Source organism: Sturnus vulgaris, chromosome 3, assembly GCF_052056855.1.
Source record: "Sturnus vulgaris isolate bStuVul1 chromosome 3, bStuVul1.hap1, whole genome shotgun sequence".
NCBI lineage: Eukaryota > Metazoa > Chordata > Aves > Passeriformes > Sturnidae > Sturnus > Sturnus vulgaris.
In genome coordinates this window covers 61105465-61227360 of record NC_142245.1, presented here as the reverse complement: position 1 = coordinate 61227360, position 121896 = coordinate 61105465, and the positions used below count along the sequence as shown (strand labels likewise).

Sequence of the window (121896 nt, the reverse complement as noted above, 5' to 3'; positions counted from 1 at the left end):
TTATCTGAAAACCACAGTAGATCCTATCTCAATGAACTCAGTAGAACCACTTGCAGACTGAGGGGCATTTCAACTTCCACTGTGATGTACAAATCTCCTCTGTTTTGGCAGCTGAAGATTTCTTCCCTAAACTACAGAAATCAGGATGTTTATTGGAAGATGTTTAAAAAACACTGGTACTTAAGTACCAGGCAATCGTGCCACCCTTCTGTCAGCCCTGCAGAGCACTTGCACTAATTCCTGTTTTTTAAGGTTCTGTGACCTGTAGAATTGCAGTCCTCAGAAGTAATCTGCTCACTTCAAATATCCTCCAAGCTTATGTCTGAGTGCCAAAAGTAATACAGAGAATAAACAACTTTATTTTATAACAGAATTACAGAAAGCAAAATATCACTTAATACAACTTTAAGCTACTATATATCTAATTTGGCATTTTAACTATACACAGAGTCAACAGAAAAAAAAAAAAAAACCAAACAAAAACCAAAAAACCCCCCTGCAAGAACAAATTAAAAATAAACCCCAATATAATTAACAGGTTTTTGCCATGGCAGTCTCAACTGATGGTGCTCTCTTATTACTTTATGAGTAGAGTCCATCTTACACCTTTTATTCAGTAGCCTAAAAACCTGCATTAGCCATTAGAGGAAGCTTGTGAAACATATACCTTCTCTGTAACAGAAATGTCAGTTCTAACATGGAGACACAGTGAGGTTTAATAGCAAGCGAGCATTCTACACATGTATCCAAATAATGGAAGTACTGAAATTGGGACACAGTAAGAAAAAAAAGCACTACGGTTTTAAGCTGCCTAGATCATCTCTTGTTGGAAAAAGAGAAAGATACTTTGTTCTTCCTTCTTTCCTTAGCTGGAATGCTGCAGACAGCAAAAAGTCTGCAAAAAGTTGAGCATTGGCACCAAAGTGCAAAAAGAACACAGTGCTCAGTCAGAAGAGACCTGTCTGCAACTCCTTCTCCTCTACAGACTGCAACACCATCCCTGCTCCGCAGAGATGAGAACCTTGGAAAAGAAAGAGTTACAGAGATACCAGTATAAAATTTATCCAAAGAAATATATTTTTTCAAATTTTAGCAAATGTTTTATTTTTATAAAAAACTTCTTTATGTGATATCATATATTTACCTGAATAATCTGAAAAAAATTCTGTAAATTACTCCAGTAAGAGATTTCACTTGAAATATCTGAAAAAATCTATATCTAAATTAGTAAAGATCCTCCTTCCTGCACAATTACTCCCTGGCTCCAGTGAACAATAATTTGCAGACTTTTGTTCACTTTCATATAATTAAGAATCAGTTTCAAAAATACAAGTATTTGTGCAAAAGAAGATCATATCCTCTAGAACTTCATTTAAAAAAAAAACAAACTCTAAGATTGTTAAGAAGTGGTTATAAAAATAAACAAGAAAGACTGTAAGGGAATATAGACCAAAGATGTTAAAATGGAGTTTGGTATTGGCATTTAAGTCGTGAACATCTGGTCATCGTTGCTAGGCCTGGTGGATTCAGTGGAGTCATGATGACTTGGAATGACTACAGTTCTTCGTGGTCAGTGACATTTTTATGTCTGGAAGAAAAAAAATGATGTGGAAGGTTACATAAGCATTAGTAACAGATACCATGTGAATGTCACATTAGAGTCAGAAAGTAACTTCCTCTACAAAGGGCTGTTTTTTTACAGGAAGGGAAGGTTATTTCATTAATAAAATGTTGCATTGACTAAAACCCCCTTCAGTCATTAGGCAAACAGTAGTACACTTTCTCCAAGTACTCATCTTGCTTTAGAACACTTTTCCCTCCCCAATATTCTCATGTTATTTTAATTGCAGCCGCTTGCACAGTTTACTGAAAATTTTAGTCCACAACCTAGAGCATAAATAAAAAGGAAGGTACTTGTTCAATTCAGTAATCCTTCAGAATCAGAATGCAGTATCCTTTATTAGAGAAAACAAGTCTGCACAAAGAATACTGCTGTAGTCATCATAGCTTTCATTGCCTCAGAAACAGCTATGCAAAATTAATTGCATGACTCCATTGCCTTAGCACAGGAGAGCAAAAGGCTCTTGACAGATACTCAAGGCACTTCAGGTGGCTTTCTTTTGTTTAGATAACTGAATTTTTTCCCCTGAAGTTTAACTGAATGGCATCATCAGTCAAGCAAACCTCCAGGTTTGACACAAAAGTAGCATGGAGAAATGTCCTCTTTTATTCTCTCACAAGCATTGAAGACCAGAAACTTGCAAAGCAATTGGCAAACTCAGACAAGAACATCTGACACACTCCAGCCCTTTGTGAACAACTATTCCACAATGTGCACGTTTCTCAAAAGAGCAAAAAAAAATATATATATATAAAGAAAAGAAACAAACAAAAAGCCCATCTCAGACAATAGAAGGAATTCTCTGAATGCTTTTTATATACTGAATAAAATTTTTACAAAGTAGTTAAATATTTGATGAAGGAACAGAATAAACTTTGCAGCTGGCCACTAATCTAGAAACGTGGTGCAAACCCGCCAAGATAATTTTTTCCTTCTGTGACCCAGTCCCCTCTCAAAAGATGTAATTACTTCTATGGGATAGATCACGTTGAACAGTTACTCTGAATTAAGGTAGCATGAAGAAACAGGCACATTCTACACACGTGTAAGAGAAGAGGCAATCCCTGCTCCCAAGACCTTTAAATTCACACTGATTAATAATGAATGCAAAATGTGATGGTAGCACATCGAATAGTAAAACCCTGCAATCCAAACCATCTGTTCTGCTGTCTCAGTGTATCTTTCTACCTTAGATCCTGTGATGGAAGTGCTGAAAATATGCAAGGGGTGGTTTGAGTGTGCATGTTTAATGTTGCTGTGTACCAAGGGACCAGTGAAATCACTCGAAGCACAGGCATTCTCCTTACTGCAAACAGCTCTCACAAACGTGATTTGCATTTTTCCAAGCCTTCTAGAACATTTATAATGTGGGGACTCATCAACAGCCCCTATCTCACAGTTCAGTACAGTTCCCTGTCCTCTCCTGTGCTTTCAAACCAAAGCTGGAGCATATGTTATACTCATTTTCAGTGCCACTAAGCAACAAAGCCACAAAACAAACCCAAATGAATGCTGAAATAAAGGTACAGTGAAAAAACAGACATATGTGCAGCGTTTCTTAGTTTTGGTGCTTTTCATCAATCTATCTAAATACAGAGGCTGGTCAGTAAAAAAAAATCAGAGGTCTCCTAACCAAGGCTTAAACCACTGGTTTTAAAAAGTTTACTTCTTTATAAATCTTTCCCATTGATATAACCATTTAACCATTAATAAAACCTTTTTCTTGAATCTGAATCTACCATTAACAAAACCATCAACTTTGAAAAAACCTGAACCTTGAGTCTCATACAAAGAACATGACAAACACAGGAAATCTGAAGCTTTGCACCCCCAAATGGTTACCAAGCTTTAAGACATTAGCCTATAGTGAGTTCAAAGCAGATTTATTCAGTGTTCATCCCGACCTTTCTATTGAATATGTGAAGGAGAACTGTACTGTGCATTTTTCCTTCTTTTTTTTTTCTCAACCTAGAAAGGAGGGCCCAATAAACAAACATGACTTCAAATAGCTTTTTCAACTGATAAAAGGCTTTAAAACTTGAGCTTCCAATACATTTACCTTCTTGCCTGGGAAAATGATAAAAGGCCAGAAATTTCAGTGTGTTTAAGATTAAGGATTAGCTGACTAAACTCAAATGACCAAGTGTGTCCTTTCACTACTGGAAACTACACAGTCTTCCCACTAAACAAGCAAGATGCTAGGCAAGAACTATAATTGTGCAGGTAAACAGAAAAATGTGACACATCCTCCATATTTTGCAGAAATAACCCAAACTCACTTCAATATAAACTCTAACAACTTGACCAAACATTGTAGGAAATGCCGTGAGTGTACTGTGACAAAACTGGGAGACGTATACAGGAACCTCTGCAACTGAAATTAATGTCAAATTACACCTAAGATAAAAATTCTTACACTAATAACTAATTCTTCTGTTAGCACCTGTTTCAACTCATCCTTCTGTGAATGCCTATCTTAAAGATGCCCCATTATTTTTCAGCTGAAAAGACATAAATGCAACAGAAAGCTGATGCCAAGTTTTCCTGTGTTAATTATATACATAAGCTTACCTGAAGTGTTTGCTTGAGGGCATTTTTGATTTTAGTCTTCATCTTCCTCAGCAAGTTCAGTTTCTTTGTGCACCACCACTCTTGTCACAGACATGTCAGGGTGCTGTTCTTTGGCTTCTTTGATTGCCTGTGCCAGGGCCTGCACATATATATGAAATATAGAACTTAGCAAAACCAAAAGGACATTCATGTGGGTCCAGAGAATGGGAGAGTACCTTTAGAAAATTTGGTTATAATTTTTCAGACCTGCAAATTCCTGGACTTGAGATCAATTGTCTGGTACAGAAAAGCTATTTTGTGACCTTTCCAGACATTTGAAGTGCACTGAGCGTGTGTCAAGGCAAACAAGAGCCATCCATGCATGATGCTAAGCAGCCCTGACATTTAATTACAAGTTTCAAGAACAGATTCAACTTGTCAAAAGACACTTTCTGGACACAAATCAAAATGTGAAAATAAATTCCTTGAAAACTCCCAATATATTACAATTCATAAGTTAAACTGAAACCTGTCATGATGATTCATGAAGCCTTCATAAAGTTAGAAATGTATTCACTGCAAGGTAGGCTTTTCCATTTGTATTAACCTATGACTTTTGATTGCCTTTGTTACTATACTTTCTTAGATGAAAAAACCTCTTTGTAATCATCACTACAAAGACTAGATAATTGACTTTTCTCAATTATTTTCCTGCATAGAGCTCAAATTCAGCCTTATTAATTGGGCATGTAGAAGTGATTTAACCTTAGTTTCTAAGACATTGTAAGATACTGCTTTAGTACTGATGGAGATAAAAGTTACATACAATTGCAGCAGATCAACAATTACTTTTGTTACACATAATTCTACAAATACTGGCCAAAATCTAATTTTTAAATTCAAGCAGTCAATGTATTCTAATGTATTTCAAAGCTTTCAATCAAAATGACCACTGCATTCAGATGCTGCAGAAATACAGTAGACTCCCATCTATCCAGATAAGCATATCAAAATAAGATTATTTCAGTAGTATTTTTCTCCCAGTACAAAAGCTGCACTAAATAAACTGTGTCTCTTCCAAAAAGAGTAATCCCTCTAAAAATAGCAAAAATCCATTCACATGATCTATGATGCAAATTTACAAATGCTGTTTTTCTTTCACATATATTCAAAAGGCTTCTTAATAGCAAAACACAACTGCTTAGTAACTATGCCACAATTAACAGTCTCAGGGTCTTTCTATATAGTTTTATTCAATTTTTCTACCTTCCTTTTACTTCAGATTTCTGAAACATCATTTAGATCTCATCAGACTACAAAACACATTTTAAGTGTTAAGTTTGTATACTCACCTCATCATGGTCAATATCTGCATCTCCAGTAATGACAATGCGCTTCTCAATTCTTGTTTCTGATACTCCACCTTTTACCATCTACAGATGTCAGAAAAATAAAACCAGAAAAACATCCCTGTAATTATTCCATATTTCCACAAAGCACAACCTTCTGTTGCACTGAAGCAAATAGATCCCTGTGTCTGAGTTGCAATGAGTAGCAAATGTGTTCAGTGATAAATCATCCTCTCCTTTTTCAGCTATGCAGTTGGTCACCCTCTAGCAATTGCTAAACTTGATAAAAATCAAGCAACAAAGAATTACTCCAGGTACTAAAGCCCATGTTTGGAAAACTGTAATTCCAGCTTCTTCCACCATATAAATCTGGCAACATGGAAATTCCAGGAGTCTTTTATTTCAACCCATCTGTCATGGGCCTCTCCACAATCATAATCCTATGCCATTAAATACAAAGACGATCTGGTTTTCAGTTCTGTCATTCAAGGACCTTCACTGGATATTTTCAGCATATTTCACACTGCTGAATAGTTTTGTGCTTTTTTTCTTCTTATTCTAATGATTAGAATACTTTAGCTTATAAAAAATTCTCACAGAAGTAACATTATTTGCCTTTTAAATCAGCCTATGTATGAGAAAAGAATAAACTACCACTTAAGATACACTGACTACACTAGGAAAGAGGCAAGACGACTTTCTTAAAAACACCATTAGAATATTAAAACTATTTTAGAAGGTTCCTTCATCAGTAATAAACAGTTTGCAATGTAAAATAAAAAATCAGCTTAGGAAATTCAACCAATCTTGTTACTGACTGTTTATCATCAATTCAAAAAAGGTAAGGATCTGCTGCATCATGCTAATTCCAGTAATTTTTCAGTAGAAGATAAGACTGAAACCATTTTCTTTAATTGTTCCTTCCAAGAAGCAAGACTATTTGACATCTGAATTTGACAAGAAAATGTACACTTCCTAGCAAAACTGTGATTCAATTCATTGAATAAAGATTTTTTCCTAAAATGGTGGTGGCTTAATAAGTCCTAAAAGGAGCAGGAGTTTTAAAAGGATCTGTTGACTAGTCTTTATAACAAATGCATTTTTAACATATGCATTTTTAATTCCAATCTTACTTTATTTCATGTGACTCACTTTCCAACATTATTCTTCCACTCTCATTTTATGCATACCATTTTCAATCTTCAGAATATTTCAATCTTTAGAAAATATATCCAGTGAGCAGTGAACTATTTTCAATTCTGTCATGTTGTAAAACTTCTGTATCTTGGTGGCGGGGGGGAGAGAATCCTGAATTCAGACTTTGTTTCCTTCTTCCATTTTCCTTTACCCTAAACAATGCTTTCTGTAATTTTCTTAGAAAAATATGCTAAGAGTTCAAAGAGGAGTTCATAACAGTGCTGTTTAGGCCTGCCTAAAACATGACAAATATTTGCATAAATTAGTAATAACAGTAATCATTATCAGGCTTTGGTAGTTCTAACACACTCTGGCACGAAACATTACATGTTTCATGTTTTCCATGAAACAGATATTTCCTGTTAACACTGTTTTCCTTTCCTTTTCAAGCATGGAATGCAGAGGAAATAATTCAGCACCCAAACACACTTGCAAAATAATCTAACAGAATGATCTGTTTTAAAATAGACCCTAAACGTAGAAGGAAGATCAACACAAAGTCTGGGAAATATTGTTTCAGTTCATCATGGTGCCATTAGCAGGACTCCTGTGGACTCAGACAAGTTAGTTACTCTAGCAAAGATTCTGTAGCATATCCGTGGATGACGACAGGACTGAAACTGTAAAAATTTAGTTACATAATCATTTGTCAAACATTGAAATAAGACCTACATAAGCTACTGAAAAAACATGAATTATATTGTTCTCCCTTTCCATGGCCTATTCCTAGATATTCCTGCTTATTCATTAGGACTTCTGTCTTCAAAATCTGTACAGAAAGATTTAACTCTCACACATGCCTGGAATGTATTCCCTCCATTTCAAGTTAGTTTTCCTCAATGAATTAGCAGATATACAAGAAACTTCAAGTAAAATTGTGTTTTGAGGGTCAGGTGTCTTTTTTAATTAAGAAAGACATGAAATATATTTTACCTTTGTGATGTGTGTAGTTGTGGTAGTAGAAATGGACTCTGATGTAATTGTCTGTGCACTCACCAGCACGCCGGTATCACCAAGAGCATTGCCATCAAGCTTTAAGAGAAAAAAGAAATTGAAAAAAAATTATTGTATATTGGCATTTTAAAAACTTCGTTTTCACAGGAGAAAAGGCTACTTTTCTTACTAAACACATTCTTTAATTCAACTAGAACTGAAATCTAAATAGAAGCCATCCAAGTTTACAGTCAGGTAAGGCTATTATTACGACCTGCTCCTGTGAAGAATTCATGCTCACAGTTATGCGTTCCTTTCAGGAGCAACGAGATATTTTAATTAATTTTACAAAAATGGATTAAAGTGAGTTATACTTTTGCAGACAGCAACTAAGTCTTTATATAGAAAAAGAAAATTAGAACTTCTTAAGTAATACGGTTTTGTAACATTTCACTTACCTAATTCATAGCCAATGTATAATCTTATCTGCTAGGAAAAAAGTATATGCTTTTGAAAAGCATTTTTGGACATTATCTATTTTAATCTACATAACTGGAATAAAAGTAAGATTGCAAACAAACCAGTCACTGTACCTGTGAAGATTCATATGTGATAGTTTTAGTTTCTGTTTGAACAATTGGAATTTCTTTAGTGGAGATTTCAGTTCTCTGTGCGGCATCTGAAATGGTTACCATCTCAGTTTTCACTACTGGAGGCTGTGATGCAAGAAATAAACAATCAATTCAAAAGACAGAAGAAGTTTTGTAAAGTGGACCAAGAAAACACAACCAAAAGCTCAAGAAAAGCATACCAGTAAGATAAGTATTTGATTGACTTCCCATACAAAAAGCATGCAATAAATAAGAAAAATGAAATGAAGTTTAACACATCAGCCCCCTAGGATATCCACAGCATTGTAGGAAAATTTAAGCTCCTAATAATCTTGTCAAAGTTCAGTGTTTCAGCCAACAGTACACATCAAAGAGCAATTGCTAAAATAAAGCTACAACACATGTATTGAAAATGTGTAAAGCATCACTGTGGAAAAAAAAATCTTAGTTTGCATAAAGAAATGGATAGCTAGATCAGACAGATAAACTTTGTATTTGAACTAATCTGGGAAAATACCTATCACTCCTCTGTCTGCAATCAGGACTAGAAATTCCATGAAAGTTTAACTTTTTAATACTTATTACTTCTGGAAAAGAAAAGTTTCTGAAAACTGGATTTTACACAGTCTAAATCTTCTGTAAGTCAATGACTTCTTTTGACAAAGATTCTAAGAAGCTACTTCAACAAGTTAGAGTAAACTGTAGTTTAGTGGTGTTCTCTGCAATATCACAAACAAAGCAATTAACCTGGGGTCTGTAAGCTAGTGAACTCATTACTTATCTTATTGGAGCAGATTTTAATTAGATTTAAGAACTAAAGCCTTTTGATATTATTCTAGCTGCATCAGCTGCTATCTTATATTGATTTTGAATACACATAGGGTAAAATCCCAGGGGTAAAAACCCAAACACTCTTCCATGCTCGCACACGCAGCTGCTCTTCTTCCCCTTTCTCCAAACTATCTATGCTTTTAGGAAGTGTGGGTACTTGCAAATTTTAAAGGTCTAATAAACTAATTCTTTCATGTCATTAATCAGAACAACTGTTTATGCAGAAGACAACAAAAGAAAGAATTTGAGTTGTTTCGATTAAAAAGAGAAGAAAAAAATTTGTCACCATTAAAAGAACAAGCAGGTAGAGAACTACAAAAAACCCACTCAACTGGTGGAAAACTCAGCTGAGGATCATGACAAATTTACAAAAATATTGTCTGACTTTCATTTTTTCCCTTTCTGCTTCTTTATCATTTGCCTAGTAATGGACTCTTCAACCTTGTTTGGCTTAAAACAACTGGTCGTGACAGGAACCCATGCATGCTTCCTAAGTATCTACTGCACCAGAAGACTTCATGGAAACATGGTGATATGAGCTTCACCACTTAACAGTGCAGTGCTCTCACCTATGCAATTTCTAGCCATACATATTCTAGCCTACAAATCCATAACGTTTTATTGAAGGAGATGAAAAAAGGCAAGAAAAGCAGTGAGTGAGTATGGGGGAAAAAAGGAACAAAAATTTTTGACAGGTGCTTTCTAATTTCAATTTGCAGTAGTTTTCCAATCACAATTACATGTCATGAACTTGTCAAAAACACTTGACAAATACACAAGACAAGACTTAAAACACTGGAAACATGTAAATAATAAATACACATTATGTATGTGCATATAAAATATGGAGGAGATTGAAAAAAAAAAAAAAAAGATATCTCAGTCTTCGGAAGGTTTGCCTTTACTGGTGATTTTCACTCAGCTCTAGCAAAAAGTCAGAAACCGTAACTGAAGGAGACAGAATTTCACTGCTCATCAGTGGTTTCCCCTTCCAAATGATCTGAATCTTGTTGGATGCCAGAAGAAGTGGAGGAATAGGAGAAGAAGAAAGGCAGGTATATTTTCACCCCAAGAAATATCTCTGCTTAATCTAGTCGTCATACTGTTCTACCATTTACCTCAGAACAACAAATTAATTGTGGTGCAACATCAATGTCAACATGAGACACATCTCCATTGAGTTTCAGCTGTTCCTCCTCCTTTTCTTCACCTAAATCTTGCTTAATTTGCTCTGACAAATTCTTCTCTTCTGTAGCTACAGTAACTGTATTTTCCTGGACCAAATCTTCAGCTGTAACTTGTGTGTGCTCAACTGGTACATTTAGTTTACTGCCTTCTGGTGTGGCTTCCACATGCTGCATATTTTCTTCGTGTTCTTTCCTTTTCACGTCTTCCTCTTCTTCCTGTTCTTCCCTGATGACTTCCTCTATTGCCCTATGATGTGGCAGGTATTCTCCCACCTCTTCATCCTCACTCTCACTACTACTGCTGCTGCTGCTACTATCTGATGGCAATGATGAAGAGTCCTTTTTTGACACGTGCTCCACCTTACATGTCTCCCCAGCATCAGTGGCAACTTGCATTTTCCCTTTGTTGGTTTCGTCTACGACTAGTGTTTCTTCTATCCCAAACTCTGCCTGCTTCTTCTCCTCCACTATGTCCAGAGTCTCATGTGAACTCTGCACAAAAAACACGGATGAGGATAAACAAAAGTAGAGTATATGAATAAATTATAATGATGAAAATAAAATTAGCTGATAGCTGGTTCATGTCATATGGAAGACAAAAGATGGCTGTGATGGTTAACTGAAAAAAAGAAGGAAGGAAAGAATGAAGATGGATTGGAAGAGTTAGAGCCAAATTTAGCCATGGAAAAAAATCTGCAGAACCTTATCAGCATCGCTGACTCCAGTACAAGGCCCTTCTGCTCTGGAAGCATGTCTCTGTGAAACAAAAAGCAATCAGAGGACAAAAATCAATGCATAACCCTTTTTAACATTGCGACATCCTCCAAGCAAGCTTTTAAGAATGTATACACGTGATACTAGAGAGATGCTACATACTCAGTGCAAGATGCCTTACACTTCATCGAAATATTCAATCAAAAGTAGGTAAGAATTATGGAAGTCATTATTGGTGTAAGAATTGAATTATGAAAGCCTGAAAATAAAAAGCATGAATACACTAGCCAGTGATGCTACCGAGGCAGTTATTTCTCTCAGTTAAATCAGGAATTAAGAATAAGTAACATTAAACGAAAGTAAACAGAAAAAATAATGCTCTACTACCAGTTTGCCATAATTTTAAAAGTTGTAAAAAGGGCCTTATTGCAGGGTTTCATTAGTTGTTTGTCTTTGGTCTTTTACTTTATGCAACTTAATGAGAGGAAGACTCCTTAAGGTAGTATGTTGTCAGAATAGCAATACATGATTTCCAAGAAGGTCCTGTAAGAATTCAGTTTGGAGCCAAAAGGATGATATTAAAGCAGCTATACTAGTATTTGTTCCATAACAAAATAATGACGGCTATCTGAAAGCCCGCAGCAAATGACGTATTAGGGTGTTAAGTTTTTTTAATCGAACAGACTTTTAGTGAACAGTCCGCAGAAAAATTAAGAGCTCAAATGAAAAAAAACACAAGAATCAACACACCATCTGTGACTTAATCCTAGCTTTTATTGCTGTTTACCTAGCGCAGCACCTACGGAGTGTAAGCTGAGCCCAGCACCGATTCCTCCCTGTTTCTGGCGTGCTGCAGATGCAGCTAAGCTCGGAGGCAGGCACGCCGCTCTAAGGCAGGGCGGGACGCAGCCCGGGAGCAGCCCAGACCTGTCCCTGTCCCTGTGGCTATCCCTGTCCCTGTCGCGGCGGGACCCGTCCCGTCCCCGGCGGGCCCCGGCCCCGCGCCCGAGCAGCACCTGGGGCCCCGGCGCGGCGGCGCCCGTCTGCTCCCCCGCAGCGCCCTCTGCTGGCCCCGGGCTGGCGGCGGCGAAGGGCCCGCTGGTGCCGGCGCCGAAGCGCTCCTTACTAAACAAAATGGAGGTTATCTCCTCTTCCAGGCTCTAGACGGGTCAGAAAAGGGAAAGGAAAGAATTAGACAGCGCGGACGGAGTGGCAGCCACCTACAATGGGAGAGGTCTGGCGAGAGAGAGAGACGTGACAAAGGCAACGGCAGGAGCAGGGGGACACGGACACAGCACAGCCGTGCGCTGGGGCTGCGCCTGCACCATACACAACACAGCGACATTTACACAGCGACATTTACACGGACTGCCCAAACAGCACGCTTTACTTAGCTGCTAACCCCGTAGTTACTACTGGGATTTTTTTTTTCCCTTTTAAAATCCATTTTTTGTACCTTCTAAAGCCCAGCTGGATCAGAGCTCTAGGGCTGTCAGACATACTTGCTTAGAATACATACCCACAGCGTTGAAATGTTTAAATAGTTCACTTAGTTCACTTCTTTATAATAAATGATATATATAAAAAATACTTAAATATCTTAAGCAAATTCATGTCGATTAAAAATCTGCTTTCCCATTTTAGTGGGAAAACTTGTATTTTTCAAACATACATGAAAGGTGACACAGTGCTTTAAAGCATAAGTTACATTATAATCTGGTCTATTTTCTACGGCTAAAAATCTGTATGGTTAAGCACACTTTTGAAGTCCACGTGGATACAAGCCTCTGGAAAGGCTACAGTTCTGTATTCCAGCTTTCATTCCACAAGCTCTGGCAAGAAGTTAGAAGTAAAAGAGGTTAATGTAAAAAGCCAAGAACGTACAAATGCATAACACAGACATAACACACACGTTGACAACATTTCATGAGATAGGTTCCAGCCTTCCCGAAGGGCACTGCAGAGAACCGTGTCAGAGTGCCAAGGTGCCATGCACACAGCTGCAGCCGTGGGGACTCGGCAGAGATGTGGAGCACGAACCGACAGAGGTTACACCACGCTACTGTATGCACGCTACAACGCGGATGGCATGCACGAGAACAGAGAAGGGAAAAGAAAAGGAACCCCTAACTTGTTGTTTTGGGTTTTTTTCCCCTACACTAAAATTAAAAGTTTATTTGAATGGTGGCTCAGAAGAGTTAACAGGAATGCAAGTTATTAAATCTGCCTTCATGCAACACTGAATATCCATTAGGGCAATGTGTTCCTTACCCCTACTTTCTTTCCCTAGTTTACAACACCCAAGAAACATTCCTCTATTAACAGATTACATCAAAAGGCAAAAATGTTCATGATCCTCCTTTCACTGTACTCTTGTACCTTGCTTTCTGATCGCTCAAAGCAGTAAAAAAAAAAAGGCAGGGGGAAACCAAAATCTTTATGTGGTAATTGGTCAGACTGTGTGCATCTCTCTCTATCCCTGCTCCCTCTTGTATGCATAATTAAAGACAGGCACATACCACCCATCTTTTAGCATTTTCCCACCTTCAAATTTTTGGATCTTCCAGTCTTTTAAAATGAAAACCCCAGTCATACAATTGGTTTGACAATGTAACTCCTGTTCCTCGGAGCATTTAGTAAAAGGATTAAATGTATAGGCAGAATTCATCAATTTTGTATCAGCCTGTGTGTAAATTCCTGGCAAATTTTTCTGGTACACGGTCATACACACTACTGTTTACGAGCTGTGGGGGATGCATTAAAGAAAAAAATATCATAGGTATCCATAAAATAGAAATATTTATCCTATTTGTAACATATATATCAATGTGTCAGTTTTTGTTTAATTAAGTCACAGATGCTGTGCACTTGCAAGAGTATGGTGGATCTAGAAGTATAGTGACACAAATGAGATGTACCCAAAATAACATTTTTAGGACACAAAAATTATTTGTAAGCATTTTTGCTGAAGCAAAAGAAGAAAAAGAGTATCAGCAGTGGTGTCCCTGCTTTATTCTCATCTATTATTCAGCTATCCTAAAGGCAATGATCAACAGGCATCCATCAACAAATAATTCAGGATGGAAATACAGTTCCCCAAACGTCATATTTATGTATATAAGTGAAATAGGACTGCCAGCTTCATTTTAACCTAATAGACCAAAAGTGATGTAAAAAAGCAACATCACAATTGCTACTCATCATCACTATCACACTTCTACTAGTCCCACTAGTCAGAGTGCTTTTCATTGCACAGATATTATCAGGGACAAAACCTCCCTCTTTTCCTTAATGAAAAGAGAGGTACAGAAGTGCAGAGGTATTCAGAAGAGGTTGCTTTTGAAATGAAGCTGCTTACACACCATTATTGATTTGAATAATGATTACACAGTGAACACACAAAGGAAAAGTTATTGTGTGAAGTGTCAAAACTGCAAACAATTATTTCCATGTAGAACCAAAATACACGTTTTGCTGTCATCCTAGTCACATCAAATACAGTAATTTTCCAGTGAAAAACTGTGTTTCTTTTCAGTGGCCATTCAGAACTTCATGGTTAGTTTGATGTTTAAGCAAAATATTGCTGTAATTCATATATATGTGTATCTATACACATATAAACACAGAGATCCTGGTTTACAACTCAACATTTTCCTTTCAGTACTGGCTTAAAAGAGTTAATTCCATCAAGGGAAAAAAAAAAAAAAAAAAAGGAAGAAGAAAGAAGTGCCCAAGCCACCAAGCTAGCCCATAGCAGATACAGCGAAAAAGCAGCAGGTTTCAGGGCAGCCACCTTATTGGTTTCCTCTGGTTTTGCTCCAGCAATCCATGGCTGAATCCATTGTTTCTCCTTCCCAGGCAGTGTTTTCACTTGGAAAATGTGGTCTCCTTTTTTCTATTTGGTTTTCATTTTATAAAACCAGTGTAAATCATCAACAAGCAATGAGACAGACACACACTATACAATAAACATGAAACCAAATAATCTGGAATTGACAGAACATACTAGATGAGTAAAAAAACCCAAACCAAAAACCACCAGATAAAAAATAACTTGCAGGGGCCTCAACTTCAAGAGAAAGAAATCAACACAGAAAATACACACAACCATGTAATAGAAATTAAGTTACACTTCTTACATAAATGTCTCTTTCAACCAAAAATATATTTATAGGTATTAAATGAATCACTATGTCATGAATGTTTGAAAATATAACCAACATATATATATCTGTGCATATATCATTATATGTAGAAATATTAAGGTACTACTCAGAAATTTGAGGAATTTCTTGGCAGTAACTAGAAATTAACAAAATAAAGAAGTGATGCACAGTTAGTTGCTGTGTTCTCTGTATGCACATACTCACAGTTCAGATCGCTTACAGATCTTATTGAAATAATGTCCTATTATCAAAAATAATTTTGTAGCATCATGCCTGCTTAATTGAAAGCTCACCTTTCTGTGGACTAAAAGAAAGCTGGAGAATTTAAGGGGATAGGATAATATTACATCTAAGGAAGGAAGGGTGGGAACGATGGTGATAGACAAGGACAACAACACAACAAACTGATTGCTTTAAAAGACTGATTTACTCATCTACTGTATGATAGAAACAGCCGATAACCCAGTAGAACTAAAAGTTTCACAACAGCATGAAGAATTTGGGTAGGTTTCTTGCTACAGGCATTGAGGGTGATATTTGTAGAAAAACTGTATTCCATACTGCTGTTTTAAGGTTCAGTCAGGAGAGGTAAAGAGAAGTAGATAAATTAATTTTACAGAGAAATTAAGATAGGTAAATTTTAACAACTACATTAAATGTGTCCTGAAGTCAACGCTGTAAGTTAACTGATCACATAAAGTCCTTCTGAAACAAAACACTGTGTGTGCATTTATGCACAAGCTGTCTATGAAGAGGTAAAGATATAGAAAAGGAAGGAAAAGTTCTACTGTCACTGAAAAATTATCAATCTATGTAAATCAGAGTGAAATTCAAGATATCCTTAACATACAGGAAAATGCTGCAATCACTTCTGTTTTCTTCTAATTCAATTGTTCATGTAGAAGAATAAAATTCCACCCACTAATTAAAGTCAGGTTCGATAGTAACGGTAAAAAAGTTAATGTATACTTAGTATAAACAAATATTATATCAGACAAATAAACTGTTAACCTGGAGGACAAACTGCATTTGCTGTATGACATAGGAGGGTTGTATGGAAAGGCATGCAGACAGGTGTGTGCAGTGACATACCCCTTGTGTCTGTAGGGACAGAGGTGTGATACGCCGCTTTTCCCACTCATTTGGGCGTGGTTCGGGTGTGGATTCCATGAAATTGCGCTTGAGCTCACTAATGCTAGCCTGGTGTTTCAGTAAGTCGTCCTGGGTCTTATCCAGGTCCTAGCAACCCGCAACATAAAACAAAGTAGGACAAAATACGACAACAAAAGCAAACTTAACTGAAAAAAAAAAAAAGAAATAGAAGCAACCAAACCAAGAAAAGTGCCTTGTGTCTGAAATGGTGACCTCCTTTGTAGTGCCTCAAAATAAAAATGTTTAAGGCTGTAAGGGATCAATATTTTCTTTTTTTTTTTTTAGTGAAGGTCTTACTCATCCACTGTTTCTTCCATATTTTAAAGCAAAGGATAATAATGCTGTATGTGGTTTTTTAGCAAAGAGCTACTTTCATCCAAAATATGACACTACTAGCCCTTTGAAACAATAATTTCCAGGAACTGTTTGCTTTCAGCTAAAATTTGTAAGAAGCATATGTTTCAGGATACTGCACAGCTAACATAACTGAAGATAGCTGTAAGAAAGAATAGTTTCACCCAAGGAGCATAAAAATGCATCTTTCTTGATATTACAAGCTCCATGAAAAATACCTACATCTGTGAACACAATACTCAAGGCCAAATATAGAAGCAGCTAACACTAGCTTAGCTTCAGAGGGACAACTTCTTGTGCCTCTATGCAGGCTTAAACTTACTAGAAGAATCAGATTTAAAGACTTGAAACCTGCTACCTGCAAATTTTACTTTTAAGAGCCTGACAGCAGATAGAGAAGTAGGAATAGTTTTTGTGCATGTCAGTACCAAAGAAAAAAGATCTATATTGCACCTCCATAGACCAGTACCAAAGGGGACACCACAGCGTGAACACCAAATGAGATTTTGTCATGACCATTGAGGCCAAACTGCAGCACCTTGGATCAAATAACTACAAGGTATTCTTTCACTTTATACCAGCTACAGGGCAGAGGTAAGGTTCAGGAGCTATGCCAAAATGTAACTGCTCTACTAACCAGACAAAAATATATATGCTTAGCTTCCTTGGGAATTCATTGTCTTGTAAATATAGGCTGTGATTTGGTGGGAAAAGCAGATTTTGCCCTGCGTTCACAATTTGTCCTCCTTCCAGCATTCCAGGTCTCAAGAAAAGCCCATGTTGCTTATGCTTACTCTAACATGAGAATATTTTTTCAGTTGTATTCTACAGTTATATTTGAATTTAAGTCTCAGATCCGTTTTTATTAAAGAACTAAAATAAAAGACTGAAGACTGAAATGAAATATTATCAATGCAGACAATTATTAAGGAAGTTTTGTCAAAAGAATGTAATCAGAAATAATTATGTAGGTAAAGAATCTGGAATTTTTACAAGGATTTTGAATACTTTTCAGCAGAATGTTTTGAAATCTACCATTTAATTTAGTTTAGGATTGTTATTGTCAGTGATTGCCATGCAAAGATACTTCACATTAAGTCATGAAAAACCCACATCCCAAACTCATTAGCTTCTAATTTCTTTTCACTTGCATGTTCAGGCCCTGTAAGGGTTTAGTGCTGCACATCTATTTCCTAACCTGGAATAAGCCTGCATGCATTTTGAACATTTGAACCTCTTCCCTTCTGGCAACTCAGTAGGTTTGTATTGTCATAGGACCACTTTTCATCCTGGACTAGCAATTGAGACATTAAATATGTCCCCCTAAAGTTTGTATTTCCTGAGTGAAGTAAAATCTTATGCCAAAGGCATTCTATTATACAACTGAAGCTCGTAACAATCCTGTCATTATTTTAAGACCTGTCTTGGCTTGACACAAGGCACATTTCTTGGACTTGATCAAAGCACAGTTATGCAATGCACACTTTCAGTGCTTCAGTGAGTTATACACAAGCAAAGTTTCAGTACTGATCAAAAGCTGCAAAAAGCCATAAAACATTAGTTGGGTTACTGCGATTCACACATCTCCTTATTCTGAACAAAACCAAGGATTTTTTTAAAAAACCACGTTTCTGTGACAAAGGGAATTATTTATAGCCCCATCTGGATGAATAAAATAAAGACGCCAGTAGCATTTTTTAAAAACATCCTCAGTTATTAGCTTAAGTTATTAACCACAAGTTAAATGATACTGATAACTACAGACAGTCTCTGATAAAATAATTAAGATTAGCAATCTATATGAAAATTGTTAAAATAAAAATCTCTACTTCAGTGACAATGCACTACACATGAACATATTGTTCAAAGCTCTTTGCTGTTGCTCATCTGCAATGAAAACCAACCTTCAAGAAGCAAAATTTACTTCCATTTGAAAAGGAAAAAATAAAGCAAATATTTCAGAAGATATCCAAACATTCCCTTTGAATATCTGATCCTTGCATAATTTCTCAATGTTCCTAAAGCCAGTGTCAGAAGCAGAATTAGTTTTCTATACTTCTACTGCTTGCCCCTTACTAACTCTATTTATTCAGCTAATGTATTTGAGGAAGGTTGATTAAACTGGCAAAAGCTGGAAACTACTCAACAGAAGATGCAAACATTGAGGTGCAATGCACAAAAATCCATTTAGAATTATGAATTGCATCCATGTGTCTGCTCTATCTAAATAGGGCTATTATTCCCAGTTGCCACCTTGAAAACATTTAGCAAAAATACACAAATTTACATTCAGTGTTCAAGCTGAGGGTTGGCTGTGGGTATTTTGCATTTGTTTGTTTTTTGTTTAAACTCAGAAACTAGAATGGTAACATGCAGCATTTCCAAGCCGGTTTTCCCCATGCACTTCATGCAGTGTGTCCATAACAGCCTGCAGGTGACCTCCCATCCCATGCAGCCTGGCAGCCCGTGAGAATGGAGAGTACTTTTTGAATTACATACAAACCTCCAACATTAAATTGCTATGTCTGACATAAATATTTTCCCCGTCTACTCTCAAGGAATTGATCTGTGAAATTGAGCCACATAAACAAAACAAAACAAAACATAAAGAACATAAAATGGACCAGCAAGTAAATAAACAAGGACCCTTACAATCAGACAGTTAAATAAAGGAAATAAAATGGCGAGGTGAAAAGGCACTATTCAAACAAAACCCACAGAAAATTTAGGGTGCTAACAAGGCAGGCAGCCACAGCCAGGTTCAATTGTAAAAGAACAACCAAGCACCTTCTGCTGTGCTTCCTCCTCTTCGTGTTCCACCTGTGTGAACGCATGGCAAATTATCAAGAAAAGGAGGTGTTAATGTTGGCTTACAGACTGATACAGAGGCTTCATCTCTTTGTAAATGCTGCAAAGCGTGCTGGATTTTACAGACCTTTACTTTTTCGGCCCCAGATGTCGAAATTAAGCGACTTGGGTCTTCTTGCACCTACATTGTTGTAGAATGGCTGAAGTAATTTTTGGCATAAGTGGCATGAAAAATGGAAGTTTCACACTGTGTCCCTTTCTTGCTGAACTTTTTATTGTTTCCCAGGTGAAAATTTAAGAATGAGTAACAAAGAAAAATGATATGCATAATTTCTATGGTAAGCGACTTAAATTTTGCAACAGAATGATGGGAAAATGGAATCTAATCCAGGAGTTCTTTTGAGAAAAGAGTTTAGGGTTCAAGTTAAATACTTAAACACTGTATTTACGAACTGTCCTAAATTTTAGGAATGTTGTTGTCTTGGGATGAACTGTTTGCACACATACACACACCCCCCTTGTTAAGTGAATACATTTGTTCTTAAACTGCAATTCATTCTGTTGGTAATTTTCTGTAGCTAATCTTCATATCTCATCTCCAAGTAATGAATGCCTTAAGGAACAGCATTCTTTAAAGAGTGAAGCACTTCCTGGCTGTCTTTCCACAAGTACAAATATCAATTGGTAATCTTAGGAAAAGATACATTTACAAGTAAACACTGTGCAAGTCCAAAAATTTGAAGATGGATTTACTGCTCATACTGTTGCATTTTGGATTCTGTGTGAATGATGTGGTACATATAACATTTTTATTAATTTCTGACTTATCTGGGGTTCTATTTTCTGTAACTATGCTACAAATTATTGATTGAATTAGGGTACAGAAAATTGAGAAAATCTTAAAGTCATGTTTTTCATTATTTTATACTTAGACTGGTATTGTAATGCCATTGTAACATATTTAGCATGTCTTTAATATGTACATTGGTTTAGCAAACTTTGTTAAATGTAACATTAAACACATCCTCCTCCATTTTGATTCTATAGTATTTGGTTCAATATTTTCTTTGAGGATCAAAATAGAAGACCTTTTCCTGGTGGTATTGCTGTAACATGTGCAGGAGACATAAGGAAAGGAGGCAGTCTGTCAGCCACTCCAGATGATCAGAGCAACACATCCTGGTGTGACTGAGGCTTCTGTACATTTTAGCAGTGTATTCCAAAGAATGCTCAGACTTCAATGGTACTGTTTGACATAACCTTCAATCCCAGCTAATGAATGAAATCAGTCTCAAGTGCTGATAGAGATTAATCAAAGCATGTAAAAAATGAAAAAGTGCCTTGGACAGACTCAGCTTCGCACACACCCTTGTATAGATGAAATATCTGAAATCTGGAATAACAAAACACTGATTTTTAAAGTATTTGCAGTATGCTGAATTCAGTTTTTAGGAATTTCATTTTTCAGATCTAAACAGAACTTCAGAGATGTGCATTCCAGTCAATGCATGCAGGAGACAGGCATTTTAAAACCAATTGACAGTGCAAATAGAACTTGCAAATAGTATCAAATAACATATCTATTGTTACACAGAGCACTTTCATTATTCAGATTTATGTGCTCATTAACATTTTGAACTACAATCCAAGTCCACCTGCAGCTCATTAATGTGGCATTCAATGAGATATGCATGCTGTAGGATATTAGGCAGAAAAACCATGAGCTATCTATTGACTAAAAATCCCACAATGGCAATTTTTCACAAATGAGTAATGCTAAAATACAGAGATATGCACATGTGCATTTGTGTATTTATATATGTGTTTACAGGCATGTACACAGACACACCTCTAAACTAGGAAGTGTGCAAAACTGAGCAAGCCTTGTGAGAACAAGCATAAATGCAATGTGCAAGTGTCAACATTTAAGCAGCAAAATTACACACCTCCTCTTCCTCTGCTTTGTCATTCAGGTCATTGCCATTAGAGCTACTAAAGGAAGTCACCTTAGGCTCCAGGTAGCAGAGGGACAGAGCGAGAGGAAGGGAAAATGTGAGCGAAAAAGGAATAGACTGGAAAGCAGACAGAAGCAGGACAAAGACAAGGAGAAAAGAGGGGATGAAGGAAGGAGAGGTAATAGGAATATAGTGCTGAAGGCCAGGTGGGAGGAAAGAAATGCAAACATCAGGAAGGCTAGGAAAAGTAATATAGCCATCCTCATCAAGCAGCGAACGGAAACTAAAAGAAAAGCATCTGAAGAAGCTGAATGAGACGCACAGCTCAGTGCTTTTGTAGTCATTTGTATGGATTCTTCCCTCAACAGCAGGGGAGCCTCGACTAGCTAGGGGTCTCATAGATTCAAAGGTATCAATTGGTGAAGCTGTTCTGATTTTATTATGATCTGGTGTTTGTTCCATGGAATTGCACTCTGAAATGTCTGGAATGGTAAGAAAGGGCTCTTCAAAGGGATCTTCCTCTGAAATATCTGAAAGCATGTCGATCTCGGGGACAGGAGACAAGTTTGTGAGATGGGATGACACAGAATGGATGGGCAGTGATGACGGGTATATGTGAGTGAGCTGAAGAAAATAATTCTGTGCACAGTGGAAAATGAAAGCACAACAAAAATGCAAGTTTGAAGGCACATGAAGAGGGGAAAAAAGAGAAATTATTAGTTAGTGAAAACTTATACTTAGAAGAAGGGATAGCTTTACTAACGCAATAGAAATAAAAATAAAAATCCTGCTGTTTTTTACAAGCAGACAACTTGTTTACTTCTGTGGATTATGAAAGGAACCCATTACAAATGTTTTGTTCTCAGGCTGTAAAGAACTGTGCACTTTTGAACTGCAGTAGTCACTTAAAACAGATGGAAGCAGACAGACATTCAAAGCTTTGGCAGAAAGGTCAGAGGACACTGCAGTACTCGAAAGACAAGCTGGCACTTCTTGTGTTTATAACTGTTTTCTTTAAGACTTAAAGAGAACCAGAAAGGAAAAGAAGCATCTGCACTATGGGAAAGAAAAAAAGCTGTTCACAGAATAAGCATGTGTAACAAAACCGTACTGAACAGCTTCCTAGAACACCTTCCTGAAATACTGCCTTCCCCTCCACCACTGTTTTGGTTCAAAATATTGAAAGATACACCACTATGAAAACGAGGGAGAATCACCATTTTACCAAGCCCAAAGGCAAAACACAGTAATTTATTTTACCATTTTTCTCCCATAAAGAAACAGTGTGTGCCTTTTTTCTCATTTATTTCAAAATTATTTCAACTTGCCAGCAAACAAAAAAAAATGCAGCCGTGGTATTTGTTATCTTCCTACACTTGAATGCAGTGGGAACATATGAACTGCACAGAGAAACCCAGCAGTCTCACTAAGAATAAAATGGGTAGCTAACTTGCAAAAATGTTTCAGGATAAAATTACTATTTAAATATTAAACTTAGTTCTGGAGAATTGCTGAAATAGAAATTATCTCCAAGAGAGAAAGCAGCAGATTTTACCTGGTACTTTGGGAGGAAATTTTTACATCAAATCATACAAAACATAAATTTAATTTTTTTACCTATTCCCCCAGTAGCTCAAACAAACAAGACAAGCAAACATTTGCAACAGGAACAGATCACAGAATAAATCATACTTGACTTTTCACAGAAATCTATACCTTAGTCCACATACAAGTTTTTAAAGGCTGAAGTACTTCTGCAAACAAAATTGTTACCTATGGTAATTCAATTCAATCGTAATATATCCAACTTTGTAGACTGTACACAACCATGGTATATTAACATTTTTATTTAAGTCTAAACAAACTAAGAAAGTGAATAAAATATGATTTACCCTTTGAAACATTTTTTTCAAGAACTCATGCAGCCTTATTGAGCATTTAAATTAGATTTATAGCAATAAAACAAACTGTAGGTCAGTGCCATTTAGAAGTTTGTATTCTCTTTTACTTACATACACTTACATTAAGTTAAACACACTTAAAGAAAGCACTTGACAATTTTCCTTTAATATTTTAATATAGCGTTCTGTATGACACTCACAACTGATAGACACTAAATAACCACACATGGACACACACATCCCATGAATAAATAATTTTGGTGTGTAAGTCAGACATACCTTTCCATCCTGAGTCAATTCTAATTGTGGAGTTTTGAGTGGACTTTCATCTTCTTCTCTGCCACCTTCTTTCAACTTGGCCTGACCAGCACCTTCAAGATCAATGATTTTATCTGCAGCAGCCTGCCCTCCAGTAGCAGAGAAGTCTCTTAGAAGACTTTGGTCTGAAATACCCATGGGAGCTATTAGAAAACAAAATAGTTTTGGTTAATTTGGATAAGGTGAAACATTACTTCAAGTGTGGTCTCAGAAAGTACTGAATAGAGAGGAACAGTAATTTCTTGTGATGTCCCAGCTGCACTTTTGCTAATACAGCCTGAGATACAGTTGGCATTCTTTGCTGTAAGGGCACTCTCATGTTGACTTGTGTTCAACCTGTTCCACAGGAGTCTCCAGATCCTTTTGTACAAAGCTGCTTTCAGAACAATCTCATCATGCTCAAAATTTTGACTCTGATGATTCTGTAAGAGTGAAAGGTAGGACCTGAATACACGTGCCTGCGTGCCTGAATTCTGTAGATGATGCACAAGGGATGCCAGAGAGGCTTGATTATAAAACTGTTGAGAGCTGTGAAGAATTCAAATTGTTTCTAGCTAAAAGAAGAAGAGGAACAAACCAGACTCAGTAACACTGATGTGGTGATGGATTTTTTGGTTGCCACAAGAAGTCATCACATGCTATACTGGTGCAAGCACTTTTGCCTCATATTTTTACTTCAGTTCTCAGAAGGTAAGACTTGGTAGATTTCCCAAGAAGGTGTCACAGTTCGTTCATTTGTCATAGTACAGAGAATTAATATTTGCAGAAGTAAAACTCTTCTAAGTAAAAGATTTTTTAAGAAAGTAAGATGAAATTGACAGCTCAATTGTAGCTAAACTCACATCACTGTCATGGTTCACTTTTATTCCAGTGAATGCTGTTTGTGTATGGCTGAATCTAAGTCAAGCTTCATGTTATTTTGCTGAAGTGTTTTTCTATTATTCATTATTGTAGAAATGATTTTGAGTAATACATGTGCTTCTACATCTCTCACAGACTGCTATATCTACCTTTGGAAAGAACGCCTGTTTCCAATAAAGAAAACCAGAAGGTTTTTCTGCTCAAAAAGACCAAATACCAGTAATGACAAAAAGCCCTTTAGCTATTCAAAGTCAATGTAAAAAATTTTAACAAAACACTGAAGTACTAAATAAATATACTAGGATAGCAATATACTGAACAAAATGATGGAAAACTCTAAGAAACAACTGGTTCGGCATTTTCTGTTTAGAGACCCTCAGGACAACCTAGATCCCAAAAGATGCCACTTACCAAACAATTTTATTAAGAGCCTATAGTGTGTGCCTATGCCTTAAAAAGGTATGAGTAGTGTACACAGATGCTACACACCCAATATAGAGAACTCCATATATTCACAGCAGTGCCATACCATTTAGGCAGTGACTGAACTTAATGTTTAGGTCACCTAACACTGACAAGTACCTAAAGTGGCATTAGAAATTGAAACTGTCCAATGACCTTCTGACCATCTGTAATGTCAACACTCCTGAATGTTGGTAGGTCAGAGTGACAACACATAATGTAACCAAAACGCTGAAAAAGTATGTCAAAGTTCACACCTCCATCCAGGCTTCTGGAAACACGTTTGCTGGACGTGCGTTCGAAGTACGGAGCTGGTCTGTCTATGAGGTTGCTGGCCTGTCGTGTCTGTGCCTGCGTACGGCCGCTGTAGCGGAACTTGGAACCCAAGGTCAGGAACTTCGCTTTTGGAGGCTGCTCCGGTGATACAAGTCTAAAAGGGAAACATGAGGAAAGTCAGTTTAAAAGGCTTTATTTTAAGTATTTACTGAGGTAATTTGAAGCTACTTATTGTACTTCAGCTTCAGTTCACACTGCATAATTTGTGCTCTCCGAGAAAGGATTCTACTGTAAGCTCTTCAAAGACCTTTAAAACAATGCATGTTATTTCATGTTCGCAATTGGAGTCCAAGTGATGCTGGCAACCATCACATTTTTCCACAATATGACTAAACATCTGGGACTCCTATCTTATAGTGGTCTCTTGGTTAAATTCTAATTTTTTGTAGAAAGTTGAAACCATTATAGGTCATGTAGAATACCTTTCAGATCTCTCCTTAGAATATTACTTATAGTAAAAGCTATACATTCCACTTCCACTGCCTTTCCCATATTCTGAGGTACCAATACAGCAGCTGCTCTTCCTCAAGGTTAGGGAATGGTATCTCAAAGCTGTTTAGAAGGGAGTATCAAGTAAAAATAGATTGAGAAGACTGGAGAGTTGCTATCCAACAGCAACAAGTTTAATAGTCTACATTCAATAGTCTGCGACTACTCTAGTTTTGTTACAATGTCATGTATAAAATTATATAGGTTGATGTTTGCTGGATATAAGGAGTGGGGGGAAGAAGCATATTGTGAAAAGGGTAAGAAGGAGAGTTACATGTATTGTTAATGCTGAATATGTGTATTTGTACCTAAGTGTTGGAATCCTTGTCAGAAAATCCAGAATGGGCTCCCCAGGATGTGGCACTTAGTGTCATGGTTTAGTTGGAAAGGTGGTATTAGGTCACAGGTTGGACTTCATGATCTCCAAGATCTTTTTCAACCTGGTTGATTCTGTACCACCATCATGTGAGTTTGAAGACAGGTCCCCTCTACATCCCTGAATTTCCTTCAGTATGAGGACTTCAAGTTCATACTCATCTAACCCCTATTGCTTGTACTTTGTTGCAACACTGCCATCCCTGCTGATAAGGCAAACAGTCATCACGACAAGAACTCTTCCCAGTCCCCGCTTCTCTGGAAAGGCCTTGGAAGTTGTTTCCTGGATCAATGTAATGCTGCAAATTCACACTCACCCATCATGGCCTGCTCTCTCTCTCTCTGTATAGAACTATCAGATTATTGCAGACAAAGCTTCTTGATTTGAGAATTTGCAAAGAATGAGCAACTCACTGAACATCAGCTTCTTCCAAGCAGAACCAGCATTTCATGTGCCATTTGTACTGAGGATGGCACAGATGGGCAAGCCAGAGCTCAAACTGTGCTGAATTTGTTCTTCTCTTTTGAAGCATTTACACAGAAATATCTGTGTCAGCGGAATCCAATCCTACATATTAAGGCAGTATCCAGTACTGGGTTCTGAAGACTACTGAACAGGCATTCGAAATGTGTTTCAGCAAAACTGAAGAATTTTCAGATACCTAGCAAACAGAACAGTGAGCTAGTGTGGTGAGCTGACCCTGGCTGGATACCAAGGCTCCAGAGACACTCCCCTTTCTCAGCTGGACAAAAGAGAGAGATAGATGTAAACAAGCAGCTTATGGGTGAGAAAAGGACAGGGAGGCATCATTCACCAATCGCCCTCATAAGTAAAACAGACTAGACTTAGGAAAAAATTAATTTAATTTCTTATCAATCAAATCAGAGAAGGAAATGAGAAGTAAAACTAAATCTTAAAAACACGTTCCCCCTTTTTCCCTAAGAGGGGATGTTTACTGGGGCACTAGCCAGAAGCATGCAATTCCCCATGTCTAAAATGCATATGCATGCACCTGAATCTTAATCTGTTCCAACATTTATAAAGAAAAGAATTCAAGACAAACTAATCCACTTTTCTGCACTAAGGCCACTTATGAACTTCAGGTTTCACTTTCATTGCTTCTATAAAACAGTCTTTCTCCCCATTATTTCCAAGAGGGAGTGCATTATGTATGAAGAAGAAGAAGGCTAAAAGGGTTTTTCCAGTGTTCCTTCAGTTCTTGGTTTTCCAGTCTTGGCAAGGTTGCAGCATTAACTGCCTTTTTTAACTTACACCCTGCTGAGATAAACTTTTAATCTTTTAATGTGGAAAAAACAAGAGAACTAATTACTTCCTGATTAAGGGCATTTGAATGGATTTTTGTATTACAGGTTTAATTACATAAAGTAACTGAAAACTATGCTTTTACTACTTTAAGGCATTCTGAAGAGATGCTGAAAAAATCATGAAAATATAAAATAAAACATCATAAAGTGGAAATATAAGCATGTTTCTGCAGACACTGGTTAAGAACCAAAGCTGCCAACTAAGCTTAAAATTTTTATGTAGATATGTAGTTTGACTGTATTTTTAAAGTAGATTGCTGCTCTTTGAAAATGCTACTGCAATCCTCTAAGCTTGAGCTGATAACAAGTGAATACAATGCCCTTTGGTAGTCATTTTCAATACAGTTAATTACAATTTTATAAATAACTTCATATACTGGTGAATTTCCTATACATTATAAGAAATGGATCTTAATGTGATTATTTGAGATGAACTGAAACATTACATAAGACAACACAAGGAATCTTACTATGTTATATAGGGCACACTAAGAGATTTGAAAGCTAAAAATATGCGTTTAAACTGTATACAATTTACAGCAGCACCATACACAAGCTTTACACATGCTCTGAATAAGCTACAGTCTCTTGGAGTGCAGCAATTGCTTTCTGCTTTTTATCTTTGAAGGAAAATAGAGCTGGCTTCATTTTACTGCTTTTAAATCAGGATGAGTGGTTCTGAGGATTTTCTCTCTGATGACATCAGTGGAGTATATGGATTTACAGAATGGTTCAAGTATTTGTTACATAATTCTTGTTATAATGACATTCCTGGTTATGAAAAGCCACTTCTGTTGGAATAAAATCCAATTATTTTTATTATGTCAGAATTTCTGTAGTAAGATTATTTCATACCAATTAATCCTCCTGAAAACTTTCAGACTTGCAAATGGTAGTTGTCAGTTTAGGATTTTTGACTTCCATAAGATTTGCTTTTTCCTTATTCAGGTCTATTTTATTACTATAAATCTAGCAAATACATCTTACCAACAAAGCAAATCACTTAATGAGTTATTTAAAGAGTATTAATAAACTTTTCACTGTGGATAGAACTACATGCATGTTATTTGTGGTAATAGACCACCAGCCAAAACAGACTTCAAATTTTCACGAAGAATAGAATGCTGGACTGTGTTAATAAATGAATTCCATCAGCATGAAAAAAAAAATCTCTGATCAGGATTTTGAAAATAAGTGCTTCTAAATTAAGCACTTGGAGACTGATTTGTGCTGAGATTTGCCAATCTCAGTATAAGTTCTACCTCTGCATTCAAGAACATACCACACTCAATGAAAATCCAAATACTGAAAACCATCCAATGAGACAGTTCCAGTAATCATTTGCTTAGGCCTCCTGGTCCCCAAGTTCTCTGAAGTTTTATCTAGCAAGTATATTCAGCAACAGGATTGCATCTACTTTAAAACTCAACTGTTTTTTTAAAAAGTAAACAGGCTACTGGAGGAGAAAGCTTACCATTTACTCATCTAGGTACTGTGCTTTGAAGAAAAAATTCAGATTCAATGCCTATCCAATTCAAAGGAGATTCAACCTAAATCTGTGACTCCTAGGCTGCAAGGGGCACATGCACACCCTCATCGAATGTATGTTGTTATAAAAATCAAATTATATCAAAATCCTTTTCAGTGGAGGAAGTAGACAGAGGAACAACTCTGGTTAAGGTGCTCATTTACAAATAGATCATAGTTCCAATGACCAATTCAGAATTCTGTGTTACTCAGCTGCTAGAGAAAAAATGCTGAGGATGTTATGGATTATTACATAAACAAATAGTCTGTTTAAAGTGATTCTCTGTTCTTTGAAGAATGACTGTGAACTCAGCCTAGTTCATAAATAAGGAAAAATTCAGCTAGAAGCATTTACACTTTGAAGAATGTTCAAATTAACTGAATGATTACCATCAAGCCTAAGAGCTTCTTGTGATGATGTGTAAAGGCTTTCTAGATGGTCATTCTGCAAAGTCGGTCTCTGTGGAAATCTTACCACAAATTACAGAATGTGTCAGGTTGGAAGGGACCACAGTGGGTCACCTGGTCCAACCTCCCTGCTCAAGCAGGGTCATTCCAGACCACACAGCACAGGATTGAGGCCAGACAATTCTTGCACACCTCCAGTGCTCCATGGCCACTTGTTTAGTTCCATCCTCTTGGCACACTGAAAGTTCTGAAAAAGCAGTTAATTGTACTTGAGATTTCAGGAACTGGTAATTTGGGGTCAATTATTGTCAGAGTATCTTCTGTCTAAGAGGTGATACTGCAAAGGTCAAAGAAGGGGGAAATCTTTACTTTCCTCTTATCATTTAAAACAAAGATATGAGCATACCTTGCAAAGTGGAGGAAGGAGAGAATTATCATTTACCTGAAGAAAGTATGGTGCTCCACACAAACCTTCCATAACCTTTTAGCAGCCCGATGGTTTGGCAGTTTGAACCCAATAGTGCTCTCAAACTGTTCCAGCTGGAAAGAATCCACAAATAAATTAATCAATTTCCTTAAGCTGGCTATTAATTAATAGGTAGAGTTCAGATAGTTCCATTACTGTATCGAGCTGTAATACTCCTGTCATAAGACTTCATAAGATTTTTTCAAAAATTTCTAAAAATATCAGAATTTTCAGCCTTTTAAAAGAATTATACTTGGTGGGCTATGTCATGATGGAAAAATTGCATGAAGCAACTGTACTGCAGGTTGTGCTTTGCACTTTTCTTGGATTTAATAAAGGTCTGAAATCCATACAGCAGTGTTGAACTTATATGATCTGTATCACTATATAGTATTTCCTTAGCAAAAATACTTCCATCTATGCACAGCATCAGTGAATATAAGAACAATACATTTGCATTAGAAAACTTACATAACTACAATGTTAGTATTGTAAAACTGGCATTCAGATGTCTCTTTTATTTTATTTATTCACACAGTAAAAGCCACCTTAAACAGTTTACAGTATCATCTAAAAAAGCATTACAGTATTTGACATTTTGGGGGTTTTGTTAAATTTCCTGTTACAAAGGGTTCAAAATGCAAACACGCACACAGCCCTTTCAGTAACTCACAGAAACTTTTAACTGAAGAGAAAGTTGAATCCACAGCAGCTAAAAAAGTTGTAACATTCTTCAGGACAACTCAAACCTTTGGTTACAGCCACAAACTTAATGTGCTGACATTTAGTGAACAATTATACCCAAAGAGGAAGAGCAGCTGGCTCTCTCCTGGGACTGCAAGTTTGCACAGTGAGAATGTGGCCAATGTAACTAGCTTTTTGCGTAAAAAAAACAGTAACAAGACAGCTTCTATTAAAAAAAAAAATAGATTTTCTTGATTTGCCTTTACTAATCAAGACAAGTGTTTCATACAATCATTAGAATCTGAAGAGGAGAAAGCACTCATAAGCTCTGCTTGAATATATCATAAACTTAGGAGGACAACTGTGGAAAAAATGAGGATGTTTTCTTGTTGCTGGACAGAAATGATCTCACAAAAGAAACAAGACTGAAAGGTGCTACTTACTTCTGCTGGCCTGACTTTGATGTAGAAATTACTTCGCTTGTAGGAAATCTTCAGAATTTTTGGCCAAGCGAAGCGGTTGATCCGGAGTCTGTCTTTGTAAATCAGCAGACCATTAGCACATACACCCAGCATGATATCCACACCTTCAGAATCCTACCAGGTATGAGACAATTTCATAAAAATCACATCAATAACATTCCAAACAAGTAATTATTGCTTGAGGGAATATTGTAGCTGGGACATGTCTCATATTCAAACCTGACTCTTACAATGATATTCTTAAATCAGAAATAGCCAAGTATATTAATTTTATAGGAAGGACTTTGGACTCTAAGTAATAGTTTTGGCATTCATATGCCACAGTTCTGGGAAATTCTTGAATATTCTGGTAATAGGGACTAAGTTAACAACTTAAAAGCAGGAAAGGTATGGCCAATGTGGGTGCTAGCAATAATTTCAACTAATATTAAAAGAAGACAAATGAGAACCAGGCCTGTCCCACTTAAAGCAGTCAGTGAAAGTCTGAACAAGCTGGTGACCAAGGTGATCTTTTGCAGTCGTGTACTATTCCAGCAAAGATAGAAGAGGTAATGTATAGCAGGATCCACAGCTGGTCTGTGGGTTAGAGAGGGTTAATGAATGAGATTTGTTTTGAGAAGTATGACCAAGGCTGTTGGCATGGAGACCAAGAAGAGAAGAGGATAGAAGAAGACAACCAGGGGAAAAAAAGTATTTTGGGAAATGACCTGGGAATAATAGGGGTGGAGAATTTTCCACCAATGACTGTTATGTTGACTTATTGTAACAAATGATGAAAGTGTAAACTATGTAAAGGGTATAAGAGACAGTGCATTGTTGTAATAAACAGATATTAGCCTTCTGAAATGTAGTGTGCCTTTTGTATGTTGTGCCCACCTCTACAGGCACAGTAATGGAGAGGTTTCTGAGCATTCTCTTTCACTGACAGCATTTGATGCAAGTTTTACAGGCTACAAAACTAATCACTTACTGATATACTACACAATACAGCAGATTCTCATGTCCTCCCCAACCACAGATCAACTACATCAAATTGTCAACATCAATTGCCAGTACTGTCATTAAGGAGTTGCTTCACTGGCAGAACTAAAAAACCAAAATTTAACAATGTTTCTCCAGTACTCAAAAATCTTGGTTTTCTTTTTTTTTAATTCAAGACTGATATGCTTACAATACCTTAAATTTCCTAATGATTTGAGATTCTGGATTTATGGGAGGGAGTGGGAGGAGGTTCTTAGTTTGTCTTTTGGGGTTTTAACTGAAAAAAAAAATCCTATTTGAAATGAAAATTTGACTTGACCAACCCTGGCAAGTGGAAAAAGCAACAAAATCCTCCCCCCAGGCCTTCCCCCATATTTTTTTAACTCTCATGGTACTATGAAAACAATTACATGTTCCTTTAGGCTTTACTTTATTGGCCCCACATCTCCTTGGCATAGATAATATGACATTTTAAATGTATTTGTCTGCTCTTATAAATGAAACATTATTTCCAAGCTGCACATGTCTAGGCACTAAATAAACTTATATATAAACTCTACTGTTTGTAGAGCTGTAAATCGAGTAATGATTGTAACCAAGACATAAATGCTTACAGCCAAAAACTAAGCACATGACTTTTAAAAAAATAATCTATAGATATGATTTTTTTTAATACTTAGCACGTCTAACCTAGAACAAAACCAAACAAACCCAATCCCCAATACCTTGGCATGATGTAAATCCACTCCATACATGGAGAGTCTCTTAGCATTTTCTAGGAACTGGGAATCCGCCTGTGCTGGAGTCAAGCCCCTAAAACCATTGAATAAGCCTTGAGTTTATTGGCAAAAAACCAAGAGTCAAAACTGAGTGGAATCCTGGAATTCAGACTGATACAAAAACCTCAGTTTATAAGATATCAATAGCACTTCTGCTCTATAGGAAGTGTTCTTTCACAGCGTATTATTTTACTTGAGTACAGATTTCCACCTTCACTCTTTCAAACTATCTATATGTTGCTTTAACTAATCCATATAAAAATACTTTTTTACAAATGTTCTTTACCAAGACCTTACTGCAATTCCTATTTTCAAACCCAGCTTTCTAAACACACCAAAGTAAGAGCTTTTAGTTACATAACAAATGATTTCCGAAGCAACAATAAGTTTACCTCAGCAGTTTTACATATACCCTTATGAGAACTGACGTAAATGTGACAAAGCATGATGACTTCTTTTAATCCCACTCTATCTGACATACCTGTGTGTCTTGTGTAGCTCAGCCACTTTCTCTTCCATTTCTGGAGTCTGATTGGGGGCAAACTGGAATTCACTGATATAATCACTTCGGTGCTCCTCTGGGTCATGATCACCCAGCTCAGCCTGCAGGGTGTATGAACCAAGGAGGGCGTGGGTCACAAAGGAGCACGGCAGTCGGCCAGATGCAATGTCCTGGCGAAGCTGTAGGCACAAGAAATACCTGCAAGACAAAGGAGAAAAAAACAAAAGAGAAAGTAGAACAAAGAAAGGGTTACCTATGGCAGATAATAAGAATACGGCTGAATTCATCACAATGCATGTAATCGGGTAAGCGTGTTTTAAAGTAAGCGAATGCATTAATAATGACCTTATATTATTTGAGCATTATTACCACATAGTAAATGTCACTTGATTTTTAAGAGTCAATATTAATTCCATAAACAACATGAAAAGCCAGAAAAATTCTGATTTCCAATACAAATTATTAAAAAGCTATATAGTTTTAAACAAAAGCTGACTTAGGAACTCATTCAGTTCACACTGTAGCCTGTAGATATCTATGTTTAAAAATATAAGCTATGCATTTCTTTGACATTTCTCTTTGGCTTTGAAACTCTAACTTTTATATCCCTTGCAGTTCACAAGTTAATCATGTCATGTAGCATACAAAAGAAATCAATTTTAGTACCATAATTACCTTTCTTAAACCATTAATATATTAGAATTCAATCTTTCAGGTACTGTATACAGCCTTCTACCAAATTTAACAAGTTAAACATCGGCAGACATCCTACCTTAGCAGATATTTTTTTTAATGTAAGCAAAAAAGAAGTCTTACTAGTGCAACTTAAGATTGAAAATATAACCAAAAATGTTTTTATGAACATGCAATTGAAAAACCAACCAAATCACTGAAAATTTTCAAAGAAAACACACACAACTTCTTGTAAATACACTCTGTACTAAACGACTTCTACGATGCTACGAATCAGTCTGCAGGAAAATATTAGCTGCACACTTGCATAGCCATCCTATTTTGTGCAGAAGACTGATCCAATGCAACATGTAGTAGCAACATATATCCTGCCTCATCAGAGTCAGCTAACTCCAAACCTAAGTATTTAGGTTTCCTGTAACTTGTGAAAAAATGGATCAGTTCCCTGCACTCTATCCCCAGTTATCAGCTTTGCAATGCTATTTTTAGGTGCTTAGTATCCACTGCATTCCAAGTATTTTCTAAGTTTGGAAGATAATTATATTTTCAGGTTTTATTATGTTTTATGGCTTTATTTAAAGCATATGTGTAAACCCACATTTTCATCAGTCTAGTCTAGATTACTACTGAAGTATCTTGGATCCCTTGAGCTTTGCTCAAGACCCTCGTGCCCTCATTTGTTTCATAATAAAGCAGCAGCCTGACAATAAACCACCAGCTTCTTTCACATACTATCACTCACACCTTACGAGCTGCCCAAATCATATCCCCACTTTTATTATTAAATTCTTCTTCCTCAGGTTAAGTTGTCATTTCACCTTTTCAATCTTGTTCCAAAAAGCAGTTCATGTATGTAAGAATATCTACAGTGTACAGTACCCAGAAACTGAAGAAGAAATTCTATGTGGCTTTCAAATTAGACTAACAATAATTTAAAGTTTACAGTTAGGACCTGTGCATACCTAGTGATGTCTTCAATCAACTGTGATGGATCAGGAGGATAAAACTTCACATTAAAGGTGAATATCCAAGGTAAACCTAAACACAGGAAATATCTGATTGTTAATCTCAAATAAGTCCCAGTAAGCAAAGAAAAAAAATTACTGAAAAATGTTAGAGAGGAGAATAAATCTTAATCACTGAAATCTGGAAGGAAGATTTGTTCTGTTTTTTACTGTACATTATTAAGAAGCACAGATTATTGTCATTAGCAGGTAGAGACCCACAGATATAATAAAAGATTATCATGTTAAAATATTTTTAAATAATGTTTTACAGTAAGTTACACAAATATCAGAAGACATTTTTAATTTGAAAACGACCATAATATATTAACACTCTTAAGATATTGTGTGTTCAAAGGTACTTGCATTGAATTTATTTCCAACTCCTCCAAGGCTAACAGCCTCCTCCTGTCTAAACTTAATTTGAAAGATTGTACAGTAACTGTGAACATGAGATATCAAAATGAGCTCTGTGTTGTTATATATAACAACAAAGATAATAAATTATCCACTGAGAATGAGTGGGAGACAAAAATATTAGCCATTCCTACTTTAAAATATTTTTCTGGTAAACACCACATCAAACAATTACAATAGCAGTGACATTTAAATTCTCATGTATTAGAATTGTTAATAACGTGCTTTTTTTTAAGCAAAAGCATGCTTAAAACCAGATTACTAATCTGAAAAAGCATAAAATGTTGCCTTTAGTCACAGCTGTGTTTTTAAACGAATTTTTAAGATTTGAAAGCTAAGTCACACATTAGTCATTGAAATACATTTCCAGAATGTTAGAATTTTGGAGAGTAAATTATTTTAGAAATTTGTGTTACAAAGATAAATCATGCTTTGAAAAATGTGTCTTTCTACAGCAACAAAAAAAGGCTGAATGCCACTTCCAAAACAATGCTAGAAAAAAATGCTGACGTTATTTAAGGTTACTTTCTTAAAAAAAACCAAAACCTGTTCTGAAATTCCATATATACTACAGCTAAAGAGGTACATCAGAATTTCTAATGTCTTCCAACATAAAAAAAATTATTTTGGTTTTTCAGACATGGCTATTCACTGAAGCACTTCAATTTTTGTTGAAGTGTGAACCTCATTCTAGACCTGGCTGCTAAGCCACAGCTTCTTTTTGAGAGCTCAGGGTTTTAACGTATTTTAACATTCCCAGTTATCAAGTTTTTGTACAATTTTTTGTACAAAATAAGGCAGGACCCTTAAATGAGGTCTCATTTATCACTGCATTGTCTACTGCAATGAAGCGCAAAACAGAACGAAGATAAAAATACCTTGGAAAAAACAAGTCTAACAGTAATGAATACATACATTATAACAAACACAGTTAAATATGGAATAGATTAACCTACTTCCATCATCTCCCAGAGAATCAGCACAATTTAATGAAAAGATGCTGATATTGCGAAAACCAAAGTGATGAGTATGAGCAAAAGGGCCAAAATATCTATGCAAAAAGCATTCAAGGAGAGCTGTGGAGAAATGGATGAAGGATGTGTCCTTCCACACCAGTACTACATCAGTCTTCAAGTTTCTCCTGGCCTAAAACTGCAGTTAAACTAATCACATATGAATTCCTGTTTGAATGTTGCTCTTTCCTGTCAGCATTTCTAAAGGTAATTTTCAGAAAGCACTGCAGCCAGGAGATTTAGGCGTGGTTTGAAGAAAAAATAAAATTGAAAAAAATATATTCTCTATAAAAAGTGCATAAATCCTCTGAGTGTGTAGGCTTTGTGAAAAAATTAATGTCTCTACTCACACTGAGTAAATTGCTAATTTATTGAAAAAATATTGAAGTTGATTTTGTACTAAATATTTTCTGGACACCTGGAGACCATGTATTTTTACCTGATTACTGAAAGCACATTTATCCCCTTAATATAGACTAGCAAGTTTACTACAATGTGCACAGTCTGTATTTCAACTTTTCACTAAAGCATACTTTTTATAGCTGCACAAATGAGGCATATAATCATAGTTATCCTCACATAATAATGCACATTATTGCTGGTTCTTTATAGAGTTGGTAGCCAAGATAAAAGAAAAAAAACAACCTAAAAGCTGATTTTAAATTGTATTTAGCATTCTGTCCCTGATAAGGCTCTCTGTTTGATGTTCAGTAGTATGGGCTACAGAAATGTCAAAATTTTTTCTAGTCAGCTTGTTACACCAAAAATGCTTCTGTGGCAACTTTAGGCACATTCTTAGAGAAAAAGAATGCAATGTAACCAACCAGCTAACAGCATACAATTAACACGATTCATCCTATTTAAACAGGGAAAAATCAGTGAGGGCTTTTTTTTCCAGTAAAGGCTTTTTCTGGCTTTTACTCAAGATTTCTTGTATGTCAGCTTTTGCAGGAAAATTCTTGTGATTACACTCTAGTGTAATCAGGTTAGATCAAAATTAGCTACAACTCTTACAGATATATAGCTAAATACATATTAAATAAATGGATATAAAATAAAGTGAACCTGCAAAAAGAACCTGGGTATTCTGATGCCTGAGCATACCCATACATTTGTTAGCACTAAAATCTGACATCCAGAGTTGTGCACCTAAAATGCAATCTCTTTCCTGATTAATTAAAACTTATTTTAGTACCCCAGCCTATTCTATCCTCAAAACATCTGAACTCTCTCCATTTCTTATAAGATAAAGAACACAGAATATGTGATGTGGATTAATTAAAACTTTCCTGATTAATTAAAACTTATTTTAGTACCCCAGCCTATTCTATCCTCAAAACATCTGAACTCTCTCCATTTCTTATAAGATAAAGAACACAGAATATGTGATGTGGAAGTATTTTTTGCAGAAAAATACTAACCATGCTGCAGGCTAGAGAAGATTTAATTGACATAATATTACCTTTGGTTTAAACAGATAAATTCTCAAATTGAATTTTGTATAAGTGTGACCCAACATACCCTCTGTGTAATCTGAGATTTGACTATTTCAAGGTCAGTTGTTATTGCCTGTACCATCACAATATTCTAGCTGTGATTCTCAGCAAAAGCCTGAATCTACTTGAGATGTACCAATTTTCAAAAAGATAGTGACAGAAATGTAATTACCTACCTGTCCCTGAAAGAAGTAATTACAGGTTTTAACACATGCCAGTGGAAAGCCAAGTACATGAGTTAAAAAAAGTCAAGAATTCATTTTCCTGAAGAGATCAGGCTGGCTGAAAGCAAACAAGATTTTTGTCACCTTTGTAGCCCTGAGAACAGAGACAGTAATTTGTGGATCATGTTCATTAGCTGAAGTAACATCAGTAATTGCTCAGATCCAACATAATTGCCCAGCCAAAGGCCAACCTGTACAAGAGATGGCACAGAGGGCCTGAGGACTGCGACACAGCAAGAGACAGCCTGCAGAACATGACTTGGGAGAGACTACAGGATTTTTATTGCATCTTTCCCAGTCACAGATGGTATATACATGCCCGATGTGCAGAGTGTGGGTGCTGACAGAGATTGTTGTAAATATTAGGTTAAAAACTGATGTGTTAAACTCCATTTCTGAAAGTGTCACCTTTGTGTGTTCAGATCAATGTATTTGTCCTAATACACTTATCTAGCATACTAGTGTTTCAATGTGTGCTATACAAGAGAAAAAGAAATCACTGAATATTCAGAGCTGGAAGGGAGCCACAAAGATCAGCAAGTCCAGCTCTTAAGTGAATGGCCCATAGTGGGGATTGAACCCACAGCCTTGGCTTGTTTTTTGTTTTTAGCACCAGGCTCTATCCAACTGAACTAATCTCATGTTCATGAGTTTTGTCATTTCCAACTTTCAAATGGACTAATAGGTTTCATAGGTATCTTAAATTTAGTGAGTATTTTTGTACACAGGATTTCCATTCTTGATTAAAGACAAACATATTTAGAATTAAGCCTGAAAAGAATCAAGTCTCATTACTTGATACTTATGTAGCTGGAGGATTAAACGTGCCTGCAGTAAGATTCCAGTATCTGGAAACTTTAACAGACTAATGATGAGGAACACAACTAACAGTATCCTAATTACTTGCATATTGGTGTAAGCAAGTGCCATTTAAAAATCCTTAAAATCATGTTCTTACTTCACTGTTTGTTTTATCATGCCTATCTGTACCTATAAACCAGGGAGGGAAAAACACATCCTGTTATGATTCCTCATTCATAATTGAGTTTGCTCTCCAGTATAAAATGTAGGTCTTCATGCTGTATGGAAAATCAAGCCCCTTTAACATATTTTTTGTAGTGCATATGATACAATAATAAAAAGAACTTTGTCTAGTGCATCCAAAAAAATTTCAGGTCAGTTCTTCCACTTCAAATTTGTGACACTAACTTGTAGGCTAGATAGCATGCAAATTGCTGCAGAAGATGAAAAGATATCAGCATTTGTATCAACATCCTCCATAGTCTGTCACTTATTAAAATCATATCAAACAGCCTTAAGCCTGCATATTTGGACAACTAATAGATTTTCACTGAAGACCTGCAGAAGTTCCAATACCAGTAACTTTTCCTTGATTAAAGGTATGGCTGCTGTTTGCATATTAGTACATCCACTGTTTTAATAGGTCTAGTTTGCTTACACAAGAGCATCTTGGATCAAAAAAACAGCTTCTAAGGATGCTTCTGTAACTTTCATTTCTATGCTGAAAATATAAACCACACCTTCCTATTAAGGGATTTCATAAATAAGAAAAGATGTGAAGAAAAAGGAATTAACACCACTATGACTTCTGGAAAAAATGAGTATTGCCTTAAAACAATGGAGTTAACAGCAGTAAAGAAACCATCTGTTTGTCATTATAAATAACACACTTCTGTTCATAATTACAAATACAGTCAGTTTCTTAACTTAAATTCTCATTGTGTTGGAAGTCTAGGCTTGTAAATATTATCATCACACCTTTCTCCCCACTCTCCCATCAGGTACTACCAAAAGGCTCCCATTAAAAACAAAACAATAACAAAAACCCTGGTTTGGCCACAAATGAGTAAAGCAATGGTAATAAGTTCAGTAAGGGCAAGGGCTGTGTAGCATATTTCAGTGGCCACTTATTTTGTGGTATGTAGACTCAGGCAGAGCATGACCTAGATTTACTCTCCATACACTCCCCATTTACTGCAAAAACTACCCAGCTAGTGAAAAGCTTTGACAGAGCTTATGCAAATAGAGTAAAATAAATTACTCATCATGTACTGAGTAGAGGAAGTAGAAAGGCATTTCAAGCAGATTCAGTCTGAAAAAGCAATGTAGTGAGACATTCCAAGATTATGCTCTCTATTCCATCTCCATTCTGAAAATGATGGACGTTATCAAAAAAGTCAATGGTGGCCCAATTAGTATTGAAAAATATATATTTTCTGTAAAACACATTAATTCTCTTTTTGTAGGTTCACAGTCTTCTGATGAGTCTTTGAAGTAAGAAATAATGACCATCTCTGCATCTCTTCATCATGATTGCATTCTCCATCCAATAACCAACTATCAGCACAAACCTGAAAAACATCTACTGTTTCAGGATGCAAAAATATCAACTACTACTCACACAAGGGAAAATTTTGGGGCAATAATGTATTTGATTAGTTTCTAATATAACGTAATTATTAATCATTATAATATAATGATATAATAATAACAACATATAATATAGTATAATAATTAACTTCTACAACATAATACTGAGTGACTCCCTCTTCCCTACTTGGACAGGGACGGAAATAGAAGACTTCCTTCCTGTTTTAAGGTTAATACATCACTATCACATAGCAATTACTTTAAAATTGTAAGCAATCAACATCCAAGCTACTAGATTTATAAAGAATATTTCTGTGAGGAGAAAAAAAGGACCATAACATCTGAATATAGAAGTACTTACTTCGAATTTGTCTCTTAATTTCCTTCGAAGAATCTAGCCAGTTCTGAAAAAAAAAGGACAAGCAAACCACAGCCAGCATTTAAAATCCTCAACACCAAAAATAATTTTATATAATCTGTGCAACCTATTAATTAGCTTTTAGCATTTCAGTTACTACCGATATGTGCAAAGGAGACTGCTTTGTGACAGGTCATCCAAAAAATTAACTTTTGGAAGTGAGACTAAGGAATCTGTAACATATATTCATTGGTAACTCAGACAATCCTGTTCAGTAGTTTTATCCATACATGTTAAAATACAGGTTGAGAGACTAGGAACATAAACCTTTTACCTACATTTACTGAGACTTTCCTTCACTGAGTTTGAACCTTTATGTCCCATGGCCAGACACACACACACACAAGCACATTCATGGAAGAAACACCCATAAAGCCAGCCTGACAGTAGGTCTTGCAACATTTCAAAGACAGGTGTGAAATGCAGGGAAGAGTCAGATACTGCCTTGTGAGGCCAAGGAAAATACCTGCTTTTTCACAGGCCACTGCAGGTACTTGCAGTTTTAAAGTCTGAGGGAATACCAGCACAAATGTTGCCAAAGGCTTATTTCTACCAATGTTTCTCACCTAACTTAGCAAAGCAGAACATCCTGGGTATAATGTGACCCACCTTTTTCAGTCTATGGTAGCAAACAAATTCCAGATGCAACACTGTTTCCCAAAACCATATCCCTCAGTCTCTATTAGGGGCTTTTGCACCCAAAATCCATCTTCTTTCAAGAAGACAAAAATGCTAGTCTAGTTTCACAGGTCTATGTGAATTAGGAGAATGTGGAACTGTGTCTCTGCAGTAGTGCAAATCTTTAACACAGATCACCCCTGCTGACAGAGAATGTGTCTCCTATGAATATGGACCAACAGAGCAAGCTGCCTGTTGCAAATGAGCTTGGTCCAAGTAGACTTCATCACAAGTGCACCATGTATATATTAAATGAATACTATTTACGAATTAAAAGCAAAACCCCTTTTTTATTATTTATTACAATTGTAATGTTTAAAAAAGAATAATAATTTCACATTTCTTGTTTTGTCTGTGATCTCTACTTTCCATAGCTAAGATAATTTTTCCAGAGAAGGCAAAGTCCATAACATTTTTACAAAGGAAGAGTTAGAAAGCACTTCTCCAAAATCCTGGACACCATTTAGAATGCTTAAGTCAGAAAAATTGCTGTCTGTTAGAAGAACCTTGACATGGAAAGGCCTTGGAAGACAACATAAGTCTTAAAATAATTTTAACTGAGACTTGTTGTAGCTGCAATCATCATCCTAGTTTTTCAGTTTTGGCAAGAATTCCATTCTGAAATGACACATATTCTTGCAACTACAATAACTAGAAGTATCTTAAACCCTTACATTTTAGACATAGCATAAAGTAAATAAATAGAGAATATAGCATGGAATAACCACAGCAGAAAAAATAGGATTTCTGAGTACATAATATTTTCAGTGCTTCATCTTTTATCACTACAAAGCGGGAGAAAAGAACATACAATACAGACTATGCTGCAAAATGATAAGAATAATCCCTTCTTTACATAAGTTATAGAGTTCATTTTCTGATTTTTTTTTTCCAAGCCTGAAATAAGCTTATTGGAAGCAGACTTAGCCACCAACTTTCATTACTGCTCTGTCAAATAAAATCAGATGTTTATATTCCATTTATAGGCATAATTATAGGGGTGGGGTTTTTTTGCATCTGTGCCTTTTGTCATGGATAAAAACAAACACCACAAAAGAATGTACCCTAAATTAGAGCTCTTAATGCAGAAGAGACAGGTCTGTCTTTCAAAACAAAAGACAAAGTGTATATACACTACTTTCCTCCAGTAGGCAGAAATACATTTGTTTAATTTGTGAAAGGTTATAGATGAGACAAAGTAATGTATTGTCAAAGAACAAAATGTTCTCTACCAGTACAAAAGTATTTTGTACAAATCCAGAAAAGCAGCATTTCCAGCTGGCACCCAAAACATAAGAGCAGAAGCTTTCTAACACTTCTGCAGACCAATTACAGTGTGAATGGAGTATTCATGAACTTCTGAGGGTGCAATGCAATGAAATCTCTAAACTTCAGGCTAATAAATTTAACAATTGCAAAAAATGAAAGGAATCATTAATTACTAATTTGGCCCAAATAGTTTTAAAATGTGTATTAAAGCTAACAAAAAAATCAGTCTTATTGGAAGACATAACCTCTTTCCCAGCTGCACAGAACACCCATGGAGAAGAGTTAATGGGACTCCTCCTCCAATGGTACCCCAAGGGTGCATTGGGGAGCAGCTCTGATTCAAAAGAGTGCCTGGCATTCAGTTGCCACATGCCACAGCTGCCGTCGGGTTCAACAGCTGGCTCATAAATGGGTGGCTGTGATGAGTGCACAAGAATGGGAAAAACACATCATTCAGCATTTAGTACTGACTGGCCTGGAGGTCAGGGATTTGTGGCATTTTAATCTAAAAAGGCAACAGTCATAACAGGGGAAAAAAAAGCACCAGAAAGAACTGGTAGCAAAATTAAAAAGTAACTCAAACTTAATACAGAGGTGAACAAAAATGAGGGCCCTAAACCCAGAAGAAGTTCTGAAAAAGTAGGAGGTGTGAAACAAATTTTCCAGGTAAGAGGGTTTTTTTAAGTTTCTCCAAATAACACTAGGAATGTATTTGTACAAAGAACACAAAATCCAGCAACTCTGGTTGTTCAGTCTTCGTAACAAAAAGGGCCAGATTTCTCCAGAAGTTTTCTAATAAAAGCCTGCTGCTGTCCATAACTCAGGTGAGAAGTGATCTCTTCTACTTTTGGATAAGGATCCCATTATCAGATATTTCTCACTTAATTCATGCAAATACCTCTTAATTTATGTAAATACTTATGAGTGTTGCTACAGTTCCATGTTCACAGTCAATGGATAAGGAATTCAAGGACTCATTCAAACTGAAAGAGACGGCTGGAATAACCAGTCCACGTGTGATTCAAGAGCCAGTTTTGAATTAAATCAGGTGGCTCAGGTTCACATTCAGTCAAGTTTTAAGTATCTCCAAGGAAAAAGACATATGAAAAAACAGATGGGGTCTTTTTAAAGAGGGGACCTCTGTTTCTCTCTTCAAATGACTGAAAAATACCAAGAAGGTCTAACCAGAGGGGAAAAAAAAAGGGGGGGAAGGGGAAAAAAAAAAGACATAACCCTACACCAATTCAGACTTTTTTGCTGAACGTTCAACCCGAGGCTCCCTATTTTACTTCCTGGGATGTACTCAGGTGAGCTATTTTCTATTACGAGTCCAGGATCCCAGGTCTAGTATTAGAACTTTTTTCTCTTGCCAGAGATCAGACTGCTGTTTTATGTTATTTTGTTGTGTATGTACAGTACAGTTTTTCAATAGTGAGAAGCACAAATAAAGCAACAAGTGAAAATAACAGATAATATTAAGATTATGATACTAGAAGCTCAACGATGTTCTTCATTGTTACACTGAAGAAGTTCTTATGGCTGGAAATTATTTACAAATCAAGAACAAAAATTAAATATCTAAGTAATAATATAACAAGCTCATTTTATACATGGAGATTTTTAACATAGACCAATTGAGTATTTTGCTCAATACTGCAAAGAAAGTTTTGCAGCAAAGAAAATAACTCTAGAAAACAGCTTTATCCGAATGGAAGTTGTCAGAAATTGAAATTTATTCAGACCATGAAACTACACGTATTAATTTTTTTAAAATAGTGTTAAGGGGAAGATGACAGAAAAAAAGCAAACAAATTTAGATGCAGTATGATATAATGATGCTTCTACTAGAAATACAGATTAAAAAGAAATACAATTTTTCCTGCTTCAATTTGTAATTATTCAACTGGGAGATTTTTTATAAAGAAAAAGATGAGCAAACATATCTTCAGTTCATGGAGGAAGCAACAGGCAGCCTAGCCCATAACTGTAAATGTTAACGTGTTAGAAAGATAAACTGGGTTTTGGTAATTAATGGAGCACTTGCCACTGACTGACTTAAGATTTTCCTCAGCTAAGCAATCTAGACATGCTCAAACATCCAACAAAAAAAGCAAGTGCAAAAGAAGACTGAAGTTATCAAATGGTATTTAAGAAATCCTTTCAAATGCAGTCATCTCAAACGCCAGTCATTTGTAAAATAAGCATCCAATACCAGTGATGGACCAACTTCAGTCTCTTTACAAATGCCAAAGATTTTCCTAAAACTTAAAATTAATAATAAAGGAACTCAAAGGCCTAGTAGTTACAGACTTACAGGCTAGATTCCCTTCGAGTTCATGAACAAAGCATTCTTACACATCTAAGAGAAAAGGCAGTAGAATTTACTCAAGTGTTTGAAATGGCAAATATTTAATAGTATATACCTCACTGAATTATTGGAGTGGTAATGATGAAAAACAAAGAAAACCCTCATACAGGCTTACCTTCTGTTCTGAATTCTCATAAAACAACAGCCCAAAATAGTCCTTTTCCAGTAAATTGAGGTGTTCACATACTTTATCAAACAGCACTTGTCCTTTTGCTCTTTTCTGAGGGATGGGAGGGTAGAAAAAGAAGGAAAAAATAAGGAAAAATATGAAAATTTGAGAAAATTAATTTAAGTAAATCGATAAGGTTCTTAATTACAGGTACTGTTACTTGATTATATTATTCAGGAAAATTTAAAATATCCATAAAGCAGATTCCAGAACTATAAGCTTTCTTACAAAGACTGTTCACCATATTTCAAAGCTATACATATCCTTGACAAAAATTTGAGAAATTTCAATTTTTTTTTCAATACATCAAAAAACCCCCAAAACAACAACAACATAAGTATACAAGGAAACTTCAGTACCTGAAGGATTTAAATATTTTGCACTATTAAATGTCAACTGGCTTTTCTAGCTCTTTATTTTTAAAATAACAGACTTCTTTGTTTGAGCCAACTTTTCTGTATTATCTTCTAAAAATTAATATTGTTTCTACAATGCTAACTTTAGCATTTTTATCATTTTGGTATACATCTCACTAAGCTATGAATCACATGATACGAATGCACTGAAAAATAAAGTGTGTTATCTTCAAAAGACAAAAGTAACAAGCAGACCACTAAGAGCTGATGCTCAGACCAGCAGAAACAGCATGCAAGCAGAAGCTGAATATGTGCAATATGTCTAGTTCTCTATACTGCAGTGGTTTGTTTTGAGGGGCAGAAAATAAGATGGCTGCTTCCTATCTGTGTATTTCTGAAATCTCAGTACCCAACAAATTCATTAAATGCTCAAAAATAAGAAATCTTCAAGAAGTTTTTTTTCCTAAAAATATTATTTGTGCAAGTCAGTAACAAAGGGAGAAAAAAGGGCGGTTTTATTTGAGGTTAGTTTTATTACCATAGTCTGCTGCTTTATAAAAACAGTAATTGAAGATTGATCATCATTTTAACATACTCTTAAAAAGCATTTCAAAATGGCCACTTTCAAGCTCACTTGCTGAGCTCAGTATTACTAGAGCTTAAGCAAATGGCAGTCAGTCTTGAAGTTTAATCTGTTCTTCTTTATCTTTTCTTCTTTCCAGCAGCCTTCCAGTATCTAAAGGGGGCTTAAGAGAGAAGGGAAGGAAAAGGGCATGTAGTGACAGGACAAGGGGTAATGGCTTTAAAGAGAGTAGGTGCAGATTAGATATTAGGAAGAAATCCTTTACTGTGATGGTGGTGAGGCACTGGAATAGTGAAATTGTGGATGTCACATCCCTGGAAATGTTCAAGGCCAGGTTGGATGGGGCTCTGAGTAGCCTGCTCTGGTGAAAGGTGTCTCAGCCTAAGTAGAGGGTTTAAAAACTAGAAGATCTTTAAGGTACCACCCAACCCAAACCATTCTATTGTTCTGTACCATTCTATGATTCTTGTACCTGAAACTGGGGATGTGAACATCCCATATGTCTGTACTGCCAGTAATGAAAAGCAGGTCCAGGCTCTACTTCTGTGCACCAGGTTTTAAGGAAAATCTCTGTCTCCTGCTGACAGGAGACAAAGATTTCGAGCAGACTGCTCAGACCACATGCTCAGGGGTAGGAAGATGAGAAGTTCTTTCCACAGTTCCAATCTGACCATGACTGGCATGCAGCCTCCAGTCTGAACAACTCCTTCAGGACAGCTCTGCTATTTGTGGCATTTATCATAGAGGCCACAACATGGCCTTTTCAGAGGCCTGCCAGCTTATAGGAATTTTTGCATTTGCTTATCCTACAGATTTCAGCAGCTGCCACACAGCAGTGCCATTCCACAGCAGCGCCATGGGCAGCCCCTGTGTAGGCCCGGGGGACACTGTGGCCATTGTCCCCGCAGACAGTGGCAGGGAGCTCCACGTGCCCCATTCCGGCACTCCCGCAGCTCGGCTCCGCGCTAAAGGCCACGAGCGGAGGGAGAGGGGAGAAAAGAAGGTATGCACTGAGCAAAGAGTGAAGGCATTGTTGATTTATTCCCCAAGAATCCAGAGCTTGATTCAAAATTGCATTGTCCAGCAGACATTCTACTCAGGAACATCAGAAAGCTTTCACAGAAGCAAAATTATAAAATGACCACATTTAGTAGCAAGGCAGTGGCAAGCAGAAGTCAGGGTGACTTCTAAATGGGGAGCAGGGAATTTTAAGTCTGTTTGGTACTTTCAAAAAATCTTACTCCCCAAGAAAGATGACTGCTTCCTCTCGGCATCTGAAGTAACCACTTAATTTTCTTGACAGCTTCACCTTCAGCTTAGTAAGAAAAATCACCAATATAGAAAAGCGGCCAATTGAAAGCAGAAAAAATATAAGCAAGAGAGAGTTCAAAGAATCTCAGATGCATGCAATAGATACCATTTTCCAAAGTCAATGTTCAGGTCAGTGATCATACTTTGGAAATGCAAGTTTCAGTTATAAAAATTTCAGTGCAGGAAATCTATAGATTAGTGTAAAATAATATATGCTATCATATCAAACCCACATCTGCTGGAATCAGCTGTTTTTTAATGAAGTTTATATACCAAAACCCACAGTTAATATCAAGCCTTTGACATATAGAAACATAAAGCAGGCAAATCTACAGGAAATATATTGCAAGTATAACTGTAAAATATTGCAGTTTCTTATTAGGAAGTCATAATCACCAAGACCTTCGATATACTAGCAGCGTCCACTGTATCTTTCAATATTTTTTTTCAGTTCATTGTTCTTCCACATAAGGAAAAACACCACCATGTCACAAAGCCCAAGTTTGTGAGTCTACATTCTAGACAGCAGCAAAATGATATTATACCATCAGCAACTAGTATTTATAGAGATCTGTAATGGATTCAAAGGCACAAGAAATCTCTCAGTACCAGTGATGGTTTTCATTATAAGATCCTACTTGTAAAAATTAATGACTCTGAGTTATTAAGTTTTATATATTTAAATCGATAAATATATATATATATAAAATGAATAACTCAATATATAATATATAACGTTATATGTGTATATATATATATTTAATTTTTTTTTAATCTAAAAGGGTATTTAATTTTTCAAACTTTTCAAGTGTAATTTCTTTGTAAACCATTATTTGGGGACAGGCATTATTACACAGTTTAAATTATATGATAACGTAACTTTTGTGGGAAAACTCATATTCCTAGTAGAATATCTCTAAACATGAACTGAAGATAACTGTTGTGATCCAGTCAGTTCAGAAGTTAGAAATATTTTAATAGAGCAGGGCACTCTTAAGAAGCATCATGGTTTACACAGTTTGTTACTTTTTACAATGGATTCCATTTCATTTTCTACCAGGCGTTTGAAATGTCAAGTGATAGTCACAACCAATGTGTAAATTACAATCACTATTCCTATTACATGTATGTATATATATATATATTTATGCATCCGTATATACACATATGTGTTTATAGCACAACAAATACTAGCACTGAAAACAAGTAAATATTCAAGTTCCAAATTATAATGCAGAAATATCAGTAAAAGTGCAAGTCCATCCTTGCTCCCACAAGAAGGGGAGCACATTCAGCCTAGCTATACCAAGAGGCTGAGAAGTGAGATGCTCACAGAGCCAACAGTTTAAAACACTAGAGTACTCAGATCAGCAGTACTCTGCATTCCTGCCAAGTTATGCTTTCATTTAAGTGAGAACATAGAAAGAACACATATAACCAAGGTTATTCTAGTACCAATTTCAAGCTTGTATTTAGACACCACAGATGCCACCTCATAATGCAACTACCTCATAAAACCAGAGGTAGCATTTTTCTGTCCTTCACCTCCTTCTCAATAAAAAGAGCAAACCAGAGCAAAGCAACTGCAGCTGACATACACAATGGAAATGTCTATGCAACTGGGAATTAGGATATCATGGATCTGTTTAGCTATATAAGAGTTGCCAACTACTGATGCAATATAAACATTCACAGCTACAGTTCTGTTCAATACATTTATCTATGATAGGGATGCAGGAGTTGAATGCACCATTAACAAGTTTGCTGATGATACTCAAGTGGGAGGTGCTACTGACTCTCTTAAGGGACGAGAAACCCTACAGAGCAATGTGGATAGATCAGAGCATTGGGTAATCAGTGGCATGAAATTTAGCAAATGCCAGATTCTGTACCTGGGACAGAGTAATGCTGGGCAAAAGTATAAACTGGGAGAGGAGTGGCTGGAGACCAGTCCTGCAGAAATGGATCTGGGAGAGCCAGTTAGCAGCAGCTCAGTGTGAGCCAGCAGGGAGAGTCCAGGCAGCCAGGAGGGCAAATCCCATCCTGGGGTACAGCAAACCCTGTGTTCAACCATGCAGACGAAAGAGGTGATTATCCTGCTGCACTCAGCTTTGGCATGGCCACACCTCGAGTACTGTGAGCAGTTCTGGGGCCCACAAATTAAGAATGACATGAAGGTCCCTGAATATGTCCAGAAGGCAACAATAAAGCTGGGGAAAGGGCTGGAAGGAATGTCCTAAGAGGACTGGCTTAGGACTTTGGGCTTGTCTGGGTTAGAGAAAAGGAGGCTGAGGGGTGGCCTCATTGCTCCCAACAGCTTCCTGAGGAAGCTGAAGAAGCAGGTGCTGAGCTCTTCTCCCTCAGATCAGTGATGTGGGAACAGTTCAAAGATGCACTATGGAAGGTTTAGAGGTCACATTAGGAAGCATTTCTTTACTGCAAGGGTGATCAACCAGTGTAATAGCTTCCTAGGAGGTGGCTGATGCCCCAAGCACGTCACTGTTTAAAGGTCATTTGGACATGACTTTTAGGTCAGCCCTTGTGACATGGGTGCTTCCTTACCCTTAAAGGGTTGGTCATCTGGCAGCTGAACTCGATGACCTTTGGAGGTCCTTACCACCTGAAACAGTCTATCCTATTCTTACTCCTGCCTTCTTTCTCTGGCAGTACATGCAGAGGAAAATCTCAACATTTCTCACAGCCCTGCACTAGCAGAAAGGCTTGAATAGGTAATTATGTCCCAGCCTAGGCACTGAATGTCCCTATGTGGGAAGGAGGCATCCACCCTCTGATAGGCATGAGAGCTGTGGATTATCCCAAACTAATTTAACCATTTGAAGAAATTTGGGGGGGGGAAAGTCAACAAAAACAAGTACAGTTTTTAGAAGTTTCCTGTGTTCATTCAGTTAATCTAGATTTCCACAGAATGGCAGAACTCCACATATCTCTTCAGAGATCAAACCCTTAGCTGAATGCAGGACATGCTCCCAAACTGAGTGACTTTCTGAAGTGTGCAATACCAATTATTTCCCCAGAGATTTTTCTTTTCTTGTTGTACTTATTTTTAGAAATGCTTGAGTCATTTCCCTTGGATAAATGTAATAAAACATTTTATTAAATTTGAGAACAACAGTACTCCATCAGAGTGAGGGTCCATCTCCAAAGTGGTTAACCACAAATGTCTACAGGCACGCACAGGAGCAGTACCCAGGAGCTGACTAACTATGAGACCAGTATTTGCCTGAAATGCCAAGGTTTTTTCAGCTCCAAAAACATTTTCAAAGACACATAACTAGAGGAGGAAAAAGGATTTGATTTCATTTTATTTTTCTGAATTAGTTTAAGAGTCAATGCTCACGGGCATTAACATAGTGCAATCCCGTAGCCATACCCAGGCTAAAGCATTCTTCAGTTTTGTTTATAAAATCAAAACATCCCTTGCAGTCTGGCAAAGGCAAGGCCACAGAAAGAAGATGCTGGAATATGAACCAGGCAGGTCTGTTCCCTGAGACCTGAAGAATAAGGATTGGTACTGGTCACATACAAAAGAGGAGGAGATGTGCAATAGCCTGGGCTGTTTTCAAAAGTATGATCCTTATCAATGACAAGCATATTTTTTTGGCCGTAAAAAATTGCTTTGCTGTGCTTCTTGGTCAGTGATGCATGAAAAGTGCTGTCATGCCTGGCCTGCACTTGTATTGCATGCAGGGAGAGCTGTAAAGTGCCAGCTTCTGACGCTGCAGCAAACAAAACTGCCTAGCACAAACAAGAACCGTTGGGAAAACCAAACCACGGGAATACAGGAGCTCACTCCTGTTACAAACCTGGAGTGGCAAAGAAGTACATAGAGCAAGGGCATGAGTGGTGCCTTGGAGGTGCAAAATCAGCAGGAGAGAACATCAGCAGAATAGCCCAAAGGAGCCTTTGGCCAGGGTCCATGCTCAGTGCTGCAGTGGAAAGCAAAAAAATCCCCAGGGACTGAGATGACTTCACACATAAACAATACTTTCAGTGGTATCTGTTGAACCTAGACAAATATTTTAAGAATGTGCCAAATTTAACATCATCCCTATTTTCCTTTTTCTAAATAAAAGATGTCATACTTTAAACAGACCACTTAGTGCTTGAATAAACCTAGACTAGACATCTGAGCAGTGAGAAAAAAAGATTTGCAAATCAAAACTCAGCTACAATTAAACATCTGTTCCATATCAGCTTCATTCAGAGTTTTCTTAATTCAGGGTTAAAGACTGATCTTAATTGTACATTGAGCAAACATATTTTTACTTTGTATTAGCAAACTGTAAGTAACCATAGAGTCTGTGTCAACTCCGATATATTTCACTTGTTCATACGTGCATAAAATATGGTCAGTGCTGGCATCCTTTAAATGCCTTTTGTCATAAATATTTAATTAGACCACTGACTGAATACAGTAAACAAACCCAACAGGATCTTCATTTGCTTCTAACTAGTAACCATTATGCACTTCGTACTTGTTTTTGTTTGTTTGAACTGTCCTATTCTCTACTAAACCAGTTTATATTTCAAACAGGAAAGTGTTTACTGCAGATCCCAAATTCAGTGACAGAATTTCTTCATAACTATCTACAAAACCACAGAATGAGAGGAAAAAAGCAAGTTTATTTACCCCATGAAAGCAAGAGATACATGTAGTTCATAGTAATATATTAGTAATTTATACCTCTCACAGAAATCAGGAAAAGAGTAGGTCAAAATTACATCATTTGCACTGTGTTAAAAAAATTAAAATTGCTCCTAAAAATTAAGTCTTAAACGTTCCAATAGTCTGCACATTCAAGCCATTAAAACTCAACTGACATTACATCTCAAATATTATGCTATTGAATCATGAACCAAGGTTATTTTATACTTTAATATGGTTCTGTTATTTCAAGCAAGCACAAAGGTTCAGTCACAGTTTTTGGCAAATACCAATCATTAGTTTTCATCCTCAGTACCTTGACAACTGTCTATGATAAATTTACAGGCTGTTATTCCTTTAACTCTCTTTAGAGTAATGAAAGGCAATTGAAAGTTTTTTTTTCCACAGTTCACAGCCTGTGAAAGTTGTTTTAAGTCATGCTCCTCCAGAACTATCCAACAATAGCCTCTTCCTCTTTCCATCTCTCCAGGCATTCCCATATTACTCTGAAGATTCTGAGGCTAAGTAGGTGTTATCTTTAAGAGTTACAATAGTTTTAAGCTTAAAATAATTAAATTAATTGCTCATGCTCTATGAATGCACATACTGTATACATGTAACTCATGTTGTTTAATATAGTACTTACATGAAATATTATTTTGTGATTTATTTCAGAAGATTACTTTAAAGAAACCAAACACAGAAAATTATCTATTTTATTAATATGGAACCTATGCACTTAAGGAATTAAAATACTAAATGTTAAAGGAGTTTAATATAACATTGTAATGGAGGCTATTTTGCTGCCTTATAAAACTTTACAGGTTCCAAAATAGCAATATAAAGCAAATTTCAAGAGTGGCTGCTATAAATGTTCATAACACTACTCCCACTCATTCCCCAGAGCAAGTAGCCAAGATGCAGAGTAATTATTTACACACCACATTTTATCAACAATGCAACATTACAATCAGCATCTCTGCATTGGAGAACTGAATGCAGTTCATTTCTGGGAAAGATCAAAAACCACAAAACATTTCAGTGAGAATTTCAAATTATGAAGAACTGAGGAACAGTTTTCACCTAACACAAGGCTTAACTTAATAATGCTCTCACTTCACAGACTTCTCTAGGCAACCTTGGAGTACCTTAGGTGTTGTATCTACACTGGCATTCACACAAGGATATTTGGAGAAGCTATACTCCAGAAAGATTACAAACCAGGTCCTTCAAATTTGCATCTTCAAAAGTAATGAAAGAACAAAGACAGATGAGAAGTAAAAAGAAAAAATTCATAAAAGAAACTGAAATATCTGTTCAAACAGTTCCACAGATAAAGAATTATTGACTTAAAGTTCAACTTTAAGGCAAGTTCACACCAGTCAGAAGATCTATTAAGGCAAAATAAAGAGTTCTCAGGGAAAATAATAGATAACTCTCAGAGGTGATAAATTAATTTACAAAGTAACATCAAAAACCACAAATATTTGAGATTTGCTTTATGCTGAAATCTAAAGATCAACCATGTCAGGCATGCCCGGGGTAACAGGAAAGACATGCAAAAACAAGCCAGAAGAAATAACTCCAGTGTCAAACAATACTAGCTGGCTGCAAAAAAGAACTTAAATTAATTATCACTACACAAAACCCAAGTGGCAAAGAAACAAAAAAGGTCCAAATGTATAGCATCAAATTACAGTCATTTGCAAAGATGTTTTAATATCCCATTAAAACCATGCTAATTCACCAGGAGTGAGCTCTTCTTTTTTCACCACAATTTCATATGTAAGCACTATCTCAACATCTTGAAGCTGTATTTTTCCCAAGTGAGCATCTCCCACCCATTTCTATTCTGTACCCTCACCACAGGAATTCACTTTCAGAACATTTTGTCACAGAAACCAGTTTTTGTTCACTCTGATATATTTCTCAATGCAACCTGCATGCCACATATACTTCTTTTTACCAAAAGGTGCTTTAACTCAATACAGATTCTAAGAAAATGCCTCATTAGGCAGGAGTTACATCAATTTCATATTAACTAGACTTTAAATTATAATTTTTTCTTTAAAAAGTACATATATATTCCATTTCTTACATATATTTGCTCCAAAAACTCCCATCTGAAGATTCCAGAGTAAAAAAAAACCCAAAACTTATATACGATTTCCTTATGTAAAACCTAATTCCACTCGTGTCCTTCTCAGCTGACAATAATGTAGCATTAACCCCTTGCTTACAGGGGATCTTGCCTTACCAAGACAAGATGATCCTTGAGAATATAAAGATTATTATTACAAAAACCAGTCTGTGATAGCCAGGACAGAAAACAAGTATGTCAACACACACAAATTTGCTTCAGCCACATTACAATTACAGGACTTCACCAATTCACTTAAATTAGTCCCTCTGCCTGTTTCAGATTCATACTACAGAACTTAAATGTTTCAGAATATAGCTGAACTCAATTTACAACATTTTAGGATATCCATTTGTCACTTGGTAAATATTAAATTTCTAAAAATGTTTAGTGAAGCATGGACAGCCTGGTCCAGAACAACCTCTATAGAGCTGTTGCTCCCTAGTCTAAATCTCAGAGATGATACATTTTTCAAAAAATTAGTTCCAGATGAACTGTCATTAAACACCAACCTTAGGCAAAACTGCAAACTCTTTTCTAATACAATTGTTTTGCATATTCTGTAAAAGCTCACTAATACTTTACTGAATTGAAATTCTGATCTTTTTAAGCTTGAAAAAACTCTGTTTCAGTCATCTTTGAGAAAATATTCTACTTCAATTTGTACCAAATGTTACTTTGCAAAATAAAAAACAAAATCAGCTTCAGTGTTGGGAGAATGGAAAGTGGGAGAGGGGGTGGTTGTGTATGTGTAAAACCTGGTTTCTGTAGAAGATATTATATGAAACAATGTTTCCTTCTTTCCATATATGTTATGAAATTAAATATGTTGAAATGTTTTAAATCATTGGAGCTGAAGAAACATAACCATAAATATGTCAAAAACCAAATTAGCTCACAAAGCAAAAAGGGAATATAAGCAGGATAGAAATCTAACCATCACGTGGACAGGAGTTTAGAGAGCAGTTTCTGGTCTACTGAAATGGCATTTCTTCCTAAGCACACAAACTATTGTCAGTGGATATTCTGTTCTCTCAGGAAAAATTGCTTACAAGATAGACAGAAAGAAGAATGGAAGTATAGTAAAAAAACCTGCCAGAACTCCTCATCTAGCACCTCAATCTATACTAAGACTGCTGTCAGACTGATCAACTGGTATATATAATGGAATTCAATGAGCAGTATGAAAATAAGTGCTATTTTAGAAGCTGTTAATAGGAAATCCTAGGGATATTATACCTGAACTCATCTACCCTTCCATACAGTATGAAGTCTTAAAGTACAGTCTTGTAATTTTACAAGTACAGAAGAAGTCTAAGAGTTCTCAATTATTTAGGGATTTATCTTACTTCAAAAAAAACAAAACCAAAAACAAACCCACAAAAAAAGCCCACCAAAAAAAACCTAGAGAAAAAACAGGCACTTGGACAACTACAGTGACCAGGTGAGATTTTATAGAACTGCTTTTTCCTACAAGCAAAAATAAGTGAGATCTAAACATATTGCTAAAAGGGCCATACACAAAACTATGAATTTTAACAATGGAAGATGGCATTAAAAAAATGTTTCTTAAGAATAGGAATGACATTTGCTTTCCCCTCCCCCCAAAAAATCCCAGGAAGTTCCTTTAACTGCTGGGACATGTCCAATACTGTCAAGTTTGACCTTGAAGCAACACCAGCCAGCACACTCAGTACTGGTGGGTGTGTTCCATAAGGTCCCATGGGACTTGTCTATCTCAAATGTCCCCACATGTAACCATAACCCCCCCTTTCCATTAGTTTCCACATCACATCTTCAAGCTTTTGCCATTAAACATTTACTGACCAGAACATACTCAAGTTGGAAGAGTAAAGTTTTCCTGACTGAAACAACTTATGTTCCAAGAATAATTCATCAATGCTTTTTTTATTTTAAGAAACAAAGCATTACTATTAATTCAAGATTTTCTATTTAGATTCTAGCAAATCTAAGGAATATAATAGCTGAACTCAAGTATTAAGTCCTCATATTATGATTCATCACTGTTACTAATTAATTGTATAATGTTATATCTACTAATTGGCCACAAAACTCTCAGTATTTAGTTACTGCAGAGAATCCTGATCAGCCTTGATCTGTGTGCTGACACTGAAGCTACTGCATCACAACTTTCTTTCCTTTTATGCCTGTTCCCAGGTATTGTCTTATATAAAGACACAGTAGAAACAATTGACAAAATTTAACAGAGACTAAATTAATGGGGTTTTGTTTACATGTTTTGTTTTCTTTCACACTCCTTTTAATGTATGTGACTACAAATTGATGCAGTTCCACAAGAAAAAGGAATAGGATTGAAAGTCAAACAGAAAAGTCCCCAATAGTATATTAGCCCAGATTTTTTACTGATTATCATGAAGGTTTAGAATGACTATTAGAAAAAGACAGGATTCTACCAAAAGCCATCAAATTACAGTAATGAAGACAAGGTATTTTTAAGTTTTACTTTGTCATTAGCAAGTATATATTTTAAATATAAAGAAGCCAGTCTACAGTACATAGTAAACTGGAAAAGGCATCAGGAATGTGAAAATCATGGCAATTACCCCAAACTAAAACCTGATTTACTAGAAAGTCAACCAAGGTACACTGGGCTTTGACTGCAAAAATTTTGTTTCTTTGCTTTTTAATTCTTGTATCATTTCAGTAACTTTGTAAAAGCAGAAATAAACCAACATTTACCCAAACAGTACATATTGAAGGAAGATTAAATAAGAGTATCAGAAATCTACTAGGATCTTTTGCAGAAAGCACGAATTGAAGTTTCAGTTATCAGTTAATATAGCTTTTTGAGACTTCAAGTATTTTGAAATGGTAGTAGAGCATAAAAAACTAAATGTATTTAAGAGCATGAATTCATCCATAAAATTGCAGTCAGCACTGCTCCTGTCCTATAAGTAATTCAAAGGAACATATAAAACAAATTGTTTTTTCACCACCTTTTTCTCCTCTTAAATTTATTTTACTATAGTTCTTACAGGAAACTTGTACTGCAAAAAATAAGCAAACTTATTTCTTGCCAAATGATTTAACTGAATCATGACAGACTTAAAATACTGCAGTTATAAACACAAAATGGTATATTCTTAGATCTGTGATAAGCCACCACTTCATTTAAGTCTCACTTTAGGATGGGGAAAAAGCCCAGGAAGATAAAACTCATGTAGCCTTTAATTAAAACAGAGATACTATTCAGATTTAAACATCCTGATTTATGTGGGAAAAACAATCAAAAACCAACAACTACTCCAGAGTTAGTCCCGTGCAGTTAATTTTTGTGAAAATGTGGAACTAGAACAGAACTTTAAATATAAATACGTGTTTTATAGCAGTAACAGAGTTTTTCTTTCTGAAGAGAATTTCTTTCAAACTTTAAAGTTTAAAAAGTTTATCTCCAGCCGAGATAATTTTAAAAAAACCTAATGAACTCAAGAAAACTTTATTACCACATGTCACACTACCTTCAGGAAAACCTTGATGTTTTAGAAAAATAATCAAGGTTGAGCTGTCAAATAATCAGTGTACCGCAAAGGGCATTTTTAAGAATAAACTGATAAAGTTTTAGCAATGGAATTTTAAACTGAAACATTAACTGACTCCTAGCAATTGTGTTAAACACTCAGTACAATGAAAGTAAGTTCTCTTTCCCATATAGAAAAAGCTCTTTATACAATTACTTGATGCCTTACCTCTAGGTCACAGCTGTATTCCGTGCCATCCAGAAGCATCACCTTACACTGCACAGTTTTGATTTTCTTTGGAGACTTCTGAGGAATGTTATCTATTTTAATTTCAGCTGTCTGCACTTCTTTTGTCTCCCTATTTTCTTTTTCTTCTTGTTTTTCTTCCTTTTTCTCTGCAACATCCTCTACTTCGGTTTCTTTACCATCTTCTTTGGAAGGCTGTATAAAATACAGTTAAACAAACTCAGGAAGGAGGATATTTTTAACTTGTTCATTCCTTTTATAAGCTACTAATATATAAGACAGCAACCATTCATTAAACTTATGCACATACTGGAAACACAGTAACCAGCATAAGCATTAACGTCTTCTTTTAGGGATTAGATATTCTTGCTCTCAAACCAGAGAAAGTGCCTTTTTTTCCCTTTCCTTGAAATAAGGTTCTCTGTTTTAAAATATGAGTTATTGGCTTTCTTCCAAAGAGAAACAAATTTGTTAAGAAGCTCCAGGAATTATACTAAAATAAACCCCAGTGTTTATGAAAGCCAAGTGATACAGAATCACAGAATGGCCGAGGTTGGAGGAGATCTCTTGAGATGTAGTCCAACGCCCCAGGGCTACACAGGACAATTTGCCCAGGACCATAACCAGTTGGGTTTTGGATATTTTCACAGGTGGAGACTCCACAATATCTCTGATCAACCTGTTTCAATATCTGACTCCCCCTTTTACCATACTAGGAAGCCTATCATTTGCACCCCCACCACCTGGCTACGTTCCTTGCCAAGGGAAGGTCCTATCACTATCAGAGGAAAAGATACTTTCTTGCGATTCGAAATGTAACTTCATGGGTTTAATTTGGGTCCCTTTCCTTTTGTCATCTAACTGCATACCACTGAGAAGGGTCTGGCTTCTGTGTATTCCTTCCATTAATACCATTCAGGTATTAATACACAAGGATAAGATTCCCTTTTCTCCTCTTCCCCAGGCTGACCAGTGTCAACTGCCTCAGCCTCTTCTCAGATAAAACATTCTCCATGTGCATTCACCACCCCAGAATATGAAGTCTGAATGTTAAGAGCTGGCATGCAACTTCACAAAAAGCAGGACTGGCACCTAGCAACTGGAATAGTTGTCATTTTTTCCCCAATATGATCCTAACAAAGCTTTACATGAATTACATAATTCATTAATCAGGTTCCATTAAAATAACTCCAAAGTATTTGAGCTTTCCCACACATACCTGTATTTCAGCACTACTAACAGAGTGTTTGTCATCTGCTTTAGCATTCCCCCGGTTTTCAGCTGCTGCTTCCAAGCTCTTTCTTGGCTGAGCCACACCCTCCAGTGCCTGGCCTTCACTTTCTTCAACTACTTGCTCTTCCCCTGTGGCCCTTTTCTTGGGCTCATCTTTGGGCTCTGCCAAGGTGTATGACTTTTGTTTCTTAAGCCAAGGGGGAAGGAAACGAGAAATGCCCTTGCTTTCAGGTGAAGATTTTTCCTTCTTCTGGCTACTTGGACTACTTTGGCTAGCTGGTGCTGGGACAGATGAATCTTGAGCTTCTCCAGAGGATGTTTCCCTGGACCTTTGATCTCCCGGAGTCTCTGATGCTTCTTCAGCCTTGTCCTTGGCTTTGTCTGGTCCCAGCTGCTCAGAATCTTTCTTTACTTCGGTCTCTGAACCAACTTCAGTTGTCATTATCACAACTGACACTAAAAGAAGCAACAATAAAAACAGTTTTGTTATGTAGCATCACTACTTGTGCTGACTAATTATTTGCAGTGATTTGTAGTAATTCATAAATTCTTATAGATTATTAAACTTATTAGGGTTAAACAAACACTTCTTTTCAAATTTTGAGTTCACAAGTAAGACCAGTAAGCTAAAACTTAGTGCTCTGTAGATAAAAGATCTACGGCCTTCTCCTAGATAAAATTTTAAGTGTGCTCACTGAAAGGCATTTGTTTTATTACAGGTACTCCTAATATTATTGGCCAAGGTTCTTTCAGAAGTAACTTCAGTTCTCTTTCTATTGAGCTCCTTGGCAGACTCAATAAATGACGTTTCAGAAAAGCAACCACCTTCTCTAATAAAACTGGTAGATGCAAATCCTCTATTATTTGGCAACACTTACCAACTTAAAATAAATTATTGGACGTGAAAGAACAAGCTTACCAAAGAATAGGACAAGAGGAAGGTGAGCATGATACTGAGTATAAAAATTGGGAAATTATAAGTCAGTGATATTGTTGAAATTACTAAAAATGCTGGGGAGCATACATTTTAAATTAAGGCAAGATTGGGTTCTTAATAAGAATCAACATAAAATCATATATAACTCTTTCACTCTCATCATTTCTGCTTACTCTTCCTTCAGTGAAATTAAAGACAAATCACAGTACTGTAACAACAGGATATGCAATAGTGACCTTTCAACTTAATGTTATTGGCATTTATTGAAAAAAATATAAACTAGAATAAACAAATGTTGTTATCTGTGTGGCACTGCATTGCACTGCATTACTTTAAAAGTGTAGTATAATTACTATTTTCCAATTTATTGAAATGAGCCAACAAAAGTAAGCATATAAGGGTCCAACAAAAGTTTATAATGGTTAGATTTCATTATTCGTCAGTGGTATTTACTTATGATCTTCTGAAAACAATTAATTTTAAATTGATGGTCTGTTTTTCTGGCCTAAAGTTTAGCAAGTAAGTTACAATCACATCTATATTTTTATAACATGGGAACCCTCTCTGTTTTGCTATGACCTTTGTAGCTTACACAGAAATGTTCCTATTCTTTCCAAATGGCAGGTATCTTATTAACATAATAATGTAAAACTTTATTATCAAAATGAAAAATGAACAATATCTAGAAAACCAAACTCAACTTTCCCTGAGAAAAATTGAAATTTCTGCTGATCAGAGACTATCAATCCATACTGCTTAATTTCATCATTAACAGAGATGGTGGTGATTTTCTTTCATATATTGCTAAGAAAGAACCAATTTTCTCTCAGAAAGTAGCTAAAACAATTTCATAAGACTTGATACACAAATCTTCAAAGAAGTTACAGGGAAACCCCTATTTCTTGCACTTTTTTGTTTTACTTTCCAAAATATATAGAAATGCATTAAATACATGTACAAACTAATAAAAAAACATTATATACCACTCTCAAAATTAATATTACAATTTGATTATACAGTAAAAAAGGAGACATCTGCAGAAAATTCTTAGAACCAAGCTAAATAAGTCACCCCGTAAACACATCATAATGATATTGTTCTAGCAATAAAAGAAAATGAGGAAACTAAGTCACACATCTTAACTGATTAAATTTACACACAAGAGCAGTGGGTGGTACAAACTTGCTCAATGCAAAACAAGAAAGGTTTTGCATCTCCAAGTGTCCTGGTTTTCATAATCAAAGTTATAATTACAAGGAGAACTTGACTTTGCACTGCAGATGCAAGGGGAACTTGTTACAGCCCCTGTCTGAAGAGGTCTGTCCATGTTCACTTAATACGTTTATTTGATACCCACAGCAGGAGGGATTTCTTTAATGAGCTCAATTTCCTACAAGCTTGCAACTTCAGTGCTTTTTGAGGAGGGGAGAGGGAGAGAATAGGAAAAGGAAGCACACCTCTCTGCTGAGCCTGTGTATTTCTTTACATTCCCAGAAGCCTCTGAATTAACTGTGAAGAGATGGATGAGTTAACTAAACAAGGGCACTGACCACGAGTGTAAGTTACAGTCTTCCCAAAACACCTACCTCCCTCTACCACATTAGCTTGATACATTTATTTTTTGCAGAGTTGCATGTTGGTACAACATTTAGCTATCCCTTGAGAAACGCAAAATTGGGTCTTTCACTCCCTATCTCAATGCTCTGCCAGATCCTCCAGTTTTGTAGTTCGCAGAAAAGATAGAGATATGGAGCAACAAAATACTGGAGTTCTGCCATCAGTCTATTCTTGCAGTTTGTAAAGCCTCTGGTGTTACCTTCACTACAGTCAAGCAATCAAGAAACCCGTTTTTTTGAAAGTGGCTTTTTCCTGATTCCCTCCTGCCCTGGTAGGGAAGACCTCACATGATCTCACACAGCTCTGGTCTAACAGCCAACAGTGTGCCAGAAAGCAAATGGAAACAAGCAACAGACAGCATTTGTCTCAGAAGTGATATCAGGAAGAAATAAACCAGATTGCAAATCTAGAATTCTCAACTTCAACTGCCTGGTTTCCTGTCTTCAAGTAAATTCTTATTCTTACTACATAGCATGAGCACACTAAGTATTTTTGCCCCTATAATCTTTTGTAAGCTCTGTAACAACTGCAGCAAGATAGGGTTCTCCTTATCTCACCTCTTTTGTATTGCAAGGTAACATTAGATTTGTGTTGCATTTTGAATTGAGAAAGGAGAATAACAATCTTCCAGCAAGAGTAGACTAAAGAGAAGGAACCTTAGGGTGATGTTCAAATAAAGGATTACTAATGTCTGAACAGAGAAAAGAAAAATCTTGGTAGATTTTGTAATTGACATTAAGCCTATGCACATTAAACCACAAGTGATAACAGCTGTACCTTTTGTAATCCTCTTGAAAACTTGGCTGATGCTGACTGAATGACTACCTAAACTGGAAGGATGAAGGTGGAGGTAGGATGGCAAAAAGTATTGTAAAACACTTCACAATTTCTGAAGAGAAGGTGAGTTTGTTAAAACCAATCCCACTTTTACAGGAAGCAGATGATCTGCCCCATTTATAACTCCACCAACCCTCCCAAGCAAGAGTGCTGACTAGAAGCAACTGAAGACAACAAATATTCCCACTGCTCTCCATTCATCCCTTCCTCTCCCTCTTTATCGCACTGAGAAGAGACTTAGTGCTGGCCCAAGTTCATGGCTGAAAGGAGGAAAAAGATGCTACATTCTCTCCTTACACTCCTTCCTCTCAGGTGTGTAGATCCCTCAGCTGGTTGATATTTTCCAGTTTCTAGTATAAATTCTTGAAAATTCATTTTCTGACCAAAAGGAGTCCTGCCACCATAGATAAACTAGGAACAGAAGACGTATCAAATTTAACATGAAGTTTGAAGAAAAAAAAAAGGAAAAAAGAGAGGGAAGGAAAAAAGTGTAGCTCAAAGATCACAGTATTAAAACCAACTGCAATAAAATGAAGTTTTCTTTGGTGATGTGTGTTTTAATTCACTGCTTCTGTTACAGTATTTCTTATTTATCAGCACAGAGAAACAAATACAGATCCTTTTTCCATACATTTCTGGATCACATTTTACTTATTTTCTGAGTATATAAAAGTAAAAAATGCGGTCCTAAACTTGTTTCTTCTTTTTTCAGTTTGTCATTGAAATTCATAGCAAACTCAAGAAGTAAAAATTGCTTTGATAGTTTTATCTCCATCAGTCTACTAAGATTCACAGAGAAACCATCATGTCATAGAAGCAAAAGGAAAAAAATTAACCTACTTCTACAGAAATAAATTACAGCTCAGTGCACTAAAAGCCAGTGTGTGTCTGTGCAAGTCATATAATTTTCTGGATCACCACAGTATTAATAATTTATTTTTTAAATCACTACCTTCATAAATATTCGAAATATCTATCTCACATGGCCTACACATAAAAGAATCCAAAAATATATCAAAGAAAATTTCTAACATTTGAAAAAATATACATGAAAACCTGAAACAAGGTCATGTGTATTTCAACTGCCTAAAACAAAGCAAAAAAAGCTCCCAAATAAAATTGTTTTTTTCTTGTCATATTATTGATCTGAAGCTCAGCAGAAGCCTGATCTGCATTTCACAGTCGCTTAGGACACATCATTCATGCTTGCTGCTTCCAACATATAAGATTTGTTGATATAAAAGCTATGAAGAAGTAAAATCCCAGCTGGAGCAGTTAGTCATATTTTAGAGTGTAAAAGAACTTGGTTTAAATAGTAGGTAATATCTGAGGAACTTGTTACTACAACTAGATTTTTTCAAAAACGTAAATCAGCTTTTTTCTGTACAGTACAATAATTTATATTTCAAATTTGGCTGAAAGCAGTAACAAAATAAATTTTTTTAGATTTCTGCTAATTTTAAAACTTGTATTTTATCACTGGTATGTAAACAACAAAACTCATGGTATATCATGATTCTATCTTGCATCATTTTGCTGAAGGTGCCAATATAACCTGCACACATTCTATTAGCAAACAAAGCAAAAAGTAAATCAAATTTCTCCTTTTAGTCATTATTTAAATGGATTACTACAATTGAAAAGACATGGTGTGCTCTGAACACCAAGGAATAAACTCTACTAAAGAATGAAGTTTTCAGTTTTGAGATCCTTAAGAAAGCAAAAACATCTCTAAAGTTGGCTTAGATCAATCTGCAACATTCACATCATACAGTTCCCAATTAAATATTGTTCTGCAGTCAAATATCAACCCCAAACCACCCCAGTTCTCCCATAGGAACTTGCAACCTTCTCTGTATGCATAAACACACAGGAGTGTTTATACATACAAACATACTTTGAAAGCTGAATCTAATAATATGGATTACATTAATTTTAAGCACATACCTAAAACAAAATAGATCATACAAAAGTCAAAGATTAAGTTTAGCAAACTAGTGAGTATGACAAAAGAGTTACAACAGAAAAAGTAGAGGAAATGGGTACATATTTTATACTTATAAAATCCAATCACCTATTTTGAAATGACTAATCAAAGACAGTATCTAGCAATTGAACCCGACCTCAAGTATTCACACACTGAACACGACAAGGACTGTTCCAGTCTCCTCCTTCCCTGATGATCACTGTGCACAAAAATCAAGGTTAACTACAGAGGCTGGAGAGACAGACTGCAGACTCGGCTTTTTTGTGAGTCTCTGCAGTAGCCACAGGGCAGGAGCCTGTCAGAGTCCATTGGTTTCCCAGGCTGTGACAAGATCACCAGAGCTGGGGCCTGGACAGATCTCCTGCTGCCATGGCTCTTCATGGCAGGCTTAGAAGGTAACATATGGAGGGAGCTTAAGCAATAATTCAGGTGAGTAGACAACTAAACCCGTACTGATTCAGACTTCTACCTTTGTAATAATATTTCCTAGTAAAAGTTTTTCCCAAACGTAAAAAAATTGCCCTTTCTCCTTATGATTCTGCTTCAGCTTCCTCCTAAACTGGGAGCTTATTCTCAAAGAGATAACCAGGTGAGCAAACTGACATTGCCAGTCTGTGTATTGGTCGGCAGATGGTGCCATAATAGCTCTGAAAGTCAGTAGCCCGTTTCAGAGGCCAAACTTAAACAGCAACAATACTCCGATTTCAAGTGTAATTGCCAGATTATGACAAGTGATGGAATGCTTTCATAGAAGTATTAACATATTTCAATAAATATAAATTCAAAGCCAGTGAACCATGACTCCATGACAATATAAATTAGTTAACATATGTACATGAGCAAGTGTGTGTCCAAACACATACACATATTCTCATAACACCTAAACTTATCTCCAAGAGAAATGGCACAATGGTGTCCTCCTGAAGAATCCTATGCCTATCAAATCCAGTTTCCAGGGAATTACTTGCATGTCACAGTCCACCTGAGCTAATAGAAACTATACTCATAAGCATCCTTTTGTCTAGATAATAAAGTCACTATTCAAAAGAACAGGTATTTTATTAGCCTTCAATTTTATATTCATGCCATCATACACTTGATACCTTGCAAACATGTAGTATTTCCCTCCCAAACACATTCTTGTCCTTATTTAAATATTGATATTTCTAGAACTTATTTTTATACTGTGACAAAATTATTGTAGTTGTGTAACCATTTCTTGCAATGCACAGAACACAGATGACTCATCATAAAAGCACTGGCAAGTTCCTACATAGGATGGTGAGAATTTATAAAGCAGTTCTGAAACAACAACATAAGAAAAGTACTAGTGTAATTCTGAAGGTTGCTGTGACAACAAAGAAAAGAAATCAAGGATATGGACAACAAATCGAATGTGACAGAAAAAACTACTTCTGTCTAAAATTGCAAAGTGAGTATCTGTAGTTTAGACAGAATATTTTCACAATAAAACTATTATGCTGACAAATTTCTCTAAAGCAACTCTGGGGAAGTCACCTCTACTCTTTGTAGACTCGAATTATATCCTGGAACATTATTATTTCTTGAAATCTCTTTTCCTGTTAAAGCAGCACAACACACACTTATTACTTATCACCCAAGTGCCTCAACTTTTCATAAAACACCAGCCACAGGCCATCTCCATTTTGCCTGGTGAGTACCTTGGTTACTGAAATCCATATACAACTTTAAAGGTTTAGTTTTAATGGATAACTCAAGTTGAAAAACTCCCAAAAGGAAGGATAATACTATAAGACATGAAGTGAGTGAGAATTCTTTAAGAGCTATTTTGTTACAATTTATCTCCTGGCACTGTGCAACAGTTTAAAAATGTGTAATAAAACAAAGAAAATAATGTTGAAAAGTGCTGTTACCCAAACTAAATGAAATTCAGTGAAAAGTGTATCATCTTTGTATCGGCACCTGTAGAACATGTAAAACTCAACCCCAAGGTTTTCAAGAAAATCAGACATAAATACCATATGTAGCCAAGCTGCAGTGCCCACACTGGAAATTGAGATCCCATTTAAGCAAATACACATCCTGCAGCTCTCTTGGTGCTATCTCTACCATACACAGAGATAACAGAAATCTGTTCCTTCTGTATTTTCAATCTACAAAGACACTGGTATATCAAGGCAAAAAATAAGTCTCAGTCAGCAAATTAATTTAAACCAAGAAAAGACTATCTTTGCCAGAGTACATATGCACAAATATAATCTGTTTATCAAGATAGCTTTGTGCTCTTCCCCAGCGCTGAAAAAAATGTTGTAATCTGATGAGAATCCAACAGTCGTTTTGAAAAGCTGTATTGAACAAGTGACCCCACCCAGGCCCTGACACTGCTAGAGAAGGACATGCTCAAGTGGAAAAACGGGATTTAGTTCCAAATTCATTCCAGCAGACAGAAAACGAACATGGGTCAAGAGACAGTTCTGTTTTCCTGTTATCTGTCCAACAAACTAAGAACAACACACATTTTGAGAAAAATCTCTGCCCTATTTTTAAAATCAACTTTGCAAGTTTACAGTGGGTTTTGGCTGTTCATATTAAACCCTCATGATAACCACAATTTTAGAGATTAAAACCAGCAGTGCGTTTTCGTTTGCTCCAAGCAATGCTGTCCCTCCAATCCTTCCACTCTAGCCCACCCTGCCAAATGGCTGATTCTTGACAGTCACACAACTTCACTGAAGCACAGGCAAACACTTAAGTTTTTCCAGTTCTTAATAAAGAAGCTGTGGGGGTGGACAGTGACAACCCCAGTTGGGTTCTGTAAATTATTTGCCTTGTTCTGATCTAGAGGTGATTGATTTGTAGATGCCACAATAAAAAATTCCACTTCTAACTATCATTCTTTCTATTTATAATGTATTGGCAAGATTAAAAACAGGTTCTTTTTATACTGACAACATTATGTTCACTCTTGCATGCAGTATGCTTACAAGGCACTTACAATAACATAGTTAATCAAAACACTTGCCAACTTGGTAAAAAATAATGTTCTGGTATCAGAGAATTCTTTGTACTGCAAACTGGAAGGCCCCAGCATAATAAAGTTCCTGAATGGTAGAATTTCAGATGCACATCATTGTTTTGACAAGTATCCATTTCCTCTTCAGTGGAAGTCATATAGAGAATAATTACCCTCTCACATGTTCAGGAAGTGTACAACAGCAGGCAAAAAGAGACATCTCTGCAACACCAGGATTCGATGTCAGAAAAAAAAAAAAGAGAAGCAACTAGCCTGTGCTTTCAGTAGTGACAGACCAGTACACACACATGTAATAATAATTTTCATAAGCAGATACAACCATTACATTATTTTCACAAGAACATCAAGGCTGAATGTCATACAGATGTGGACGCCACTGAGATCACATTCAAAATGCCTGCTAGCTTTTTATTTCAGCTCATCCAACTTAGGAACCATAGCCAAAACACAAGTGACAAATGCATTAAGACAGTTTGCTCTGGCATGTACAAGACTAGAGTTCAATCGACAAATGTTTACAAAGCTTTAGGGTCTAAACATAACGACATAAGTGACTTCTTTGGCAGTAACATCAGTTCTGTATTTCCACTCTAAAGGGCATTTCATTTTTGCTACTGCCAAATATAAGCACCACAGAGGGCACAGTTCTCTAAGGCAAGCCACTTGAACAATACTGGTAGATGTTTGCCTTTACTGAGGGAAACAGAGTTGGAAAAAGTGACAGTAAATTTATAAAGCCTTTTATGCTGGTGACAGGAGAATCATCTCCTGACATTATTCTCTTTATAGTATCTGTTTTCCTGAATCAGGATTCAAGTTGTAATACAGAAATTGATACTGCCACACTTTCCACCGATTATAAATTCAGTTTCAAATACTTGATTAAATGACATCCCTGGCAATTACTCTTAAACAAGCTTAGTCCAAATTCCAAGTAAGTGCAATGTCTCAAGGTATACGTTTAAGTATTTTTGGACTTCTGCTGGAAAGTTGCAGCTGTGTCTTTGCTGGATAAGCTGTTACTGGTATGTGAAGCATCTGTTGAAGAAACTGTGGAGAGCTTAATGCACATGCAAGTAAGCAAACCCAGATCATTAATTGTATAACATAATTTACCAAAAAAAAAAAAAAATCCCAAACCAAACCAAACACAACCACCACAAATTAAAAGTATAATAGTTAAAACCAGGATAATTCTCACCTCCTGCTGCAATGAATAAAAGCTATCCAATATTTCTTGACTGTTCTTCCACATTCCCCAAGCCTCAGAAGTTAGCCACCTGAGAGGTGGTGTTTGGTATTTTAGTTTTTGTTTGCAGCTAGCACAAGCTAATTGAGTCTTTCATGTGCTACTGGAACAGAAGTATTCCCTTGAAAAAGCAGAACCAATTTGCTCAGTGCTTCCCACCTACTCAAAATAATTATAATGCATGTCAAATGATATACGTAAAGGACAACACTGCAAACTATTTCCTACATACTTATGTTTACCGAATATATAAGAAGTACTGAAACTAGAGATAACACTGGTCTTCTAAAGAGTATGCATCTGTTGCTCCTGTGGGAGTTAGCTCTGCCAATCCCATGCAACAAAAAGCAGTGGAGATGCCTCTTAGCTGAGCAAATAAAACTGGCAGCCAAAACTTCATCACTCCCATGGGCTCTTCTGAATGCTGGTATTTGATTAGAAGAATGAAAATATTAGCAACTTTCTAAAACTTTCCTGCTTTTCATGGCAGTGGCTTCACAACTAACTAATAACTAACAATACTGCAACCACTGCAACATCTTTGGGTGAGACAAAGTGAAAGGAGCCTAGTTCATTTCTGAATCTAGAGGTCAGAAACAAGTTTAACGGAGAAAAAAAGACAATGCTAATAATGCTGGTTTTGTGCTGGGACTTCAGCACTTAACATGTTTATTAGTCATCTAAGTGCTTTAGCTGTTTTGTGCTTTTTGGAAGGACATTCCCAGCATGAAAGATTGTAATATAAAACAGATAACAGGATATGCATGAAAGTCCCAAGGGAGTAACTATTTAAACAAAGTTTTCTTTGGAGAGTTAAGGAATGACAATAGATAAGGAAGATTTAAAGAATAATTCATTTGTGAACGCTAAGAACAAGGTGAGGAGGAGTATTTTGAACTGTCCCGTAGACAAGGAAAAAAAAACGTTGTCCTGCCAAACCACAAATTTAATTACACTTCTATATAAGAATATACATCACAAACTGCAGTTTACCAAAGCAGCCTCACCCATTGAAGAAAAGCCTTTTAATGACCACAGACAAATGGGGATGGTGTGTTGTCACAGTAAGCTTTCAGGCCAAGCAGAGGCTTTATTCTGCCTTCTCAGCAGTACTTTCAGTTCTCATTCTGTACGTGCAGAAAAGTTTCAAAGCTTTGAAACAGTCCTAAGCAAACAGAGCTCCAAGATGACAGTAATTTATCATCTTACAATTTTATTAACACAAACGCATACAGCATGATATTATGAACTCTGCACTGGAAAGACTTTGAGTGGCACTCCCAGGCTGCATTGGCTTCAGGGTTTCTTGCTTCCTTTTGGGCTCATCAGTTTACATGCTGACTGAAGAAATGCTTGAAAGCATATTTACCCAGCTGTTCTCTATGGGAATGCTTCTTATGCATTTAACTTTAAATCCAAAATCATGTTTGAGCTCACAGTCATTGATTTCCTTTGTCCCATCCAGATTTTTAAAATCCTAAGTACTTTAAAATATAAACCAATGAGAAAATGAAAATTGGTGAAGTGTAGAGACAAAACTAATTTCAGTATTTTTTTGACCATGGTATACAACTGGGGTTTTTTGCAAGACCATTCTCCTGTGTGTGGAATAAAGAGCATACATCAGCCAAAAGGACAAGAGTCACATCCTGTTTAAAATGACATCATGTTCTTTCACAAATCAGGAGTACTTGATTAGTTCCCAAAGTGAGATGTTAGAGATCAAGAACTGGAGCTCTGGTCTGAACAAAGTCTGAGGCGTGCTAGTCTCAGAATTCTGCCTAAATGTAAGAACCTCAACAAAACTGTGTAAAAACTTCTCGAACTCAGAAAATGTGTGTACCTGGTCGGGAGAAATACATACATGTGACAGACTTGAATTTTGGGAGAGAGTATGAATAGCATACATATTAACATTTAAGAAATTCACTAAAAAGTAGATACAAGAACTCACTAAAAGGGAAGGACTGACGCTATAGCTCTCAACTCTTTCTTGCTCTCTTTCTTTTATAAAAACAAAACTTGGAAAAAGCAAGCTAGCAATGAAACCAAGTAGACACCACTGGAGAGAAAGTCAGGAATAAAAAAAAAATGGGGTGGGGGAGGGAAGGAAAAAACAGGAAACAGACGCTGAAGACAAAACAGGAAAGAAGGTCATGATTTGTCTAATAGCCAAAAAGCTGCAATGAGGCCAGAGAGGGGGCAGGGTGGGAAGACACCAGAATTCCAGTACAGGCTAAGTTATATCATAGATGCTACTGGGCAGCCCACAAAATCTCCAAGCCTTGGTCCTTCAAGTGCTAGGCTGCTGGAGATCCAGCATCTATATACACATCACTTTTAAGGCTCTTCTAGAGTAGCTTCTTCACTTTTGTACAAGAATTTTGTGACAAGTCTCAAGACTTGCTCCTCTGCTGTAAGATTTAAACAAGAGTACCCCTTCCTTTGCACTTTTAATTATTTCATGTATTTATTTTTAAGCAGCAAATGTTGACTTTGGATTGCCTGAAAAACTAAGTGAAAAGTTGCACTTCCTGGAAAAACTATCGCCAAATCCATAAAATGACAGAATTCTGATTAATTCACTTCTGTTTTTCTGGCTTGTCTACATGTCCTTAAGTTGCATTCAACATCAAGATTAAAGGCATGCTACCTCAACAATTCAGCTACATCTTTGGCTCACTAGTTCCTACAGAGTAAGCTTCTTTCTGGTTTAAAAACAGATCATGAATTATATCTCATTTACTTTCTGTTGAAGAGCTCCAAGATGAAACACCTGTGTAAAGTATCAATATGAAGATGAGCTACATGCTTTGCAACAGTAATAAAATTGACTCATCTAAAGAAATATTTCTGATTTTAACAAGAAATAATTCGAGAGAGAGACAAACTTGAGCACTGTGAGGAGAAAGTGATACACGAGGCATGCTCACTAAGACAGTAGTAGAACCAAAACAAAAACAGTTCTCAAGGCCTCTGTTCTTAAGCACTGCTATCAAGTACTTCTAATTGTTGCATAGACGAAAACAAAATCAAAGCCTTTCACTTATTTTCACGCAAAACTCAGAGGTCACTTCTGTCCAAAAATATAAGGGTGATGGTCCACAAGGGAAGCTTAGTTTTCCTTACACAAAAGCAATCTTCCTCACTTCACAAAGAAGAGAAAAAGTGGAGAGAAGTCTTTTTGATCAGTTTACATTATGAGGTCATCTAAACATGTATTACATGTACCGAGTGTCAGAACTGGTTTACGTGGGAGTTATGAAAGCTACAAAAAGCTATGAAACGAGCTTTTTTACTTTTAAAATCATAAACAAGAACAGAAGTATTCCCAGCTTAATTTCTACTGAAAACTATCACACAAGCTAAAAGTTTGTGCACATCAAGAGATACAATGTTTTAATGTTGAATATTCCAAGCTAATTCATGCTGTATGACATCACTGAAAATCTGAAGTTCAAGTCAAGTCTGCAGGAAACAGACAACATTAACTATACATTCCAATTCAACAGAATTAGATTTCACCACATTTACATACAAAATGAACCAAATCCTCATCAGGTGAAGAATTCTGCATTGGCAGATTCTTCTTATGAGGTACTGCTGTCATCACATGATTCCCAGCAACTTAATTAATCACCATGACCGCATTTGCACAGAAATAATTCAATACTTGAAGCAAAATGAATATGCAGTCTTCTTTCCGCACAGAGTAACTGCAGCATTTCTCATGCCAATTAAAACAATGTTTCATTGTCTTCTTTAACAAAGCAGAATGAATTTTAGACTGCACATGTCTACAGAATATACTGTAACACTTGAGATAAAAATTTTAAATATTAAACTTACTGGAAAAGGGAAACAGAGAATGAAACGGAAGGCATTCCTTTTAAGATATACAGTTAAATAATACGGCACATTTGCTGTGACTTCCAAGTAAGAGTTTCAAATTGTTAAAGAATTTTTTTTTTTGTCCCACAAAGATTATGTGAAATATACAAAATATTGTACAATACTTCACATAAAATAGAAAGTATGCTAAACTAACAAAAAAGATTTCAACTAAGTTATTTATGTAATTCTTATTCTGAAAATGCATTACCAGCTTGTGTTACTCAACAATAAAATTAATATTTAAGCCTTTAAAATGCATTCATAGTTATACGATCAAGAAACATTTAGACGAAAACAGTGAAGAAAGATCTATGTTGGAGCACACAGTTCCATAAACTTGTAATGGGAAACAGATCTCCTAAAATTCCCAAGACATAGCAACAAGACTGTTTTCAGATATGATGTGTGGGGTTCACCATTTGCAACATGCTGAAACCCTTCTTATTTCATATTACTTTCATGTATAAGCATCTCTTTCATCCTCTTTTCTTCTCCCTCCCCTCTAGTACCTTCACTTAATCTTACTTGCTTTTTTTAGAATAGTCCTGATTATGAATTAAGTACTATGTCTTCCACTCTTAATTCCATCTCCATTGCTAGAAAGCCAGTGTGCCAAACTGTGTCTAGAGCCTGACTCACATCCAGAGAGTTTAGCACCTCACCCGAACAAAAATGATATCAACAATTTAATATGCAAGCTGGCTTTTTCTTTCAAACCTTTTCCACAGAAGAACAAACAAAATAAGCTGTTCACAAAATTATGTGAATCTCCTTATTTGACAACTGAGCAAAACAAAAAAAAAATTCAAATGTAGTACTTAAAAGCCATTCAAGTAATGACAAATTAAGCCACAGGCAAATATGAATGAAACAGCTTCAGAAATAAAGAATGCTTTGCTACAGCAAACTTTTTAATGAGAACTATACTACTATCTAGTATAGGGATTTTTCTTTCTGCCCAAAGCAACTGGAACCCAATTCAGCCAACATATCACAACGATGTTCTGGGAGGCTGAAGAGATACATTTTTTCTTCTGCTGTGCAACACAATACATGTTCCAGTGAACGTTTTCAATATCCCAAATAACTGGGGAAGTGACAGAAACACTATTTAAACAAAGCGGTAATAAAACCTGAAAATGTTGCAAATCACGAGATTTTTCTGCTCACATCTCCCAAAGTACCATGTTCTGAAAAGCATGCATTGAGTAGGTTCTTGATCCATAGCCTATGAAGATGTCCTGGTTCCCTAACTGAAGGGATTACAGGTATCAACAAAAACGAACACCAGACTTCCTTTCATACGGAATCTCTTCAAGAACAGCCCCTGAGTAACAGAGATGAAAGTGGCAGACCTAAATAGTTCTGATTCTGCTTGACAAAAACCGCAAGGCAAAGCCTGTGTAGAAGAAAAGGATTGTATGCTCTGTTGACGTTGTCAGCGACCTCCTTTAAACTGTCATGGCTGGGATGAATAGCCTAAGTCACCAATCCATTTTATGACTGCTCAATCTGAGCCAGGGCTCAAGCGCATGCTGTGCTGCACAGCCTACGTTAATCTCGGTACACGTTAAAATACACGGAGAGCTGCAATCTGCCCGGCAGACAAGGAATAGCCCCCCTCTTCACTCTAAAGGAGGACTGTGTTTATTTAAGGAGTACATTTTCCAGTTCAAAGAACAAATACAAAGTTTTAGCAAAAATATATATTCTTCACTACTCAACTTGGGGCAGGTTTTACTGCTTGCAGACCTCCTGCAGAGGTGGTAGAAACATTACAGTCTTTTTCTTCTCTCAATTTTGACCATGACACTACTTTGAGAATTGGCTCTAACTAATCCGTAGTAATCCTTTGGTATATGAAAATAAATACATCCTTGAGTAAATGAAAATAAACCCAGCAGGAACAAAAATCAATTACCAAAAGAAAAACTGTAAGAGGGAAAGATGCCATTTGTCTTTTCATTAATTCTTAGCATTAAGGGCCTGCTGAAAAAGTAAGAATACTGAAGTTTCTTGGAAGCTGTGCAATATTTCTTCTACTTAGTGTTTAATCCCTTCAGGAAACACAGCAAGAATAAAAGGAATGCAAACAAATTTTAAGAAGCTCTGTTACAGCAAGCTTTTCTTCTTCTAGCTTTGAGCACTTTGAGAATGATCCAAGAAAAGTTTTTAACACTTAAAAATTAGGTTCATGAAAAAAGCTAGCATTTATAAAAGACTTTCAGAGAAAAGATATAGGCTGTTTTGTAAAGAAAATGGTATTGTGTTTTAAAAATTATTTCAGGATGCTTAATTATAGATACTCAAACAGGTCTGATAACTACTTTGAAAACATTAAAATCTTGAATTTCATTAATGAAGTGACTGCAATACTCCATAAAGCCACTTTCTAAAGACATTTCAAGTTTTCATTTGAGATATCAGTGAACCCCTTCTAATATATTCAGTTTAATTTTTCATAAATAAATTAAGTATTTTCTAAAAAGAATAACAAGGAATCCTAAGTTCTGTATATGGCAAGCAACAAAAGACATCCAGGTTAGATGCAAACTTTTAGGTACATTCTAAATAGAGCTAGACCTGACCATGTACTGAAACAGAGAAGTTGTATTTCTTAAACAATTAGAACAGGTGTCCCACTGTGCTACATATCCTACTCTTAAATCAGTTTCCCTGTAGCCAAGTCGATCAATAAGGGGGTGAAAAGGCCCTTATGTCAAAAGGCCACCACAGTATGCAGAAGGGCATTATTTCTGAGGATTTCTAAACACACAGGTTATACTGATTTGATGATAAAGCTACCTTAAAAAATACATACTCTGATTTCAATTGGTTGGCAGTACTTACTGGTCTGTGAAACTGTGCACGTATGCCTGCACAAAGGTATTTTCACGATTTTTCTCAAAAAGCTTCTATTTCTTTTTGTTCAATAGTTGTTAAAATCGACTTATTTCATCAGTAATGTAATCTTACATTTGGCATTGCTGTCGTGATACTCAATTACACACACGGCCAACTTACAGTATACATAGCAGCAAAGCCTTTTCCCCACTCCTACTCCCTAATTTCCTATCAGAAAATTCCAGTGGTCCTTTACAGCCACCCTATTTTGAAGACTAAGAAGATGTATCATAAATTCCAGGTATTGTAGAAGCTTGCAATGGGTTACTTTAATAGTATAAATGTATCCAACTAATGTTTGAGCTACCCCTCTTTTGAATTTAAGTTTGGTGTCCAAAAATCTATATTCACATCAATTCTTAACAGGCAGCATTTAATTCCCAAACAAAACTACACACAGCTAAAGACAGAAGATGCTGTATCACAATTCACAGCACTATTCTAGACATATCCATCAGCACATAAACTTGTTGTTAGATTGGCAGCTACTAAAGAGCATTAGTACTTGACATACTTCTGCTGATCTAACCATATCACAAAAAATGGTACTGCTGAAAACCATGGATTTCTTATCCAACATTTCCCTTTTTAAAATCACAAATCTCTAGAACATGTATGTTATCATAGCTGCTTTTCTCCAATATCTCAAAGCAGCAAGTATGTATGCCCAAACTACATACATGTGTATGTATGACCGAACTACTTCAGCAACTAAGAGCAGTTAAAAAGGAATAACTCTAAAACTCAGTGCATTGGTTTGGCACATACGCGTTACATTTTGGGGCTGCTATCCCAAGCTGCAGCATTTTTGGTACCTCATCCAATTCACTTAACTACATTAATAGTAACTGCAGTCCCATTTTTGACCATAGGATAAACACATTCTGAAAATATACAAAAAGAGTGTAGACATAGCCATTGGAGAGAAAGTCTGTTGAATTTTATTTCCCTTATTTAACTGTGTTTCTTACCTTTGTGAAACCACAAGTATGTAATCAGCAAGCAGGCAAAGAGGCTAATTCTAGGCAGAAGTAAGAGTATTTTGACCGAAATCTTGACTCAAAGCTGGTCTTAATTAGCCAACAGATTTATTTCCTGTATGAACAAGAAGCATGACTACTATATAAATAACACACCCTCCCTAGCTTTAACCTAGATAACACCAGTGCCAAAAAAGATACAAGTTCTGATCCTTACAGGATATATTACCAAATCTCCACATTATTCTAACCCAAACTTTAATAGAACGAGGCTCTAATATGCATTATTCTATTCACATCTTAGATAAGCTTAATAAATTGAACAGCACCATAATTTTTTCCCTAAAGACAGGATTTCTTTTCATGCTTGAAATCATGCATGTACTCTTGGTGAATGAAACATTAAAGAAAAAAAAATTACTAAACTATTATAGACCCAAATTTCCCATTCTTAAAGTGTCACAATAAATGGGGTTGAGTTTCAAAAGAACCATAAACTGATTTCCTAGTTAGGGCCCTTCATGCAAGTGCCACATGAATATCCAATGTATTTTGCTACTTCAGGATCAGAAGCCCTCCAAGGAAACTTTTCATACAAACTGCAACTGAATAGCATAAAACCAAAATGAACAACTTTGTCCACAATTGTGTAGGGTAATTCCACCTTGTCAGAACAGTTCGAACAAATTATTCCCTTTGTATGGGACCAGTGTAACTACTCCGTGAATTTAAGACTGAACATTAGCAACCCTTTATGTTAAGCTTATATTTTCTTGACCTCTCACTAGCCATTAAGATTTTTGGTGGTTTTTTGCAGATGAAATAGTTACAGCTAAATGAATCTGCACTCTAGCTGGCTTAGTGCTCTGCACAGTGCAGAGGGACCACTGAGATTAATCCATCTTTACTGGCAATGTGCAATACAATTTGAATTTTTCCCAACACGAATTATCAAACTAGATTTTTAAACTATCAGATCTATCAAAAACATTGTACATTTTAGACAAAAAGAGTTAGGTGAGTGCTCTTCTCCTTACTGTAATCCCTTCCTCCATTCATGACACGTCAGTACTGTAAGATACTGACTCCAACACAGCCCTACACAAGGCTGGCAGCCTCTATGCTCCAGGCACTTTGTTGGAGTGCCACACAACCCCACTTCTCAGGAACATAAGAAAGGCAAGATGCTGGGCAGCACAGATCAAAAGAGCTCAAGAAGCTTAAGATGCTTAATAGCAATTCTTAATAAAGTCTCTAAATACGCTTGACTTACCGAATATTCTGTATCATATAACTTATGAATAAAATTGATATTACTGTAAGAGTAAGAAAAGCATGTTGTAAGCACACATATTATGCTCATTTGTTTATTGTAATGCAAAAGCTACAACAGCTTTCAGAGTTCCCCTACCACTGCATGAGGAAATCTGAACTATATAGTAATACTACAACGGAAAGAAATTGTAAACAATTTAATTGAGAAAATCGGATCTAAAAATGAATAGTTATAAATTTCTGGACTAACTATATTAAATACAAGTTAAGTGGTTTGGGTTTTTTTCATACAACAAACAAATGAGATGTTGGGACCAGTTTCACTTGAAATAAGCAACAGGATTAACAAACCAAATGGTACTTGCAAGGTCTTGAAATAGGCGCCGTTTATTTTCCATTCTTGATTACCCAGGAGAACTATTCCAAGCCAATTGTATGTAACAATTCAACCTAACACTTAACAAAACTCAAAGTAGGACTTTGTCAATTTACATTGCTGTCATAGCATTCAGCATCTCCATTATGCACCACTTTAATTTTTCAGAATAGGAACACAGAAACCCAATGTCCTTTCTCTGCTGCTTTGAAGAGACAACGCTCTTTTTAGCCACTCAAAGAATGTGTTCTGCACTCTCTCATAATTTAATCACTGTCAGTCGTAACAGCCTATTGAGAAAAATAATCCACTCATTTATTTTATCATCAGTGCACTCAAGCATGGTCAATTTACAAGCAACATAGTCACATGCATCAGCCACGAGAGATCCATTACAGAGCTGCTGGAAAGTTTGTGAACAAACAAATTGCTTTCCTCTGATTATCCATAGGCTAAATCTAGAAGTCTCACAGTCTTTCATCATCCTAGTCTCACAGGAGAAACAAAAGAAAGCCTTCAAGCAATAGTGCTAGTATTTACCTCAAAACATGCTCACACAACAGGCTAATTAAAACGTGAAATTTTAATATTAAATTACATTAATAACATCTCATTCAAATTATGGAAGAAAATGTCATTTTAATCCCATCATAGTAGCTCACAAGACATCTGCCAGGAGCAGGTCTGCGCTGAGAGACCAAAAAGCACAGCTGCCATCAAAAGTGCAGGAGCTGTAGAAGGAATGCTAAAAGGCTTGGGAGCTACGAGGCTGTAGGACAATCAGGAGTTGCCAAATAGCAGCCAGACCAATATACCCGCATGTATTTAACAAGCCCTGCTCACAGTGCCAGGTTAATGAAGTCATGCAAGTAACACCTATGAGCTCTAAGAGATCCAGACATTGCTAATCCAAGAATTGTTGTTATGCATTAGCAGCTACAAGACAGAGTTAGGTGTGAGTACACACATTTTTTAAATGCTTGCACACAAATGTATGTGTGCCACTCAGCATGACATGGACAGGCTTTAGAGCTGGGCAGAGGAGAACTCTATGAAGTTCAACAAAGACCAGGAATAATGTACTACCAAAAGTCAGGAGAGACCTGCAGAGAAAGACCTGGGGATCCTGGTGGACAGCAAGCTGTCCATGAACCATCAGTGTGCCCTTGTGGCCAACAATGCCAGTGGTATCCCTGGATGCATTAGAAAGAGCATTGCCAGCAGGTGGAGGGAGTTGATCCTGCTCCTCTACTCATCCTTAATGAGGCTGCACCTGAAGTTCTGTGTCCAGTTTTGAGTTTCACAGTCCAAAAAAGACAAAGAACTACTGGAGAGAGTTAAAGTGAGGGCTATGAAGGTGATTAGGGAACAGAACCATCTCTCTCAGAACTGTGACTGTTTGGCCTAGAGACATCCAAAGTGATCTTATCAATGTGCACAGGTATCTTAAGGACAGGTGTCAAGAAGACTGGGCCAGACTCTTCAGTGATGCCCAGTGATAGGACAAGGGACAAAAACTCAAACATAGGAAGTTCCATCCGAGTATGAGGAAAAACTTCTTTATTGTGAGGGTGACAGAGCACTGGAATAGGATACCCAGAAAGGCTGTGGAGTCTCCTTATCTGGAGACATTCAAAACCTGCATGTCCATGATCCTGTACAACCCCTGTAGGTGAATCTGCTTTAGCAGGGGAGTTGGACTATGTGATCACCTTTCAACCCCAGCCATTCTGTAATTCTGTATGCTATAGTCTTATCTGCTATCCAATCAAGGATTCCTCAGGAAATACCCTCCCCTACATGTGACATATTTAAATTTCTATTATTATAAAGATTGGTCAGAAAATCATTCAGATTATCATAAATGCTAAAACCTTTTATGAATTTTCAACTGGTAATTGCTGAAATTGAATATGTAAAAATTTTCTGAATCAGAGAAAGTCACCAAATCCTACCTTTTTGTGTGCCATATGCAGAACACTTGCACAATATCTAGCCTTACAGTTCTCTCGTCCCTTTCATTTTAAAAACAGGATATATTTTGAAATGTAGTGGCTAAAAAAGCAGAGATTTCCAGTGTTAACATTTTCAGTCAGGATATGCAGATAAACCTAGAAATTATCTACAACTAAGTTTAAAAAGAGACACAACTAAAGATGCATTGCTTCAAGCAAGTAGCCATTAAGTTCCTTGGCAAGGTACAGAAGCCTCACCCACCCATCCTTTTGGCAGCAGTAGGATGCTACAGGGCAACCTGTGTGGGAGACATGGCAGACATCACTATACAGTCTGCCAGAGCCTCACACATTCATCTGGAGAAAAATTGTGGCAGTACTGCATATGCTGACAATTTGGAATGCTCTGATTTGCATTATGCTGTGTTTTGCAGTTTACCTGATGAAGCCAGTGTGGCAATTTTCACAACGTACAGAGATTAGGTATTACTTTAACTCTGATAGAAAAGATTTCCAGACAAATCATAGATAATTTCTTTTTTATTACAGCAAGATTTGCCCATGAGTCAGAGTATAATTAATTCTCCACATGGACACTCATGTAATACAATGCACTACAGCTAATTAAGAGAGCCAATGCATTAGGCAGTTACTTAAGTATTCCTTGTCTTGAAGTGCTAGAAGGAAATCTGCTTTGAATGCAACCGATTTTACAATGAAGTTAACAAGTGACTTCCATAAGAAACCCACAGTATATCAGAGTTGTCTAAGAAAGTATATAAACACATAAAAACTGGTATGAAGAGCATCATGCCTATTCCTCCATTTACAGAAATTTAATTTAGCCTCTAGAAATATTTTGTATCATGAAATATGACTTTCCAGCTAAATGAAAATTATAAATTTTGGGCTATTTCTTTATAAGCACAAAAATATTAGTATTGCAGAACTTCTGCTAACTTTCCCACTAAGCTACAAATCACTGTACCATTCAACTTGTAGGTGTCAAAACAGTAAAGCAATAGAACAGCACTGCAACTACCTGAAGAAACTGAATTAACTAACTCAGGCCAAACCTTTCAGGACCTTTTCAGGCTCCAAATGTTATCTTTGTTGAATTTTCCAGAGTACTCAGTGAGAAGCAATTTTTCACACAGTGATCAGTATTAAAGCCTGACGAGCCCTCAAAAAAAGGCTGAGAACAAAAGCTGGAATTTATGACCCAATTAGGTCAGACACACCAGTGCCTCAATAAGCAAATACACCAAGTTTGCCATGGTTAGAACCTCTAACTCAGCAATGTCCACATTTGAGAGTCATGCACTGCAAATGTAATTCTGACACTTGTCAATTAATAGATATAAATTCTAAACAAAACAAAGCAAGACAAAAGTCCACTCCAGCAATCTCATCCACAAAATTAGGCTATCAGTCTTCTCTTCAAAAAAAAGGTGGTTTGATCATTGGTTTGTTAACTGTTTAACTTTGTGCCCCTGCTACCTCCCCAGTCTACAAGCTGTTTCCTATCAGAAAGCACTGATGGCAATGTCCCTCACTATATACCCTTATACAGATATTTAATACAGGCTATCTATAAATTCCCAGAAACTGACAGTTGTCACTTTTATAAAAGTCTTCCGTTTCAGATTCAAGTCTGAACTGCAAGGTGTTTTTTCAAATATTCTCTACGGACTTAAGCATAAAACAAATGTATTTATATAAATAAGTCTTACAGAAACTAACTTCTACCCTTGAGCAACAGTGTGGTCCCAGACAGCCCACAACTACAGTAAATGTATCTTCTGGCAGCCTAGAAGGCAGTCCCCTTCCAAATTAATTATCCATATCAGGCTATCACCATAGCACACAGGGTCACTTAAATCACCACCAGCCATAAGGACATCACAGGATTATCCTGAGATAACAGTGAATCCAAGTGGTGACTGCACTCAATGGTCCCACTCATTAATTACTGCCGATGCTTCCCTCCCTAGAAAGAGTCTGCAACTCCTCAAACTCAGCAAACAAAAAGGTGTGAAATCATGGGGCAATGAAGTTTAATGTCACTTTAGCATCTTTAGGATGACACTAAACAACTATGAACAATTTAGTTTCTACTGACTATTAAACCAGGTCCATTTCAATGCCCATTTAAAATGACGGCTATTTCTGAAAATTTTAAGATAATTAAAGGAATACTTGCTCTAAGGAAAAAAAAGAAGTGACTAAATCTGTACTCAAGAGAGATTCTCCTAATCTCCTTTCCAAAATTTGCATAGACTGACATAATACTATGTTTTGCATCTGACTACACACAAAAATGAGAGTGTTATTCCACAGAAATAAAATTTTCAAGGAAAACTTTTTTCATCTGAGGACATACAGCACCTTACTTTACAATGACTGACTTGTCAATATCTCTAACCTGTGGCTGCATTTGGAATATAATATTCATATATAATCAGCTCCAATTTAAAGCATAGTGTGTTGCAGAAACTGAGAAATATCCTTCTATGCCACTACATGCATTAGAAGTTATAGGAGATACATTTGATCATCTCAGAACTCATTGGCAGGGCAACTCCAAGACTGGCATCCAAGTAATATGTCAAGTACAACAAATACTAATGATAAATTCTCTTCAAATGGTTGTACTATAAAATAAGTAGGAAACAGTCTTAGAGGTAAACATTTCATACCTCCAGAAATATTAGAGAGAAGTAAATTTGAGAAGTGAAATCTTTAGTAGTAAAAACTTTTCTATTGCCATGACACAACCATCTTCATTTCAGTATAACACTAGTTACACTCTGCATTGATCTTTTTAAGAGAAACTGAAGACTTTCATGTTTGTTAACATACTTATTTCATTTATAAAGGATTTGTTGGAGGTTTTTTCCACAGAATACTGTTTTCTACATAGTGGATTTACTGGTTTGGCTAGTTCCTCCAATTCTAACAGCAAACTAGAGCAGTATCATAGGTCAAACACCACATTTCTCAAATTACCTTAGCTTTAAGTTTTGTACACATTATTGAAACACTAGAGCTTTTCAAGGTTCCTTCAACCCTTTATCCTATTTCTAACATCCTGATAAGCCAAAGAATAAAAAGGAAGCTTATTTTAAGAAAAACTATCGGAGGAGATGCATATCACTTATTATGAATGCATTTTCAAAAGGAAATCACAAAGACACTTTAAAGCATAGCTGATATTTAGTTTTTGTCTATTCTGTTAAGAGGCACCAGTCACATGACTAATACCATTCATCTGAAAGTGTGAGGACTGCACAAACTAAAAGGCTTCCCAGGAGTACTAACAAAACTAGTTTTTTCCAGTTAAATCCGTTTTTGCTGCAGCAACAGTTCCAGCTCCAACTTCCATCCTTTCTTCCATAGTTTAGGAGTCCCAGTGACAACCCCACCCTCGCCACTGTTATTGTGCCCCTGACTTCTCTCTGTCCAAATCACCAACCTTTGACAGCTTCCCAGGAACCCGACCACCTTCAACCAGAAGAGAAACAGAGCTAAGGACACTGCAGGAATTAAGCTTTGCTCTAGCTTGCCTCTGCCTTTCGCAACAGAGAGTATTGCAACAACAAGCAGTTGTTACCCTCCCTCACCACCATAAATGACAGGACAGGGCAGGATGCAGAGGCAGAGGAGTGGGCTACATACACTCAGCATTAGCATCTTCAGCCATTCACACAGCCTTTGTGCCAAAGTAGACAAAACAGAGCCTCCACCCAGAGAATCTTATCCTTTGGTTTTAGACTGAGGTCTTGCTGCCCTTATCAGCCCCACCTACAAATCAATTCAGTGACAAAAACTGTTAAGCAAAGCATACAACAAAGGCAAATTTTGTTTACACCTCCTCCTTCCAAAAACATTAAACTAAAAATTAGCCCTCAACATTAACTTTTGGTTATAAAATCCCAGCTGTTTGGCAAACTTTTGTATAATCATTCCAACGAGACCTCACAGGGGTTTAAACTAAGCATTTCAGTTAAATTTCATTCTTTGGGGGAGTAAGGGTGAGTAGAGAAGGAAAGCAGGCGGCTACTACTACTACTGAAACAAAACAAGAAGTTAGTTTGTTTCCAGCTACTGCTAAATTCACTGTGAATTATTTCACTTGAGCCTCCTGAAGTGCCTCAGGAGACATTCTTCTGCATTAAGCTTGCAATTACACTACAAAGCTATACTATAAATTCTTCATCCCTTTACAGCTATACTTAACTGTTGCCGTTAGCTACCTGCATTTTACATAGACTCAGGGCATACATATATATTTTAAAAACTCTTGTATAACATCTGCATTTCCCTTCAACACTCTTCTTGATATCTGCAATATCTACAACTTGCCAGTACTTCTCAGCCATATGCTCATTCTTCAAGTGTTTAAAAACTGTACTCCACTATTCTCCACAACCTGTCAGTCATTAAGAGCTCTGCAGCTTAGCCTATGTCATAGGCATAAAGTATTTTCAGTAATAATTCTAAAGATTTATTTCTGTGTATTATTATAGCAGTAAGTGCTCTTACTTTCACTCAGGAATACCAAACAAGTGCATGATTGAATTGGTAGATAGGATAGCATGATTTTTTAAATTATGGTATCCATCCAGTTAAATCTAGCCCCATTTGGTGCCCCTCAAAAAATAATTTACAATGCTCTTTCATTAAATTTTTCACTGCAGTTCACATCAAGTGGGCCCATTCCTAACCAAGCTAATTTTTAACAAACTGAATAAAGAGCAACTCCCTACCAAGAAGAAGGATGTTGAGTACCATGTAATAAGGCCACAACTTCTCATTACAGTTTGGGTTTAATATGTGACTTCCCAGCTGATATCTAAAATTAACTATTTCAGGTATGTGGTTTAAGGAGAAGCCACCTAAACAGCAAATGGAAATAAACAAGTGATAATCTTTCTGCAGGATGTGTGAAGAAAGTTGAAGGAGCAGTCTGTTAATATGGTAAGGAAATGACAGAATACAGAACTGTGTACAGTGGCATAAGTTTCCTAAATGAATTATATGCCAAAGGAATTATAACCAGTAATCAAACCTTTCTGTTTGTTTTCATGCTACACACACAATAGAGACTTAGTCTGGGAAATCAACAGTAACACCTTCCAGCTAATTAACACCAACTCACCGAATGATCTATATGATACAATTAGGGCAAATTGTAACAATATGTGTGATTTTTTTTTTTTTTTTTACTTTCCCTGCCTATGGTTACAACCTCTTGTGAAATACCAAATCCTTAGAAAAGCAATTCAGTATCCTTGACTCAAGATAGATACCTAGAAGTAAAGACCACGCCGGACAAGTTGTGGTACTGCCTTTGGGAATCCACTTCTCTGGAATCTCTGCAGAGGGAAATCTAGTCTTGTAAAATATCTTCAGAAACAGCTTTGACATGTTTGTGATGTTATGAACTCGATTTCAGATTTCATGCTTGATTAAAAAAAACAAACAAACAACCCTCCTTTATCTTCATGACAAAGTCTCCTTCAATACCTTGATTCTAAAAAGATACAAAACACTTCACATGTGGCAGATAGAAGGAAAGTGTGGAAGACTGCAGTTATTTCAAGAGTCTTCATTGGCAGCACTTCAGTTTGCCTTTGAGGAAAAAGAAATAATTTGTTTTGTCAATCCAATTCCTTTGCATAATGAAGGGTAGCTTCTATATGCACAGTAACCAAAGTTTTCATTCTTTGTAAGTTCAGCTTTCCTTGTTCAAGACTTAAAAAGCTACCCTTGAAATCAAACCACAGACTAGTAGATATGATAAAACTAAGCCAAGAGCACCAACAATTTGTCAGGCATTTCACACAACCAAATAGGTAAACAGGAAATTTACATGCCATAAAAGAGACCCCAATATATAGCCTACATGAGGTTGAAAAGAATTTCAGTAGATAAGCTTCTATTTTTTGTTAAGAAGCTAGCTTAAAATCTCCTCAATCTTAGAAGAAACTGGATGGCTTTAAAAAAGTCTTTCCAGAAAAAAATCCAATCTTAACCAAAACCTGAATATGTAACTTAACTGCTCCATAAAATCAGTTCATAATTCAAAAATTAGCCAAAATATTCCTTATACATTTCTTTCCCATCTGCTAAAAATATTAACTTCAATATGAAAGGAAATATCCTAGATTTTAATATGTAAGCTTAACACATTTTAAAGCATTTTTTAAATACAATAAAAGTTGCTAGAAGGCATAAGCTGGAAAGATGTACAAAATTTCATTATTTGCTACTCTCCATATTCATTCCACAGAACGATGATAAAATGGATTGGTAGATGGAATGTTCCCATAAAATTTAAGAACTGTATTCTATTCAAATTACTTAGAAGAACAAGAAGTTGACATAACACTCAAATTGTATTAACAAAACACTTCAGCTATCTTATTAAGAGTGTTTATGTAAACAATTTGGGTATCTGAAAAAATCAAGCAATAAAGGTACTAAACTCTTCCTGAAAACCAAAGGATAGCTGGACATCCATCCAGCCTCTTCCTCTGAATCTTTCCCATACAAGGGCATCTACTCTCCTCATTTGCTTCTTTTCACACTTCAGTTTCATTTCATTTAAAATATCGAATTATTTCAGCAGCATGGTCATCACTCTCACAGAAAGTCTTGACAGCAAACATAACTATGTTCAACTATTTTTTCCCTTTCTTTTGTAAATGGAAAAGTCACTGTCACCTCAAATGGCACAATTAGCAATACAGGTCTGAGCACTGATGGAGGATTAAAGCTCACAACATTATGTTTGGTCCCAACAGAACTTTAGAAGAGATTTGCACTTTAACTTTTCATTTGATAAGCAAGAAAAGCCTGTGTCCACAATTTCTGGAATGTCTGTGTGGGCAATGCCATTTCTAATTCTGGGGGTTGGTGCACTCAAACAATGGTTTATTGGAGATCTTTCAGATACAATTATTTTGCAGACCATCGGTTCCATCACAATAAGCCTGGAATCCCCTCAAATTTACACAGGATATTTACTCACAAGGTATTTAAATAGGATGCAGAGGGGTTACCAGAAGCATGACCATAATCCTGCTTTCTCCATCTATGCCCTACCCTGTCTTTCCCCAGTGCACTTGGGAAGGAAAACGAGCCAAGGAGACCAAATAGCCCCCATCCCCACAGAGCTTTCTGCCCCACTGCAGAGACTGGGATTTATAATCAAAACTGTCTGGGACACAGACTGCTGCTAGTGTTGCCTGCAATGCTGGCAGGCTGTTAAAGTTACAAAGAGAAAAATGTGCCAAAATATGTACTCTCGCTTGCCAAGCATATAATCCTGATGCATACTTCCTGATAGGAAAAGGATTTAATAAATATGAGACAATTTCCTTTTCCCTTTGCTTAGAAATGATCTTCTTTCCCACATGCTTAAGGCCAGAGAAAAAGAAACAGCATGCCTATCAAATTTAAAAGAAGCTCAATTAATTCTCTGACTGGAATACTCAGGTTCATTTGATCAACCATATTCTGTATTTTCTTAGCAACTCAGATGACAATCACCAGGACAAGTTTTGGAATACAAATTTCTGCCTCCTGTTACTCATGGAACACTTCAAAACACATTGGAGGGCAGGATTTGCTGGTGGGCCTGGTCTCAGTTGTTGCTGGGCTCACTCCACAGTATGCTGTACTAGTAGCTTTTTTCCTGGCTGCAAACAGCAAGGGAATACCCGTGAAGGATTTTACACCTGAATCACAGCATGCCCTGGGTTAAAATGAGGGGTAGTGAGGTTTGCTACAAACTTTCCAGTCAGACAGGTTAATTAGAATGCTGGATATATGTAATTTGAGGGATAGGTTCTGTTGCTTAAAAAGGCCAAATTTGGTAATTAGAAAGCAAATTTGGGGATCAGGGAATCAAGCAACAGACAACAGTACAGGCCTGAGACACTGAAGCTTACTTCATTACTGTAGTGTGGCAATGTTCAGTAATTTATTTAGTATGTTACCATGAGTGATACTTGTAAAATACAACACAAACCAAGGCTAGAATTTCTAAAGACTCCTCATTAAAGAAAAACTGAAGGTGGCTAACAATACATTGAATAGATCTGTTGAAAACAATGTGAAGGAGATACTGATAACTGCATTAAAACCCTATGTCAAAAATAATCTTAATACACTGAGGAAAACTCTTACTTTCATAATAAGGATTTCAAAGAAGAAATAGTTGTCATTTAGGTCTAACAAAGTTAAGTTTTCAAGTACTGAAAGATACCCAGCAAATTACTTAAGTGTTACAAAGGTAACAATCACGACTGTATTTTCCCTAACTTGCAACATCCTTCTGCTAGTTAACATCTTTTCCTATTTCCAAAAAAGGAGGAAATAAGACCTTTCACTCATAACAAGCTGTCAGAAACTTCAGTTGCTAAATTATATTCAGCAGTGTGAACATAAAATCTTAGAGAAGATACAGCGAAACAGTTGACGTGGTTTTTGGAACAAAGGTTGTAAGATGAGTGTCTGCCTCCCAAGTAACAACGGATAAGACAAGAGGATATCAGCCTCAGGTTGCACCAGGGGAGGTTTAGACTGGATAGAAGGGATGATCTCTTCACAGAAAGGATGGCCAGGCACTGAAACAGACTGTCCAGGGAAGTGGTTGTCACCATCTCTGGAGGTATTTAAAAGACTTGGAGATGTGGTGCTTGGGGATATGGTTTCAGGGTGAACTTGGCAGCGTTAACCTAACAGTTGGATTCAATAATCTGAAAGGTCTTTTCCAACCTGAACAATTATATGATCCAATAAACAACAGAGTTTATACTGCAGCAAAACTTTGCCTGACAGCAAAAGGCAGTCTACAAACACTCACTTTCACCAAAAGTATTACAAAGTCTTAAAAGTAAAAAGCAGGCAAAAGGGCTAAAGATTTCAGAAAACCAGCTATTAACCTAATCAAACTGAGAACAAGAAATATCAACCATCACCACACATGTGGGGAACAGGACGGAAAATATTATTTTGAACTCCAACAAGAATGCTGCTTGAAACATTGCAGTCATTGGTTTCCTACAGAAATAAGATCTATGCAATCATACTGCCTGTTCATCTGTTTGTTATTCTTCTTTAGTAATGTTTAAGTTCAATGGTCAATTTAAACCAAATTTAGCAATGGTCCAGTGGTCTTAATAATATTTAATTTATACAGGACATGCAAAGCCAGTTTGGTAGGAAAGAAATCCCAATTAGTCAAGAGTGTCTAGCATAAACCCATAAGTAAACTTATTTTATTTGTCTTACTAGTTTAACACTCGGCACCTACTAGCCACACAACATAAATACTTACCTAGTGATAATTTAGATGGTTCTACATCAAGTATACTTAGAGAATAACATAAGAAAACAAAGAAGAGATACTGACAGAACAAACATTTTTAAGTAACAGGAAAAAAAAGCTGATGTTTTGTTATAAAGGAAAGCATAAAAAAGTCATGGATGACCATGACTCATAAGTTCTTCCACTGCAACTCAGTATTAAATATTGAAAGATCTGATGCTTTCAGATAAACCTGAAATGAATGCCAAGGAGGATTACAAGAATGTCAACAACATATTTGTTATCACTACCTATGAGAAGCTAGTATTCCTGTATTCAGAGAATTATTTGGGTTGCAAGGGACCTAAAAGGTCATCTAGTTTCAAATCCCTGCCATGGGCAGGGATACCTCCCACTAGACCAGGTCACTCAGGGCCCCATCCAACCTTCCATCCAACCTCAAACACTTCTAGGGAAGGGACATGCACAACATCTTTGGGCAACAGCCCAAAGTTCCAGTGCCTCATCATACTAACAGTAAAGAACTTCTTCCTAATATCTAAGCTATGCCTATCTTCTTCCAATTTAAAGCCATTATTCCCATAGTACTTCTAACTACTACTGAATATTGCATAGTGGAGTGTAAGAGCAGGAAAAGAGGAAAAAGGAGAAAGAACATGAGTGGAACAATATTTCAAATACATGAAAATATTACTCATACCTAAAAATTCTACTGCTCGTCTCTTGCTTTTACCACATTATTATATTTATCAGAAAGCTTTTGAAATAAGTTAGCAGAAGAAAATCTAGCAATGTAAGACAATTTCAGTGGATATTAGATGGATGGGATCTCCAAATCCAGTTTATTTATCTTGCAGGACTTAGGAGTTTGCATTCTAGATTTCTTCCATCTCCTCCACCATTACATTCAGAATGCAAATTCACTTGTGCTTTTAACCCAAAGAATCTGCAACTCAAACATGTAAATAGTTAGCTGATCATAAAAGCAGAGGTAGAACTACAAAGCTGTGCCTGCTGCAGGTGTATGAACTAATGGTGCAAAGAGGATGATGTAGATTTATAAAAAACAATCTAACTCTGTCTCTCGAACTGCTAGCTTGACAATTTTGCTCAAATATTCATGCTGGTTTTGCAAGTATTCAAACTGAGTCTGCTTACAATGGTTATGAACATACCCTAACACAAAACTTTAGTCATCCTGAAATTTTGGCAGCAACACTTTCTCAGATTACAAACAACTCATAATTTCTGTAGTCCTGTCACAAAGATAGAGTTGTGGCAGTTTACTGGGTATAGTGACCTCTTAAGCCTGGAAGCAAAGAACACATCTGCTGTGCACGGAAACAGAAGTATCATGTCCTAAAGCAAAAGATAACCTTTACTCACAGCTGGGTAGTCCATCTACTTCAATCTGTGCACTAACGGACAGTTTCAAAATGCAATGATGGCTAAGACAGAAACACCTTCAGTTATAAACAATACATACAGCACTTTGGTGTCACCCAGGGAACTGAATATGCCAAATTCCACATATATTCTTTTGAAGAACATACCAAATTTAGTAGACTATGTTAGAAGTATCTATCACAAAATACATCAGACAAGTTCACTTGCAGGCTTCGTAGAACTTAAGTTGCTTAATTTTCTTAACTTGGGAGAAAATAAAAATATAAATCAAGTTAAGATATTCTTCAGACTCTATGGGGAAGAGAAAAAACTCAAGCATCTTCAACATCTTATTACAAGAATTTGCCAGATCTGATTTAGAACTCTCAATGGCATCTCAAGCTTTTCTGAAAGGTCAGGAGATACCTCACACTTAACACCACTCTAAGCTTATGTAAGCTTTTATGTAAGCTACAGAGCAAACAAATAATACATTCACAAGACCACCAAAAAAGAAAATATTTTTAAAACATTCAGAAATCTCTTAATGCATCCATGTCTACATTTTGAAGATATAAGAATCATAATTTTCATTACATTAAATTACTCTCAAAAAGTAATTTTCCAGATGCCTATCTACTGCTTTATTTCAGCATCCTCCCTTGTGCAAACTGCTAGTAATGGTTCTATTAAGAAAATCACTATAGCTAACCATTTTGATGCAAGAATTTCTTTAACTGAGAGGTCAGTTTAAAAATAAGGTATTATTGTAGGCAATGATAGTATCATAATCAGAAGAGATTAATTCTTCTAATTAAATACTGTAAAAGAAAAACAGGAGAATTAAGTCAACAACAATCAGTGGAGATGTTTTAGAAATATTTTAGCTTTACAGACCAAGTTAAATGTTTAAGTCAAAATGTCCTGATATTAACAGGAGATAAAAACCATTTACAGGAAACAAATCAGTATTTTACTGACCACACATTACTACGCTGCCTCAAATGTCTTGTGAGCACAAACGCACAGCAATGCTGCCTTACTTCAGACTGCAATTACTTGATTACCTCTCACTTTCTCTACTTTATGCTGTTCTGTAACTAGCTCCTAGTCAGACCTTTAAGTATCACCACTTGCACTATGAAGCTCAAAAAACAGCCACAAAGGCCCACCAGCTGTGAGAGAAAAAAAGACTACAGGCATTAACCCATTAGGTGAAGCTTATCCTAACAGGGTACAAAAGGCTGCAGACCAAAAAACATAGGTGACCCAAGGGAAATAAAAGGCTACTTTAGATTCCTCCTCTTCTCATAGTTCTCCTCCAAAAGTTAAGCCCTCTTTAGCAATCAGAAATGGAAAGTTAGTGGAAGTCAATGATCAGGATCTCTTTAACTATGCATGCAGTGACCTTTCCCTTGCTATCACTTCTCCCTGTGTAGCAGCAAGAGTTTGATCTTTCTGTTCAGTTCTTCAAAACTTCTACACTAAAACTTGCAAGTGTGTTTTGAAGAAGAGCAGCAATACAACAAAGCATAAAAATAATTCCAAGAAGTAACCAAAATCAAATCAGTGGAAAAACTTGAAAACTGAATACAGTAGTACAGTTTCTTGGCTGAAAAGCACGGAATTACTGGTAAAACTCTTGCAGACTATTCAAGCCCTTTGCAGAATTACCAGCCTTCAGGGTATCAGCAAAGACAGTTCTGTCATGCGAATTGATGCATACTATTGAAAAGTAAGTGTAGCCTATGGCAGTGCTTTTCAAGTACAAAGACAGGTCGGTAAATTGAAAGGTTTTTCATGCAAAGGAAGATACACCTTAATAGCCAACCAGGCATCTCCCTTAGTGTAGGGGGATGAAAGGAGCAAAGCTTGCTTTCAGCAGAAAAGGTCAGAAACACTGGCTGAATATGGGAGCATATTTGGCTTAGCTTGATTCTACATAACATAACATAACGTTGCAATAAAAATATTAGACTATCTCATTGCAGCAATAGTTATGTTGCCTTATTTTTAATGAAAGTACTCTGAGGTGACTGCTTCAATTTCAGCTAAAGCCTTGAATGTGATCACTTTCACATAAAGCAACAAGAAGCCTTCCATACTAAAATAGTGTAGCATTTAAAAAATACAGCTGTGGATCAAGTAACATTTTACTGCTCACATCAGAGACAAAAAGTTTTGCATAACTTCACAGCATGTAACCATCAGACCACTCTCAACTCACAACAAATATTTCTTTTGCGATGACTAGCAGAGCAAAAGCCATTTTCAATTCTTCAGCAGCACATAACTTGGTAAACAACGCCAGTGCTTACTTTAATTCAAGGGGAAACAAAAAAAAAAAGAAACAGAAGAAAATTAAGTGGGGAGAAGAGGGAGCTGAAAGGATGAAGGGGAGAAAATATAGTGAACCACACCCTTAGAGCATAAACTGAAGTGGAGGGGGAGAAACCATACAACAGTACACCTACTGCTGGAAATGAAAACCCAACTTCTGTTACTTAACCTCCATACAGACTAGAGATACTCAGCTACTTAAGTGCATTCTTCTTTTTAAAGGTTCCACAATAGGAGCACATAGTTCAAAAGTATCAGCCTTGCATGATCCATGGACATGGAGCTGCCCACTGACATCACTACTTCAATTAGCTGAAAATTAGTATTGAAGAAAAAAGAATTACTATTGAGTTAGTGACCAAATTCGCTATTCAAATGTTTGCACATATAAGATAAACATGATCAAAGGTACAAAAGCCACACTCTAGGCTCTCCAAACCAGACAAAGAAACAATGAATCATAGTCAGAAACATCCCAAATATCTCCAGTTCCAATTCACTCCTACACCGTGGTACATTTTTCCTCCATGCTATCATAATTTATGTATGATTTCAGGCTAATAATGCTCTGCAAACATATATTTAAAGAAAAATTCTGTAATTTTACTTTATGTTACTGAAAAATGGAAAAAACTATAACTTGAGGCTTGCAAAAAATCTAACGGCAGAATTGTCTTTTATAAAAAAAGTGCTAATACTCTAATGATAGCGAACAACTAGGAAAATGGTACAGGTAGAATTCCCATTATAGCAGAATCTTGCTGTTCTAATAAGAATATTTAAAATTCATGAAGCTTTGCTTTGACAGATGACAGATTTGCTATTCTATGATATTGATTCCCTTCAGTTTTATTAAAGACATATACACTGCAAAACTTTCCAACTTTGTTTCTGAATGAAAACTAAGCTAACTGTTCTGTCATGCAAGCCTCTGCAACACCCAAAAACCTCAGTAAGACAATTTCCACACAGCTTTTCAAGTACCAGTTAGGTACTTGAACTAATACTATACCTGAAATAATATTATACCCGAATCATCTGGGAAAATAGCTTTTAAGACTAAAACAGCAAGACAGGCATTGTCAGATTCCAATGGATGTAGAAACAGTCAACAAAATAGTAGCCATGTCCTCACCAAGCAGCAAGAAGGAAACACAAGCTTTTCCTAGGCACTGGGGTTTTTGGAGGATGCATATTCCAGATTACAGTCAGACTGTAAATCCTATCAATCAAATGGGATCCTGAACAACAACAATCTTTTGAACAAATTAAACAGAAGATCATTCATGCAGTAGCTCTTGGGTCAGTCAAGAAAGGACAAGATGTGAAAAATGTGCTTTACACTGTAGCCAGGGAGAAAGGTCCTTCCTGAAGTTTCTGGCAAAAAGCACCCAGAGAGACTCAAGGGTAACCCTGTGATTTCTGCAGTCAGGGATGCAAAAGATCCCAGGCCTTTACACCCCAACTGAGAGACTTGCAGCTTATGAAGGAGTTTGTGCTGTCTCAAAAATGACTGGCACTGAAGCACAGCTTCTTCTGCCAATTGGCTTCCAGCCAATACTGGGCTGAATGTTCAAAGGGAAAGTCCCTGCCACACATCGCGCCACTGCCGTCACATGGAGCAGGCAGGGTGTGCTGATCACACAGCAAGCTCAAATTGGAAACCCCAATCATGCAGGGATCTTGTCAGTCAGCAAGAACTGTCAAAAAGGCAAAAATTTCAGACTACCATCGTCAAAGCAGAAGCTAACATATGCTGAAGAGGCCCTACCACGTAATCATCTACCAGAAAATGAAAAGCAATATACCCTCTTTACTGATAGTTCCTTCCACATATGGAAAATGGAAAGCTGCCATATGAAGTCCCACACAACCAGCTGCAGAAGCTATTGGGGGACAAGGTGGATCAAGCCAGAGTGCAGAGCTGAAAGCCATCCAGCAGGCTTTAGATATTGCTGAAAGAGAAATGACCAGTGCTCTATGGATGGCAGCAAATGATCTGGGGGTGGCTGGAACAATGGAAAAAGGTCAATTGGCAACACAGAGGGAAACCCATCTGGGCTGCTGAAATGTGGCAAGACATCACTGCCTAGGTAGATAAGTTGGCCACAAAAGTATATCACATAGACACACACCCAAGAGCTGGGCTACCAAAGAACACTGCAACAAGGGACAGGTGGATCAAGCTGCCAAGACAAAGTAGATATGGACTGGCAACATAAAGGTGAATAATTTCTGGGTTGGTGGGCCCATCATACATCATGTCATCAGGGAAGCAATGCAACACACAGATGGGCTTGTTATCAAGGTATGAACTTAACCATGGACATTATGTCCCAGGTTATCGGTAACTGTGAAATATGGGCTGCCATCAACCAGGCCAAGTGGGTAAGGCCTGCATGGTGTGGCAGACTATGGCTGAAATACAAATGTAGGGAGGCCCTGCATAGGGATTACATCACACTGCTGAAAACCCACCAAGGCAAGTGCTACATGCTTAGAGTGGTGGAAACAACTCCAGGATGGGGATACACACCCTGTTCCTGATGCTACTGCCCAGAACACCATCTTGGGCCTTGAAAAGCACGTCCTGTGGTAACACAGCACCCCTGAGAAAACTGAGTTGGACAACAGGACTCATTTCAAAAATAATCTCACAGACTCCTGGGCTAGAGGGCACAGGACTGAGAGGGTGTACCCGATTCCCTATCACATGCCAACCTCTGGGGAAAACAAACAGTACAACAGGCTGTTAGAAAGCCATTGAAAGCAATGTGTGATGGGGCCTTCAAACACTGGAATCTACACTTAGCAAAGGGTGCCTGGTTTAGTTAACAGCAGAAGCTCCACAATGCAGCTGGTCCTGCCCAATAAAAACCCCCACATACCATAGAAGGGGATAAAGTCTCCGTGGTGCATTTGAGGAATATCAGTTTGGAATGCTCCTGCCTAAAGCAAAGGCCAACCTCAATGTGCGACTGTTTTTGTTCAAGGACCTGGGGGCAGTTAGTGGGTAATGCAGTGGTATGGGGAAACACATGTACCTCAAAGGGATTTGATTTTTGGGTGAGAACAGTCTGTAATGTTGAATTTTATAATATTGGCCGCTGAATGACACTGCCACTATATGCCATAACTACAATGGGCAATGAATATGCTCTGCTCCAGATACATCAGAAGCCTCATGTAACTCACAACCACCCAGCAGCACACCCCCCTCCTGCACTGGAAGACATCCAGGATGTACAGAGCCCAAAGTCACAAATAAATTAACTCAGACATCTTGGAGGGATAGCCATTGACTACTGAAATTATACCTGTGCTTGTGCATATATAAGTTTATAACTGGTAGATGTAGGATTTGTGCATGACATGAATGGTACAGACTAAGGGGAGCATAATGTCCTGGTTCAAGCAAGGACAGGGTTCATTTTTACAATAGCAAGAGAAGGCCTGGCCAAGAGACAAAGATTATTCTGTATCACCTCACATCATTTTCTGGGGACAGGGGAAGGAGTCCCTTCTGCATTGTCAAGTGTGGTGGTGCAGCCAAGTATTCATCAGCCTCTGTGTGGGGGGCACTCACATGTGAATTGCTCACCTCCCTCATACACTGTTATTAATATTGCTGCTCTTATTGTTCCTTTTCTTATTTCATTGCTATTTCCAGTAAATTGCTCCTATCTCAACCCACAATCTCTGCCTTTTGTGCTTCCAATTCTCCTCTCTATCCAACTGAAGAAGGGAGGGGGGAGCAGGGAAGTAAGTGAGCAGCATACAGTTTGGAGTTTTCCGACTGGAACACTAAACTGGGGAATTTCCATCCCAAATTTCCTTTAGGATGCCTCACTGCTGTCCCACAGTCTGCCCACAAACACGTAGAGTGCCAACAGAGATAACAGGAGGTAAGTGACTGGTTACAACAAACTGGTGGGAGGCATAACCTGAAACCAGTCAGAGAAGCTGCTCTTCTCTAAAAGAAATCAAGTTCCATACCCGTTTTTAAAAAAAACAAAACACACAAACCAACTTTGTTTTTCAAAAACAGAGGGATCATCTTTATTGCATTTTATACTGAGTAACAGGAGCATGATTAGAGAACAAGCAAAATTTGACAAGCTACAGAAACCACTTTTAAGCAATTAATAAAGTTACATTAAATAGGATCTCTGATAATATTAACTTTATTTTCCTCCAATTAGATCAGGGCACACATGCAAACATACTGCCTGAGTTACCTGAAACAAAGCATTAAACAGGCAGGTAAAAAAAAAAAAAAAACAAAACCCCTCACCAAACACCCAAAATGAACCGGCAGAGAAAAAACACATTTTTCCCAAAATAAGTGTGTATGCTTTTACCTTCTTGATATAACCAAGGATCTAAAACTAGTCACAGAATATAAAATCACTTGTTGTGCTTTGAGCTGTTAATTTAACTCCTCACATACTGAGCCTTCTAGCAAGAGTCATGTACTGTTGTTAACCTTGGGAATAATACAACATAACCCACTCAGAATTTTAAAAATAACACTTGCAGAAAAATCTCTGTAGCATAACTACTTCAAGTCTTAAAACATTTAACCAAAACCATTAAGGAAAAACTGACTTGTTTTAAGTACAAGTAAAACAAGAACACCCTTGTGAGCTTTTGAACAGGAAGGATCCACATTTTTTTTTAAATGAGTATCCTTTATGAGCAAGCAAAGATCATACAGCAGTAAAATAATGAAGCAGATGATTTTTGACTTCAATAGGATTAACACATCAACCACAACATACTAGCCATCTTGTCTCTCTTATTTTGCAAGTAACTGCACCAGGCAAATTAATCTTCCCACATCATTCAACAACGGGACAAGACTTTTCAAGACAGAAAATTAGGGTGCATCACAGTGACTAAATAACTCACCCAATAAAAACTATTTTCATCTGGTCCCATTCCAAAGTGTTAACATGCTACATACACCACATCTTGTCCTTTATCCAAGACATGATGTACCACCAGTGGGCAATTTTATTGTAAACTAACCAGTTTCATACTAAGTGTTGCCTTGGAATACAACTTAAGAATTTAAAAAAAAAAAATTAAAAATCAGGTAAACTGAGCAGGTGGTCTGAAAAGTGCAAAGAAGCTGCATATCTGTCAAGGAGAAAAAAAATGGTTGAAGCAAACTTGCTCCCAATATATTGGAGGTATATTTTGCCTTTCTCACACTAGCCTTCAAAAATCCAGTTGCAAGCAGTAAAAAAAACTCTTAATTCTTATCCCATGTATCATGATTCCTTAAGATACAGAGTTGGATTTCTTAGATATTCCAACAAATCAGCTCAGGCAAAATATACTTCAGCTGATATGTGGGTGTTTTTATAGAGCTCCATTATGCTTTTTGAAACAGAAGTCCAGAATGTACAAGAGACAAGAACTACAGCAGCTTCTAGAGTCCTCCTTACGTATTAGGGCTAAAACTGTACAAACTTTACCACTGAAGGAAACTCTCACATTTAGTACCTGGTCTCTAGTTAAGACTGCAAGTACTGTTTGGATTCCTGATCTTGTAATGCTCTAAGGATGACAGCAGAATGTAGGGTCGTGTACCTTTTATAAACTTGCTAAAACCAGTGGGCATATGAGGGAATACGAAGGGCACAGCAATGCTACATATGTAGTTTCTTAAAGCTATATTGACCACATAACCCTGCCCCTCTCCCCAAGTCAGAACACATTTATTACTGTGTTCTGTAGCACAATTTCATTTTTGTTTTGGATTGAGATTTTAAACATTAGAACTCTCTTGCAATGGAGCTCATTTTACAAAGCATTTCTATGGAAAAGGCACCTTTCCTCCAAGAATTTTCTTACCTACAACACAGGGCTGCAGTATTCCTAACTTCACTCTTACATATTTAATTTCTTCTACAATACAACAATATGCTGGTAATAGTGTAAGCTTTCCCCCAAAACCCCCTCAACTATTCAGCTGAAACACTAAGTCATTCTGCACTTATCCATGACAAATAGCATCCTTACTTTCTGAAATGTCACTGGGGCTAAATCCAGACGTGACAAAAGCCTATAATGTTTTAATATGCTACATATTTCACCTTACCTTTTAATTCAACAAAGTAGAAAATCTGGACATTATGAAATTTCAGCCTTCAGAACAAAAAAATTTCAACATGCTTGGAAATACAGTGGTCTCAGTAGAAGCAAATATAAAGGTGGCAGGGAGGAGTGGGGAACAAAAAAAAAAAAAAAAATCTCTATGTGCATGAATTTCACTAAGCATTAATTGCTCTGTAATATATCCGAAAGCACACAGAGTCAAGAAAGCACATTGGGAAAGTGAGGCCAAATACCCAACAGCTTAAGTTAACTAATGAGATAGAGGTCCAAAACAGATTTAATACTAAAATCACTTACAACTGAGGTTTGTAAAGAAGCAGTAACACTGACACCTAACAATCCCAGCCTTGATCCAAGCAGCTGCGTCTAGCCATAATACATGATGATCTTTGACAAACGTTGTCTACAGAGACAAGGCAGCCATAAGACAAAACATGGAATAGAGAATTAATTGAATGCTACAGCATTCTTTGGTTCTGGTTGTGGGTTGCCCACTCTGCCTGAGTTATTTCAGACTCATGGTCAAATAATGAAACACCCTACCAAGAAAACTACCAAAAGAGCCACACAAGGAAAAGGATTCAGTCCTCAAAGAGAAGATCAATGCTATACAGGGTATATTTCTTTAATTGCTGGATGATGAAACAGCAGCAGTTACAATATTATTTAAACACAGCTTTTAAGTACCACTTCAAAAGGAGAAGCCAAATGGGATAAAACAGCTTCTTTCAGCTGAGGAAACAGCAAATAGATTGTTTACAAATAATGTCTACAAAGTAAAAAACACTATTTGTAAATTGAAACTTTCAGATCCAACTCTGAAATGTTCAAAGGAGTTTGCAGGACATACTTCATATATTCTGACATATTTTAATTGATGAATCCCTGCTTTTGTGAGTAACTGGAAGCAATAAAAGTGTTTCAACAAATATGAAACCAAGTATATTTTTATCACCAGATTTTAATTCTGGTTTGATTTTCAGAAGTAGGAGGATACATGCTGAATCAGCCAGAATTCAAAAGTCTGCCTAGTATGAATTCAGAATATATGTTTTAAATCCCATATACAGGATTACTGACTATTTCTAATGAGAAAAAGCTGTTCTAATTTTCTATTGTGGTAAGAGGGCACATCATGCATGTTAAATACATACTGAAGCTTTCCATACTCTTAACATTCTATGTTCTTAAAACGTTGTAGTCAAATTCTTATCCAAGCCACTATAAAGAATACCACAGTTATAGTCTATACTTCTCTACCCACAGTAATGGGATAGCACCAAATTACAGTAAAACCTGGTGTTACATTTAGCTGTACAACACTACTAATTAGAGAGTAATTTTAACAATAAATATTTGGTTAAACTCTGCTTTGTCATCAGTGCAAGCAATTTAAGAAACTGATCTTCCAGTGAGTCCCTGCCTTTTTTTTTTTAGTCTATTTTTATTTTCTGGTTACTGAACGTTTTTTCCTACAACACAGTTTTCCAGAACTACTGCTTTGCAAACAGAAAACCACATAGACAATGTTAGAAGTAAAAGGGAAGATTCAAGCCTAGAGGACCACGGCAATTCACAGTTCTCTTTAAACTGTCCTTAGCTAACCCTATTCTACTACTCCATGGCAAGATCTTATAACAATGACCTTACAGAGCACACAGGCTGCGTGACTTAGTAACAGCAAGGTAAGCTAAAAGACAGGCTTTATCACACCCTTCAGAAAGAATACAGGGAGGAGAAACCAAGATATAGACAAGTACGAGCCCCAGGGTGGATACAATATCAAGTAAAACACCCAGTTAAGCCCCTAGGCACTGACAAAAGTCACCAGCTTTAAAAAGGATCTTCTAGCAACTCTCCTTCACAAAAGCTCTCTAAAGAGCCATGCTACTATTAATAAAAGCACTACAGAGATGAACAGTAGTAGTATCTTATTCTCCTTTAGAAAAAAAAAAAATCCAATCAAAGAAACAAATAAGCAAAATACTACTGCTCCTAAGACTCTGCAGACAATCAGTTTTACACAACAGGCCAACTTCACTGAAGTCAGGCCTCGAAAGCATCCCATACTTTAGTACAATCATGAAACATTGTGCCATCAAAGGCAGCTGTGATGTGCACAGCAAAGGGTTGGCATCTGACATTCTCCTCTACAACATCAACTCAGAGTTGTAATGCAGTGTTTGTGTAGTGCCTCTAAGGCATCAGACACTACAGCAAGTGCAAAAGACCTTTTTTCCTCCCCCCTCAGTGTTAAAATAAATAAACCTGCATTCTTGCTGAGTGTCCCACCTGCAGTACACGCAAGTCTATAATCTCATACTATACATGGAACATACTTTCCTCATTTCACTAACCAAACAGAACAGCTATTTTTGGATTACACAAGAGTAATTAATCAATATTCTGTTGATATGGCCTTCACTTAGTCTGTAAATCTTTACAAAGTGCTCAAAGACAAGGTGAAGTCTGTGGAGGAAACAAGTTACCAGTAAAATTACCTTCACAGAAGAGCATAACCACAAACTTGTTAAGTAGAAGTCAAAATATTTACTGTACCATCAGGATGTTCTTTTCCACATAATATTACAAAACTGACAACTCACAACACGTAAATTTATCACATCAACAGCCAAAGTAAATGAGAAGTTGAAACAGAGCACAAAATTTTGCCTATTTAGTAAATTCATACAATGAATCTTCTGATCTAAAAAAATAAGCCACGAATTACCTTTCACTCCCGTAGAAATCCTGAAGATTTGTAGAGTGAAATCAACTATGACAACTGGATAACAGCACAATCTCTTTCTCACCTGTAAGGGAATAATTCAGAATCACATTACACCAAAAATTAATCCACCAAATACATCAGAAAAATCAGGTAAGTGAAATCGAACAGTGCTAAAATGATAAACGTTTTAAAAATGTGAACACCCTGACAAATAGGAAAAGAAAGAAACCCCACACCCAGTAATTTAACTTGCACTTGGATTTTTGACTCTTAAAAAAATACGAGTGTGGCAGTTTCTTTTAAAGTCTAGCACCCTTAAAGTTTGAAGTAGCCTTTGCTTTCATAATAGAAGGCCAGAAATAACCCCTTACAATGCAGTTTGACTTCTTGTATAGCCCAGACTACAACAATCAGATGCTTCCACATCCCCTTTTCTTGCTCCCATCCTCTTTCTTGTGTCCACCCATTGTGTGAATACACAATGAACAGTTTTCCAACACTGCTTTTCTTGGGTCACTTTTGTTGGCAATGAGGAAGACAGCCGTCCTTTCCTCTTCTCACTCCCCGCTACTTAAAACCAGTTCCAGAATGAAACCAGTTTGACTTAGTTCATTTTCCTCAGGAAAGCATTCAACCATGCTTTAGAAATATCCAGTGGAAAATGTTATACACTACAGTCTTTAGTAAAATCACTTTTAACCTACTGAAATTTACACACAGTAAACTAAAACATAGAACACTTCCTCTTTCAAAAATCAGAGTAGAGCTACACGTTACAGACAACTATTAAAAATGTAAACCATTTAGATCCTTTTTCTGCCAGCAAATACTTTCATGGCTCTCATCCATATAACAGGTACACCTACCAACATTTTATTTTGTTCCCTCCCTTTCTAATCCTAAAATAGATCAATTTTTGTACTAAAATATGCTTCCCAGATTTATGCCAAAAGGAAATGCCAGTTCAAAAAGGAACCCCATAGCCACCAATTACAGAAAAAATTTACCTTGTCATATATTTTAAATGTTCCTTTATAAACCTAGTTTGATTTCTTGAACACCAACTTAAAGAAAACGTATGTCCAAATTATTTATGACAACCCACAATACCATCTTTATTTGTCTGTACTTCCCAGAACACTTCTCCATTCTCCACCTATGACCCACATTCTTAAAGGCATGACTTGGGAGGTGGTCCCATGAAAAATGAATATTCTGCCAATATCCACACTCACAAACTGATTCAGATCATATTGGCTACTAGAAGTAATACAATTATTCTTCAGGTTATCTTCTCTAAATAAGAGCTGTTCAGTGTTGTCACTAAATCTCCATTATCACATCAGGAAGCCAAATCAGCTACAGAATGTTACCTTTGTTGCTCCTTGAATCTAAAAAAAATTATGAATTGACTGCAGTTACTGGAAAATTATCCACAGAGAAGTGGAACAAAAGGTCTATTTCCAGATGAATGAAGCCTGGAAGTTTATTCCACACAGTCTTGGATGTTAAGAAGTTTGAACTCCCCCTCTTCTCCACTATCAACAAGTGTGCAGAGAGAACATGCATATTTTTGAAAATCTTGTCTAGGCCATTTAAACTACATTTTTACAATGTAAGCTCATCTGCCACAGGTACAAACTGTTGATAGAAATTTTTTAGATCCATAACCTCGGAGAACAGTGAAGGGAAGGTCATTTTCTAAGCTCAAAGGTAATGAAACAGCAGAATGTTGCAATTTAGGCAAGAGAAAGCAGCTCAACTTCCCACCGAGAGGTCAACAGCAGTCAGAAAGCAGCATGGCCAGCAGAAATGGAAACTTGTTGTAAGGGAGGAGAGCAGCAGCTGAGGCAGAGTGCTGCTGCTGAATACCCTTCCAGGGTCACTGCTGTGTAACCCTGGGTGCCACGAATCTGCTTCTGTTCTGTAACTGGTTGGCTCTGTAGCTTAGGGACTCAGTTTTTCTGCTGTTCAAAACATGATGCTAAGGGACACAGCTTTTCTTTTAGGTAGTCTCTCAAAGAAGCGTTTTCTCATTTCAACCTCTGTAGGACTGGATATATACAAATTTATGAGAATTTGCTGAAGGCTAAGTTCTGTAGAACCGTGCTTGTTGCATTTCACTAACACTCTGGAAGCACCCATGACAGAAAAGGAGGCCATAAAGCTAAGAAAATCAATACATATCTTCTAAAACAAATATAGAATATAGCATTTTCACTAAAAACTGGTCTTGGAGAGCTTTACAAGAAGTAAAAAACACACCAAATCAACTGCTTGCTAGTTATTACTGTTATCAAGGCACCTTAACCTAAGTTCACTATAGCTGGCTATTACTTGTTCTCCGCCAATGACTTTTTTCAGAAGGTGGAAATCATAATCATTAAGCTGACAAATCCTCAAAAGAACTCCCTTTATGTCAACCAGAGATCCTTCTAGCCATACATATGCGTGCACAATACTATTAACATCAAAAAGGATTAAGTGCAACTCAGTGGGATCTTTACCTGTGGAAGAACGCCACACTAAAAAATGTTACCACAGTGTTTATAGCTCTTTTGAGTGTATTCAGACTTCAGAGTACTGTAATCAAAGCCTTACAAAAGAACAATAATAGGAAAAGAACTTTGGACCTAAATTTATAATAATTTTTTTTTTTAGTATCTCAGTACATAATGCTCAGAGGCAGGGGCGTCACATCTTGAACTGACGACTTACTTTGAAACAGTAGACACAAACCATACAAGAAGATTCTACACTTATTTTTACCCTAATCCTAAAGGGAAATTAGGGATGCAGTCTCCCTCGATTTCATCCCCTACCTGGTTCTTGATAAATAGCCTCAGTGCGGGGGCCTATTTAGCATTTTTCTGCAGTTGCTAACTTACAGATGAAAGAAAGGAACAGCCCAAGATGCAAACAGATGAAGTTATCAGGAGGAGAGGAGTGGTGCTCCGGGAGGAAGGAAATTAGGAAGCCAACCGCCTCTCTTCACGCAGCATTCACGCGACGGGTGCGGGAAAGGCACCAGCAGCCATCGGGACAGGTTTTCGGGGAAAAACACCGCTCTCCTTCTAGCCCCAGGCCAGAGGCGGACGATTCAAGAGCGCGGTAGATGCGGGCAGGGCAGCGATCGCGGGAGCCCGCGCAGCGCCGGCCGGGATGCCCCGAGCTGCGGCCGGAGGCGGCGGGCGCGGCACTGCCCACGCCAGCAGCCCCGCCAGGGAGGCTTGAAACCGAACGGCGAGGAGTGGTCCGCACGGCTCACCGCGCCGGGAACAGTGCCCAAAGCTGCGGGAAAAGATGGGAGGGAGGAGGCACCCCCCAGGCGCTCCACTGCCCGCCCGGGGCGGAGGGGCTGCGGCTCGGAGCCGCTCGCCCCCGCCACCCCCGGACGCCGCTGCGGACGCGCGTCCTCGGGACCGCTGCCGCCCCCTGCTGGTCGCGGTGCTGACAGCCTTGTCCACCCGCCCCGCTACTCGGGGCCGGCATAGAAGGAGAGAAGGAACAAGGGAGGGGGCAGCCCTGCCTGCTCAGCCGGGCCGGCTCCGCCCGCAGCCTCCGCATCCCGCGGAAAGGGGAGCAGACCACGGAGAACCGTGACGGACACGCGGCAAAGCGGCTCCCAGCACACCGCCAGTCCCCTGCAGCGCTACGGTTGCCCGACCCTCTCCTCGCCGCCATCCCCCACCGCCCGCGTAAATCGCGCTCCCTCGGGACCGCTCCCGCCGGTACGTACCGAACGGCCGCTGGCGCTCGCACGCTCCCGAAGTTCCCGGCCGCGGCCGTCAGCCCAGCCCGGGAGAAAACCCCGCCGGCCCCGCCCTCCGACCAATCCGCGCCCCGCCCGCCCCCGCGCCCCGCCCTCGCCCCGCCCCGGTCGGGCCATCCTGGCCCCGTCCCCCCACTCGCCGCGTCGCCATTGGCTAGCGCAGCCGTCAATCTCCGTGGACAGCGCTTCCCCCCCGCCCGCTCTTCCTGGGCCATTTCCAGCGGCCGCTGCCCGTCGGGGTGCGGTTCTAGCCTGGGGCCGGGACGGGCTTCGGGAGCTTCGTCGCCGTGTGGGCATCGTACCGGAGAGACGCTGTCCGGCAGCGCCGCCGGCGAGCCATGGCCCCGGGCGTGTCCCGGCAGGGCGCCGGCCGTGCGCGCGGTGGGGTGCCGCCGTCCCGCGGTGTCTCCAGGCGGAATGAGCTCCTGCGGCACCGCGGGCTGCGCGGGCGCGGAGGGGTGCGGTGAGCCCTCCTGGCTCTCCGCAGCCCTCGGCAGGTGCCGCCTCCAGCCGGGCCCCCGCGCCCGGTTGGAGCGGACACGCCAAGGGAGCCCGGCGGGATCCCCGAGGTGGCGGGGCCGGAGCCACCCTCCCGTGCGGGGAAGTGGAGGGTCGGGACTGCCGCGGCCTGTGGATGGGATCAGCACTCGTGGGGACCTGGTCGAGAAGAGGCAGCCAGGGGCTTCAGTGTCCTGCTGAGGGACAAGGGGAGTGGGATGAAACGAGAGCATCAGGCTGGGTGTAAGGGAAAAGTTACTCATGCTGTGGACAGCTGGGCCGTGGGAGTGGGTTCCTCAGGGATTTCCACTCCCAAGCAGACGCAGTCCCGAGCAACCTGGACTGACCACGCAGCTGGCCTTGCTGTTGAGCAGGAGGTTAAGTGAGAGGCCTCCTTACAACCTGAATTTTCTAATGTGGGTTGACTTTTCACTTGCCTAAGGTGTTTGGATGTGTGCATGGATGCTGACTGCTAAAAGGCCTGGATATGAAAAACTCATGGCAGCTGCTGTGCTGCACAGGCTGCAGGCCCTGGGAGTGCTATGGAAACAGAAAATTATTTACATTGTGTGCAGTCATACTGATTTTGCAAAATCCAGCACATAATGTATGTTGCCTGTACAAGTTCATCCCTTTCGTGCATTATACCCTAAAGTTAACTACAAATTTCTTGCCTAACCTCCTGCATACCAGGCTGTGCCTTTCTTTGTAGTGCACAGAATAGATTTTTCTGCTTTGGAGCAAAGTTGTGTAGTAAAATGAGGCATTTTATATGTAATCCCTGTGTAATTTTTAGGAAAATTAGAAGGCAGGGAATAGGATCATGACTGAGGTTGCTGACTGTTCTTTACAGAATTCTTAAGAAATTGTAAGATATCAAGTTTTCTGTCTCAAAAAGCTCTATGTGATGCCATGTACCACATACAGATTAGTCATATTTTTTTATGAAGAGGTTGAGGAATGTGTTTTCACAGTGCCAATCTTAAGATGCTGGGATTTCATTTAGGGTAGCCTACTAGTGAAAATTAAGTCAACAGGCAATACACCATATGTTCTACATATTTCATAATGTGCAATGTCAAGAAATCAAGTCCTATTTGACACCAAATAATATTTTTTCTTTAATCTTAGTGCTTTCAAAGTAAAAACAACCATGCAGCTCATAGGAGTGCTCTTAAAGGAAATTAATGTAAGCAGAGAGAAGCAATGAGCTGGCAATGAATAGAGAGAAGGCACTATTAGATATCTGTGCTTAATTCCACAGGTTCATTCTGCATCCACTGAAAGAGGTTAGGGACCAGTAATTAAGGAAGGAATTATAATGCATATGCACAAGTAGTTTTAATTTGTTCCAGCTATATTGCTTGATGTTGTAATCTTCATGTTTTATGTATTACACTGCATAATTTAAATAAAGCTGATGAATTATTTTTAGTATCTCTTGCTCCACATTCAAAAACAGCATTAAAAAAGCCTTTTGATTCTTTCAAAGAGGAGATGAAGTATCATTTTTCTTTTTCAGGACAACCAGTCACTGCATTTTTTAGTTTGATACAGCAAATGCTACAATTACCCCACTATTACAGCACTACTGGGTTAGGGTTTTACCTCTAGATGCTTTCTATATGCAGAACAGACTCGAAAACTCTGTGTCTGATCTCTCCTGGTTCATTCCTCAGATGCTCTAATATCACTAAGCATGAAGAGTGATAGTAGAATATGTGCCAGTTTGTCCAGAAAATAATACAGCAGTTTCCCATGCATGCCTAAAAACAGTAACTACTACTGTAAAAGACTTAACTTATGGGTGCAACAGGAGACATTTGGTCTCTGCTGCTTTCAGAGGCTTCCTAAGTTTGCACCATCCCAGCTGCTGTCTGTCATTGCCAGCTCTTGTGTGGCTGCCAGTGTTTAACACCACTGGCCTGAGCAAATGTAATTGACACAGTACTAAAACCAGCTGCCCCTGTAACAATCTTGTCTTCATTAAGGTTTCCAATATTGCTAAAACCGGTGGAAATGCCTGCAATGAACTTTCCCTAGATTAGAAAATTCAGGAATACTTCAAAGGAACTGCTTCTATTTTCCTCTTTCCTCAGCAAGACTTGGACACTTCTGCTCATAATCCCAGTTAGAGATACATCCCAGAGCTTTATTTGCACTCTCATTTCTTCTCACACTAGTTTTAGGTCCTTTGTTTTTGGAGAAATCTGCTGCCTTATAACAAACTTTGCTTCTCTGATCTACAGGTGGTGATTTTCATAGACCTGTGATCTTCACAGAGTGGGTGAAGTTTGAAGGGACCACAGTGTCTGATCCAACTTCCCTGGGCAAGCAGGATCATCCTAGAGCATATTACACAGGATACTTCTTGCATATCTATTGAGGGAGAGTCCACGACCACCCTCAGAGTAAAGAAGTTTTTCCTCATATTCAAGTGGAACATACAATATTTTTGGGACATGTACTCTGCTGTACTAGCACTAGAGAAAAGCCATTAATGTAGTTTCAAATATTTTTCTTGATCTCCTTTCCACTTCTCTGAGTTTACATCTAAATTTTATGTAGGTGCCACAGTCATAAGAACTGTTACCAATCTGTTGTTGCACTCAATATGCAAAATTTCTTTAAACTGCTGATGCAACCTACACACTGTTTAAGAGATAGAAAGGCTGCAATGTAGGAGCTGCTGTCTATGGACTATAAATCTGTAGTCAAAATGGCTGTTTGCACAACTTCTTGCACTGCTTTGCTTCTTGGCTTTACCTAAATGACACTTTTATAATATTCATTCTGTAGTCCCCACATTAATCTGTTGGCACAGCCATGAGCAGTGTCTGTTACAAAAGAAAATAAGGGAAAAATACCCACTTCTAATTATAAACTGTGTGATGTTAACAGAAAACAAGACATAATGAAAAATACTTATGCTGCCTTCTTGTATGTAAAGATGTCTCCTTTTCAGAGATTTCAAAGGAAAAATAAATGAAAAAAGAAAATCTCAGAAAGGCTGAAATAAACACAAGAAAACTGCCTAATCTATTCTTGGTGAAATAATATAACTGCTTTAGTTACACTTAGTTATATTTAGTGACTAACTTTAGTTACTCAGCAACATCATTGTGGTTTCTAATAAGTTAATTCCTGAGTGGTCTGGAAGCTGGTCCTGAAAATTGCCTCTTCTTCCATAAGGTTTTCTTACAGATGGGAACAAGCTTCTAGGAGGCTGCTTTCTGGAAAGGAAATGTGTTTTTTTGCCCAGAGGATAGTTTGCTGGTGAGTCTACTGGCATTCAGCAAGGTTCCAAGACATTGGATTAAGGGCTGAAAATATCTTCCATAATGAATAGAAAATGCGCTACAGCATAAAAATGCGCAGTAGGAGAAGATCATTTTACATGCAATTTTACCATGATAAAACTGCATAATTGATGAAGACACTTATCATGGACAATATTTTCAACCTGTTGGCACAGGAAACTTCATGTACCCAGTAATATCATTTGTATGCAGCATCTGGAGCTCAAAGTTACACAATTTATGCACATGAATGATGTGAAACGTACCCTTTGGCATCACAGGAGTGGATGCTGCCACTACATCTGATTGCTGGTCAAGGAATGCCCCTTCTGACTGGGTGCTTTTTAATGTGTGATTCTGCTTTGTGCATCTGTAGGAGAACAGTGCAGTGGATTCTCTCCGGCCCCAGATTTTGACACATCAGATACAGCCCAAAACAAGAGGCAAGTTATATTGCTGCAGTATGAAGGCATGAGTTTTCTCACACCCCAGCCATGGTGCTGACAGGGAGGATAAATGCAGCAATCCCACTCTGACAGCTCTTGTGTGGTGTTTATAAGCAGATAAATGTAATTGTGGGGCTTTGGAATTAATAAGATTCTGATCTTGCAGAGACTACTGGTTCCTATGACTGCATCTTCTGAATTGCTAAGATTCTTCTTGGTTAGTGCTATACTGGCTTAAGGGCTGGCCTCAAGTTAGGACATGTCTCTGTAGTTGTGCATTGTTGGACCATCCCATTAATGAAAAGAAGCCTGTTTTTACCTCTGAAGAAATGGCACACCTTAAGGGCCTTTGCACCTTTTATAGCAATAGAAGTTGTGGAGTCTGGAGTGTTAAAGGAAAACCATAAAATAACAAAAAACCCTGAAGATGAGCAGTACTTGATGTAAGATAAACACAATTAATTTCAACTTTTCATTCAAGTAGAGAGAAGGGATGGGGGCGGGGGGAGGCTGGGGAAGGAGGGGAAAGGGAGGAGAGAATCACATGGGAAATACACTATGTTGGTCATGAAATTAATTACCCATAGGTTATTCTTTTTTTTAAATTTATTTAGATTGCTTATTTGTTTAATTCTGTAGTGCAGTTAAGTGTCAAAATCAAAGCCACAACATAAATTCCACTGAACAGCAAAAAACAACAAGTAGTTCAAAGTGACTGCTGATGTGAAAAGCCTGTGTTCCCTTGATGTTGTTGCTTGGCATCACTACCGACTGGGTAGTGAAGCGGATAACAAATATTGGCATGGGTAAGTGGCAAGTGTTGCTGAAGACCTAGATTTTGTTTGTAGAGCAAACAGCCACAACAGACAGAAAGATCCAACCTGGCAGGCCAAGTAGGGCTCAAAATCAGTTATGCCTAAAGAAATGTAGTTGAAACATGATTGTATGATAATAAAGTAGAGGATGAAAGCCTTTAAGAAAAAAGATAAGTTACTTATTTCATAGCTGCACCATACCAACCAACTGAGACTCCAGAGGCATATTAAGGAAAGCAAAGGATGTGTATCTTTTGTAATTTAGTAGAAACATGACCTTTCCATATCTGAGATTTCAGCTGCAAAGCTGGTAATTCTCAATTCGTATTAATTAATGTTAACATGTCTAAAAGGTTTCTGATTCTGATATACTAAGCAGAGATGAAAGCTTCTGGACTCCAGCTGGAGAGAGCTTGTGCCATCATCAAGTTTTGTGAGAGAGGGCTCTCACTTAGCTGAAAAAAGCTGTAGATAATTATCACATTTGAAAGACATTTTCATGAGGGCTGATAAATAGAATTGTGAAAATGTAAGCTGGGAGGGATGTTTTTTATTTATATTGGAGTCTCATGACAGCTGTGCCAAATAGGTTAAGGTTCCACTCTGATCCCATTGTTCTCAATGGTAAAATGGATATTGACATCACCATCATAGTGTCTATTGTACATGTTCCTAGAATCATCCATCTTAAGATCCTGAGATCAAGATGTGGGAAACCTTGCCACTTAGCAAAGATCAAAGAAACTGAGATGATTGTAAGTCAGTATAAATCACTAAACACCTTGTAGGAACAGACTCACCAGGATTATTTAAATAAGTTTTTGTATCACAGTGTCCTGTGGTAGGAAGCCAAACCATTCACTAAGAACACTTTGGAAAGTGCATATTGCAATGTGACAGACCACACAATGAAAAAAGAGAACATTGGTTAATTAGATGAGTTCCATGCTAACCCCACAATTGAGTGCAAGCCTTGGTACCACTACTTCAATAAAGACAAAATATAGATCAGAATACTTTTAAAGGAATAAAGTCGATTTTCTGCAAGAGTTTTGAACAAAATATTTATTTACTTTCCAAAAATTCTAGGTTTCTACCACTCATGGATTATTTTCTTGATAAGTTTTGAAACTTTCCAATGGTAAAAAGCTAGGAATTCACAACGTAGGCACAAAATCAAATCAGCACCCCCCCCCCCAAAAAAAACAACCACCAAAATCCCCAAGTAGCAATGATACTTATCCATTTCTTCTCACAATTCTAGCAAAGGGGGAAACCCAAGTTTGATACCATAAACAACCATTTACCTGTTTTCTTTATTTTCAAAATAAAAAAACATATCCAGCATCCACTCTGCTTCTCTTCTTCAGGATATGTGCTGAGGATGTTCTAAAGCAAGCTTTTCCAGACCAGAGTACTGGTGGCATGGATTACCTCCAGTTTCATTTGTGGAACAAACAGGGCCAACCACAGAAACTGCTCCAATGGAAAAGTAATGTTAAGAAAATATTTAGTCTTTCCTAACTGTTCCAGCTGTGGTTCTGGCCTTCACTTTCTCTGTGAGGACAGTGCATACAAAAGGCAGTTAAGATACTTATATCTGTCCCACTCCAAGTGCTTAAATAAGATTCCTGACTTTTCCTGGCTACTCCTCCAGGTATCTGGAAGCAAGAAAGCAGCACAATGCATCCTATCAATTATCTACAGATCATTAGAAAATTGTCTGCTGACCCCATCTTTGAGATTGCTACTATGGAAAACACAAAAGTTGTGTGTCTGTAAATGTAATAATGAATCCACTTCACTTGATTGTGACATAAAAATACTCCAATGCTTCTGAATATCTTACTCCACTATGAAGATCCACAAATTTACAGAAATATCTTTTTCTCATACATGTTTTTAATAGGAAATGCATTTGTAGCAGCTGAAGAAGATAGAAATATTAAGGTTGTTGTTAATATGTAAAAATAGCTTAAAGTTTCCTGATTAGGAGGGAGAGAGGGAGGGAGGGGGAAGGCATTTCTCTACATAAAAATGTGCCACTGGAAAGGTAGCATGTAATGTGTTTTGTGACACTTCATCACAACTAAGAGATAATTTTTTTCTTCCAAGTAACTGTGGGGGTTTTTCCACAGTTTCAGTGTTCCTCTCTTAGTTTATCCACATATTTTTCTACAATTATGTGTGTTTTTGTAAGCACACATTTCCAGTATCTCTGAACTTGCTTCCCAGGGTATGACCCAATCATTAAGGCTGAGCTAGTCAAGTGATTTAACATACAAGGATTTCAGGTAGGGTGTAACCGGAGGAGGGAATGCAGCCCACCCAAATCTGAGATTGTGAATGCCAAGTTCAAGAAAATTTACTAGCAGGCTTTTTCCTTTTAACCCCCCCACCAAAACATATAATCAAAAGGTGAAGAGTTCAGTTATGGAACAAACAGGACCTCTTTAAAAATATGTAGCTGGCTGTAGCCAAAGACAAACTATGATGTCATTGGGTGGGAACTTCCCCTCACTGTATGCGAGCAACATTGGAGTGATGCGATGCAAGATGTGAATAGAATCACAGGACTGATTTTAGTAAATCTTGGGGTATAGTTACAACTAATCTGCAGAATCAGTGATTTTCTGTTTCATACCTTTAAAAGTTGTTCATTTTCCACAGATTGGTGCCCACACAATTTTCCATTCCTAGCCACACTATACTCATAGGCAGACTGGAAGCTAATCTGATTTGCAAAGTTGTCAATCACAGCATTGATTAGATAGTAGATAATGGTGTTAATGCAATCATTAAATGGCAAGCAGCTTTTGCAATATTTTCTTTGAATAGCTTGTGGGGCCCCATCTATGTTACAAACACAGTTGATTCAGGGAACCTGGCTATGGACAAGTAACCCTATACTGGGTGTTAACATTTATATTGATTGGTCCTGCAGACAGTTACCTAGTCCATATTTATGTCTATTTGCAGAACTGGAAACTAGTTTTGCCCTTGAGAGATTTCCCATGCAGCCAATAAAGCTTAGCTACCTTTACAGCAAACTGCTTGAGAAAAGGTCTTATGTGCTGCTGTCAGAAAATGTGTTAGAAAAACGTGTTTTAAAGAAAAATGGTACTTACGTTGATGTTTCTAATTCTCAGTATTCCATGTAAGACTCCATGGTGACAAAAGAAACCAAGGTCAAATCCTGGCTTCACTCAATCACTATAAATCAACCTCTCTTAACAGCACAGGGGGCCTCTATTTTATCCTGTATATTTTACACTGTAATATGGCCAGCAATGTGAATCAACTGCTTTACTTTTGTAAGCTTAGGCCAAAATAAGTTAAAGAAGCAAATTAGCTTGATTTTGTTTTTCCTACAACAACATGGGCATAGAATTCCACACCATCTTTTCTAAGGATCACCTATCAGAAACTTTCTTGGTCTGTGATGAACTACATTATTATACATGTAGTTCAGATAAGTAGATCCAGATAAAATATCCATTTCTTCTTCATTTTGCTTTTCCAAAGGAAAATAGAATGAACGTTTCCTTTTTAATCAATTTGACTTTTCAATTTCACTCTTGTAATTTTCTTTTTTTATTAATCACACTCAGGAAAAAACATTGGATAGATAACGAACAGCTTCACAATTGGCATTGATTTTCAAAGAAATCTGTTAGCAGGTTTCAAGTATTGTATTCACAAAGGTCAATAAACTTAAAATGGACAAACTCATTATCTGAGCCTATAGACTGCTGATGGGAAAATGTGCTTCATGAAGAGCTGATCTCTAAAAATCATCTGTCTCAAGTCTTTGCCTCAGGTAACTTTTTAGCATTACAAAAGTGTACCACATACAGCCATTACATTGCCAAGGCAAATGTGATGTCTTATATAAAAGTAATAACCTGATTTTCAGATAATGTAAAATTTGCCTGACACAAAGCCAAGCATTTCACACTTTTCTTTTTAAAATAAGGATTATTCATTTTGTTTCTGGAAAGGAAGAAATTCTAATGTATATCAATATTGGGCCCAAATATCCAATTTAAATTTTTAAAATACTGTATATATTAATAAAATGTTTAATAAATAAAATCAGCATGATTGCTGTTCTGATATTTTATCATGGCACCACTAACTTTGACTATTATCCATATAACATTTAGCAGTATTTCAGTTTTATATGAGTAAAAGCATCTTTCACAGTTAACAGTGTATGTGACTGATTGTATTGTTAGTAAGGAAAATTATTTTAACGTATGCAGTTCTAGGTTATTGTGAATCAGGGAGTGGTATTGTCTTTTGGGTGAGTGAAACAGCCATTATATATAAAATCAGAAAAAATGTATTCGTTGAAATCACTACTATTTAGCCTAGAAACTCTAAGAAACTAACTTTTGCATTGTACATACAGAGTAACATCTGTCCATGCCAGCTGTGCTCAGAGCAGGTTAGAATTCCTTGCAAAATCCATATGCACCACATAATTTCAATTTAATTTGATTTGAAGTGTCTGCACAGCAGGTTTAAACTGATTCAAGGGAGACTAGGAGTGCAATTCCCTGTTTGGAGCAGGCCTACTACAGCGTTTGAAAAAGGAGCACTAGCAGCATCAGCATTGCTCATAATGTCCTTTGGAGCTGAGCAGAGCGGAGGTGCCCCTGGCAGCTCCTTCCAGTGACAAGCATTCCACTGCACTACTGAGTGGAGCAGGGAGTTTGCCCTGAGACACGGCTGACTTCCCCTCAAATGCCCTCTCAGCCCGTAATCCACAAACCCCACTAATCTGCACTGGGGCTTCCCTGCATTACCGTGGATTAGTGACGTGCTGCTGTATCATATAGCATATTTACGCACTGTTTACAAACCCGATGCAGTTTAACCCGTGACAAGCATCAGTCTGTAATCTCATGTACTGTCAGCCTTGTTTAGTACAGGTATAAAAATATAGATATAAATAGAATTATGCTTACTTCACAGGAGAGTTTTATACAACATACTGCATGTATACTTTATAGCCAGTTTTTCACATCCTTGGAAAGGGAGGTTAAGTATCACTCGGCACATTCAGCCGTTCCTTTGCACAACAGCAGCCTCTCACAAATCTGTCAGGAGGCAGTGGTGTTCAGGGACTTCGCCTGGATTCCCCTTTACTCCACAACTCTTTTCTAGTGGCTTGGCTTCCAGCCTAGCAGTGTTACTTATTCTTCCTCTCTCAAATAAAATCTGTAAGCCTCTATCCTACAGGAAGCCTGACAGTCTTAGACTCCCTGCTCCTGAAGACTTCAATCACCCTGCTTTTTAAGGTCTACTAGCCGTCTCCTGCCAAGCATGGCTCAGTTCAAAAGTAGTTGTGACTAATTCAAAATGAGAAGTAATTTAAAGGCTGCACTGAGTTCCTTTAATCTCACCGTTTGTTTGCTCTTTTTGCTACCCATCACCATGATCTTGTCTCTTTTCCTTCACTTTTCTGTAGTGAGTCAGCGGACAAGTTGCTGTAGCAAGATCAGGAAAATTGGAAGAGTTCTTTGCTAGAGTTTTCAAACTTCTGGTCTTTCTGTGCCAGGTGCCTGGCACCTAGGACCATGGCAGCCTCTCTCCTCCCCCTTCCACCCCATCAGTCCGCAGTCCCTCTGTGCATAGCTCTCACACGCAGCTGCCATCACAAATGCAAAAACGTACCCACGGGCCCTACAGAGGGATTGGCAGCACTGAACTGTTTTCTCTTTTTCAGTAAGAAGGGCTGGAGCCAAGCAGTGGAGTGCAAAGTGCAAGATCCAGCAAAGAGTAATAGGGTGCTGTGGGAAGGACAGTGGGGCAACTATGCTGGGAGAAAGAGTAACCAAATGCCTTCCTAAAAGTCTGCTTACAGCGTGCGGACATGCACACGAACAGCTCTGCATTTCTGCACCTCACAAACACTTACATTACAAATTCCCTAAGCTGTCCTTCAAGAAGAGAAAATACCATACCTGGAGTTTCTGGAGGGCCCAGTTGGAGCACCCCTTTTCCTTTTAAAATTTGCAACTCACTTGACATTACCTCTCTCCTCCACAACCTCCTCCTTCTCTTCCCGTCTGACTGCTGCAGGACCCTATATTCAGTCCCTACTCTGCTAAAGCTTCAGCAAAGTTATAAAATGTGGCAAAGACAAGCGTAGGGGAGATTTTGACACTGGTAAGATGTGCAAGCCTGAGTTGCATGGACAACTAATTTTTGTAGCAACAAACTACTGACTAGTGCTGTAGTCTTTAGTCCTAACACTAATTTCACTACGAACAAATTGGTGCTTTTTCAACAGAATAATTCCTTCTCTAGGTAGTCTGGTGAGCTATATGTACCATTTTTCATTAACAGACTTTAAATAGAACCAACAGAGATGTATCTTTCTTCTCTTTTAATGTGGATATAATTTTACGTTTCTTCTTTGGTGCAGCTTACTTTTTTACCAGGATTGTAACTACAGTGAAGGCAGGAAAAGTTAAGTCAAATGAGATATGTGGTCTATGAATCTCTGGACTACTTCATCAGAGTGTTTGGTGATATTACCTCTTTCTTCTTCCCTTCTCACTCCAATAGTTGGGGTATTTTTATGGCGCACAACTGTCATGAGAAGCTGGCCTCAGGAACAAGAAGTATATCAGGACTACCGGTGTGCAGTAATTACAGAACTGAACTGTATTCTCTGCTCTTTGAAAAATGTAACGGTTTAATATGGGGATGTTGTATCTATGGAATCAAAATCATTAACGCCTGTTGAAGTTATTACCCTTATTGAAGCTTTTTTTTTTGGTTGACTTCATGCAGCAATCTTGGAGAGGCTTCTGTAACTTGCATCTCTTGAATTTTATACTAGATGCAGCATTTACCACCATTTCTGAGGAAATCTCTAGGCAAATTGAACTGCGAATTTGCTTTATGTGTGACTCTGGCATACACTAAGAAACCACCTACTTTGGAGAAGTAGTGGGAGCATTCTTCACACAACATGCACAAACCCTCTTATGATTTAAATGTGAACAGACTATGTATCTTTGCCATGTTAGCTCAATAATCCAAACTTCCCTCGGGCAAGTTGCCTGTGTGTCTAAACAGCACACATCTGTTCTTTTCCACCACTTGTTTACATGTTCTTCCTCTCTGTGTGCCTGCTCCATCCACATTTTAAAGACATTCCTTAATGCTTTGTTTATTTCCCATGTACATTTCACAACTGCATGCTGTAACAGTAGTATGTGTTGAGTGCTGGTTTTATATAATTTATGATCCAGTGTTTGTTTTTTAATGTATTAGTGTGTATGAAGAATAATTCCATGAAGTCATTCAAGGTTAAAATCAAGCTTTCTGGCTTCAGGCTGACTGGGCAGCATTGCAAAATATCACATTGCATGGTAATGTAACTAATGAACCTACAGTGATACATACTGTAATACAGAGTAGAGTATTTAGGATAGGAGAGAAAAATCTAATTAAAATTAACAATTTAATAGTGTAATCCAAAACATTAATATAGTATTTTACTAAGCTTAATAAGAGGAAAAATACACACTGAATTAAGGAGAAACATAAATATTTTTAAAATAATGACATCTTCAGTCTTCTCAGGCATTAAAGTGTCTGATTTTCAGAAATGCTGAGTAAATGTTTGTTCAGTAGCGCTGAAAATTAATACTGGGTAGATGTGAGGGAACTTCTATAAAGCCCACCGTTTTTGCAGTGTTAGTACAATGTTGTACAAATATCAGGACAATGAAGATGTTTATTTTACCCTATGGCTGGAGTAAAACACTGATGCTGTTTGAAAATTGTTACTAGAGCAGTCCAGTTCTGAGAAGTATCTTACAAACCTTTTAGCTTAATATTTTGTGTTTTCTTTTTACTGTTTAAAGTGTTCTACAATTAATAAACCAGATAGCCTGAAATGGGTTGTTTGTTCCTCTACTGAAATGACAATTGGTACTACCAAAACAAAGCACTCAGCACAGGACTTGTTTACATGTTTAGTCTGCTTGCTTATCATATTTGTGTGCTGATCAGTGCTGCCTCAGTCTCTTTTTTCCAGAGCCTCTGGTTGCCAGCCTGGAGTAGAGCCTGCAGTGTGGGTTTTTATGAAATGCTTAACAATAATAGTCAAATTCACAGAGAAATGTTTTCCCTTTTTTATGTAGAAATCTCAGCAAGCTTTTTTTAATGAAAAAAGTCTATGGCATTAGGAATGGGCACATCTGACGTTTCATTCCTGTAAAATGCGCCCACAGACTAACAATGCATCATTCAGAAAAGAAACCAAGTATTTTCAAGGTAGAAACATAAGCAAAAAGGTATTCCTGTACATAAATTAATATTACTGTAGGAAAAAAGCTTTTTGCTGATTGATCTGTTTGAATTACAAAACTCTACAATTGGCAGAACAGAAGATCAGTGTGGAATTAAAAATCAAACACTGAGGAACTCGTTGAGGTAATGATTCTGCTCCTAGGCTTTTTTCTTTTTTGGGGGGAAAGTAACTTAGCAATGCAAGTCTCTTCTATTTGTGATGGCTATAAAAAACCACAAAAAAATTTTTTTTAGATGTGTATAAATACTATTGCATAATGCCATGTTGGTCTCTGATCCTTGTGAACGCAATTATTTCCTTTGGACAAAACCCTCTCTTCATTAGCACTGAATGGTATTTGTCAGTCTTTTTCCTGTTTAGATAATTTGTTCAGTGTTGATATATTTAAAAACATTCAATTGGTTGGAATAGTATCTGCGGCTTTCCATCAAAGGAGTGATGGCAGTGGCTGTGGGTCTAAATCTCAAAGCACCACTCTGTAGACTTCCTAAGTGATTAGTACAGAGTATTATCGCTCTCCACCATCTGGCTATCTAATATGGAGACGATATTAAAGGAATCAGAAGACCTATACAGGCTTTGTCACTTTGGACGTACAGAATGTCACAGCAAAAATGTGGAAGCTACATTTAAAACAACAAGAGATCTGCTTAAACATAAAAGAATTATTTCTATTTGCAGGGAAGACGTACGTCTGTCCTCCCTCACTTTAATTACTTGCAAGTATATAAAGCCATACATATGTACACAGAGATAATGCAGCTTAGCACATATACACAGGCTGCATGTTTAGCATGCTAGGAGTGAAACCTGTTTCAATTAAGAGTCACATTTTGGTTTTGATGTCACTACAATTAGTTGATGTGTTGGATGGTTTCTGAGGCTTTGATTCATCTGTGCTTTAAAGGTTTTGAAGTTAAATGTTCTGGATAAGGCGGAATTAAAGAAACATCAAAAATTTCTCTGCTAAAGCCTCACAATCCAATACATAAAAACTCTTCTAATTCAGTGTACTGTATATCTTTGTGTATAAAAATATCCCTTTATAAGGAAGAACAAAAGATACGCTTCTCCACTCCAGGAACATTACATGGAATAAAGAGCCTCTGAAAACCTCCGAAGCACAGAATGCAAGCTTGTGCTGCCAGACAAAAGTGAAAGCCTATCCTGTTTTCTCTCTCCCTGATGTAGTTGCTGTGTCAGATGAGGGCATCAGGGCAGACTCAAAAGTCAGAATGAAGAAAAGAGAAACAGTGCAGAGAGAAGTGTGGGGAATTCAGTCCTATGAACACCTAGGTTTTCCCTGTGCAAGCCCAGCTGCAGCTTTTAATTTGTTTGCTTTACAGAAGTGCAGATAAAGGCAGTAATTAAAAATGGGTTATCAGATTCCACCCATTTGTAGGTGTTATGCTCCAGGGTATTGTAATTCCTGTATCCGGTAAAGAGGAAAGCAGAAAAAAGGAGGTCTTTTCTCCTGTTTCCTTCAAGCTGTTTAGGAAGTTATTTCTTTACTTCTTTTTAAATGGTTTTATTTTTATCTCACAATGAAAATCAGTTTCTTTGCCTTGCTGGAGAATCCTGAGCTAGTGGGTTTTCTACTCATGTCACAAAAGTGCTGTAGCTGTTTATGAGGAAACAACACGTTTGGCTAAGCAGCATAACTAATAGAGTTTGGTTTGGTAAAGATTTATGCCTTTTGGTCCTGAAATCTCCTTCCCCACTGCAGTGATCTTGTGTGGCACCTGCCTCAAACAAAAGACAGCATGAACTGAAGCTAACCTGGAAGAAGGAGAGTAGCAGAGCTGAGAACCTTTCCCTCTGCTAAAGAATTATTTTCCTTTTCCTTCTTGATAACGGTAGGTTTTTTTAAAAAAGCCTGTAAGGCATTAATTGTCTTTAAGATGAGTATCTTCTTGCACATATGGCTGAAATTGGTCACTGACTTCAAATGATAAAGGGCAATAGCTGACAGCAGGCACATGTGCCTAAGGAAACTAGGCTCTCGAATCACTTCTAATATGTGTTTTTCTATTTTCTATTCTCAGTACTTTTGACTACAGTTCTCTGACCTTTGGTTATGTTTTTCATTATGCAAGGAGCATAGTAAGTAAGGAAAGTAGTAAGTAAGTAAGCACAGTAAGAAAGAAAACACCATCATCTTACCCAAAATTTCACTTCTCCATATATCATGAAAAGAACATGGCATCTTTTTCCTTTGTGTACAAGTTACTTGTACACATGAAGGCTGTGGAACTGTTTAGCACTGCTTTTGGCAGCA

The 121896-nt window shown here is 37.3% G+C and overlaps 1 protein-coding gene across 28 annotated transcripts; it reads right to left on the bottom strand.

Annotated features, from left to right (window-relative positions):
* Positions 1-339: 339 nt before the first annotated feature.
* Positions 340-106265, bottom strand: EPB41L2 (erythrocyte membrane protein band 4.1 like 2). 28 transcript variants are annotated; one of them, XM_088161790.1, is made up of 26 exons: positions 106190-106265; positions 102451-102532; positions 59487-59956; positions 58250-58462; positions 45412-45516; positions 40925-40967; positions 34981-35056; positions 33305-33523; positions 32770-32857; positions 31025-31177; positions 29874-29971; positions 25228-25400; positions 23609-23790; positions 21420-22067; positions 19453-19485; positions 19169-19231; positions 16252-16398; positions 14787-14888; positions 12010-12153; positions 10982-11035; positions 10211-10771; positions 8244-8366; positions 7651-7749; positions 5524-5604; positions 4193-4331; positions 340-1588 (listed from the first exon to the last, which is right to left on the bottom strand). In XM_088161790.1, the coding sequence occupies exons 3-25, from the start codon at positions 59940-59942 to the stop codon at positions 4224-4226; spliced, it is 3969 nt and encodes a 1322-aa protein (XP_088017916.1). In that variant the 5' UTR covers positions 59943-59956; positions 102451-102532; positions 106190-106265; the 3' UTR covers positions 340-1588; positions 4193-4223. The 28 variants fall into 28 exon arrangements, with proteins under 28 accessions (XP_088017916.1, XP_088017928.1, XP_088017917.1 ...); XM_088161802.1 differs by having other exon boundaries at positions 21420-21485; XM_088161791.1 differs by lacking the exon at positions 106190-106265 and adding an exon at positions 105339-105513.
* Positions 106266-121896: the final 15631 nt, after the last annotated feature.

What these genes read in the sequence shown, in the direction of transcription:
- EPB41L2 (XM_088161790.1), bottom strand. Translation starts at nt 59,942, where the DNA reads ATGACAACTGAAGTTGGTTCAGAGACCGAAGTAAAGAAAGATTCTGAG. An exon ending in AATTGACTCAGGATGGAAAG is followed by an intron (nt 22,068 to 23,608) that starts GTATGTCTGACT and finishes CACTGTGCACAG; the next exon opens with AATTATTTTCTTCAGCTCAC. An exon ending in ATAGCAATTTAATGTTGGAG is followed by an intron (nt 16,399 to 19,168) that starts GTTTGTATGTAA and finishes GCGGGTTGCTAG; the next exon opens with GACCTGGATAAGACCCAGGA.